Below are 108,406 nucleotides of genomic sequence, written 5' to 3' on the forward strand. Positions count from 1 at the left end.
CCCCCAGGGTCACACACATTACTCAAATATCTGTTACCACTACACCCCAATCTCCTTTCTATCTGCTTCCCCCAACCTCTGAGAGCTCAGCAGGACTTCAACTGGATTTCCTCAGATCTTGAACGAATTACAAAGAATCCCCAAGGTAGGAGAGCAGATCTGAATTAAAGGATTTGGGTCCCAGCAGTTAAAGAGAACTGAGTATGGGGAAGAAAACATTCACCATTGCTGGAACACGGTCCAAGAATGAAGTTGTATGAGGAGAATTCTAAGTGCTTGTGAGAAAACAAGTCTCCTGACCTCAGTTTCTTCAAAACACGGAAGTTTTCTTGGAGTGTGTTTGCGTGTCCCTGTCAGGTGTGGCAGGCATGTTTAAGTCCAATTACTCATTACTGTTTGCTGCTGTTCCTCAACGTTTAAAGTATCCTTTATATGGCTCTATGGAAAAGCATGTTTTTGCCATGTGCAGCTTTTCCTTGTGACTGTATATACCTTGAGCTCACAAGAACTTCACCCGTGTGATCTCTCTAGAGCAGTGGCAAGTGTGTTCTCCCTCATTCTGTGCAAGGACTTTTATTCCTGTATGCTTTCATCTTCTTCTTTCTTTGCAGCTATTTTTCTTTCCACCAGGAAGGGACTGAGGAATGTAGTGTTATAAATTAACAAGATCACTAATAAAAGGTTAATGTGTAATATATACCTAAGTATTTACCTATAGCCTGTCCTGGCATAGAAAGCAATGTTTTCAGTAAATTACAAAATGTAACTAATTTACTGGGGCAAGCATGGGTCCCAGTGGCCTGATCTCTCTCCTGTCTGGACATGTGATGAATGGGCTTCATATTTTTAACCCAGAAACTTCAGTGTTTGCACTAATCCAGGTGGTAAGGAAAATTTGAGCACAGTTTTGAAACAGCAGTGTGTCACCTCGGGAGCCCAGTCACAGAACTCAGAAGTCAAAAGGCAAGGAAGAGACAAGTGGCAGTATTAACAGTGTCTTTATTTACAAAGATTGCTTTTATTTGTCCATTTTGAAAACCACAAACAGTTTTCACCTTAGAAAACATTAAATAATGAACGAGGTGTTCTACAGTACTTTGGATAACTTTCTCCATCAGTGCAATGTCTTATTGGCACCCAAGAGTGAAATTCGCAATTCCTTCCCCCTCTCTTCTTCAGCTGTGCAGTTACATGACCAAACAGGAAATGAATCCTGGAAGAATGGATCTAAGAACATCTTAGGTGTTCTTCTATGACAGAAGCTCACGCTCGGCCTCTATTGGGCTAAACGGCAAAGTCACTTGGATGGACCTGTTCAGAAAGCAATACCAGCTTGTGGAACTTGAAAAGCTCCTAGTGAGAAAGTGAGCCACAGAAGGGGGCGGGGGCCTAACGGTGCTGTGGTTGACACACCTTCAGTAGCTTTGGTAACTTGTCAATGCAAATCAGAGGCAAAGCACCACACAAAAATCTCTCAGAGTCATGTTTCTTGGGGTCTCTTTGAAAAGCAAGTCTAAGCATCTACTGAACAAACCATGGGGAATCACCCTTACCCAGGAATAAACCACTAGCACTGTCATATTAGAGCATCATTAAAATGACAGCACCTGTGTGACAGGACCTCTCCAGGAATAAATAATTTGGGGATTTGTTCTTTTAATACTGCTGGGTTGGCTGTTGAGTGAACACCATTTTAATGAGCTTGACATTTCCTTTTGAACCCTTTCCAGCAGGAGGTTGAGAGCAAAAAGCCAAACTTAGAGCTCAGTCCAAATTGCTTAGTCTAGTTCTGAAGATTGCCATTATTATGAACTACCGTGAGGACCAAAGTGTTTTCAAGATTCCATAACCCTGCACTTCACCCTGAAGTAAGTGCACCTTAAATACATAAAATAGAGATGGAGATAGAAGTTGAGGGGGGAGAGAGGAAGGGAGGGAGGGAGGGGGGGGGGATAGAGAGAGACTATGATTCACACTTGTTTTTTTGTAAAGGATTGGGTTTAGCAGCTGTCCCTGCCAGGAGATGCTCCCCCCATATTCTAGCCTAAGCCTGTCTCCTATGGTTCCATTCTCAGTCCAAGTGGAGAACAGATGCTCTCCAAGCTCTTGGTGCCAACCCTTCGAGGACTGGAAGAGCCCCCATGGTCTGCCCCTCAGTCTTCTTTTCTCCAGGCGGAACATTCCCAGTTCCTTTAGTTTTTCACCATAGATCTTTTTTTCCAACCCTGTAATCATCTGTGTGTCTCCTGGCAAAGACAGCAGAAAATATTTTGATTATTTAATCAGAGACGAGAGAAACGTAAGGAGAAAGTTGACTCAGTAAAGTTGTGTGTTTTTAATACAGAGGTCTGACAAGGAGGAGACACGGTTAGGGCTCTGTGGATACTAAAATTCCCATCTTGTTCTCGTCTGTTTCGTGAGTGTCATTCCATCATCACGTGGGTCACCTCAGTGCACAGGCCTGCTTCCCAGCCCAGCCTCACGTAACATTGTGGGCTTCGCTTGTGGAAACCTTACCAATTTAAAGCTCATTATAAATGCCTGTCTCATGGGCTTTCACCTAGTCTTCCACTTCCCCTCACAGAATCTTTACAACGATCACTGGTGGCAGTTTGTAACGATGAAAAAAGCTGGAAATAGGGGTCTTATCTATTAACTACAGGTCCTCTCTTCCCTTAATGGTTTACTTTCTTCTGCACAGATCAGTCTCAAGGACATAGAAATAAAGCCACCTTTCTACCACCTCTGTTGCACACCACTGCTAGTTTTCTTACTGCCAGTTTAAGGTCATAGATGACAGGTCACCATGTATTTTTTTTTTTAGCTCAGAGGATCATAAGCTGCCTTTGACTTTGCACCTAGAGTCTATGAATATTAGGAACAGGTAAATACTTATATTAATAGCACATTTACACAAACACAGTATTACTAACCAGAAATTCCATGCCCACCCTATATAAATGTCTTTAATAGAAAGACACAGTTTACAAGAATAAATGCATCTTAATATGCTGTGCACCCTTCCGTTATAAAGTGTATGGCAGTAAGAGTCAGAGTTGAGGTCAGGCCAGAAGTAACTTAAGTGAAAAGGATGCACTAGCTGTACAAGCACGCTGTACATCATCCTGTAGCAGAGTCAATATTATTCATGGCACAACACTGGACAGATCACAGAATACCATTTGCACAGAAGGAAAACATCTCCCATAATTGACTAGCAGGCCCACCCTGTAACTAGGATGAAGGATGACACGGGTCACACATGCCAAAGGCCTTCCTAAGGAAGACACAGGTAGAAGGTACCACCCCAGAGGGGCCTGGCGGTATCTCCAAGAGTGTCACTGTTCACTGGGATTGCACAAAAACAGGCCACCAAGACCTGAGTCACCAAGCAGCCTTCCTCATGACCCACTCCTGCCCTAGGCCAGATAAGAGAGAGATGAGAAGGCAAGGCAAGCACTGGGAATCGAGGGAAAGAGACAAATTCACTGCTAGCTCGGGGCACTGCCAATGGTCTTCTCAGCAGCGACCTCTTTTCAAGCTCACATCATCCAATCCAATCTCCCCTGCGTGACCACGCCTTTTTTCACCTTTGAAGATGACCTAAGGAGAGAACGCATACACTGGTCAGGCCTCCTCTGCCCCTTTCCCAGTGCTCACTCACGGAGCATGATAAGGCAACCCCTCCCCCAAACCGAAGACTGGGTCTCTACGGCAAACGGAAACTCTGGAGCACAAGGGTCGGCCTCGTCCCAGGCCCCCTGTCTTTCAGTATGCCCTCCGACTGCTCGAAGTACCCAGAACCAGTTACTCTTCAAACTGACATTCCCACGGCACACTGTTTTACTGCAGGAATGCTTACAAAGGGGACGATGGTCAAAGATCGCCAAGGTTTAGAAGGAAGAAGGAAGAGTGGGACATAAATCTGAGAAATGAGGGGCTAAAGAACTACAGGGTGCAGGTCTCACAGTCTGTCTTTGTTTTCTCTTGATAATCTCTCCTCACCCCTCACTTTGTGTGACAGAGCCTGTGCCACAATCGAAGTATACTGTTGCTTTGGCCGTGTAACCCCGAGCTTCTGGAGACCTTACTCTCTCATATTTTATCCTCTGTGGGGTATTCCTGCTCCCTTCCAACCAGACAAACCCTTCCATACTGTGACTTGAAGAGATGCATTGTAAGGAAACAAAGGCAAAAGGTACACAGACACTTCAGGCCAAAGTTGTGTAAGCGTCTAAATCAAGATGACCTTTTCTGAAACTCGCCCATGATATTTGGTGGAATGTGACAGATCATTTTCTCACTTCCCAGAACTAGATTATTTAAGATAAAATTTAAAAATTAAATACAATTTACATCCCATTGAATACTTCCACTATAACCAACCTGAACAACACTGTTTAACTCTGCATCTGGGCTCCCACCCGGAGCTGTTTAACTCTTATCTCTGGGCCAAAGGGGAAAACGAACTTCAAAGAAACACTTAAAAATAGGAAGAAGAGCTACAGCTGCCATAGAGGTTATCCTTGTCCAAGCAAAGGCTGGAAGGTGAAAATTAAAGGTAAAGAAAATGCAGGCACTGTTAATCACAACCCTGAAGACCTTTTTTTCCTTATATTTTCTATTACTAATTTCCTCTCATTGAAAACAGTTGGGCTTCACGATCAAGTGAGGGGGTGGGGCCAAGGTTGCAGTGAAGAAGAATGAAGAAGCAGAAAAGAATTTTAGGAAGAGGCAATGAATGGAGCCCTCGAGAAAAAGCAACAAAACATTGGACCTGAATTGTACAGAGCAAGGCTTCTTGCCAGGCTCCCCTATGAAAGCAGAGCTTCTGTTTGGGGATCTACTTACGCTTTTGACGTCAGCCCCTCTCAAGGTGATCTGGGTTTGCCTCCAGCCATGGCCACCATTTCTTCCCCACAGGGCTGCTCCGTGGGTACCATGTTTTCTCACAAACACCTGCAGTGTGCCTGAGTGCAGCCCAGTCACCTTATGCCTAAAGGACAGGCACAGGTCCCCCGAATGCATGAGGTGGCCGAGAGGTAACACCAATCGAGCAGCTTTTCCCCCCGGGGCTTTGGCTGCAGACACTGTGAGATACTGTCCACCTGGAATGGGAAAGGAGGGCTTCTTTCTAGCATAAACTGCATGGACAGGAGATTTTTAATAAACGTCACACTGTAACATCCACTGTTAAAGAATCCCAGATCTTTATGGAGAAAAACACAGCTTACTTCTACACCGTTATAAATGCTATGGTATTTACAAACAACACCCACTTACTTTGCCCAGAAAGAACAAAGACAACGAAGCATGATTTCATGATTAGTACCCAAAAGTGGCTGTTTCCTTAGAACAGGGTCAGCCATCCCTAGGCACATAATTCACTACCTTCTGATCCTCACCAACTCTGCTGTCGGGCATCCCGCACAGGATTAGTAGAAATGACCCCACATTTCCTGGATAAAATTTACTTCTAGATAAGTAATCTCAGGGCAATAAAACACACAGCATTGTATCTGCTTATTCTCTCCTCCCTGCATGTAAAAACATAGTCCTAATATACAGAAGGATGAGTTAAAAAGAGTTCGCTATCCTTTTCACACAGGGGTGCAGCCAACCCTAGGAAGATACACGGGTAGCCTGGAGAAATTTTCTGAACGTTCCTGGGGTGTCAACTGTAGTTGGAAGTTATTACTTAAAAGACACACACATACACACAAATTAATAACTGTATCTCTGTTTGCCTATGTGTCTTGTTATATCTAAGAGAACATAAGAAGTTAATAAAAGCCTCCCCCCACTTTTGACAACTCACCTTTCCCGACCTCAGACCCCAATAGCTATAGATTTTTCATCTCTCTTTTGTGAGAGAAGTGCAATGTAAAAAAAAAAAAAAAATGTTAAGCACCAGTAAAATGGGGGCTGCTGCTTTGCAAAAGAAAGTTGTGTTTCGAAAGTCAGTGCTTGTACTGATGACAATCCCTTCAGGAGGTTTTTGTCACAGGCTGTTAGGAGTTTCAACACTCATCTGTCCACAGGAAGAATGTGGTTGAAATGCTGAGCTCCCATATCTGCTGTGGGAGAAGCCATTTTCTTTTCAGTTCAGAGACAGACCATCACCATCACCTTAAGTTCTATTTCTATAAGACATGGCCAGAGACCCCAGATGTCTTCTTCTTCAAGTATGTTTTTCTCTACCAAGTACCTGTTGGCATTCTCCTGGGTCATAAAGGGCTTTGAGTAACTGTGATGCACCCTTGCTCTGTGCTAAGTGCTCCTTGCGGGCTGCAAAAGCTGAAGCTAGTCAGTCCCATCCTCACCTCAAACCTCCCCACTAGCATCTTAGGATAGAGTGGGTAAAAATTAAAGTCATTTGTTGGATAAATGGCTGATGTTCCAAAAATACATCAAAAACCAACCAACCAAGCAAACAAACAAACAAAACCTGCCAGAAATTTGCTGACTCATGTACCCAAGTCAATAAAAACAAAAAGCATTGGCTTTCTCCTTCCTTGTCTTGGCTCCTTTTCCTTACATATTGACACCACCAAATACAGGGCCAAAAACTTTATGTGCATGTTAAGTGTTTCTGTGGTTGAAGCTAAGGTGATTATTATAGTGAGCTTACAAGGCTTAAGAAAGCAGGGATTATCTTAAGCCCTATGGAATGTATGCTAATGCCATTTTCTAGACACTGCATGCAGACAGCACACCCAACAAACCAAGGTGCCTGAGATTCCAACACCCCTTTTCACAACATATTCACAACTCTAACATTGTAACAGTGATGAATAAGGTTGCTTCACTTTTTCCCTCCTACAGCCTCACAGACTTGAGTTTCAGTTTTCTTTAATTTTGTTGACTGGGTGACTAATTGTTGGGAGGAGCAGGCACACAGGTAGAGGTCAGAGGTGTGTGGTCGGAATTCCCCAGCACACTCCGAGGCCGATTATGAAGGGCATGCTAACGTGAGCTGCTGTTCATTTGTCCATCCTCCAACTCTCCGCCATCTTTGGTCTTCTATCCTTTTATCCAATCTAAAAACTTGTTTGCCAATTCCCTTGGAGTTACAGGGCACATTTTCTGCATGACCACAGACCCTTACAGCTGGATTAAGAGGTCATCTCATCTCAGGCGAAGCTTTAGTCCTTTAACAACATCTTACCAGAGGCCAACCCTCCAAACATCTCCAGCAGAAGGCTCTTCTCCCACCAGCCTGTTCTTTCTTGTAGCTCTACTGAAAGTTCTCTTTGAGAGTTTATATCCATCTTCATTGTTTTCTGGCACTGGTCCTACTTCTTATGCCCATTTGAATCACAAAGAACAACTGGTCAACCTTGGGTCAATTGTTACAGTACAGTCTATTGTTTCTTCTCCAGATTAAACATTCTGGCCTTCACCACTTTTCATAGGTAAAGGAAGATACACCTCACCATCCAGGTCACTCTCTTCTGAATGATGTGCAGCTAAGTCTCAGATGACAAAGGCTCCCCAGAAGGGGACCAATCACTTCACCATAGCATATAGTACATTGTGGAAAAAGACCATACCTATCAGTATAGTCTATCTTTTTGAAACAGCTGTCATGAGATTCACTCATACCTTCCTTATGTACTAAACATTTGTATCCTTCTCCCTTAGGGCTTTCTTGCATCTTTCCACAGTTGTGGTTGGTTTCTAGAGCTTGAGTCATACTTACCACCAGAGTTTATCCTTGGATATAGCCTATTAACCTAACTTCTTGGGTGACAGTTCTGTTACCACACACAATCACTTTCTCTCTACTCTGAGTCACAATGATGTCAAGTTTTCTTTCATATTTAATTCCCTATCCATTTAATCCACATTTAAAAAATATGTAAAAACTAGAGAAATAACCTCTAGGAGGCAGATCTATGCTCACGTGTTAGCCCAGCTAAGATGCTGCCACAGTCTTTCTATTGCTCTGCTTTAACACAGTCCAATGACCACTTAAGACATCCCCCCATTGCTTCACATTTCATCTATCTCCTACTAGAGGACAAGAAGAATTTGACCCACAACCTGAAATGTCTGCAAGTATGGTAATAGTGAAAGGTGCTGCAAAGTAGTACACAGTCCTAAAAAAGTGTTCTAAAAATCAATTTAGTTTGTTTTACAAGGACTATGACAACCAGCCTGTTTCCACAAAACCAATGAATTCATTTAAACTTAGCGTGAATGTGTGTGCCTTCATACTGTACCTTACTCTTCATGCTGCACCTGACTCAAGAGTTACTCATTATGGCGATGAACTTTACTGACAAGCTCCTCACCCAAGCTTGCAGAAGACCTTTCTGTTGCACATTACTACAAGTCAGCAGTCCGACTCACATCAGGTACAGGCCCACAGGTACTAGTGCTCCAAGCACTGAGCTGACTCTACAATGTATTACACTTCTTTACCCTAGCTTTGTGGCCTGTGGAGGCTTACATTTGCCTCAGGGGATCAGTGCTTCTCTTGTAAGATAAAGAAAGTATCACCTGATTCACTGGATGGGGATGAGGATTAGATAAAATTAATGAGGTGAAGACTTTGCTGGTATTATACCAACTATTAGCATCTGCTATTTGAGTCTTTGTTATTTATAGACACTTGTGACGGTGACATTTTTATGCCTGGAGCTTACCCTATATGAGTATGAGAAGACATAGTGAATACAATTAAAAGTTATGTGGTATTATATCACTTTTTATAATGAAAACAGAACCTGTATGTGTCTGTTTGTGTGTGTGTGTATGTCTGAGTATGTGTGAGTGTATGTATGTGTGTGAGTGTGTGTTTTGAATCAAGTTCCCCTGTGTGGCCCTGGCTATTTAGGACCTCACTCTGTAGACCATGCTGGACTTAAACTCAGAGATCCACCTGCTTCTGCCTGCCGAGTGCTGGGATTAAAGGTGTGCACTACTACCAAGTTATAATAACAAATCTTAAAAACTATATCAATTTATTGAAAAATTTACATTTTAACAGTTCACCTCAAATATTTATTCTTACCTATCTTTCAATTTTAATTCAATGTTTTTTCAGTTATATTTAATTCAATTTTAGAAGCTCGAATGAAATTTCTAATTATCTGAAGCCTTGTTGACACTATACACAGATGAAGGACACACTAAGCACTATTGGGATCCTTGGGGAGCCAACTGCCATCCCTCAAACCTGTGTGCCACAAAGCCCCACTCACCTGCTCCACTGTTGCATTACATTGTAAGTGCTCACAAACTAGCTTTCTGTGTTGCGTTCTAAAGACACGGTGGCATGATAAAACTAGGCTTTAGATGCTCATAAGATAGTACTTTCCCTTTATACCATGTGTGTGTGTTATTCTTAGAAGCTAGAGTCAGAACCAAAGGAGAAAAACAACCCAGATTTATCACCCTTCCATTGAGTTGGCTTCACTCAAAGCCATTTAATTCCAAAGGGAAGGAAGAGTCCAGTGTGGAGGTTTACTTCTTGAAAGGAGGCAAAATACTACATGAGCCCTGAGTGCTTACATTAGTAAGCATTAACAAGTTACAGGTCCACTGATTTTCCAAGAGCTAAGTATAAGCTTAGCTTTGTAATAAGCATCTCTTGGAAGCAGGGCAGTAGCAAGGACTCTTTCCTTTGGGGTCTGGTTTAGAGTAAGTTGTTTCCAGGGGGCCACTGGGCTGTGTAATTTTCACACTGTAGTTTCAATTTCTCCATCATCTACAGCTCAGATCTTCCTCCACAAACCGAGACGCATAACTGACCAAATTCCATGGGAACTGTTGGCATGAGGGACAGGCCTCTGTGTTGCTGCTTTCACACAGAGGAATTGGGCACAACAAGGATTTGGAAAATCATGATGCTAGGACAAGTCTAAGTGCTATTTACCAAGCTTTTTGAGGCAAGTCACCTAGCATCCCGATTAACCACCCATGTCCCATGCTATGAGTCTACTAGATAGCTAGTGAATCTCCTCTTTTAAAGAAGATGGAATATACACAGCAGGGACAATGTTTTAATGGTCAAAAGGATCAAACTGAGCCCGGAGGTGTTATATTATGTGATTTTACCTGCTGGGTCCCTGGTTGGCTCCCAGTGCAAGTCGCTATCCTTTTCTCTGATCCATCCACAAAGTCCATGGTCAAAATTACAGCTGTGGATGAGAATACCTACAAGGAGGTGGACAGAGAGACAGGATGACAATCTCAACAAACCACAGCCGGCGAATACAAACAGTAGGTATCTATATAGCAGGAGTTTTCTCCTATCCAAACCCAACATCCTAACAGAACACCTTGCCCTGAGCGTAAAAGGAAATGATGTGCATCTTTTGCCAGCAAATCTTTTGCCAGCACGACTGGAACAGATGCTCAGCTGAGAAAACAGAACCAAGGGCGCTCCCACCTCATGACCCCTTTGGGTTGTCACTGTTAAAATATGACTTCCATCTCACAATTCAAACAGTGCTTGGATTTTTTTTTTAAATGATGACTCATAATTATTTTTTGCTCAAGTGACTTAACCAACTATGTTGTAGAATACCACAAAAGAATCGGCTAACTTCCCTAGATGTGACAGGTGATCTATATGGTACTTCCTCAGACTAATGAAAGCCATTATTTTTTTATCCCAGCTGAAAAAAACAATTTTAAGTTCTTTTACTGGGCTGGGGGTCAGGATTGACACGTAACAGCTTCTACCTGGGTCATCCTTGGCTTCCTCGTCCGCGCTGACTCCTCTTTCGATTTCAAATATTTCAAACACGTCATTTGAAGGCTGTCTTGGAACTGCAAGAGAGAAGCCGATGGTTGGCTTTTTTTTTTTTTTTTTTTTAAATAGAACTTGCAGTGATACCACATCTTTAGCAAAAGCAAGGAGAAAGCCTATCACTTCATTTCATTTTATATGAAGAGTGATACAACTTGCTGTGCAGAGATTTATTCTGTAACATTTGCTTGGATATAAATGAAAAAAATCCATAATTTTCAAAAGTTCTTAAAATTCTAAGCCAGAACAAGTTAATAGGCCAGGGCGATGGCTTGTTTGGTAAAGTACCTGCTGGATATGTTAGAGTTCCGAGTTTGGATCCCTAGCCCCATGTAACAAGCTGAGGCAGGGGAACACACCCACAAGTTCAGTGCTGTGGGGGCAATGACAGGAGGATCCCTGAAATTATTTGGCCAGTCTGCCTAGCCAGACAGAGCTTCTCTGGTGAGCGACTCAGAAAACGATGGGAAGGCAATTGCTTGCAGGTCTTTAGTGCTAAAGATATTTGTTTGCTCTCATTTTGGCTGTGACTGCTGCTGTTGAGTTTTCACTCAAAGGTGCAGCTTTCCCTTCTTTCTTCCTTCAGATCTCCCTCCATGGCGGATGTAAAAGCCTTGGCTTTCTCTTCTCCTCAATGCCCTCTTCCCAGAGGCTGTGGAGATGTACAGTTTGCCTGCCCTGTTGCTTCTCTCTCAGCCACTAATAAAATTATCCTTGAGCTTCCAAAAAAAAAAAAAAAAAAAAAACTGGATAATCCAAAAGGAAGTGGGCAGTAACAAGAAGACACCCATGTTGACCTGTGTTTTTTATATACATACACATATACTCACATGTATGCACATACATATAACACACACACAAACATGGCAGGGGAGAACAAGTATTCATTTGGAAAACATGCTATGAAACAACTCCTAATTTTAAGCAAAAATTGTAAAGTTCATCTCCCTGAAAGACGCACTAGTAAATACTTTCTGTGTTGTCTCAAAGCACCTAATTCCCTCAAAGACACTGTGCACATTTCTGTACACTGGTCCACACCTATCTCCACAGCCTTCCAGACCTCAGCAGGTCCCCCAACTCCTGTAAGATCAAATACAGGAGGTTTCCTGGTGAGCACCAACCATCCACACAACAAAACGCACAACCCTGCCCAAGCATGTCATTCATTCCCACACTCCTGACACTGGTCCTCTTTCCCTACTAATTAACAGGAACAAGCATCCCTTTCAGGCCCGGAATAATCTGAGAGAAAGCTCTGAAAACTCCCTACTCTTGGCAGAATTAAATTCTTCTCTACTTGTCACCAATAGTCCCTTTTTTTATATTTCCACCTGATGCATTTGCAAGGAGCTGCAGCTACACACACACACACACACACACACACACACACACACACACACCTCTCTGCTAGTCCCCTGAGGTCCTTGATGGCATCAATCACATCCAACTCAAATGACATTTCCAGGGCTTGGCCTGGTGATCACTGAGCAACTGCAAAGATTCTGTCAGAAACCCATGTTCTCTGTCAACAACCTTCACCAATGTCACCAGTGGGTTAGAGCTTAAGAATGCACTTCAAGAGGACTGATTCATTTAAACCCTTGTTTATGCATTGATTCGATGTATATTTGATTCTAACCCAATGCCAAGCCCCACGGTGGGTACCAGGGAGACAGCAAGAGAAGTGCACAAGACCAACAAGGACCCAGATCCTGTGAAACTTGAAGTCTAATGGCAGACACTGACATCAAACATGGAGAGCAATGGACATTGGAAGCTTTGAAGGGGCAGGAAAGAAAAAAAGTGCCTAAAGAAACAGCAGGGGTAGAGAGCAGAGAACGGCTCAGGAAAGCTGTGATGGGGAGAGGAATTCTTGACCAGAAGCCAGGGAATCCTTACTCCCTTCTCTTTGCCAGAAATCTAATTAATACTTTATTTTTATAAGACAAGGAATAAAGGGCATAGACTACCATAAAACTGATGATATTCAAGTAGATTTTTTCCTTTAGTTATGTTATTATTGTTAGCTAGAACTTTAAAAAATGACAATCTTCTACTATGTGCAACTGTTTTTAGCTCACTACATCTGGACTGTTTCCCCGATTTTGTTTCAAAAGTCAAAACGGGAGTGACTTTCCATTTTATAGCACCACACACACACACACACACACACACACACACACAGACACACACAAAGACACACACAGACACACACAGACACACACACACACACATACATACACACACACACACACACACAGTGACAGGGATAACAGAATCCAAGGGATGAGCCAAGTAGATGGGCTGCTCACTGGTTGCTGGGGCTGCTAGATGACTGACAGCCTTACATCTAAGGACATCTTTCCTTTTCTCATTTTCAGACTTGTAGAGAACACCTTCCTTATTACCTACAACATTTTAGGTAAATGTGCTTCTCATGACATAGTTATAAAAACATTAGGACAAAATTGTGTGTCTGTTCTCCTCTTTAGTAACATAAATGGAAAAGCTCAACCCCTGCAGTGGATTGTCTGAGGGCATTTTGGCAGCTCCCCACTCCACCTCCATAAAGACCTGTCCAATGGCAATAGTCTGTCTCATGATGTGTCCAAGTGCTCTGACACGTGAGGCTGTTTTATCATGGAAGATCATCAGGTTTCCTCTGGACAGAACTCTGTAAACTGAAAGGGAAAGAGGCAGAACTTTCCAGGCAAAAAGCACAAAGCTGGGGTGATGAAAATGATGCTTAGGGCACACTGTGGTAGAGAGAGCACCATGGGACATGGATAAAGAGAAAGGAACAAGATGAAGCATTTGCAAAAGAGCACTAGCAAAGCCTCAGGTGGCTCAGTAAGACTTCAGACAATGCCAACAGTTATCTAATTAACAGCGATGATCCCAAAGGATTGAGATGTGCCTGGCCCCACCTTCGCTTACAGCGAGTGTTGTGTGTTCTACTCTGACCCCGGCCAGGTTACTGACCTTCCTCACCGCATCGGTGTGACTCACTAAGAATATCACATTGAAGTGTCAACAGAGGGCCTGACAAGTGTAATGGTTTATGAATGTATCATCTGAAATCAGCAGGGAAACTTGAGTAGTGTCTCAACAACATGTCAAGAATGTTCTTTAAAGACAAGGAGGTAGGGTCAGAAGGAATACATTACCAATGTGGTGGTCTGAACTCTGAAAATTAAGTCATTTTTATCTTTGCTGATTCCTTTAGCCTTTTATAATTTTGTATTTTGATGTGTTAAAAAAAGTTTTGGTATGAACAAATTCTAAATAATCTGAAAAAGGAGGTGTTTTTAAGGCCATCGCTACATAGTTGATGTTTATATCGTGATCAAAGGACTCTGAATAGGCTTGAAGTCTGATATAAAATAGGTTATAAAACTGAAATGTCTGTGAAATTCAAATGCTTCCTTTGATTCACAGGAGCAATTTTAATGAATGTAGAAAATACTAATTAAAATATCTGAGAGCAGACTAGTTGTGGTAGATGCGTGTTTTTCACTACTCTCCCTTGCTTGGTATTTTGGTTAGTACTCAATTCAGATACACAATCAGCAGAAACACATTTGATACCTTCTTAGAACTAGAATGGTGTAATCATAAAGATTGTAGAGAATGAAAGATGTCAACAATGTTCCTGCCTATTCATCCTCTTTCCTTCAAAGTCCCCCACTCACTGGGCATCCATCAAAATGCAGAGTGTCCATGAGATGCAGGGCACCGGGCTAAGCACCGTAAAGCAACAAACATATTCTCCCACCTTCATCCGACCTACATTCCTGAGGCGAAGATGACATAATGGGGGTTTTAATGGAAAAGGAGGAGATGGGCTCAAGTGTGTGTATGACAGGGAAATCCTGGCAAAGCTCACCCAGGAAGGGGAGATGCTGAGATTCTCTGAGAATTGACGTTTGTACTAAGATCTAAGGAAGAGTTTCATGATCGAAGGGCTTGGGACCCCCAGTCAGCTGAAGAGCTTGGGGGAGAGGCAGAGATCAAGAAGAAACGCTCCAAGTGACACTGCAGCCGTGCAATGACTGTTTGAAGCCTCGTTGAAAGGTTCGGTTTTATCTTGGTAGGAATTGAACACTCTAAAGGGTTTCACAGGGGTGGTTAAGGAAGTTTGCCTGGTAAAATGATCATTCTGCTGCAGCGTAGAGACAGTGGGAGCAGAGAGCATTTCTGACTTACTCTAAAGAACGCTCACATGCTTACAGCATTGTCCAACTTCTTTTTCTGACATTATTCAATATTGCACCAATAAAAACACTCTTGTAGTGTGGTGGTAGATGGTGTTAAGCCCAACGTTTGGGAGGCAGAGGCAAGCAGATAAGTATGAATTTAAATATATAGGGAGTTTTGGGCTACAGAGTGAAGCCCAGCCTCAAAATGGATGATGGATGGATGGATGGATGGATGGATGGATGGATGGATGGGAGGATGGATGATGGATGGATGGATAGATGGATGGGAGGATGGATGGATGGATGGATGGATGGATGGGTGGGTGGGTGGGTGGATGGGTGGGTGGGTGGGTAGGTGGGTGGATGGATAGATGAATGGATGGATGGAAGGGTGGGTGGATGGGTGGGTGGGTGGGTGGATGGATGGATGGATGGATGATGGATGGATGGATGGAAGGATGGATGGGTGGATAAATAGAGCAGTCTTGGTTGTTGGTGATAAATAGGTAGAGATGGATGGATAGATAGATAGATAGATAGATCTTGCTTGTTGTTTCTAACAACCTTCTGCATAACTAAAAGAAAGAAGGTACTAAATGCAGATGTGGAGACCATGGGATACAGATAGTACTAATCCCAAACGACAGCTGTGCGGTATAGAGGGCACTAAGCCTAAAGGTGAAGACTGAGGGGCGTAAGTATGTTGCAGCGGGCTCAGGACACAGGACTCTCACAATGGCTACAGAGTCCTGGTACCCACGGGGGAAAGCAGCTGTGAAGAGAATTCATCCTCGCACAAACTGCTGTCCTGGTGAATTCTATTATATAATCTCTCCAGGGCTGGGACCACAGCCACATACTGAAAAATATGAGGTCCCGAGTAGTCAGCTGCAGTTTTTACCCAGTAAAACCTTCAGAGTCGACACAGGGAAGATGTAAATAACCACACACACCTCCCACCGCCAAGCTGCTTGCAAACCTGTGAGCATTATTCCTCAAAGGCAGGTTTTCATTTTCACATCCTCTTTAAGGTGGTTCCTGTGACACTGCCCAGGCCAATTCTGGCATTTGTTGTTGAAGATAACAGATAACCCTGTCTTTAATTCTTTCTATGTTTAGAGGTTTGCTGCACTGAAGAGAAAGATATGGATGTTCTCTAACCCTATTCTATTTTTTAGGGGGGGGGACCCACATAGATATTCTAAAAGGCAACAGGGTGAAGGATGGAAATGAATGGTAAAGGCTTTATGGGGCAAGATTCGTCCCTCTCCCTCCTGCTCCAAATGTAGGATATGCGAAGCAAAGAGAAAAACATAAAACGATCAGAAATGAGTCTGTAATTTCCTTATTCCCATCTAAGAAGTATCTCAGGCAAATCTTGGGTGCTGAGCCCCTACAGAAATAATATCTTGTTTGCCAGCACTTTATCCCATAGAGAGGACCTGCAGGTTGGAAGACAGACTGAGAGCAATGAACAGAACTGGCAAAACTTACCTCCCTGGTGAGAGGTGAACACAGGCCCAGCTGCTCAGCAACCAGGCTATAATGGCAGCAGACCCCAACTCTCCCATAGGCTGTGCCTTTCACAGTAACTCAAAGGCACTGCCCAGGGAGCTCCTAAGACGACTCTAAATCTTAGTTCTCCACTAAGCATGGCTAAAAGAATCAAGAGAATATCCCACAGGCTTGGTCCGCCTGCCCTCTTCTAAGCCAAAGCAAACCATAAAGGCTAGGCTCCTCCGGGCCAGTGTGCACACCACACAGGTGTCAGAAAAGGCCCAGTAGGGCTCCTTGAACTGAGCCTAGCACACCCGAGTATGGAGCCCGCCTACAGTAGAGGACGGGCATGGCTCACTCATTCAAACCATCAGTCAACAGAGGAAGGGAGCTTTGTGTCTGTCACCTCATCACAACTTTCGTTTATTGCCATCTCTGGGAGACAACTCTCACCAGATCCACAGTGACGAAGCCGGGGAGTGGTCTCTATTTTAACATGTTTAACTTTGTGTGTGTTACCTGATCCAAACACAGCTTTCCGGTTGTTTGGTAAGCAAAGTATGTGCCAGGTAGCTCGGCTCTATTTTAATATTTTTTTCTGTTCACAGCTATTAATGAAATCCATCCATTTTGAAAATAGAGCGTTGGCCAAAAATAGCATTAAAACTGTAGTGAACTGTAACAAAAAGCATCCAAGAACTGGTCATCAGTAGAATGTAAGGCTTCTCTTATGAATTATTAGGGAAGGCTGTTATCACCGTACAAATGAACGCAGCATCAGAGGTCTTAGAAATGGCTAATGTTCTTGCGTGATAATCGCTGTGACACGTGTTTTGCACGGACCTTCTCATCTAACTCCTAACACTGCCCAGTGAAGTGCATGCTACAAATACCTCAGTACTCAGCTGCAGAAGCAGATGGAACAGTTTGGCAATGTGCCCCCAACACAGTCTTTTAAATTATAACTCTATAAGCAAATGCGCACAGAGCTTTAAAATTTTCTGATTTCCAACCTAGGTCTCTTCGTTCACTAAGAACTCAATTTGGACTTTCTGAAAAGAGCCGTTTATTTTCTTTCACTTGCCACAGAATTCTATTAAAATACAAATCGAAAACATCTTAAGAACTTGCAGAATCCAGTGCACCAGACCCTGACCTGTTAGCGGCGGCAACTCACTTCGCTAAAGAACTGGCAAAGATTTAATCTTGGGGAGACCTTTGCGTCGTTCTGGGGCCTCTGCAGGTCTTGCGGTCCCCGAACCTTCTCACCCCTCTGCCGAAACAATCATTTACTCAGTCGGCACCCAGGTGAGAAGAGAGACTAAAATATGTCCATGGCTCAAAATGCTGGGATCTACGAACTACAATATCTGTAGAAGAAAAATAATAGAAAAACAAAACAAAAACCTGAAAGACAGCATGGCTCGGCGCGGCGCAGCGGTCAGGAGGAAGGAAGGGATGTTCCATTTTCTGTTTGCTACTTGCGTGTTCAACCCATTTGCCTGTTCTATAACAGCGCCAGCAACAAGACTGGTTCTCAGACATGGCCACTTGTAAAAGACCTCGGCAGACGATAATTACGTCATATTCTGTAGTCTTGAATTTCTAACACCTTTCCCTTTGTTTTATATGGCACGGACAGTCGATGTCTATTTTGTAATCATTGTATTGTGAACATCCTACAGCTGGCTAGTTCTGTATTTATGCACGATGTGGTTCTGCTGGATAGGGGTTGTCACTGGGGCTTAGAGAACCCTGCCACACAATCTGGCCTGCAAACATATCAACAGCATTTCCCGTGAGTGTGCGGGGGGTGGGGTGGGGTGGGGGGAGCAGTCTGAGACCCTATCCGAGCCCCATTGAATTAGTGTCTTCATTTTACTAAGACTCGAATATAATCTAAACATCCACTGAAGACTCGAGACAGTGTGTTTGGGTGTATACTCTCTAGAGGAACCTTGAGTAAGTAAGTCCCTTAGCTTATTCTAGTTCAACCTGAATTCTGAAAACACTTTTTTGGGGAAAAATACGTCTGCTGGCCCAAGTGATACTATATTCCTTTTAGTAATCTCAGTCTTTTGGCTGAAATTGGCCAGTTATGGCACATTCTATTTTAAAGACATTTTTGAGGAGTTAGAAGTTAATGAAACCCATAATGGATTTTGAAAAACTAGAAATGTTTCAAATGAAACTGGCGTGATTAAAAACCAGAGCTCCCTAGGGTACTGTCTGAAAAACTACAACCCCATTCTTCACTCTTCCTTGGGGAGAGTGGGGTCTATTACCCTCTCCTTAAGAGTCATCATCGCAGTAAATCATGGTTGTCCTTAATGACAACTATGGAGAGTTTAAAAATCACTGCGGAGGGATAACAAAAAGGCAATGGAAATCACTCAAAGCACCAGAAATATCATATATCCATGGTTATTGCTTTGGAATTTCTTTCTTCCCGACTTTCATACACATCCAAGCATATGGAGTCATGTATTTTATATCCAATTGTGGTAAAACTTTATATATATATATATATATATATATATATATATATATATATATATATATAATGGATTATTTTTCAAAGTAACTTTAAAATTGATGTCTTTTTTCATTCATTTGACTATTATATCAGGATGCAATCTCCTGTAACTTCTTCTACTAAGACCGTTATCATCTTTGTGCTTACATAGCTCTTAGCTTTCTACCATCGTGGACAGAAGGGTCTTGCTTTTGTGTTTAGTCCAAGTTCTCTAGTGACCCCCTGTATCCAGATAGGCACACTATCACTTAAATCTGTTTTTCTGCTCTTGTCTGCTCACTACATGATTCTCTCCACCGGACTAAGAACAGCCTCACTAGTCTCAGCATGGCATTCAGTGCAAGCTACTTAGTCAGGACTCTTGGTTACTGTGGTGAGTGGTCTACATACTGCCTAGTTCAGCCAAGACTGGTTGCAGAGAATTCTAATTCACCAAGTTAAAGAATCCATGGTTAAATCTATCTGAAGATGTTACATCCTGTGTGAGGCTTCTCCTAGAGACTTACAGTGACATTAGCAAACTAAAGTCTTGAGGAGCCTGACAGCTAACACAGCTAGTTGGCGTAGCTAAGCTCAGTATTTCTTAATGGATTTGACCTCAGAACCTGCATAACGTTTCAGGTAGCTAACGGCCCATGAAACACACTTAGAGAAACACACTGCTTTGTCCCAGCGATGGAAGAAGGACAATGTCACACTTTGTCAGGGACATTAGTACAGTTCAAACCAGCCTATCAGCTAGTTTGCAATTAGCTCTGAAAATGCATCCGGTTAGCTTTCTAGTCCCATTAACAAAGCAAATCTTTAAGATTCCTTAGGTTTGGTTCTCAGCCTATGGGTTGCAACCCCTTTGACAATCCCATCTCCACAAACATTAGAATCATGATTCATAACAGCAGCAAAACTACAGTTATGAAGCAGAAATGAAAATGTATGCTTGGAGTCACCATAACACAAGGAACTGTATCAAAGGGCCGCAGCATTACGAAGGCAGATTATCAGTGCCTTAGACAATTCTTATTTTGAAACAGGTGCTCCATATTTCATATCCTGCACGAAAGGTGACTTTTTAATATGTTTATTTGTCCCATTACGGTTAAAGTAAATAGGTATAGTAACCATTATCCATACACTTCTTACTTGAATCCCTCTGACCTTAAACCCACTTGGTGGAAAAGAAGACCTGGGAAAAGAATTACCTGTCGAGGCAGTAAACAGAGCATCTGAGCAAAGTTGCAAACTCATAAATTCCAGAGATATGAAGCAAAACCAAGCTTCCCCAGTCAGTGTCTTGTAAAAAGTCCCAGAAGGAATCCATCCCAAGTGCTTCAGCCTAGCTTCATATTTCTTTTCTACAATTTAAACTAAGTCTCAGCACCAGGCTTAAAATTTAAAAGCACAGTAGATATAGAATTTTCCATCATGTTTATTGATTCCAGCATGTTTATTGCCAATGGCTATGTTGCCCTATATGAGGTAAAAGTTAAAGTGTAATCTAAAATAATGGGTCATTGGGAAGGCTTTCAGAATCAACAAGCTGAATATAGCTGTAATACGAAACAAAGTCAAACTAGAAAGAGGTGATTCCTTTTCTGGAGTATTTCTTGAAGTACTTGGGAAGTAAATCTTAAAACAAAAACCCAGTCCATTACACTGAGTCTACAAAAACATTGTGATTTCATAAATTTAGGTTAAACATAAGAATGTCTCGGTTCTGAGCTGGGTTATGGGACGGAACGTTGGGTTTGATGGGTGTGACTTGAGCATCCTCAGAAGGCCAGGTGATGTAAGAAGGCTCTTGGATACTTAAGTAATGTAACGTTAGTAATGCTTCTAGACCCCAAATTAAAATAGCCAGAGAACATGGCGATTATCACAAAAACCACTGATTTGATGTTTAAAATAGAAGTTTGCAATTCTGTATCCTTTTGTCTTGTAGCAGTAGCAAAGGGACAAAAGGTTGGTGCTGATGGTACTCTGAGCAAGTCTATGTTGTTTCCAAAGCCTTTCTTGCATAAAAATAAACAAACAAACTTTTAAAACAGAAAAACCTTCATATGATAAAATTATAAAGTAAATTTCATTTTAACTAACTTAAAGAGCTAGGAAACAGACGTGTGCTTTGAGGTAACTGTTCTAAATGGATAACATCGCAGTTTTGTTAACATCAATACATTTCACGGTGGACAGAATCCTTCATTGTGTGACCTACAGCACCAGTGCCTGACTATGTTTCCAAAAATGTGGAAAACATAGGATTTCACAATCATCTACATTATGGATGTATGGTAGATTTTGGATCTATAAACCAGGAGAGAGAAGACTTGGTCTAGAGGGCAAAAGTTTGTAGCAAGAAACAGTGATGTCTCACATATAGTCTTTCTTAAGATTTAAAAGTGTAGTTGAACTAAAACTGTGCTAACATTTTTTTCACAGTGAATACATAATTTTTATGACTAAAAAGCTTGGTAGCTTTTCACTTTTCAGAATATATATAATAACCACAAAAAACAAAAATTCTCCAGAATCTTCTCCCATGCATGAACCAAATTGAAGAGTAGTCATTGCTGAAGATGAAGAGAGAGTCGACTTGCTCCTGGTAAGGATACGTGTTGCACATGACAGCCTTGGCCCAGGACCAAGGTGATCTTCCAGGGCAGGATCACACTGCCAGCACTCTGCACACTCACTGGAGCTATGCCCCACCCCACCACAGAGTCATACCTCTAGGGACCTCCAACGCCATATTTATGCTGCCAACTTTTCATGACCAATAAAGGCAGCAAAATAATGTGCATATCATACTTGGCTGAGACGTGAGTAAAACATCACATTATACTATGATCACTAAAAAATAGGAAAATACAAAGGGGTAACACAGGAAAAAATTATTTAAAAATCAATTAAGAATAGATATGCACATATGAAATGTCTATTTTGAGAGCTACCATCCAAAAACTCATTAAGATTTCCTAAAATATGTACAACCACAATAAAATGAATCTCAATCTCCCTTTAAATGGACAACAACCATAAACAAAAATCTGATAATCTTATGTAGGCAAAAACAAATGAACAAAAAACAAAACAAAACAACAACAACAACAAAAAACCAACAAAAACCCAAAACAGCTTAAGTGTTCTCTTGAGAAGAATGACAACTGTTACAGGGGGCTGGGGACACGGTTCAGTCAGTACAGTGTTTAAGTTGAACCTGGAAATCTAGAAGTCAGGATAAAAATACAGAGGTAGACCTGAGAATGTACACTGTTATAACCACCACACTGGAGATCAGACAGAGATGGTCCCTGTACCTCGACAGCCAGCAGGCCAGGCCTACTGGGCAGTTCCACACCAATAAGAGACACTGTCTCACAAGACAAAAATAGTTGACTGGACCTAAGAAAAAACACCCAATGTTGTCCCGGGGTTTTCATAGTGCACACACACTCGAGTGGATATATGCCTGCACACACATGTGTACACACATACACTGTAAAGGATTACAAGCATCAGTATTCTATTTATGTCAAAAAACATAAACAGGGACATTGAATTTAAGTCTGCACTTTGGCTCCGTCACAGGAACAAAGCATAGAGTAAATTGGTGATGAACAAAGATAAAAGGGGAGGCATATGTTACAACACGGTAAGCTAACAGGTGGACTGAAACTCGGTAAGTGAGCAGACTCAGACGAGACAGTCTTAGTGTGGGATTGAGAGAAGGGCCTTTTCCTTCACACTTGAGGGTCCCGCTGAGGGTTTTACCCTCTGCTCCGTAACTGTGAAGGGCAAGGAATCTTAAATATGACCCTATCTTCATGCTACAGCAGTGAACAGCCAGGCCAGTCTGAGGGGAGATGCTCAGCCCATGACCCTGATGTAACCCTGCAGCTGGCAGTCTACACTGCTTCCTGCTGCTGGCCCTCTCTTCTCTGCCTCCTTTAGCTAGAACGCCTCTCCTCCTTCATCCCTTCGATCCAGCTTCACTCAGGAATCCATAAAGTCGCAAACCTGACTCCTCCAGTCCACTCCTTTAACAGGCTACAAAAATACCATTCACTGACACAGTACCCCAGTCTTTGTAAGCCCAATATCTAACACACTCTATCCAAACCCCCAACCCCCAGAGGATGCTCAGATTTTCCCCTGAATGAGCAGACAGTTAGGTTACAAGTTAAACATCATTAGCACGGTTCCCACATTTGAACATTATCATGTGAGAACCCCCACGTTGGACCGACCTGTGCTTTGCTACCTGAGGTCTGTAAGATTCCTCCCCATCTGTGCACATCCATTCCTCCTTGCCCGGTCACACTGACTCTTCACACAGCTTTCTAACACCATGCGTCAGTCACCATGAATGGGCCTCAAACAGCAACTCTTGTTAGCAGTTGGTTTTACTAAAAAGATTGCCTGGGGTTGAGCGCCATCTTAAAGAGTCATTTGAAAGATAATAATTGAAGCTGGACAGATGGCTTGGTGGCCAGTAGCAGCTGTTGCTCTTGCAAAGGACCCAGGTTTGACTCCCAGCACACACACGTGGTGGCTTAAAACCAACTGCAATTCTACTTCTGGGAAACCCAATGGCCTATGTGAGCATGGACAGAGTATACATCACATCCATGAGGGCAAAACACTCATCCACCTAAAATACGATACGTACAGCTTTAAAAAGATAATACTTTCTGTGACTTACTGAACACATCTCCTCTGGGTTTCTGAGGATCCGTCTGTATCCTGTTGTCAACCGTAATTACTCGTGTGGCGGTACTGGTAACAGGTGCTACAGTGGTGGGTCTGGTGGATGGCCTTTCTGGGGTTGGTGGGAGTGGGGTTGTTTTGAGCTCTGTTGGGAGGGGTGGTGGGGGTGGTGGAGTGGGCTGTGGTGTTGGGTTTGGTGTAGGTCTTGTTGTTGGCTTGGAAGTAGGCCTGTTGGTAATGACAGGAGGGATATATGGCGTCTTCAGGGGCCACCTAGTACTTCCAGCATCAGGAATCCTATTAGCTTGGCCTCCGTCACCCTTTAAGACTGTACCATTTCTCTCTGGCACACGAACTGGGCCGGAAGGTTCGATCATGACTTTAGGGATATCTGAAAAAAAAAATTTCAAAAATGTAAATTAGTGTAAAAATATTTCTCTCTAACAATTGCCACAGGAAAGTGCCATGAAAACACGTGCACAGAAACACCTCATGGTGACTGAGCCCTATTTTCCACAGTTCCCATCTTCTCTATAAGGAGTCACATTATTTCCTGAATAACAAATATGTGTGTGTTAGGATACATGCAAAAATATATTGCTGTTGCTGTAATGAATATGTATTATTTGACGCACAAAAAATGTTTCAATATTTATAAAGCAGTAGCAACAGAAATCAGTATTTTCCCAAAATATGGAAAGATCACACTTTCTGAGGAAGGCAGTCTGTGCTGTGTGCCCTCCTGCCTGTGTGTTAGGTAACCGTGCTCACAAACCTACAAACGAGGCAGAGACTTTCCTCCTATAGTTTAAATGTATTTAATTTATGTTTTAAAAAAATTAGTGTTATACTTGGCTTTTCTTCACATTTGTCAATTTACATTTGCTTCTAAAGAGACATTTTTCTGAAGTTAAAATAACTATCTGTAGAATATTTCCCATTGATAATCCTTACCAAAAAAAAAAAAAATCAATATTTAATCTGCCCGGAATGACAGCCTCCAGATGGCTTCACAACGCTTCAAAAACACTTCAATCCACAGGATTTTATGCCCTGTGATTTTTCAGTAAATATTTTACTCAGGAAATTTTTAAAAATTATCTAGTGTTACATGAAACGTGTGGCAAATTATGGCCTTTGGTTTGTCAAACTTTCATCTTTAAGAGCATGCATTTTTCATGTGTATCTGGTAACCCTCGGTTCCAAAGATAACTTAGGAAAATTTAAAAGCAAAGCAGTTTTAAATGTAGAGAAGATAAACATTAGAATTATTTTCAGCCCTAGAGTTAGGAGATACACAAACCAAAAGAGAAACATGCAGAAGATGCCCAGTTATCACACTGCAATGCCAACAATGGTTGTCTTTTTTCAGACGCAACACGCTCTGATCCCAGGGAAGGGCTCCATCTTTTTTTCTAGCCGAAAGAAAGAAACTCCTAGACATTACTCAGAGAATTCTAAAGATTTTAAAATTAAAATGCATTAGAGTCTTTTTAAAGAAGTTTTTTTTTTTTTTTTTTTAAGCTACCCAACAACTGATTTTCCTGTTTACAGAAGACCAGGCTGATATTAGTGGGTATGAAAAGTCACTCAGTCAGCAACCAATTGTGTCCCTCATCTTCCTAGGTGACGGCCTTTATTTATGTTTCCCCATGTTTCCCCGAGGAAGAGGGGGAGGGGCGTTACTCACACACACAGTGCAGTCCGTCTCCCTCGTACCCATGTCTGCACTGGCACTTGTAGGACCCGTGGATGTTGTAACATCGCGCAGAGCTGCTGCACTGGTGCTGTCCGAGGGAGCATTCGTCGATGTCTGCAGCAGGGGTCGAAGGACAGGCAGAGGTAACAGTAAAGGGATAAAGCACACAGCCTTACAGAGGTCCCCGGAAAATGGCAGGGAACAGACAAGTACCCATGACTCCAGAATGACTAGTGGGTTAAGGTGACATTGCTCATTCAATGCCTCTCTCCCTCCCTTGTCCCTGGACTTAGCTATGACTACAGCTGGAGACCCCTCAATGCTATAGGAAGAAAGAATACACAGGGATGGGACAGTTTCCTTACCATGACACTGATATTTGCCTCCAATGTACATGAGGTCGAAACCAGCGTGACACTTGCAGATGTAGCTCCCAAACGTGTTGACGCACTGCCTAAATCGAGGGCAGGAGACTCTTCCGGTCGCACATTCATCAATATCTAGAAACACAAGTTAATTGAATCTTAGGGAGAGCAGAGATGGGAGCTCGTTGTAACTGGGATCCCCGCCTACCCCTGCAACACACTCCACATCGGAACAGCCCCAAGACAAAAAAGAAAAAAAAAATCAACACCTCCAGGCTTCCTCCTAAACCGAATTCTTCTCTTCTCTCAACCAGATGCAGTAAATATGACACCATCTACTTAGTTGCTTGAACTAGAAGCATGTGTGCTAAAACCTTCCAACAACTCCTAAGCCACCACAATGTTCTTTTATTTCGACCTCTAAAAGATTGCTGGGACCTGTCTAGCAGTCAGCATCAACTGCTTTAGACTGAGACAGAAAGTCCTGGGTCTAGGCTGCCAATCTTCTCTCCTCCAGTCCCCTGGCCTTTCTTTACCTTTATTGTAAATTTTCTATGTGTGACTGCTTTAACTGCATGTAGAAATATGCACCTTGTGCATGTCTTGTGCTTAAGGTGGACAGAGGCAGTTGGATCCCTTGGGACTGGAGTTACAGATGGTTGTGAGTTGCATTGTGAGTGTTGGGAATCATGGAAGAGTAGTAGCCCATGCTCTTAGCCTCCGGTCCCTTGGCATGTAGCTAATGGCCCCGCCTAACTTTAGGAATGCCCTAAGGGTGATTTTTTAAGACAGGCCCTTTCAAGTTTTGTTTCTCTTACCACCTTCTGCTAGCACTTAGCAAGGCCAGTCATTTTACTGAGTATTACTTATTTTCTGTCCACTTCTTAAGGACCAAAACCTCATGTGCTTTGCCCATTGCTCTGGAACCAGCACTTAGCACAGTGTCTTGAATGAAGCAACTACTTAGTAAATGGGTCTTAATTAGTGAATAGCTCCAGGCAGGAGACTGCTGAGCTTTCGGAACTCTTGGAACACATGATCTCATTCATCTCTTGCAGGGGTTTTGTGCGGCATTATTTACATTTTAAAGAAAGGGAGACCCAAGCTCAAAGAAAAAGCAGTTCTTTTTCTAAGTTTACACAACTAACTAGTCTGCAGCTCAGCCAGGTTTAGAAAGTCCAAACTCTGCCCCGATCTAAACTGCCATCTCAGTGTTCTGGGGATCGATACACCCAGAATGCATGTTTTGACAAAGCCTTTGGTGACCTGCTCAGCTCCATTGCTCTCTTCCCTCTCGACTGCAGAAGCTGAATTCCCATTTTCCTGAACACAGTACTGTTTCTTGCAGTGTTTACGCACTTGTGAATGGTTCCCTCTGCCTCATGCTTCCTCCTGCCCTTCGTAACTGCCTTCGCCTGCCTTCCTCAACCCCACAGCATCTCCTGACAGATGCTTCATTAGTGCACTCACCCACACAGGTCCTCCCATCAGGAGCGAGCTGCAGGCCAGGGGAAGGACACTGGCACCGCACCTGTCCTTTGACCACATCGCAGCCATATTGGCAGTTTGCCATGGAACACGATAGGGCACCTAGGAAGAGAGTGTGTGAGCGGCTGCCTCCAGGAGGTAGAAAGCATCTGTAACTCACACTTTTCTCACGTGTCCAGCAATAGGGATTCAACAACAGTGAGTCGATTAACCAGCCTTCTAAGAGGCACAAAGTAGGATGGAAAGGTGCTCTTGGACTGCGGGATGATTGAAAAGTAACCCCGCCCTATCTTCACTCGGATTGGCAGATGAGATAGAATGATTGGCAGGTAGGGATGAAGCTTTCTCTGACACACACTGTTCAGGTCGAACTGAGGTCTTTCTCCAGATTACTTCAGTTAAGGGCTCTTCCTAACCAAAACACCAAATTAACTGGCTCAGCTCCATATCCAAATCCCCATTGAGCTTCACAATGTTAGAGGGCTCTGGAACCATGGTTAAATGCAACTAAAATACATTTTCATCAACCAAAAGTTCCAGTGATATGTCTGTATAGCACTAAATAAAAGTAGCTACTATTATTTTTTTAATATAAAATTCAACTTAGTTAATTGGTAATTAGGTAACCATAAAAAAAAGGGTAACTATTTGTTGATTATCATAGAGACTTAAGTTCAATTAAAATTTCAGGCTACAGAGAAAGTTAGGGTAGTGAGTGACCGTCTTAGAAATACATTCCAATGATAACAGAGAGCATCACACAATTCTCTCTGATAAAGACCCTCCAAGATCTGGAGATGTAGCTCAGTTGGTAGACGCTTGCCCAGTACACATGAAAGCTCTAATTCTAGCAACTCATCAAACCAACTAGGGCAGTGCATGCCAACAATCTTAGCACTTGGGATGTGGAGGGAGATACACACACACACACACACACACACACACACACACACACACACACACACACGCAGTGTGTTCAAGGTTAGCCTGGGATATGTGAGACCCTATTTATTTTAAAAAATCATATTTTTCTGATGTTATTTTCATTTCCACTTACAATGTTTTTTTAAATAACTCTTAAATCACCCTATAAAAATGAACCGAGAAATATTTATGAACAGACCGATGGATTCTCTCTTAGCAATGCCCGAGTGATCGTTAAAATTCTTTGACATGGAGAACAATGGGGAAAAACATGCCGAGAAAAACGTTAGAAAACACAGTTCCTGCTCTAGATACCATTTATAAACGTGTTTAATGTTTTCTGGAACAATAAGAGGAATGCCACGTATATACATGTGCACGCCTTATTTTGATCTTTAGTTCCTCGGACATGCATACAAACACTTTCGTGCATCCTGTTGGGTGGAGATGAAGAGACGGCTTTCCCAAAGGCTACTATCAAAGCATGTCAGAAATCAAGCCTAGAGCACTTGGAAAACAGTTAAGATTCTTGACATACTTGAGCAGGACCCGTCTGGCATCAGCATGTATCCGTTGAGACAGTAGCACTTGTAGCTCCCGAAAGTGTTCATGCACCTGTGCTTGCAGGGCCGCGGCTTCAGGCCACACTCGTTTAAATCTGCGGACAGTGAGGGTGAAAGCGGACACATCAGCACTGATGGAAGATGTTCAAAACGCTCCTCGGTGGGGGAAGATGAGGGCGGAAAACGGGTCGAGACAGTGATCACTTCCAGGACAGAGGTCTATGCAGATCATAATTCGAAAATGGCACTGGCAGCAACCAGATGCTTAGGGACCTCCGAACCTTAAGGCTGGTTGCATCCCAGTGGGGAGCATTCGCCCCACAGACCTGTCATTCTAATTATAGACCTGTCTGTAATTCCTATTGAGAACTGCACGCTCTTGGGTGAGTGACTGCTACTAGACTCACGATACCTACACTTTGCCGTTAGAACCCCTCCTGCTAATGGATTCTACTGAAAAGGGTGCTACATCATCCTTCTCACGTCATAGAGAGTATGCAAATGTTAGAACATCAGAATGATCTGCCCCGCTCAAAGGGCAGCTATGTTTTCAGCAGGGAAAACACATGCATGGATCAGACTGACTGTTATTATGGTTTTTTTTGTCCTTGTTCACCTTGATAGGTGCTATACTGACTTTGGATTGAAAAAAAGTTTAGATCCCTACTTACTAATCCATTCAATTCACAAAACAAGTTTTTAAAGCTTTTCAACATTTTTTCATTCCTGTGGCAGTTAAGTGGAGCATGTGGGAACACTAGGGGACAAAACATCATTATGTATTTTATGTTTATTGGCTGAAGTATCAATGGGACATTAATGAATTCCACAATATAAAAGTTTTCCAGCACAATTTGTATACTGCCTGAAGTGAACATAAAATTCACAATGACATAAAACAATGAAATAGTAATGCCCAGAATATAGACCTCATTAAAAAGAAATGTGACCACATGTTCAATTTGGAACCAGAAGCAAAAAAATGCCTGATTACCATAATTTAATTATCAATTTATCCATATCACTGAATAAAAATACAGATAATATATCTAGCTACAAAGCTGTTTCCTAAACTATTCAAAATTGAATCTGACCTATTCCTTTACCAGAGGTCTGTGATAGCTCACTGAAATGTCCAGTTTGAAACACCATGTTTTAAACTCATCAAATAAATAAGACACTTGGTCTATTTTTCTGCCCTTACCACAGTATAAGCACATTGGCAACCAGGCAAATTCTAAAAAGCTTAGATAAACACAGCAAATACCTTTGCCATTTCTTATGTTTTCTTCATTTTTTTTCTCTTAGTGTCTGTCTCTTGCCCAGTCAAAGGTTTTCAAAACAGAACCAGATTTTAAGTGTTTTTAAAAAGAATCCTTCTTCATAGAAGGTCCTGAGTAGACTACTGTATCAAAACGTTGACTTCTATGTCTGTTGAATGAACGTGGCTGCCTGAGGTGAAATTCCCCTGCTTTTTCATAGTCTTCTGCCTTGTATTTGAAATGGCACTCATCATTTGCATAAGGAAACTCTGTCTTAGTTCCTAAAAGTTTTCTCATCATCTTTAACATCAATCCTGTGAGTCATACTGGCCTTTCTGGCTCCCTGGAGACAACCCAAGAAGTGCTTAAAAAGCTGAGGATGAGAGAGGGTCTTCTTTCAAAAGCCACAAAATAGAATAAGTAAGATATGACTCTGAAATTCAAGGCAAAGCTACGGATGTCTTTTCGGAGTGTCAGTTAAGATTCCCCAGTTTATTTTTAGAGAGCAACAGAGAGAAACTTGTGGTGGTTCCTTACCGGAACCAGCAGCTGTTTATAACTAGGACAAGTTCATAAGCCAAGAGTACTTATGCTAGTGAGAGTCACTCTGACCACCAACCCTACTTTAAGCTGGAGCCAATTGGAGGCAGCACCTCCACAACCTGGTCCAGTGCTGATCAGTGAAGCCCTTTTCCTGCCTTTGGTTATCTAGCCTGCTTGCCAGAGGTCTTAAAGACTGCCTTTAATCCATATTTATCTTTTCCTTCCCATGGGAAAAATGCTTTGTGGATAGGAATCATGAAACTGAAGAGATATAAAAACTAACAGTTGTGTTAAGGATGCTGAAGGGCAGCTCTCCGGACTTGGTGGCTCTGGTGTGGTGCGGGTGAGGAAGGACTCAGTTTTCTTTAAGGTGCTGGTCATTGGGAGTTTGACTGTGCTCCCAGTAGCACAAAATGGTCTTGGTTTTTCCTCCTCCTCCTCCTTTTCTTTCCCCTCCTTATTTGGGGGTGAGTCACAAAAGTTGGAGGACTGGGAAGTGTGATCAGGGTTCATGAAGTAAAATTCCCAAATAATCAATAAAAATATGCAAAACAAACCGAACTGCCATACATTTTTAAAAATCTGAAGATTTGCTCTATGACAAAAAAAATATATGATAAAGGAAGAAAACGGAAAGCATTTAATGGGTAAACATGAGGAGATGTTGGTTCTATTACCTGATATTAAGAGCTATGTAATAATTCAGGCATAAAGAAGCAACTTGAGAAATTGCTGTGGCAGCTGTTTATGGGCTGGCTAGCATTCCCTTGACAGGTGGCTGGTATAATATTAATACCCACCTCCAATCCACCCACAGTGCCCCTTAGCAGACCACTACAGACAGAACACAACAGGGTTCCAGCCTGTGAGGACGGAACTCAAAGCTCCTGGCATCTCGCTGAAGAACCTCCTTGCCCTCCGTTTTCTTCAGAGCTTCTAGTCTACAATTATCCCGCCTAATTTCTGTGTTGACCCAAAGCCTTACAGAACTGAGTTGCTGTGTGATAAATGTGGTACTCACATCTGTATTTTTATCACATCAACTCAGAAAATTTAAATGACACTTTCAAATTACAGTAAATGTTCTTATTAACAAGCACGAAAGACTCCCCTAGATCCTCACTATCTTATAGAAGCTTAAAAGTTGGTAAATGTGTTCAGAAATAAACCTTCATGTTTCCTTTTTAAGGTTTCTTTAATCTTACCCTGGAAGCATAGTATAGATCTATAATGAAATTATAATGAACTCTATCATGCGCATATCTTATACTAAAGGATATAGTTTTACCCCTTATATTCAAACACTTTAAATACTACGCATATAATTTACAAAGAACATTATCATCATGGCTATATTTAAGCAGGCTGCTGGATTCAGGCGCTAGGAGCAGGAAGGTGGGGGTGAGAAGGGAGCTGGTCCAGAACAGGAATGCAAGCCGCACAGCATCATTATTTGACTTCAGGACAAAGAGTCAGAAACTGTATTAGCATGCAGACAAAGAACAGTAGTTTGAAAACCCGGTTAGTCCTCCACTAAGATGGCCACTGGAGTTTACAGAGAACCACTTCTGTTCGACTTAACGCATTTGGATGTTTTCCCTTTGATACTTCAATTGGATGATGTTTCAGAAATCTAACCTTCAAAACTTTACCTCGCTAAAGGAAGGTCACAGGGGAATAAGTGTCTAGTTATCAATGGCCATAACACTGTTAATTATGAGCCACTCTAAAGTGAGCAGCACTGTTCTGGCCCCTTGTACAGAACAAGTACGAATTTAGCAAGTTGCCTATCAGCAGAGACAACAATTTTTCACCAACTACTTCAGTTATTCTAAGTTAAGCGTATGAGTGGGGAGAGATAAAATCTAGAACTAGAAAGTGATCCTACCACTTTACTTTCCCGCAGATTTTTCCATCACGGTGCAGACGACAAAACAGTCCCAGGTGAACAAGTCCACAGCAACCCCACAGACAAGCAGGGCAGGAAATACCTTCCTGTCCCCTAACTACACACTATCTGTAAGACTGAGATGCTTCCAACAGATTGCCAGTGAAAACCTAATTAGGACCAGAGCTCCAGCCTTCGGCCATTACAGAATGTATGTCAAAAGAAAGAAGCCAAAGTGTGGTCTGATTTCTAAACAAACCTAAAATCTCATATCCCGGACAGTAAGAGAAGGGCATTAAATTTCTTTTAAGTTTTACCTAGAAAAACTCACCCAAACCCATACCTTCGGAGAGGAATTGTTGACTTCTTCTACCTATGAAAACAAAACCTATCTTGTGATCCGATTTTGGGAGAAGGTTTCCAAACTGAGAGAAGAGAGGGGAAAGTAGCCATCTGTGATACAGGAAGAGGAGAGAAAGCTCCCTGTTTTCCAGGGCACAGAGGATCAGCAACAAGTGACAACTCTCACAGCTTGCTTCACATGCTCAGGCTGAAGGCTGGGCGTCCCTGTACTAGTCTTCATTGCGAGACGTCACATAAGTGCAGGTAGCCTTGCAGGTGGGAGCAGCGACCACCTAAGACAACGTACGCTCACCCCTTGAAGGTACACTTGTGGCTTGGTGATCCCGGGGTTGGAAAAGAGGCTGTTCACTGCCTTGGTCAAGAGGAGTTGGGTGGAAGGGCTCATCTTCACAGCAGGGAGAAGGTAATAAGAGTCAGCTTTGAACTGATGTCATTTTTAGCCCTAAAAATCTTCACAAGTATACATTAAACAATTACAAAATGTTGATGAAGCTATATAGGGCTCTGTCTACTTCACAAACAATTTCCAATTGTTTTCTCTCTAAAAACTTATGAAAGTTACCTTTCATTCCATAGAAAAATTATAAATTAACAATCCACCATTTTCATACCATTAAAAAACAACAACAACAAAATAAGACAGCATGTCACTTTCATCAACAGGATCTAGACAACAAAACAAAAATATTATATAAATATTGACATAATCAACTAGCCCTGTTTAGAACATGAAAGTTTAAATGACCAATTTAAGAATTATTTTGTTACATTGCTAATAATAGTCTAAAATATTCCCAAGTAATACACAAATGCTCATTTGCAAATGGGTTTTACCTGATTCATAGTACAGCCGACCCTCATGCTTTTATTAAAAAATAAAAACGTACACCAGGTTTGGTTCACATTGAATTAGAATGCACATTAGACGATAACTGTTGCCATGGCTACCTAACCAACTAAGGCGACATGACTGGGCTCAAAGCTGAATGTCAAAAGGGAAGGAAGCCTCTTGGCTCTCTGTTACAACGCACTCTGTTTATCAGCCTCTTAACCTTCTAAGTCAGTTGTTTCTGAGGTTGGAACTTTTAGAAAGCAAGGCTGTTGATAATACCAGAGTTAGGGTGAGAGCACTTACAAGTGCTCTCAGCAGGCAATGGGTGTACTGCTGTGAGCAGTACACCCAGATTTAATGTCTGATTCTACATTGTGGTCCTGTGCTGTTCTTTCGCTGGGATGAGGAAACCAACATATGAAACAGAAACCAATCCAAAACAATTAAGTAATCAATATGTATAAATGATTTCTTTTAATATTAATATGAGATGTTCATTTAAAAATGTCTTAATTTCTAAAAAAAAAAAAGACAACCTGATATGTTTACATGTTAAGAATCTCCAGGTGATATAATAATTTACATGCCAGAAGGAATTCTCCAGTGTGCCAGCTGTAAAATCATTATTTATAATGGTGCTCTTTCTTAGATGGGGTGGATTTGTTTGGGTAGAGATGCTTAAGGAGAAGGAGATAGGTATGAATAGCATTATTGGCAAATAACAACGGGAAAGCAAATGATTAAATATAATCTTGTCAGAATTTGAGTTTGAATTCCATCCACTGTAAAAGTCAGCATGTGTCTTATAGAGTATGTTAATGATTTCAAAACCCTGAGTTCATATTTGATCTTAGAGCACCAAGTCCAGAAAATGACCACAGGGAAGAGCAAATACCCCCAGGTCATCCCCAGATCAGCCTGGGTATGTAGACTGTTAAATCCAGCCAGTTGAAAGCATAGCTTACCCTTCCGTTCTGGTCATGCCCAGGTATCTTTCAAGTACTAGTGTCTGTTACTCATTCAAGAGCTTTATTCAACCAATCAGGTTTCCTAGGCTGCTTCTGAAGCAGATGTGACTTGTAGTGAGACTACCTTACCCCAAGGCTTAACTAATCGTTTGCTAATTTCCAGCTATGTGAGATTATTTCCAACTTGCTGCTTACTGACACTTCTTTTCTTGAGCAAAAGAAAAGTCTGTTGACTCCCTGTATCTCTGAGGCATGCTTTCTACTTTATGAAAATGCGTAGGCCTAGATAAAAGCAGTTAATTTATTGCATGGCGAGTCTGCACAATCTGCTCTAGTGCAGTTTATAGGACTCCAGGCTGAGCTCACACTTCTCCAGGTCATTCCTTCCAGCTTGTAACCAACCGGCTTTCTATGGACTCAGACTGCATGAGATGTGATCCTAAAAAGTCTCTTACCTTCCTCTGACTCTTAAGAGACAACTGAACCTGCCATTCAGTTAATGAGTAGGTGATATGCCTTAGCAAATATGAGTCCCACGCTAACAGTCCTTAGGAACCCAGAAATCAAAGAGGCTGCAAAGGTCCTTGCTGCCTAAGAATGAACGGTGCCTGTCGGGAATGCACCCTGACTGCTGGTTTTGCAGGGATGCCAAAATCACACATTTTAAGAACATAAGCTTATTTGTGTGTGTGTGTGTGTGTGTGTTTGCAAGTAAAGCATGAAAGTTACCATTAACGTTTCTTTCTTTTCAGCTTTTTAACTCTATCAGTTGAAATTTGCAGGGACAGTTCATTAAGAAGAGGAGCCTCGTGTGGAAGGCTGTGGAGGAAGAGTGAAGTAATCAAGTTTACAGTTGTAACATTTCACTGAAAGCTAGCACAACAAAATGAACGCAGACTGTGTAAGTCATAGCTCAGAACCAACACAGCTTTTCTCAACTAATTCTGTTCGCTCCAGCGAGACACCTAATGTCGCTGACCTTAGGTCTCTTCGAGTGAAAAATGTGATCAGTTTTATTATTATCTATATAATTAAGTATGACAAATGGAATTCCTCTCCCTAAAAGGTTTACAAACTCATCAGTGGAGAAAGAAGAGATTCTAGAATGTAAGACTTTAAAAATCATATGTATGTATGTATGTATGTATGTATGTATGTATGTATGTATATATGTATGTATGTATTTTTATGTTTTATTTGTGTGCATGTGTATGAGGTGGTGAAAGTGCTTGTGCCATGGCCTTAGAACCCACATAAATGCCAAGGGATAACTCTGTAAATTTAGCTCTCTCCTGCTGCCTTTTCGTGGGTTCTAAGGCTCAAACTCGTCACCAGGCTTGCCCAGGAAGAACTTATTTGCTGATCCTTCATGGCCCCAAAATATAGGAAGTAAACCACAGTTATCACCATTGGTTTCTTCACACACACAAATTTTAATGAGTATCCAGGAATACAAGTAAGTGAACATCCTTTGGGGAAATAAATATATTTGCCTAAGATACTATTTTTAACTCTTTCCTAGCTGGGAGAAACAGCTATGAAAATGGCTGGGAGTGGGGACTTGGAACTCGTTATATGTCAGACAGAGAGGTGCCAGAGCTCCCACACGGTTCGCCTACCTTGGTTGCAGGTTTTCCCGGCAAATCCAGGGTGACATTTGCACTTGTTTGGCCCGACGCACTCTCCGTGTTTGCACTGTGGTTGGCACACAGCTGAGGAAAGAGGACAGTGCGTGTCAATCCCGGATCAGCAGCACAGCCCCCATAAAACACTCAGGTCACAGACCAGTGTGAGGATACAAAATTAACAACTTACAGTAAAGTAGCAAAAGTCATGAAACCACTGTTACTTTCTGCTGCCTACACTACAATGGATGTATTAATCAAGAAAGGCAACACATACCTTTACAAAAATGTTCACACACAATTCCAAAACTCTCTCAAGTACATGTCAACAAAACATTTAGTCTGCACTTTCTGGGTTTCTATGAAATCAATAGGGTTTTCTAGAATGTGACTTGGTAGAAAAGCACTTTCTTAATGTGGGAGACCCTTGGTTTGACCAACATATGGTCAAAAACCAAAAAGACATAAACTTCTTATTAAATAACAATGCATTATTTTATAAGCAATCATAGCCCAAGAATAAAGTGATAAAAAATGAAACAAAAAGGAAGTTCTTCATCACTTCTACTCACTGATTCTCTCCTCATCTCCATCTTTCTTAACCCTGGCACGCATTGCAACTTTCTTTTTTTCAATTTATAATGCCTTCCTGTATCTCAGCAAAATTGAAAGTTCCCAGGTTAACCTTTTTCTTCTCTGACAACCACATTCACTTCTCAAGAATGCAAGTCTTCTCCCAGCCCAGAAGTTTACTGTTTGTCTTGTATCAGTGGTATTTCATGGAGATCCTTTGCAAACTGGGGGCATCTGACAATGTCTAAAGACATTTTTGGAGTTTGCTGGCAGATAGGGCACAGACAACATCCTACAATGTTCAGATATCGCACCCAAAAATAAGTTACTTAAATGACTCCAGAATGCCATGGAGCCAAGGATGGGAAAGACTGCTCTAGTAAACCCAATAGGCTCATGATGTTATTATACTGTAGATACTACCATATGAAAATTACAGTATGATTTCTGACTTCAAGAAGCTGACAATCTATTTAAAAACAAAACCATTCCATGTTCCTTTTTAGATTTAAAGTGTGTATGTGTGTGGTGTGTGTGTGTGTGTGTGTGTGTGTGTGTGTGTTTGTGCATGAGTGTGTGTACTCATGTACATGTGAATATTGGGTCTGAAGAATCCAGAAGAGAACTTCAGATCCCTTAGAGCTGGAGTTACAAGCTGTTGTGAGCCACCTAACGTGGGCGTTGTGAACCAAATTTGGGTCCTCTGCAAGAGCAATTCACACTCTTAAAACACTGAGCCACCACTCCTGCCTCATGAAATGTTCTCAGTTCATGAACATAATAGTTAGCAAATACCCAATGTGTAAAGGGAACACCTCACATGCGCTTGGACAAAAGTCTCACAAAAACAAGTGAGCTAGATCGTGAAGCCTGGGAACAATGAAGACGGAAGATCACCCACAGAGAGGAAAAATACACAGCGAAGGTCAACCAAAGGTGAGAGATCAGTCGAGAGGTCTGAGTAGGTCTGACTAGCTAACAAGATGGGTAACTGCTCCCAGAAGAAGAAGAAGCAACTGATTGTGCCTGGAATGAGATGATGGTGTTCCTAAACTATCAGACTGAGGACTTTGCAGGAAATTGGAAGTTCTTGTGAGACTCTCAGGATCAGGAGACTTACTGTAGTAATTAAATATTAAAGCTGTAAGGACACCAGTGTAGTGAAGCATTCAGAGGTAAATGGAGCAATCAAGTCTGAGAAGTTCAAGTTCAGGCTGGACCTAGGCAACCAGGACCTGTGCTTGGGACAGGAAGAGATGAACTTAGGTTAAGCAGCAAGAGCAAAGCGGGTTGGCCTTGAGCTGGGGGCACCGCCATCAATCATGCCTCTGCCTTCTGAAGCCTTGGGCACCTGGTCCTTCTTTCAGGCCTTTGCTGTGCTCCTTTCTGGGTGCACTTTCGGTTTCCTCAGACGAGTCTCAAACATTCCTTGACACTCCTGCATCTGCCCCTACACCACATGCCCTTACTCAGCTCTCCCTGGTACTCCACAGTAGGGACTGCTCTGTCCCTCTCACTGTATTTATTGTGACAAGTAAGCCTGCTGACTACAATCCCTACTGTGGCTTCAAAGCCCACAGAAGAGGATGGGCAGGCAGGATGAAGAGAAAAGAATGTGGAGGTTTCTTAAACTCACACTTCAGACACAGACATGCATACATTCCAATGGGGAAAGACCTGTGTTCGTTTCTCTGAGAAGCCAATGAACTTTCCAGAAAGCTTTTCTAGTGTTACTTCCAGTGAATAGTAAACAGTTTATACTAAGTGAAGATTTTTAAAGGAAGTTCTCCAGACACAGTTCCCTGTAATATCTAGGCCTCATGTTCAATAAATGCAAGTTTGAAAAAATTCATTTTAGAAAGAAAATATTCCAGGACTGTTAAGATGCATCAGCAGGTAAGGGTGCCTGCCATCAAATCTGATGACCTGAGTGTGATCTTAAGGACCTACACTGTAGAAGAGAACACCAACTCCCAACTTCCACAATTAATCCTCTGACTTCCACAGGTACTATGGCGCATGCGCACGCATACCTGTGGAAGTTTTTTAAGAAGACTGCTATTCCATTGATTATAACCTTTTCATATATGAATGTAAACTAAATAATTAAGTCTTTTGAGGCACCCAGAACATTCTATCTTTCTTAAAAAGTAACATTTTATATTACTTTTTGTTATGTATGAGTCAAAGTAATGACTCCCTAGGCTAGCTGGGGTGTGAAAATAGCTTTTAAAAATACCCCTAAGCACGTGTTTACTTGAAGGCCACTTAATGGTACAGACGTGAGGTCTCCAGGTTGTATTGCCTTTGACCTCTGAAAAGCTGATGGTTATCCATTTATGGTTTGGGGTGCCTTTTACTCACAAAGGTTTTTTTTTTTTTTTGTCCTCTCTCCTTTTTTATTGGCTCTCAGCAGGATGCCCTAATCTTAGAAGCATCAAATGTACACATTCTAAGAGGTCAGGGCTGTTAATGGTTCTGCTACATTTGGGGATTCAGCATTTTAAAGAAAACTGCTGATTTCATTTCTACCTAAAGTTACCAGCAGTTGCAGATCACCAGCAGCGATTAAACGTGGTAGAGTACACACGGAGCTGACACAATCAGTTACTTACAAAACTTTTCATAAAAGACCCCCCCCCCCCGCACGCTGATCTTGGTTTTAGGTCTGGAATAGAAGTTGGCAAGTAAGCATCAAACATTTATTAAACTTGATACACACATACGGATAGATAGGGGAGTGACTAATTTTGTTTAGGCCATGCCAGAGGCCAGGATTAGAGAATTTCAAAGTGTGTGGACTACTGCAATCACAGAGCCTTCAGTCTGAACTATGGCCAAAGAAAGCAAATGTCCAGGGGACAGTTCAGTAGCGACTAGAGGCAAGGACTTCCCAGTGTGAACAGGTGGAAGAGGGGACAGCAGTGAGGGGATCCTCACCTGGTGGGCCATGTCTTTGTAGGCTATCCCCCAAAGTGCTTAAATGAGATGAAAACAAGCCCGGGTAGATCACAGCAGGCCAGCAGGATGCTTTGGATCCCCGCCTTTCCATGTTCTTTTTGCCTTTCTACAGAATGTCTTTGGTTTTTATTTCATAGTGGAGGGTAAGTTTACAATGGAAAATTACATTTTCTGTTCTCCTTGGCAGATAGGAGTAACCAAAGAACTCAAGTCTGCCTAATTTATATATAAACAGAAGTCACCGAGTGGAGCCATTAGGATGCTACTTAGGAGAGTTTGTCTGTCTGTCTATGTTCCTGCTGGGAATGGAGAGCTATGGCTCTCTTCTGACCAGTGGCCTTGAGAAAAAAGAAAGATAGAGAAGTATTCACGACATTAGCCCCATTCCTTCTTCAATTGTCCCGCCCAGCCAAACACAACTCCTGACTCTGGAATACACTGGGCTCTCTAACGTGCACTTAACAACCTGTTCTTATCAAGACAGACAAGGGTATTTTGTTCTGCCTTTTTGGATACACAGTTGGAAGTCCTATTAGTAACCTCTAGTATGGAAATATAACACACCCTGTTTTTAATATCAGCAATGCCACATATTCATGCAAGTATGCAAAGAGCTCCAGAAAGTGCATGCCCATTTAAAAAACTATACAAAATTGGTTCCCCATCTTTGTGTAAACTGGCCTGCCTAGTCATAACAAATTCCATTGAAATGTGGCTTAAACTATACTTCTCAGTGACTTGAGGCATCCGCCTGACAAAAGCAGAGAAAGGGTAGATGGTCTGTTTTCATCTTGTAGTAATCTTCCAAACAGGAAGATAATCAATAGAAGATAATGCATGGAACGCGGAAGAAATAAACTACAGGTAATCAGAGAGGCCTACCTGGGTTCTCTGATCTCTGTGAATCAGGAACAAGAGAGACTGACCACATTCAATGGGATACTATACCCACCATATTCATATGGTTTCAGCTCAGCAAATAAAGGTCTCATAAGGATCACTGATTGATTTTTATCCCTTCAGGATCAGTACATAGAGGTACATCATGCTCAAAACATGCCCCCATATTCCTGTCACATCTCTGGGGTCATTGAGTAACTGCTAAGTCATTGTTTTGACTAGAAAGAAAAGCAAGTCTCCACATTCAAAGCAAACACAGTTCTTCTATACTCCGAGTCCGTGCTTCTCACCTGTGAGTGTATTCTGAAATTGTGCTCAGAGTCATCCTGATGGTTCTGGCCAGGATTCTGAAAGCTCAACTGTGCGTTCTTGTTCTGACAAAAGAAGTGATCTATCTATGCAAAGCTGGGAGACAATTATTCTTACGTATTAATTGTATAATGTTTCATGACCATGTGAACTACGCTGGCCATCAAGAGTCAATGTCTGGATTAATAAGGACAAGTTGAGGTGCTAAGAGGACAGATGTTTAGGAAAGTGACGAGGACAAAGGCAATCCATGTCCTATCCTTGACTAGGGTTTTCTAGTATCCTTGAGTACCGTCTGTTGTGACTTGGTGTCACGCCTTCTCCTCCAGGTCATTTTCCTTAGGAACATGTTGACAAAAGGCACTCAAGAGCAGAGAAGAAAGAACAGCCGAAAAGCTGACTGTTAGAGAGCTCCCATAATTCCCAGACACTCTATGGACTGGATTTCGGTAGATTTGGGGGCGGGGCAGAGATGCAAATATGAAGAGAATCTCATCTGCAAAGCACAGTTGACCTTGGAAGAGAAAACATTACTGAAGGCTATGTGAAGTCCCTCACTGCTTATTAATAGAACCTAGGAGGAATGAAGGCACAGTTGATAAAGATCTGCCGGCAAGGGCCCTGAGCCCTCCCATGCAGAGCAAAACCCACCAGGCAAGACCTCCAGAGGAGAACAACTCTCAGTGTGCCCCAAACATATTAACAGTATTGTTTATTCAAACATTAAATTCCTGCTGCAATTAAAAACAGTGTCAAGTACCCTTGACCCATATCTAAAAAACCATCTAGTAAATGTCCTCTTGGACACTAAATTAAAAACCATCTCAGGTGGCTGAATTTCTCCTTGTAATTCCCATATAAGGCCAGAAAGACATGGCCATGATCGCTGACTCGGCTCAGGCTAAGTGAGTTGATGAATTTCAGTAAAAATGTCTTGGTTCAGGCCAATGATCAATCTACTCTTCTGGTGAATTAGAAAGAAGAGAAGGGCCAGCGTGTGAGGTCATTTGGAAACAGGAGAGAGAGGTTATGATAAAGTGCTAGACAGAAAGGACTGAGAGTTGGGAATAGTGTTCAAACGCATAATGGTACTTAGTGAATTTCTAAGGGTAAGTGCCCTGAAGAAACAGTCTATCATTTCCAAAGATTCTAAGGGAACCTGCTAGAGTATTTTAAAATACAACAATTTCTTTATTCTATTGCTCATTGTATTCTCTGAAGCTTTAATGAGGTATTGCTACATCTAAGGTATTGCTACATTTTTTTAGCTTTTTGCAAAAATTGGCATTACCATAATTAAAATTGTAACTAATAATCAGCTATAGTCAAAAAGGCTAGAATCGATAAATTGATACCCACTTAGAAAACAACGTTAAATAAATAACAATGCCTTCCAAGAATTGTCTGGCAAGAACTTACTTCATTTTGTGTCTCTGAGAACATCCAATTCAGAGGAATTTCTGCAGTATTCCTCTCATCCTTCACTAATGCCTTTATTTATTTCTGGAGAAGCCCAGAGGAATGAAAGTGGCCACGTGTGCATCTCCATTCAGCTTTTGTTTATCATAATTCAGTACTCTGCCTTTGCACTTCAAAAATCTTCCTCAGGCTGGAGAGATGGCTCAGTGGTTAGTAGCACTGACTGCTCTTCCATGGGCCTGAGTTCAAAAATCCCAGCAACCACATGGTGGCTCACAACCATCTATAATGAGATCTGATGCCCTCTTCTGGTGTGTCTGAACGGCGACAGTGTACTCACATACGTAAATAAATATTTTTTAAGGCATTAAAAAAATTATCTTCCTCTAGGTACTGGTGTCATGTTTTCAGTTTACTTGAGACTTTGCTCCTGTGTTCACCGAGACAGAGTGGAATTTAGGGTAAAGCCAAACCAGACTTTAAGAACATATTCATCTGGAAAAGCAGGTAGTTGTTTCCTTGTTAAGTGGCTCTCTGTAGCAGGGTTTCTCTATCTTCCAAGAGGGAGCCCATGGCCCCTGAAGAAAAGCTGCAGCATTTTTCAGAGGCAGAAAGCAGAAGGACAATTTCAGAAGGTTGGAGGTCTATGCAAAACAAGTTGTCTTGGTGAGTTTCCCTGGCTAGATCTGGGACGGCAGAAATACCGAGAAGAGTAATGATGCTGATGCGTAATAACTGAAGGGTTTGAAGAGATCCTGAAGACAGAAGAGTCTTGCTGCCTCCCTGTAGGCGATGCCAGGTAATGTGTAAGGCACATGATAGAACCGGAAATGCGTGACATCATTAGTACCATTGAGAACACGTCAAAAGAGAATCTACATGCTGCCAGAATGTGCAGGCTCTTCTGACACCACTGGGGATCATCTACCCATTCATATAAAATGTTATTAATAAGAACTCGGATGAAACGTCAGTAATTACAGATGGAGTTCATGGATATCTACTGGCATCTTTCTCCCTTCTTTTCAATTGAAACTTTCTTGGGTTCAAACACACACACACACACACACACACACACACACAGAGAGAGAGAGAGAGAGAGAGAGAGAGAGAGAGAGAGACAGAGACAGAGACAGAGACAGAGACAGAAACATAGACATAGACATAGACAGACAGACAGACAGAGAGACAGAGAGAACAAGGATACCTAGACTGACGTTCTTTGACAGTTGTTGCTTGCTTTCCTGTGTGTTTTTCCATAAGTGTTGAGTGCAGATGTTAGAATAAGACAGCTGGGGAAATAAATGAACTTTAAAGATCACTCAGCTACCTTCTCTCAAAGACAGATGAGAAGCTAAAAAGTCACTGCAGCACCATTTCTCATTTTATTTCCTAGAAAGCTCCCAGGACTCAGACCCCAGGTTTACTGAGAGAACTGGAAGGAACTCTAGGGTAAACCACACAGAGCGACTACCATCTCAACGTGAGTTTTCATTAAAACAGCATTCGTAGGCTGGCAAAGAGGAGACGCCCTCTCTCCGACAAAGGATGGATGAGACTAACCCCTGCTCCTGGGGCAGGTGAGTCCAGTAAGGAGAGATGGGAGCAAGCACAGACGTCAAGAGAACAAATGACCCAGGAGGGGCAGTGATTGGTGATGAGGGTTTAGGAACGAGACCAACTGATGTAGAAAGCAGGGCTGCCTGATTCAAAGAAGATCTTTACAAGACATCAGCTAGCACAATGCAACAATTCATCGGGAAATAATAAAACACATTACAGTATTCCAATTAGCTTAAATTCACTATATCTATTTTAGTGGAAGATTTGATCCTCTCCAAGGGGACACCAAGCTCACTGAGCCGTGTTCACAAAGGACAGAAAAAACCTTAATGTAGCTATTTTTTCCTTTGGTAACAAAATCCCTGTGTTCAAAAGGTTCACTAACGTGTGAATCAAGCTACACATTTATTGTTAATTAAATCAGTATTAGGACTGTGCCTACACTAATATGATGTGAAATATTTATAATTTTGACTGATTGGACTTCTTTTTAAAGAAAATTATTAGTTGTTCCCAACTTGACTGACTACAAAAACCCTTAGGCAAATCTTGATACCCTAAACGTCCATTAGTACAAAGTTAGTTAAATAAAAGGGCACAATGGTCCTTTTCCCTCTAGTACATGGACATCAATCCAGGCCTAAGCCACCATTAGAAACCCTGCTTAGACTCTGATTTTGGGATGTTCTCCCTATATTCACTCATTAACTCCCTTCATTTGGCTGTCCTAACTATCCTTGGCTGAGCACTTGGGATAGCATTCAAGCCATATCGTTTGTCTGAATTCTTCCCCAACCATGAGCTTCATGTGCCACGGCTCCCAGGAAGCAACACTCTAAAGGCTCTGTGCAGTCACGTGGAATGCCACTCCCCTCGTCTGCAAGACTCTTATCTAGACAGGCTTCAAGACCCAACTTTATCTTCGCTATCTCCAAGATTTGCTTTAGCCTCTGGTACTAAGAACAGCCATCTTCGGGGCATTTTCTAAGCCTCTGTGTTTATCTGGTATAAATCACAAATGCATACATTTACATATACATATTCCACAGAATATTTTAAGGGTTTCACAAGTCTAGCTCCTAGACCTTGAGTTCTTTAAATATACAAAAGTTCCTTTGAAGAAGACAGCCAAGACTGGTGTACAAGGTGCTGAAAGAACACAGCAGGATTTCTCTGCATGGAAGACAGAAAGAACTGCCTCCAGGATTGTGCACTGAACCTGAAAGTACTAGTAGGGATTTATCAGGGAAGGGGACTCAGAGTGAGCATCGTAAGAGTGGTCAGGAAGGCACAGGAAGCAGCAGAGGCTCTGCACCTAAAGGGGCAGTGCAACAGAGACAGACAGACAGACAATGTATGCTCAGTAGAGTGAAAACATGTAAACTAAGTTCTTTTTTTTTAACCTTAAGAGTTACAAGAGAGGCTGAGTAAAGTTGTTCATCTTCATATTTAATTGTCTTTCCTAAAAATCTGCTCATTAAAATTATATTTCCTTCATATTTTTGTTGTCAGGTTCTCTACAAGACTCTGCCTGGCCCAGAACTCAACACATAGACCCCCCGCCTCTGCCTCCCAAGTGCTGAGATCAGTTGTGTGTGCTACGAGACCTGGCTTCTTCATAATTTTGATTCCTATAATATAGAAATTCCTATCCCTTCACATTTAAAAGCTTATCAAGCTGACTGGACGTCATGCTGCAGAAGCTGCTGGCCTGGGTGGATGGTGTCTAAAACACTGGCTCACCTCCAGGAGCAAACACTCCAGCAGAAGAACTAATGCTGGTCCACACACCACCAGAATAGCAGAGGGTGCATGACCCAGGCTCCATGCAAATGTAGTGAGAGCGTAGAGAAGGAAGAGAGGTCAGCCAAGACAGTAAGGACAGCATGCAAAAGAAAGTGGGGTGTGAGCTGAGGTTTGACTGAGTCAAGAAGGCATACAAATCCTGAAATCAACCCCGCCGGTCCTTCCCAGCAACCACTCGCTTTCCTCCAAACATTCGTCTATAATTAGAAATACTAGTGTCATGAAATAGAAAAGGCCAACCAGAGGAAAGAGAATCTGCTTATAGAGAATGACTTTTTTCCGCCCTTGGTATAAAGAGATGCTGAATCATTGCTTCCATCCTAAGGTGGGCCAAGGGTGAACTGGACGGCACTTTCACACCAACCAAACAAAAGCTTTGAGGAAACACTTCAGCAAATATGATATGATTTTGCCTACGGCACATTTTTCTACTTCAAGATGACCCTCTGTTAGGTATTTGTGACAATTAACAGGTTGGCTGGAAAGGTCCAAGGTCACAAAGGAAGATTTAAGTAGTCAGTGGTGGGAAACCCAGAATCACCCTGTGCCCGCCAGACTCTGGAATACCTCAAATGTTTCCATTTCAAAGTTTCACAAGTGTTCCACATTGAACACATCCCAAACTGATGTCAACATCTGCACCTTCTCCCGTGTCCTCTAGTTCACCAAAGAACACACGGGAGACTTTTGAGTCCTTGGTTCATTCTTGATTCATTCTTCCTGACCGTCTTCCACAGCAGCCGCTTGTTTGGAATGAGTATGCATCATTCCCTGAGCTGAGTGCTCTGTAAATATCTTCTCATTTAATACTTACTTAAAATTCCAGTGAGGTAGGAGTCTTATCTGCCTTTTGCTAAAATGAAGTTGTACTCAGATCCTCAGGAAACCCCACCCACCACGGCCTTCCCTGAGTCCCCACCCATTCTGTTCCAGGATTTTTCAATACCTTACTATCCTTTCTATTTCCCCCACTACTTACAACCTCGCTCTGTAACAGTTCCAGTTCTGAACCTCAAATAGTTAGTCCTTAAACTGCCAGAGAGGAAGTTCCAAAATCAGCCCCAAACCTCAAATGCCAGGCATTCGCCCCGAAGGAAGTGAGCCTGGGTAAAACGGAGCACATGTTCCCTTCACCCAGGCTGCTGCTTAACCCACTCCAGCCCATGGGTTCCCTGAAGCAATGCCAAGTTACTGATTTTCAACAGCGTCCATGAAATTCACATTTCCTGTGAAATACTGACAATTTCAAAAACAGGCTAAAACATCCTGACCAGAAAGAAATTCACCTTTAGCTTAGGTTTGGCTCATCAGCACCAGCTCAGATGGCCTAAAGTAGTCGAAATTTCCTTGATTAAAGTCTTTACCGTGGTCCTGTATTACCCTGCGGTCAAGGCTAATCTGCTTAGTATGACATCAAAGGCTCCTGAGACATTCCCACTTGCTCCTCTTAGCAGAATCCTTCCACTGCTGAACTGGGTTGGCTTCCGAGACCTTTGTGCAGTTTATTGTTTTCCAAGAATGCCTTTCACTTGTCTTGTCCACAACACGCCTCGTTTACGGTGCTGTCCACCGAGAGGCACACTCACAGTGTCAAACACCATCTACACCACACTACATCTCTCATCCAGTGCTGCCTTAACCACTGAGGCCGAGCTCAAGTTCAAGCGTGTAATTCTCTGTGTACTGAACAGATGATCTGACCAAGCACCGTGGAGCCTAAGGACTGTTCATTGCTCCTAGTCAGAAGGAATAGACTCTTCCCCTGAACTTCCTCAACTCTTCTTAAATTGTCATTTATTGGTACTAAGGGAGGAGAGCCACACATGTGAGGGCATGAATGCCACAGGGTGCATGCACAGTCAATCCTTTCCTGTCTACCTTTACAAAGCTTCTGGGAGTTGAACTCAGGTCACCTGCCAGTTGGCATGTGCCATGGAGCCATCCTGTCTGCCCGCCCTCAACACTTCATCCCTAACCTTTTCCTACTTTAGAATTATAAATGGAGTAAAGACCAAAGTCTTATATGTCTGAGTTCCTTAAGAGCGACAGTCCATACTCTTCATCTCTGTGCACCCCTGCCTCCTGACTTTAGCTCCTAGTAAATCATGGTAACTGTAAATGCTAAGGTTCCAGAGGGCAACTCTACTGCCTTCTACTTACTTTAAGTACAAGCACTGTGAGCTACCCAAAACTGTTGCACTGGTTTTCATGCAAAGACAAGATTCACAACAGGGAAAAGAAGTGGTACCAACCGAAGACAGCCCTCCAGCAAAGTGCTTTATTCTAGCAAGGAACAACTAGAAAAATGCCCTGCTTCCTGTGAACTCTTACAAAAGACAGCCATGGAAAATGAAAGGCAATTTAAATGTGCCACGGTCTTCGCCCTACAATGCAGGGAAACACAGCTCAGAGCTCTGTTTGTGATCTTTGTTTGGACGAACACATTCATCAAGAACTGTTTAAACATTAGTTGACGTGTCAGTGTGAATGGAGGATGGGGGAAATATCACAGGCACCACTCCTAGATCAAAAGCTTCAGACATTGACTACGGGGTGGGGGGAGACCCAGGGAGGAGCCCTCTAATTGGCTATCCAGTATCAAGTGGTCAGCCTTAAAACCATGCACATACAAGCAACACTAAATGGACCAAGAAGGTTGCATTTAAAGTTACTTACATACACATATGTAACAATAATTAAGAATTCTTAAGAATTCATCAATATAGGGGGGTGAGAGAGGTTAAAGGAAGGAGAGAATAATGTAATTACGTCTTACTTAAAGAATTTAAAAATGAAATTGTTCTCGAATGATGGATCCAGAAGTCCACACCTGTAATCCCAGTCCTTGGATGTGGGGGGTGGAAGAGTCAGAATTTGACGTCAGCCTGGACTATATAGAGTTTGTTTAGAGCTGACAGGGTATGGGTACATACAGACACCTGACTACCTGAGAGGGAAGGGGGAGGGAGGGAGGTGGGGAGAGGGAGAGGGGAGGGAGGGGGAGAAGGAGAAAAGAAAAGAAAATTTGTTTTGTAGCCAGCTGTCTATTTATGGTCAGAAATCTGCCCCCACAAAAGAACTACTAACTTTTTCAGCAACTGTTTCCGTTGAAATCCTACCTTTAAACTGTCTTCAGGGACGTGGAACACCTCCTTCAGCACCCATGCTGTGTTTCCTCCTTAGACCTCCCAGCACGTTGTACTTTGGTATTACCTTACCCAAACTGTTTTCTGAAGTTGTGAAGGTCGTGCTAAGTAACCCTACTCAGTGCACATTAACCAAGAAACACTTTTGCACCGAAGCATCAGGATGAAGGTACAGTCCACATACAGCTTGTTGTTTGATACAGGAAAAATATTTCTTACCTGAATTGTTCCACGGAGAATTAATAAACATGAAATATAATTCCCACAGGTTAGTGAAGGGCTGGTGTTAGTAATTTCACTTGGTAGACTTTGTATACATACATATACATTATAAATATACATACATATGTGCTTCTTTAATTATTAAAAGTTTAAACTATCTTTTAGGTTAGGGTGGCGGTCAGTTTATTAGATTTGTAAAACAAGAGGGAGAAAAAAAATTAAAGGGAAAGTTTAATCTAACAACTCAGTTAAAGTTAGCTTAGCATAACAAAGAGGGGAAACAAAAAACAAATTAGAACACCCTACTTCACTGTGGATTAGAGTTTCCCCCAAGTAAGAACTCAAACCAAGTAATGTTAAGCCTTCCTTGTAACTTTATAAAGTATCATTTAGATGTTATGGCCTTCAAGACATATATTAGCCAAAATTATGTCAAGAAATATGTTCCTCTAACCTTTGAGCTGGCACCTTATCCTTGCTAGTCTCTGCCTTAAGACGTAGAAAGCTGCAAAACAAATGGCCAAAAAAAGAAATTCCAGATCTTTTCTCTGTAAGGAGGCGGGGCTCAGGTCTGACCAACTTGTTACATTCCGGGAGACTTACACACATTCAACTTTCAGTGCTTTTCTGAAACAACAAAAAAAAAATCTAGGACATGTTTAAAATAGTAATATTTTAGTCATCATTTTGTTATTACAAAACATTTTGTAACAAAAATATTAAGCAATAATTGAAGCTACACTATTCTTCTATAGTCTAAGTTCTTCTTAAAACATTTTTTAAACATTTTTTTAAATGTGTGTATTGGAGGAGGGGCATGTGCAGGTGTACCACAGTGTATACATGGAGATTAGAAGTTAACTTGTTGGAGTTGGCTCTCTCCGTCAGTCCTGTGGGTCTCAAGGATCGAAGTCAGGTCCCCAGGGCCAGCAACCAGTATAATGAGCAACAATGACAGCCACCTACATTCCAAATTCTAATGAACTATTTTAGAGCTTTTACAACACTGTATCTTTCAATGCTTCATTTTTAAAACACTGATTGTGGGTTTCTAGAGTGGGCTCCCTTTTATTTACATCAATTTTGGACAAAGCAACTGAAAAAAAAATGACCAATCAGTACCCAGGCTGGTAGCTCATATGTCACTTACCTTTTCTCATTTACTGCATGCTCCTTTTCTCTCCAGCTTTGGGGAAAACACATTAAAGTTTCTCTTCTTCCCCTTTTGCAACACTGTCTTCTTGCATGGCTGCTTTCGTTGTCAATAGCAACAAGAACTAACTGTAAAACCTCAGCCATTTCCCTTGGAGATGCATAAATATCCAGTTCAATGAAAATTAACGGGAGAAATCTAAAACACTGCAAACAACGGTCAGTGCGTGACCGGCCTAGAGCCCTGGGGTGAGAGAAGAGACGGTTTTATTCCATCTCTTTTTGGAGGAGTACCTTCCCTCTTCAAAACATAAAACACCCACTTTAACATATGATCACTTGTGTATTTGTCTAATTTAAGGGAGTCTTTTTGTGGGGTAATGGAAGAAAAATTTGCAGGACATATTTGACTCAATCAAAGCAATAATTTAATCATCCATCCAGAATGATTGCAAAGTATCATTAAAGGCAAATATTACATTTGTTTGCTGGATTTTTGTTTTGCTTATATGTGATCTCTGTGCATGCATGCACACATGCATGTGTGTTGTACGCATGAGTATGGGGATGTGTGTGCCAGTACATGCAGAGGCCGGAAGAGGACACTGGGTGTCTTCCTCTATTGCTCTTTGCCTTACTGCCTTGAGAGAGTCTCTTACTGAACGGAAGCTGGTCCTTTTGTTCAGGCGAGGCTGGCCAGCCAGCATCTCCCTCCTGGAATCTGCCCGTTTCTGTGTCCTAATGCTGGAGTTACAGAAACGCACCATCAAGCATGGCTTCTTGTTTTAATGGGTGCAGAGGATTCAAGCTCTGGTTCTTCTGCTTAGGCTTATTGACCAATCTACCTGCAAGCCCTGCTTTGCTATGTTGTTTTTTTTTTTTTTTTTTTAATGTTGGTTATGTTTATAACTTGCATTTTGCTTTTATTGCCTTTCATTTTAAACTCACCATATGTTGACAGAGACCTATTTGTTTAAATAGAATAATGAAATGTATTGAATATTATCTAAAGAAATACTGAAGATAAATCAAAGTATAAAGAACATTCTGAATGGCATATTTAAAAGTTGGGTTTGTGGCCATGATTATGCATGAGAAAGAAAATGTAAGAAAATACTATTTTTTAATGCATTCCATAACCAACTTTGAATAATTTATCTGCAAAAATATTTCAAATTGTTTTAAACAAAAGAAAAAAGTCATTAGAGGATAGAAAACATCATTATTTATAAGCTAAATGTGTCAGTACCAAACAGCCCAACATCTCTGTATAGTCTATTTCCTTATAATAGCTCAAGGTTGGGTCACATTTTTCTTAATTAACATGAGGTAACCTAGAAGTACCTGATTTGGTAAATTGATTGGCACCAGTATGCAGACCTCTTAAGGCTTCTAGCTTAAATCTCAGTCAATGTCCCACATTCTAAAATTCACATTTTAAGAAACATACAAAACTTCTTTTTAAGTTAAAGAAATGTTAAATATGGGATAGATGGCTTGCAGAAAGTTTCTGTGGTCTAATCTCTCCTGATAGTCAAGGACATTTTCATAGGCAACATACAGCACGAGGTTTGAAAAGTTGTCAAAAATACATTCCCTGCCTGTGCTCGGTGTCTTTAGTGTAGTGTGAGTGTTGTGTGATAAGCCCTCGAATGGAGTTCATTTGGAGCACATTGTAGCACAGGAAAACCTGTCCTGATAACTGCTCCCCCCACAGCTACTGTAAAATGGCCATGGGTGTTAAATGGATTCAACATTGCCCACAAACCTCCGTTCATCTGAGACTTCTGATAATTCACACTTTGCTACATGCCCTTAAAATTAATAAGCACGTGGGTAGGTTCATGAAACAGTTACACACTAAATAAACTATTAAGTGATTAGCTGTTCTTGTCTGCTGAGAACAGCTTTGTGAATTTTCCAAAGGCTCAGACAACGTTAAAGATGAAGGGGAGATGTGCTTCAGTGGTTAAGTGTGTACCTAGCATGTGTGTGTGCCCTGGCTTGATCTCCAGCAATGGGAAACAATCTCTGAGCCAGGCATGGTGGTGTGCACTTTTGATAGCAGTACTGAGGGGAAGGGGGTGAAATAGAAGGATCACAGTGGGAGCAGTAAGGACAGAAAGAAGGGAGGTAGGAGAAGAAGCCAGTCAAGGGATAGGGCACAAAACCTGAAGGTAGGAACCGTGCATATCTGCTTGTTAGCAACTTAATTTACTGTAATGAATTGTGGGCTGCCCAACTGTTACGCTGCTTAAAACCTTTGGAAATAAACAATTAAGTACTCTACATTGGGGTGGCGGGCACATTCACCACATGAGGTAGACTGAGGAACCTCAAATATGTGGCCCAACCAGCCAGGGCCCAGTTCCTCACAGTGACAACTGCGAGGGACAGGCATGAAAAAGAAAGGAAGACATGTCGTGCCGGCCTTGAGCTACCTGTCAAATCCTAACCACTAGCCACAAAGGCTACAGACTCTCAAAACCTCTCCATGTCCCTCCCTTAAACTGTACAGTTCTCATTGTCAAAGACTTGGCATTAATCTGGGGAAATCTCTTCACAGTCAATTAGTGGACTTGGCACAGTTACACACGAGCATGCAGAATGACAGACAGCAGAACACAGGCATTTACGAACGCAAGAGCCCAGCTCTCAGGATGCTGCTTCTCCATGACCGTTAAAGATAAAGAATTCATTAGCTCAAAGAACAGAGCACTTAGCAACTGTATACATTATTTCTTTGTAATTTTAAACTTTTCTTTCCTAAAAAAAAACTGTTATAAAACCCAATTTTAAATACAAAAAAAAATAATAAAACAGCATATCATAGTTTTAATACCTAGCCATATTTAGATAGATACTAAAAAAAGGTAAGTAATTTAATTCATTGATGAATTTCATTCCAATTTGAAAAATAAACCTCTCAAAATACCATAAAATGTAGAAAACATAAATACCCCCTGCCTCTCTCCACCCCCCCCCCATACATACTTATAAAAATTAAAAACTGAGGTTGGAAAGATGGTTCAATAATTAAAAGCATTAGCTCCTCTTCCAGAGGACTCAGATTTGATTTCCATCACCTACACAACAGCTCACAACCTTCTGCTACTCCAGTTCCAGGGGGTCTGATGGCCTCTTCTGGCCTACATGGATACCAGCCTCTTGATTACTGGGATCAATGATGTGCACCCCCACGACTAGGAAGAATAAAACTGACTTCACAAAGTATATATCAATCTAAGGATTGCTGAGTATTTTTTCTTCTTTACCATAATGGAATAGCTCCTAATGTTTCAGAGTCCATGAATAACATCTACTATGGAAGGCAACTCTGACATGCCACAGGATCTGATATCTCATTGTGGTTTATCAGGGAAACAGCCAGAGAAACTGGACAAAGTTCTAGAGAATTTATGCCATGACCCCACAGAATGAGTAAAGAGATATTGACCAAATTATTTGGCTTTAAGTTTTACTGACAAAAATCATCTATATCAAATCCTTAGTCACAAATCGTCATTTCCCGAAGTTTGGCACCTACCCTGACTTTGGTATAAAAAGCTCCATTGGTTAGTGAGGCTATTTGTTCTTCAGAAGCAGCTACCATACTCTAAAGGTAAAAATAATTTTGGTATTTGTGTCTACCTTCCTCCACCAGAATTATATTGCTTTAAAATTTTTATCAGAATAAACTAAAACTCAAATTCCTTATAAAAAGATATTGAATGAATGAACAGAAGATGCCTGTATTTACTACCCACCATAATAACTCATTTGGGCTGTAATATAGTCCTCTATGCTGGCTTTAATAGGAACTTTATTATGAGCATAATTTTCTCTTTAATTACATATTAATAAGTAAGAGAATAAAAAAACCAAAACAATGTTATAGTACATTAAAGTAGAAATTATATTAGGTATTACTTAATCAAATTGGTATCACTTAACCAAATGTTAATAACATATTCTTTTTCCGTAAATACAATTACTTTGTCTCTTGTCCTGACATGTTCCTAGGGAAGGACTAACAACTACTTTAGACCAACTTGACTGGTTTTTGTTTGTTTGTTTGTTTGTTTGTTTGTTTGTTTCTCCTCTATCTAAACTGTCTTGGCTAATGCTAACACCTCAGTTCTCCAGGGCTGTTCAAGGTGAGAATGCACGCAGCTCAGATTACAGCTTTATGTCTGGGGACCAGGAACCTCTGCCTTCCCTACAGAGATGGGGTCTTCCTGGATTAGTGCCCTCTCAGAACACACACTATCTTTTTGTTACTATTTGTACTTTTATGATGCTGGTTTGGTTTCAGAGCATCAGAAAGAGTAAAGGAAGGAGACATGGAGGAGGGGGAAGAAAGAGAAATTTTTATAGGGTGTGTGTGCACCAGGATTTTGGGTCCCATTGTCAAAGGAGCTTGGTAAGGAGTCCATGTGGAGCAGCCTTTCCTCACGCTACAGTGAACGGTGAAGACTTTAGTTTAGGTTCAATACATTCCTCACACTCTGCTTCCGGTCTTGTCCCCTGTGAGGGCACTGTTGCTGGCTTCACTGCTCATTAACCATGTGGTGGAATAAGGCAGGTAAATGGTGTCTGGATGTAATATCTGTATTTGTCTCTTTATTCCAAACCACAGTGAGCTGGTGATGAATTTATATGCTGATATCTAGTGAGTATGAATTAATGTTAAGAATTTCCCACTCATTTCTTTCCAGAATCTGTAGTGGAGCCCAGAGTTCCCCTCCCTATACTTACCCACAATGCTCTCCTCCTGCTTTCTGTCTCCCACTTTTTACTTAAACATTTCTTACTCTTAAAAAAGGTTGAAAGGGATTTGAAAAGCATCATTTTCCAAACAAGAGTGGACATAGAAACTGGAACAGAAAGGTCAATCCACTTTTGTTTCAAGGCATCGTGAAAAAAACCAAAAGTAGAAAGTGACTGAGTAGGAAAAAAAAAATCTCCTCATAAAATCAGCTGTGACTTATTCTCTTTTTAGTTATATTTTTATAAAGAAAGTACAGAGTAAAATTAAGGCTCTCTTAATGTAGAGACAGGATACCACTAGAATTTTCCCATATTTAGTTATATAGGACAGCGGTGAGGACAGATAGTCATTGTAGTATATCTTGTAAAAACACAATACTGAAAACTAACTTCGTGCATAGAAGCAGAAGATTATCATTGCACATCTGTATGATAGCAAACTATGAAGCCATTTAAGAGACGGAGCCAGGTTAACAAGACCCGGTAAGGACTGGTCCTTAAACACTTTTGTAAAGGGACAGACGAGTTTTACATTTATTTTACTGCTATGCAAAAAGTGAAAATCTTAAAACTATCTAAAAATTTCTGCAGAGGTTCATAGAAAACAATGATTGTCTTCCAGGGACTAGAACTAAGTGTCAAGAAAACATAAAGGTAAGAAATACGTACCGTCACTGCAGCTCCAGCTCTCCCTCCCTCCCTCTGGCCTCCGTGCCTCCTTCTCAACTTTTTACTTAAATATCTATTTCTTAGCTTGTTTATTTTTTAAACAAAAGATGCATTCTGTAAACAACTAGAATAGGCAATAGAAAATATAAAGCCACATCCCCAGTTTAGAAGCATTTTGATCAGTGCTTTCAGTCTTTTTGTCACAATGTGTCCCCAGACAGCATCCGACTCTCGGGTTCTAAGCCTCCCTAACACATATGGATCCAGTAACACAGCACTCACCACGGGAATACTGAGTTATGGCTGAAGTTGAAAGATAATAGGAGCAGTTCTCGAAAGAGCATGTGAATCTTTCTTACAGATAAAGACTCTATGTTCATAAAACTAGACAAAATAATGGCTGGAGGAGATTTTGGCAATTTTGGCAAATGGACACATTTCAGTCCATTCTGCGGTCAACGGTCAAAGGTCACTGTCTAAGGAAAAGCATTAAACTAGGATTAAACTTGGATTAAACTAGGATGGGAGTAATGCCAGGATTCCTTGGAAGAAAGTAGAGAAGAAAACATCCTAAGATCAGGCAACAGGTCAGTCTCTGGATCCAGCATGAAGCCAACTGAGAAACCACTCTCCAACTGACCAAAACTAAGAATACATATGTCGTTCAAACATACACAGAAACTTACCTACATATTAGGAGACGGCAAGTCAGCATTTTTCAGCATTATGATCAAGGTTATTTTAGAAGCAGCACACAGATCTAGCAGCAGAGGACTGCTTAATTAATTACAGGATAGCCACACAATGGAATAAAATATTCTTCTACAGATGATAAGAAAATGTCTAAGACATTCTTCAAAGAAGGCATAGGCTCAGAAATAAACCCACATGCCTATGGTCACTTGATCTTTGACAGTGAAACTAAAAACATTCAATGGAAAAAGGACAGCCTCTTCAACAAATGGTGTTAATTCAACTGGCACTCAGAATGCAGAAGAATGCAAATCGATCCTTTCTTATCTCCTTGTGCAAAGCTAAAGTCCAAGTGGATCAAAGACCTCCACATAAAACCAGGTACACGGAAACTAATAGAAGAGAAAGTGGGGAAGAGCTTAGTACACATAGGCACAGGGGAAATTTTCCTGAACAGAACACCAGTGGCTTATGCTCTAAGATCAAGAATCAACCAGTGGTACATCATGAAACTGCAAAGCTTCTGTAAGTCCAAGGACACTGTCAAAAGGACAAACCGGCAACCAACAGTTTGGGAAAAGATCTTTACCAATCCAACATCTGGCAGAACGCTAGTATCCAATATATATACAAAGAACTCAAGAAGTTAGAATCTAGAGAATCAAATAATCCTATTAAAACTGGGGTACAGAGGAAAACAAAAATTCTCAGCTGAGGAATATTGAATGGCTGAAAAGCACCTAAAGAAATGCTCAACATCTCTAGTCATCAGGGAAATGCAAATCAAAAAAACCCTGAGATTCCACCTCACACCAGTCAATGGATAAGATCAAAAACTCAGGTGACAGCAGATGCTGGAGGATGTGGAGAAAGAGGAACACTCCTCCAGTGTTGGTGGGGTTGTAAACTGGTACAGCCACTCTAGAAATAAGTCTGGAAAACTGGACATAGTACTACCTGAGGACCCAGCTATACCACTCCTAGGCATACACCCAAAAGGAGCTCTAACATGTAACAAGGACACATGCTCAACAATGTTCATAGCAGCTTTATTTATAATAGCCAGAAGCAAGAAAGAACCCAGATGTCATTCAACAGAGCAATGAATACAGAAATTGTGGCACATATACACAATGGAGTACTACTCAGCTATTAAAAACGAGTTCATGAAATTCCTAGGCAAATGGATGGAACTTGAAGCTATCATCCTGAGTGATGTAACCCAGTCACAAAAGAGCACTCATGGTATGTACTCACTTATAAGCAGATACTAGCCCAAAAAGCTCGGAATACCCAAGAAATCATCCACAGAACTTATGAAGCTCAAAAAGAAGGAAGACTAGAGTGCGAATGCCTTCGTCCTTCTTAGACGAGAAAACAAAACACTCACAGGAGGAACTACAAGGTCAAATAGAGAAGCAGATATTAAAGAAAAGATCTACAGACTGCCTCACCTGGAGAACCACCCCATATGTAGCCACCAAACCCAAGAAGTGTTTACTGGCAGGTACCAGATATGGATGGATGTCTCCTCAGAGGCTCTGCCAGAGTCATATAGATACAGATGAGGATACTTTCAGCCAACCATCAGACTGAACACGGGGACCCCAATGAAAAAGCTAGAAAAAGGACTGAAGGAACTGAAGGGTTTGCAACCTCATGGGAAGAACAGCATCATCAAGCAGCCAAGTGGAGAGGGTAATTGGGAAAGAGAACACTTTCATGGGAGCAAGTTAAGGGGGAGGAGTGAGGGGATCGGGGTATAACATTTCAAATGTAAACACAGAGAATATCCATTAAATTGAAAATAAATTATTTAAAAAATGCATAGGGCAGTTTGTCTACTAGGCTGTATTTGTACAAAGCAGGTAGGTGTTAGACAGAAAAGTTACCCAGAATATGAAAAATATCTCTGAAAGTTACATAGGGCCACCTGATTACACTCATGTCTCTGAGGAATGGTTACCTCAGGAAGTGAATACATTATCCCTTCTAAATAAATTAAGATTCTTTTTAAAAAGTTGGGGGGAAAAAGGCTACATACAAGCAGAAGAAAAAGACACACTCTGTTCAGTGGCACACACACTAAAATTGGAGTGACACAGAGAAAATGTGTGTGTCCCCCATCCAAGCATGACATAGTTCTGTTAAGCATCTTACAGTTTTTGCATCCATTTCAGTATTCTTGTGAATTTATAAACTTGCAGTAAGTTTTGAATGAAGAAAAGGCAAAGCCGCCTCTGTTGTAGAGAAGCCGGTAAGAAAGGGTGGGTCAACAGACTCTGCTCTCCTTCCCCTTCCCACTGCAGGGAAGGTCCTATCTCTGTGTCTCAATTCACCGTGGAGTGATCATTCGACATCAAGGATCACCTCAAAGCAGCTGGCTTGACTTGAACTGTGCAGAGCAAGAGTCTGCCAGATAGAGGGCACCAGGAGAAATGGAGGGCAGGCTACTCTCATGGAGGGCATCTGGGGAGAAAGCTCACCTGCTGTGAGCAGAGCTTCTGTCCCTGTGGTGGGTGTGAGGCAGGCTTGGCTGATAATGAGCCAGAGTCTATGGTATTTCCCTTTCACCAGGCTGAGAAGTACTAAAACTTGGAGTCTGCAAAGGTTAAGAGCTGCCGGAATTCCCTGTAGGAAGAAGCTTGGGAAATTAGTGGCTTTTAATGGTATTACTTCAAAGATACAGTTCTAATCTTGGAAAGAAAGGAAAGAGTAAAGGCATTTTTTTTAAACTGAACATTGAATACTACACACACTCAAAACTACCTGTTTGAAAAGGTCAAGATTCTTCAACAACTACTTTGTGCTTGGAATTTGCATTCCAAGACTACTCAACGTCACTCAGGGAACAAGGTGTTCCTAAATGGTGGGTGAATAACTTTGTTACAACAAACCCAGCTTCACTTCCTAAGGACTTGGGGACTCAGGTTTGGTGACATAAGTAATTCTAAAAATATCCCCGGCCTTGTTTTTAATCCTACCTTAAAAGCAAACAAGAGATTCTGTGACCTGACATAACTGGGAGAGGAGGCTAATGCGCTGAGAGCAATGGGTTGTGTGTAGGTATGTTTTTGCACACTGTGTAAGGTTTACCCTTGTGTTATTCAAATGGTGGTTTCTCGGTCCTCACATCTTGTTTTAATCTAGACACAGCATTGTAATGTTTACCCCAAGAACTTCCTGTCTCAGGTTTGTGTAAACAGTTCTTACCATTTATCCTCTGCCTTGTCAATAAATACTGACCATCCAATGGCTGGGCAGAAGAGAGAAGAGGGCGGGACTTCCACTGGTGAGAGGGAGGAGTGAAGAGCAGACGTGTTGGGAGGATGAAGGAATTGAAGTCATGAAAAGGGGGTCCAAAGAGCCAGGTCAGTAATAACATGCAAGTATCATGGGATGGGGCTGGGAGGTAGCCAGATTAGCATAGAGGGTGAGACTAGCTCATTTAACTGCTCAGCTATTGAGGTGCAGTTTTAAATAAATCTTGGTTTCTCCGTGCAGTTATTGGGGATTAACACAGGGTAAATAAATACAGCCACCAGATTAACTCGCTGTTTACATCTTTATTAAGAATAATTGTTTAACAGTTCTGGGTGGCATGGGCAGAAAATATGAGGATGGACCCCAAGGCAAGAGGGCCGTGAGGGGAATAATATGTATAAATTTCCCAGGATGACTTGTTTCTAAATTTCCAATTTTTTTTGTAACTCTCTTAAAGAGCAAAACCTAAATTACCAAAGACACGGTTTATGAAATTGAATGAGGACAGTAAATAAATGGCCTGTGCAATGATCAAAAAACTAGTAAATCATGCTCTTTTTCCAAGACACAGTTTCTGAGCAGAGACGTAAGTGGTAATCATAAAATTTAAGTATCTCCGTTACTGTCATGAAATCCTGTACCCTTATCAAATAGCCTCTTAGTTAAAATGCAGAAACAGTTCAATACTGTGCTGATCAGTCTTTCCTGTATCCACAACCACTGACCAGTAAGGCATTCCCTAACCCCCATAATTAGATAAGCTTTAATGGTTTCAGATTTGCTATTTCATGGTGGGCCCCTTCTTTATTAACCTCAAGAAGTCTTCATGTGAGCTTTCTGTGGCTAGGGACATGCCAGAAGGAATGAGCCCAGAACTAACAGCAGTCTGTCCGTCTGTGGGTGGAGGTGTTTAGTCTTTCCCAGCTTGTCAGTGCAAACACAACTGTTTTGCTCTGTGTTGCTCTGTTCTTAAGGAGAAAGAATACAAAACTACTTCAAGCCACAGCATTACCTTTAGTACCCTGACAGCCCGAGGACTCTGAAGCTGAGACCTGGAATGAGCTGCACTTTGACCCTTCCTTTGCATCTTTAGAAAGTGCATTCAAAAAAGAAAGAAAAAGAAAGAAAATGCTATGGTCGTAAAGAAGACTTTGTAGCACTTAGTACCAGACACTGTTCTTCCTCATGGTGGAAGTTCTCCGGTGATGTTTACAGTCAGCCTTCCTTGGAGATCTGATAATAGCTAAGCAGGTACAAAAGTGGGGGGTTTGGTCTCAAAGCCCCAGCTTTTCTAGGGTTTTTGCTCGTGTGTGTACTGCATGGTGAGCCTTTAAAATGAGATATAAAACCCAAGAAACCTCAAATACAGAAGACCTCTACCAGGGTCTGTGTGATGTAAACACGTAGCCACCAATACACAGGTGATTGCAAGAGAATTTTACTGGATAATAAGAATTCCCATAAATATTCAATACATTTAAAGTTCGAGACAATTAGAAAAATCAAATGTGGAATTTTCAATGTGGAAGAGATCTATTTATGAGCCAAGAACACAAAACAACGAGTCAAAGAATAGAAAGATGCCAAAGACCTAACCCAAAAATGAACTAGGAAAACACAACCTGCCTATTTCTGGAAACTGCCATGCCTTTCCAGCATGACAGGAATGCTGGGATTGAACTATGGGTGGCACAGGCAGGGAATATGAGGACAAACCCCATGCCCACTGGGCTGTTTCTCTACTCTGTCCTTCAGTAGTCCTGGGGGGGAAGATAGCAAGTCCCTGGGTTAAATGTGGCTTTGTAGCTAATGGTAGGAAGCCAGACAGGAGGTCAGACAGTTCCGTGACCCTGCAATGTGAGTCTCTGCAAACAAGTTCAGGAAAAGAGAGCAACCTGGAGATTCGGAGTGTGTGTAGAACATGGGACTCGGGTGACAGCTGGGTCAAAACATGTCACAAATGTTCAACCCGGGGGTTGAACTCACTGAAGACACTCACTGAAGGACCTCTGCACAAAGACCATAAAATCCAGTAGACAACATAATATGGGAGGCACTTTACCCCCACTAACACGTCTACCTAGAGATAAACTGAAAGGGTCTGTGTACCAACACAGGGGGTTACCATGAGCCTTTGGAAAGAAAATTCCGAAGTGAGTTTATCAGAAGGGAGCCAAGGCACCTTTGATAAGGAAGTGATGTGGGGGGGGGGGGGGGGGAGAACACTCAGGTTAGTTAAGGGTCAGAGAGTCCAAAACATTTTTCACACTAGATTTTTTAGGACGGGATTAGAAATCACAGAGGTTAACTGGCTACCAGACTTATTTCAACTGAATTCTGAATGTCAAGCTTTCAGGGCTGTTCAGAGATACTTCATTCATCCCACAAGCCACTTCCTGGTGCTGTTCTGCCCCTTCCAGCTGACCTCTCGCCCCCACATTCCTCTATCTTCATCAAAACAAAGGAAGGCAGACTCAGCAGCTGACAGGAGACATTTGGACCAAAGATTTGGCAAAAGAAAAACAAACAGAAGACTACTTCTGCCCCTGGATTCATCTTCTCTGTCTCACCATCGTTAGTGTTAATGGCTGAGGCTCTTTTTCTATCTGAAGGACTTTTTTTTAAACCAAACCAGGGAAGCTTGGAAGCATTTTAATCTGGCCAGTGGTAATACAAGTGTAGATATTTCCTGATTGAAGAACACAGAATCTGGTTTTGTGTGTGTGTGTGTGTGTGTGTGTGTGTGTGTGTGTCTGTGTCTGTGTCTGTGTGTGTCTGTGTGTGTGTGTGTATCTTTCCTCTAGTACTGTAGTCACAACTGAACATGACCAAGTACAACTGTAGTGTTTGCTCAGGCCAGGAACAGTTCTCAGTGCTTTACAAATGATCATTCATTTTAGCGATCTGTGCCGTTAAGGGGCATGATATTTCAGAATAATTTAATAATTTTAGAGAAAAAGAAAATAAAACACAAAAACGGGATGAATTGCTCAGCCAAGGTGACACAGTCAAGAAGGTCAAGCTGGACTTTAAATCCAGGCTGTCTATGTTTGCCTCAGATATGCTAGCTCCTCAACGTCACCACGCCTCAGATGAACTGTGACGTGTGCAAGACACACTAACACACACTCAGTGTGACCATTTCCATCTCCCATTTCTATGTTACACTTTCTTCACATTCTCAGGAACAACAGCGAGAGGAAAGGGGGATACTGAATGCCACCACTTTGCATTCTGGTAGAAAGGAAATGAAGGCTTGAAGCTGACAGTGTCCCTAGTCTATTACAAAGGGCATGGGAGACGGGAGAGTCTAGGAAATCTCTTGGATGATTACATTTCATAATACAATGTAACTTTAAAGGGCCTCTGTACTTGTTCAGATGTAGATTTGCTCAGCCTGTACATACTTGGGAATTTTTAATTACTTGGTACAGAAAAATAGAACAGCTCCTAGTGTTGCTTGGGGAATTCCGAAGCAGGCCCTCTCTGGAGCCCAGGGGTTTTTACCCTAGAATTATTTCCACACACCTGGCATTGAACCTACATTCTCCTAATCTCTGCCTCCAGGGCAGGTGTGAAGGCGTGGCCCGCTGCTGCACAGGGCATCCAGCCAGGGCATGCCTCCTTGACCTGGGTAGGGCTGGGTGACTGTGTGGCCCTCAAGGCCCTTTGGAATTAGATTAGCCCGTTTCCTGAAAGTTATAGCAGAAAAGAAGGAAGACGAGCTTCTTCCAGCAAAGAGGCCGACCATGCTTTCATCTGAGATGGATTGTTTCCCAGTTGGGCCAAGAGAGATTTTTCCTTCTCTCTACTTTCTGGTCATTCAGCCTGGTGGCTCATGAACCTTTCTAACCTACAAACTTCTGACTGCCAGTATTTCTAATACTGTGGTGTATTTGGCAGGTATCTGCCAGGTCTTGGACCATCTTCCCTCGGAAACAACGCTGAACTGACTCACCAGAGAAAGCCAACCACATTGCCTGGTCCTGCCTTCCGTGTACTAGAAATTAGAAGCCCCATGTCTCTTAAGCAGGAGGCAGAGGTCTGAATGAGCAAGGGGCCCAGTGCTCACAAATAAAAAGAAGCCAGGTACTAGTTCTCTTCCCTGCCTGTCCTCAACCAAAGACAACAGCCTGAATACCCACTAGCCTACCTGTGGCAATCACTCTCCTTCCTCAACCAAGTGAAACATCAGCAGATGACTGATAACAGCTGAGGGACCCTTCATCTTTTTGATTCCTCAGTCAGCCAGTCCATCGGTAGGCCAGGCTTCTCTGTTGACCTCTGACCTTTACAATCATCCTTCTCTGTGACCCTTCACGACCCACAAGGAGGAAGTCCCACCGTGCAGCCCACCTCAGTCCCCATCATCTCAACAGATGTTATGCTCAACAGATGACTCAGAAAGCTACTGGATCAGTTGGGCTGGTGTGTGTCTCTTTCTGGAGGGAGAGGGGAAAATGGGAAGAAAAATCGAAAGAAATGTTTGAGATCCAGATCTAAGTAAAATCTGAGAAATGTGCTGAATCACTCAAATTTTTGTTTATGACTAGGAATTTTTATCATTAAAGTAACTACTTTGATCATGAATAAAATAGAAAGCAGTACTCTGATTTGGCACCTGCTATGTATGATTTTGACCAATTATGGAATTTATTAATGATGTTTTCCAGATGTTTCCTATGACTCTATCAGCTGGCCCATGTAGACGTCAGTATAACTTCTCTTCATAAGAAAAGACTTAAAGGGGCTGGAGAGATGGCACTGACTGCTCTTCCAGGGGTCCTGAGTTCAAATCCCAGCAAGCACATGGTGGCCCACAGCCATCTGTAATGGGTTCTGATGCCCTCTTCTGGCACAAAGGTGTAAATGTAGATAGAGTATTTATATACATCAATAAACCTAGGAAGGAAGGAAGGAAGGAAGGAAGGAAGGGAGGGAGGAAGGAAGGAAGGGAGGAAGGAAGGAAGGGAGGGAAAGGTTTGAAAATGGCAAACGGCCACCTTACACAACAGCGCTGGTGGAGGTTTTACAGGGACTCCTAAGTTCCCTGTTTATTTAGTGTAAATATTGTCTAGACTCCCTATCTCCTGTCATCTCAGAGCTTGGAGCAAAGGAAGTAGCTAACAACAAAAGTTTACGTGGGCAGATGGAGGCTGGAGAGAGTCCGTGGCTAAGAGCACTGGTGTTCTTCCAGAGGACCTGGGTTCAATTCCCAGCACCAACATGTTGGCTGCCAACCAACTGTAACTCCAGTTTCAGGGTATCGTCCAGCACCAGGTACTCAAGTGGTGCACATACATACAATCAAAACACCCGTACACATAAAATAATAAAAATTTGTTGGACAGCACAGTAAGTGGCTCTCTGTAAATGACAACGTTGGCACTAAGGTCATAGGTGCCTCTACTTGGAAAGGGGCAGAAGAAAGGTTTGGGTCAGATCTGCACAGCTAAGACGTATTCAGTAATGGCAAGCCCTCCAAAGCACAGAGTAAAGTCTAGAACCACGGCAAAAAGGTATCATCCCACCCCCACCTCCCCCACCCCTGTGAAACAGGAGCCTCCAGCCCTGATACTCACGTTGACACTGTCCCCAGGATTGACGCGCCCAGCCCCAGCAGCAGTCAATCCTGCCACCATAGCGACATAGGCCAATTGAAGACACTATCTGCCTGGGCCACCTACCAAACAAACAAAATATTTAAAATAAACAAAGACACTTGAGATTTATTAAAATAATTTCTCCTTTGTTTTTTTTTTTGGGGGGGGGAAATACTTAAACCACACCCAGCAATTTTTTACAAGATTTCCCTACTGCCTGCAGAAATTTGAGGATAAGACAACTTCTCAGTAATAATTCTACAGTGATCTAATTTCTAAATGTAAAGTCACCCAGCCCACAGGGGGAGGGAGAAGAAAGTGTGTTGGCTGCAACCGAGAAACCTCAGGACACTATTCATGGGACGGTTTCTGAAAGCTTGAAATAAAACAGATTAGCCAGACTCACAACTGTTGGGGGTGGGGTGGTATGGGGCGTGGGGATGGGGGGACAGTTTTGACTTATGCACCCGTACACGGAAACATGCTGAATTACAGATCTGTTTAAGCAGAAAGAATTGTTGTTTCGTATAAAGGGGAGATAAGGAAATGGGCAAGAAAAGGAGGTTATTCAAAAATCAAACGCAAGCAAGCTCTTTCTACACAACTGCCTCCTCCCACCCACCACTGCCTTACTTAGGAGAAGCCTAAAACCAAACCAAACCATGGAGAATGTATCAAGTGTTTTACAAGCTGTCTGCATCAATAACGCACATTATTTCCCTCCCCAATGTAAAGCACACCCAAAGAGACTGCAAGTTTAAGTTGCAGATTTATGCATCACATCACACTTACCCATACGGCGGTTATCCCGTTTAGATTCACACCGACCACACTTACTGGACACCTAAACCGGGCTGTTTTTGGACACCTTTTAAAAGCTATTATACAAGTGTGTGTGTGTGTGTGTGTGTGTGTGTGTGTGTGTGTGTGTGTGTGTGAAATGTGTGTGCCCCAAAGTAATGCACTACCACTCCAAATGTGGGCAGAGAATTGCTTTTGGAAAATAAAAGGCTTAGCCTCTGGCTGTTTTTCCACTTTTCTTTAAACCCTTTATCTTTTCAATTCATCTTCACGTTACCCTCGTTACCCTCGGGCCGGAAGTACAAAACAACCCCAACTTCTATTTCCTCCGACCAGGTGGTGAACCGGGAGCGGAGCCTTTTTCTTCTGTGCTCCGCGGCTTTTTCTCTGGTCCCCTCCAGGGACAGGAAAGCCAATCAATCCTGGAATTGATTCGTTCCAAGACTGCAGGTAAAACAGGTGCGGCATCTTCAAGGCAGCACTGGGACAAGCTCCGAGTGATGAGGACAGGGGTGGGTGGCGGTGTGAGCCATTGGGGAAACCTGTCCAGCTGAGGCCTTCAGTGGGGACTAAGGGGAACGACCCTCGTGCGGAGCTCGGGATCTCTGGGGAGATGGCGAGGCGTGCTGCCTGGGGGGACACGCTGAGTGACAGCAGAGACCCTGCCAGAGGTTGTTGGGACCTGTCAGAGCACGCAGCAGTCAGGCCCGCCACGTCTGAGCGGTGCCTCGTGGTACACACACACACACACACACACACACACACACACACACACACACACACATTCACACACACTCACACGGAGCACCTCCTCTCAGTACACATGTTGAGCCTCTGTACCCACACGCCCCCCAGAAACCAAAAGGGTAGCCCTCGGGTGCCATTTGTTCCTGAGTCGCGTCCTCGCCACCACCCTTTGTCGAACCGCCTGGTCACCTGCAAGTTTCCCCTCCAGACACAGTCCACTCTGATCACTGGCCGCGGGCTTCAGGGACGCCCCACGGGTCACCTGTGTCCCGGCGCCCGCCCGTGCTCACCGCACACGGGGCACGAGCCTCTCTCTCCCCAGCCCCAAGCCGGGCTGCGCCACTCCAGGTCCCAGCGGGAAGGGGAGGGCGCCCGGCACCCGCCTCACCTCCCGTCGAAGTCGGCGGCCACCTGCAGGTACAGCGAGGACACTAGCACCGCCACTAGGAGCACAGCCATGCCGGCGGACCAAGACGCAGGGGCGCTGGAGGTTGCAGGGAGCTACGCGTCCCGGGATCTCCGGGCCGCCTTCGGCGCGGCACCCGCGGCTGCTGGGACGCACAGGGCGCGGCGCGCAGCCGGGCAGGTCTGCGGCGGGCTGGCAGAGCCCCTCCGGCTCCCTCCTGGCGAGGGGAGGCGCTGCGGCAGGAGCCGCGCCGCCCGCGGGGAGGGGCGAGGCGGGAGGGACGCGCCGAGCAGCCCGCCGCCCCTGGTGCCCTGGGCGCGCGCCGGGGCTCGCCCCTTCCCGGGCCCCCGGGGCAGGGACGGCTTAGGGGCGGGGATGCGGCGCGCAGAGAGCCTCTGCCACGGGTGGCGCTTGCCCCCGACTGAGAGAAAAGTTGCTTGCAGAGCTAGGGAGAGGGCGTGCCGGTGACCTGCCTGAAAGAGTGAACCCAATCGCCACAGGCTGGGGCGACAGTGGGGGTGGAAGGAGAAGTGCTTATTCTGCGGGGTAGACAGGTGCACCCCACATACACACACAGACGGGCTACAGGGGAGAGCCCAACTTTTCCCGCACCTACAATTGCTGAACAGATTAATGGAGCCAGACCCAGACCGCTTCTCTGGCAGAGCTGAAATAGCCCTGCACCTTTTAACTGAAGAAAAGGTTCGGCTCTCAGGTTGGATTTTGAAGAAGAACGTGGAGCACTAACCGTGCTTGTGTCCAGCAGCTCCACTCCGTGCACCCTGTGGGTAGGACAGGTGCCGTACCCCAGAGGAAGGGAAGTTAGTTACCACTTAGACAGCTTGTGATGTAGCTGGTCTCGAGGGGGACCTCTTTGGAATTATTTGAAGTACTTACTGCGGTATTGTTGCAGAGTAAAAAGCATTGTACCAGGACTGAAGAAAATACGTGATTTTCACAAATTATATGTTCAAACTTAAATCATTTCTGTCCTTAAACCATACCCCCGTGGCTGGCTGTCCTGTCCCCTCTCTTCTCAGTCGATGGTCTCCTGGCCTGGCACCCTCTAGGCATGGCCATGCATTAAAGACATTGACTGTCTAGCTGAATCTCACTTCCTGGCTTAAAAATCACCCGAGAAGCCAAATATGAATACTATTTAAAACTCTTTATCTTCCCCTCTGGTGTCACGTCCCCCACTTTGCCTTCCCCCACCGTACGCTCTTCTCCCTTACAGCACAATTTATTTATCTATGTCTTCTTTCTGCTGAATGTAAACTCTCCAAGAAGAGTCTACAACATTGCCTGGCACATAGCGGGCGCTTAAATGTTTGTCGAAAGCATTTGATACCCTACATTTAAATGTCATTCCAGTCTCTCTCTCTCTCTCTCTCTCTCTCTCTCTCTCTCTCTCTCTCTCTCTCTCTCTCTCTCTCTCTCTCTCTCTCTCTCTCTCTCTGAGGTTCTACTACTTCAAATTGTTAATGAAAAATTCTGTGCCAGCTTGGTTACATTACCCTGATTTATCAGTATGTGTAAAAACAGGAATTTTCTGCAAGAAAAGGAAAAATAATGGTTCTTTGATTTCCAAGTTGTTTCTGTTAGCCAAACAAGTTTCTATTTTAATCTCAGAAAATGATTCTTGCCAGTTCAGGCTTGGGGCAGTATTTTAGGCAAACAGCTTGGTGTCCTCCATTTCAGATGCTTCTAACGAAGTCCAAAAAAAAAAAAAGTAAGAGTCAAAAAAATTTTTTTTTCTGCAGAAAAGTCAAATGTTTGTTGGTGTCTTGTAGGCTGGCTTCTGGACCCCATGGCCACTCCTTGGTGGCTTGCATTGCTTATTGGCTCCTGCTGGGTTCCTGAATGAGCTCCACCAGCATAGTGGATACTTGAGTTAACCTACAGGCTGAAGACTAAATACAGAAGAGGGGAGATGAGTGACCGGAGGGAACAGGATAATGTCTGCACACTTCTCTGACACAACCCCCCCACAGTCCTTCATTTGAACAATCTCCACTTACACTTTTGGGTCTGTGCTTACATATTTTGTTTCCCTGTCTTCTATTATATGGACTTCTTTTATACTACATGTCTCCAAGAGCAGCTCTTGGTGAATTCAGTGGTAACTGCCTCTCTGCCACACCTAGTCTTTCTAGCCAACAGGAAGCCGAAGGTAATACCTGTCCTGTCAGTGCATCCTGGGAGCTCAGCACCGACTGACACTAAGTAGGTCTGTGGGGTTGGATCGACAGGCATACTGCCTGGTACACATTAGCTCCTGCCTTCAGGAAGTGGTTATTGTACCAGTCTCTTGCATCATAGCTTGAGGAGATCAGAAAGATTTCCATGGTGTATTGGGTCATTGTACTAAAATTAATGAACACCAGTGATTGTGTTGTGCCAGGAAACATTTGAGAACCCCAAAAACTACCAAGGAACTGATTCTCATTCATTAGAGTCTCTTTATTTAAGCTCTACCTTGGACTAGACCACCATCTCTGATGCAGGAGGACAGGAAGGGGCCCCAAGCCCAGTTTCAGGCAAGCATTTATAGAGGCAAGAAGGGGGTATCTAGCCTGGTACACGTCTAATTCGGGAAGCATTATAGCTTTTTAACATAATTGTCTGGTGCTGGGAGTCAAGCCATAAATTTAACTTCTGTTTTCCTCCTGATTGGTGGTTGTTAGGAGGTGAAGTGTCAGGGGCATGCTTGTAACCTGGATGTGCAGATTTGTTGGGGAGTAACCTGGAAACTGGTGTTAGACACAGGTCTTGTTGGGGGATAGCCTGGAAACTGGTGCTAGGTAGCAGCCTGTTAGTTAACTTGAGTTCAACCTTAGGTTGGGTTTTCTAAGACGGAGCCCAAAAGATTTGGTCTCCCGACTGAGAGGGAGAAGAGCAATGGGATTCCCGCGTCACTTCACCATCTCTATCACTCTTGTCTACTCAGTGCTGAAGATGAAATCTACAGTTTGCTGCAGGCTAGGCAAACCCTCTACCTCTGATCTTCATCCTCTGCCCCACTATGCCAGCCTTACAACACACAAGCAAGAACAAGGTGGAATGTCTTGCTTTTAGGAATAACTGCCTTAACCTGTAGGACAAACCATTGGTTAGGTTTCCTGATGCATAATGGTACCTTACAAGGAGTAATCACAACTTTCACACACACAAATAAATATTCGCCATTGGTGGCACAGTAACAGAAACGACTGATGAGAATCAAATAGCTAACTTTTAACCTCCAGACATTACATTTGCTTCATTACTTAGTTCCTTTATCCTAACAAATATTCATCACGAGTCTACAGTCATTTCTAGGTACCAAGGTTTCAGCTAAAGACACGATCAAGTTTGGCCTAAGAGAGTGTGTAATCCAGTGAAGGAGCAGGGAAGGGGCTCAGTGAGGAGAGAGGGATGTGAAGAGGGAGGAGGAGGACCGTGGGTTTATTGCACTGGTTTGAAAACCACTGGAAAGGTGGCTTCTGCACAAAGATTAAAGTGAGGGAGAGAGGAACTGGAGGATAGCGAAAGGTGTCCAGTGCCTTCTTTCTGTCCCAGGTCTGGAGTGACTAATGAAAAGGCCAGTATCATGCAAAGCATTGATCAAGCTAGCTCTCCTAGTCCCACGTGGTGTGGTGCCATGGGCGCTGGGTTTACTACTGCAAAAAGGCCAGGGAAGAGGAAGATGAACACAACTGCTGCTACACAGGCATCTTCATGCCCCAGCAGTAAGATGCTGTTTCAGAAATAGAAGGGCCGTGGTTAGGCAGGCTGCTCAGTCTGCTTTCCTTGGATCCACTTTGCCCACCAGCATCCCTAGCCACACCAGAGCTCACTGTGGGAGTGTGTGTCCACATCAGAAACTCCTCAGGTCGGATTGCCTGGAACTAGAGTTATAAGCAAGCCTGAGCTGAAGTGTGGGTTCATCTGTGTTCTGTTAGAGCAGCAAGTGTCCCTAACCTCTCTGCCACCTCTCCAGCCTCTGGTGACATTCCTCCAGCTGCAATTTCAGACAGCAGCTTCTGTGGGGCATTGGGAGGAATTCCCCTGCACCACTCGGACTGTGGAGTTTGCAGGAAGAGACTGCCCAACAGTGTTTCTGAAAATGATCTCTCTGCAGAGGTTCCTACAAAGACCAGAGATGTCCAGAAACTGACAAAGGACCTTGTGGCCTCTGTGGTACACGTGCTAACCCACCGGCATGAGCTCCGAGGCTGGACATGGAGGAAATTCATGGTGTCCAGTCTCCCCCATAATACTCAGGCAATGGTTGCCCAGTTGTACTCAGAGATGGCCACAAGTTTCTGGGCCCTCAGCACCCAGACCAGGTCTGCGATCAAGCCATGATTGAGGAGTGGGGGTTTCATGTCCTTCAAGTGGGTGTGTTTCTGAGTGTGGTCATCCACAAGGGCCTGTGCCTCCTGGGCTCATCCTTTGACCTTTCCACGATGGTCCCCGAGTACCACGTGGACCAAGGGGGGCCATTTGAGAGCATTCGGGATGTGCTGTCCGTCATCTCCCTCAGCTCCCTGTCTTTGGTGGCTTTGCCTCCTGCTCTTGGGAAGTTAAGCCTCGGATCCAAGGGGACGACAAACGTTTCCTGTTCTCCATCATACCCAGGATGGCCACACAGACTAAAACAACCACTTCATGTATTTGAATTACGGACTGCTGGCCATACCCAAATGGACTGGGCATAGGTGGGCAGCACCGTTACTCTGGGCTTTGAGTGGCTGCCGACTTTGGGAAAGGGCACAGCAAGGTCACTGCATGTACCACCTACAACAGCCCACAGCTGCCTGCCCAGAAGGACTTTCTAGTTTGATAACATGGAGGGTTGGGGATTTGGCAACCTCTTAAAGACACATCAGGGGAAGACCAAGAAGAGCATCTTGGACTCAAATCCTGACACCCATAGCCTGTTGGAGATCAGTGGACAGGCACGGCACAGTGAGGGACTGGGGGAAGTCCCCAAGGATGAGGACTGAAGCTTCTGGACAGAGAGCTTCCTGGAGCAGGGGCGGGGACTCCCCCAGGGATGCAGTGCAGATTTGCCACTGGTGGGTGAGCAGAGAGTACTCTTCTTACCCTCTGTCCACACTCCTGCTTAGCCTTAGCACAGCCATGTGTTTGCATTGAGTCCATCATGGACATACTTAATCAGAACACAGCCATGCCAAGAAGGATTCCTCTGAAGCCATAATGGATGGATGTTGCCTCCCAGGGACCCTGAATACAGGTTAGAACCTTGGCCTTAAACTTTGATGTTTGTCTTCTGCCTTTTGTCCACAGCGTCTGTCTTTGTCAGAGTTTTAATTCCTGCACAAACATCATGGCCAAGAAGCAAGTTGGGGAGGAAAGGGTTTATTCAGTTTACACTTCCACATAACTGTTTATCACCAGAGGAAGTCAGGACTGGAACTCAAGCAGGTCAGGGAGCAGGAGCTGATGGAGGAATGTTACTTACTGGCTTGTTTTCCCCTGGCTTGCTCAGCCTGCTTTCTTATAGAACCCAGGTCTACCAGTCTAGGGATGGCACCACCCACAATGGGCTGTGCCCTCCCTCCTTGATCACTAGTTAAGAAAATGCCTTACAGCTGATTCTCATGGAGGCATTTTCTCAACTGAAGTGCTTTCTCTGTGATAACTCCAGCTTGCGTCAAGTTGACACAAAACCAGCCAGTACAGTGACCAAAGGCAAGAAGGCTTGAAACCTGCAGGGACTGGTGGTCAGTTGTTGGGGGAGTACATTCTTGCCTTGCAAGGAGGCACCATGCTTGACCTTTGCTCTGGGGTCCCTGTAAGCGCCCCAATGTCTTGGTACTCTGTGAAAATACCAGCACAACCTCAGCATGGAATCTGTGGGCTTGTAGCTGAAGATCTGAAGGAAATGTCTCTGGGAGCAGGTCCTCAGAGTGGGCTTGCCATGCGGGTCTCATCCAGCTTTCTTGACACTGTTAAAGTGAATCTATCTGATCAACAAGTGGGAAAACGTGACCTATTTACCCAGAGACCAAGCCTTTACTCTGCTGCTAACCCAAATAAGGGACCTGGGACCTTTAGGGGAGACTTGAAGCCTGTATGCTTGCCTAATGTATGCATAAGACCCACCCATCCCAGATGTCAGTGGTGGGTGATGTCCAGCCTTGGCTGGGGATGTCAGCCTCTAGGTGCCTTCTCTGAGGTCACAGCTTCTCAGGAGGTCATGGGACAGCCTGGATTTACTTCAGAAAGACTCCAGATGTCCCAAAAGACTGAAGATGACTCAGATGGCCAGGCTGCCCATTACACTGTGAGTGATGGGCACCCAGCTCTATCTACCCAGAGGAGTAGTGGGCCCCTGAGATCTCTATATCTTGTTTGTCTTTTGTTGTAAATTTCAACCTTTATAGAGCTGATACAAGTTTTACTTTTGAGTATACAGTTTGCCTCAATGAAAAGTCACAGTAAAGTTGAGTATGTGCATTTTTCCAGTTCTGCACTTTCGCCCACATAACAACCTTGAGGATGACAGAAGGTCTGAGGTAAGACCTTCCAAACTGAAGTGCCATTCTCTGTGCACGGAGGGGTTGGCGTGTAGTTCTGACAAAGGCTGGGCCATTTTGGTTTCCTTGGCAAGAAGCTAGTTGTCAGTGGTCTGTGGGATAGAGAACACTAGAATCTCCAGACAACCCCAGTTTGACTTTACAGAACTAGGTCACTGTGCTATGGAGTGTGTCCTTTGTTTTGCTTTGTTTTGTGTTGTTGGTTCCCCCCAACCCCTGACAGCCTGGCTGACGTCCAACAAGTTGGCCTTCAACTCAGAGATGTGCCTGCCTCTGCCTCCCAATTACTGGGATTTAAAGGTGTGCACCCCATCTGCTTAGCAAGTAGCAAGTGTTTTTTGTTTTTTTTTGTTTGTTTGTTTGTTTGTTTGTTTTAAATAAAAATGTAGTCATGTCAAAGGAAAAAAAACTCTCTTTATTCAGACCTCTTTCAACTGGCACCTTTCTGAAGGCTTGAGCTTTCGTTGCTCTAAGGAATTCAGAGACAGATGTTTTCAGGCCAGACTCATGGTTTCTGTGGCAACGAGGCTTCTTTAAACCCCCATAAGCTTGGGATCTAGTTGCTCCCAGTCCGTTTCTTGTGCAGATAACCACAGCTAACACCAATTCTAGGCCTAGTCTCTAAGCTTTAGTTCCTTTCTTCCTTCTATCCAGATGGTCCTCTGTCTTTACAAAGGCCACCTTGAGGCCAGCAGACACACAAACGCTGTCTGGAAGGACAACACCATGACTTTCACCATCCCTTTGTCTCCATTAACATTTGAGACATAAATGTAACTCTTCAATCTCACAGACCCCAACTTCTAGACATTCCCATTTCCTGTCATGTTTGCATATAAAGTGCTCAGTTGTTAGCTGAACTTTCTTCTGATGCCTTACCAAAAGCAATGATGAACAGAAAATTACACTAACAACCTCACTTTCTTACGTCCGAATTTGATACATCTGTACCTTGATCTGGTAGGAGAGAGAATCAGCTCCTCAGATTCGTTTGGCCTCCATACATGTGCAATTGCATACATGAACACAAACAATAATAACAATTGTTTAAAAACAATGATATCTAAACATGGTGGAAAAACTTTCTCCCTTGTACACTTAATCTCGGATATAAGCATCAAGGCTAAAACCCTGAACCCCTGGTTAGCAAATATGGTCTAGAAACATATCTAAAGAAGCCATTTTTAAAATTATTTATTTTATGTATATAAGTACACTCTAGCTGTCTTCAGACACATCATATCCTGTTATATATGGTTGTGGACCACCATATGGTTGCTAGGAATTGAAATCAGAACCTCTGGAAGAGCAGTCTTAACCATTGAGCCATCTCTCCAGCCCCTGAAGAAGCCATTTTAAGAAAGTGAATTTCTGAGTTCCACATGGGTCCTAATTCACAAACCCCCTTCCCTTCTGCATGAGAATTTGACTGATTCTCACATTCTAGCTCTTTTTCTTTTTCAGCCTAAAAATGTACCATGTGACTCATATTGGCCATAAAAATGGCTTCCATGCAAGTAAACTCTATTCAGGGAAAAGCTAATACAATGAATAGTAAACCATCACAATAGGCACCACTTACATGACTTTTCTGTGCTGACTCCTTGGAGGGACCCTGGACACCATGCCTAGGATGTTGGCTCAGAGATGGTCCAGACAAGATAAGGTGATTATGTCCAGGTGGTTCCACCTACGAAATGATGCTTTTTTTTTTTTTTTTTTTTTTTTTTTTTTTTTTTTTTTTACATTTTGCTGAAGAGGGGCATTGAGTGCTCCTCTACAGGAACAGGGTGGTCCCTACCCATTATCCTTCAGAGAAGGCAATTGCTAGATGGAGTCATTACAGTCTTGTGGGCTTAATTTCTTACTTATACCTAAGAAGAATACCTGAGAACATGATACAGCCTATGGAGACCTCATTAGAAATAGTTATTTTAATTATTTGTAGAATAAATATGCACCTGAACAGGATAGAATCATATCTAAACTAAAGCAAAATTACTATATAATAGTGAAGAATTGGTAAAAATTCTTTCTTTTCAAAAAAGTTTTTTTTTAAAATTATTTATTTAATGTCACTGTCTTCAGACACATCAGAAGAGGGCATCAGATTCCATTACAGATGGTTGTGAACCACCATGTGGTTACTGGGATTCAACCTCTGCACCTCTGGAAGAGCAGTCAGTGCTCTTAACCACTGAGCCATCTCTCCAGCCTGAAAATTCTTATTAACATTAAGAAAAAAAGGAAGGAACTGGCTTTTATCTTTGTTTTAATTCTGGAAATTAGACACAATTTGACAAAAATGCATTTTGAAGGCGTGAAGCCATTTTCTCTTATTTGAAAAACAAGTGACATGTAATAATTATATAATGTCAGCCAGGGGTTTCTACCCCACCTTTTATCATTCAATTCCCAGAAAAAGACATACCACTCATATTTATAATAAGCCTTTAATGCACTAAAGCCAGACAGATATCTACTCTCTAAGCTAGTAGAATCTATTTTTTCATCAACAGCCCTTGTTATAACTTGCCATGCTCCGCCTGGGCAGCTCCTAACACCAACTGACCAGCCTTCAAGGCCATGTTTTCATGATTTTCCTAACCCATGGCATCTTCTCCTCTCCCTAACTTCTTTCTCTCCTCCTCATGGTTTTTCATCTGATCACAAGCCCAAGCCTGGAAACCCAAACCTTGTCTATCTCTCTTCTGCCCAGCTATATGCTGTAGGCATCTTTATTCACCAATTAGGGATAACCTGGGAGGGGGCAAGGTAACAGTATCATTTGGGTCTACCAAGAGATTTTCTCATCCTTGGGGGGCAACCAGGCCTTGGAGGTCAGTACTTAGCACTACAAAACACAGCAAAAGCACAAACCTGGACAGAATGAGCTAATCTACTGTAGGGACTGGAGAGGGTGAAGAAAGGACAAACAAGACGGCTTGATGCTCTTCCCGACAACTGAGTTCTATTCCCAGCACATATATCTGGTGGCTCACAACCACTGCCCCTAACTCCACTGCCAGGACGCCAGTGCCCTCTTCCTACCTCTGCAGGCACCTGTGCACACCCAGCATACACAAACACACCCAGCATATATTCACACACACACACACACACACACACACACACACACACACACACACACACAAATTAAAAAGACTCTTTAATATAAAAGGAATCATTTGCAGTTTGATTTCATGGGGTAGATACATGTAATTCTCATGTCTGAGGAAGCTGAGGTAAGAGAGCTGCTTGAGTCAGTGAATTCAATGTAATAAGAAGACCCTGTTTCAAGACAAAAAGACAATTATGGGAAAATAACAATAATCTATAAGCTATTTAGTTATAAAAATAGTAATGTGAATATATATATATAAGCATTAAAATATAATGAAACCATTAACATTTAATAATTCAAATTTTTATGTTAGTTTTCCCATTACAAACCAAAGTATTACTCTCTTAGCTAACATAACATATGAGAAAAGAAACACTTCAGGCATGGCTATTTAAATTCTGAGTATTTCTCATCCATTTTCAAATAATTTTGTGAAGGGTAATGGAAGGTTTTATTTGCTATACTTTGGAGTCTACCTAAATTTAGCTGGAATCATCTAAGTGGCTGGGACACCGAACAGCAAATTACAAAGGGTTAGGGTTAGGGTTGGGGTTACAAATTACAAACAAATTACAAAGCAGCTCCCAGAGCTCCAAGATAGTGTTCTATTCTGTCTCACACTCCTCAGCCTCTTTCTGTGCCACAGGAGTTATGTTGTTTACTTATGAAGACGGGAAGATTGTTCCATGTGTATACGACATGTTTTGTATCTCAGATCAAGGCATGGTGATGGTACCTAACGTCTGTAACATGCTATAAGCCTGGGACCCACAGTAAAAATTCTTTTCACTAATGCAAAGGTCAGAGAAGGTTGGACAGGTCTCCTGATCAATCTTCTGCAAGCTACTATGCAGAAACCCGAGTCTCCTGCAAGTCTTTTACCTTTGAAAGAAACTCTTTGGTATACTCTGTTATAGTTATGAGAATTGTCAACACAGAAGTATTTAGAATGACCTGGGAGACGGGCTTCTGGGCATTTTGGAGGGGGCATTGTCTTGATTATAGGTGGAAAGATCCACACACCACACCATGAGTGGGTGGTACCATTTCCAGGCTGGGAGTGTGAACTGTATAAATGGAGCCAGGGAGCTGAGCAGAGGCATGAATTCATGGCCTGTACTTCCTGATTGTGCATGTCTTAGGAAGAGTTGCTTCAAGCTTCTACCAACTTGGCTTCGAATATCTAATGAAATGTACTTTTGAACTTTGAGCCAGAATAAACCCTTTCTTTCTGTGTCATTCTTGTCAGGAGGAAAAGAAACTGCCATTCTGCTCAGTTCATCTGATTCTACCTTGCTCTGTAGAGGGAACAATAAAGGAACCAGAGATGCATCAGAAATAGTTTTATGTTGGGCCCCAAACTAGCTGAGACTTGACAAAGATGCTAAAGCTGTCAGGCCTTACTGAGCAGAGTTTGTCAAAAGACCAGCATGAAAAAAACAAAATTAAAAAGACAGTAAATGCTAATAGATGCCACAGGGAAGCCAGAGCCTGGCAGGGCCTGTCACTCTTCTTTGTCAGGGAAAACGGGGCATTGGAGATCAGGGAACCTGCAAAGTGAGTCATAAATTTTGCAAGTCGTTTTCAACAAAGGAATTGGATTGGAGAATAAGATGGCCTGGCTTTCTCTGAGGCAGTATCTATCTAACTTGATAGTGCAATTAGTATCCAGCTTAAATGTCGGCAGACTCAGCGGCATGGTCACAAATCTTGGAATGAAGTATTTCAAGGAAGATGTCCTCACTAAATGCTCCCTTGCTGTGGCTGCCATTGTACAGGTGGGATTCTTAACAGTCAGCAGTTTCCTTCTTACGTGTCAAAGCGAGCTCATGGTGGATGCTTTCCCTCTGGAGAAGAGCAGTCAGGACCCTGAGGAAGTAGAGTTGGAAATGGGAGAGTCCTCAGGCACTGGCATTTCTTTCTCTGGGGCTCCAAATTCTTTTGCTTGTGTTTTTCTATTGTCTCAACTTTATTTGAATCCAGTATGCAAATTAGCTGTCCTCATGGTCCTTTTGGGCTCTGCCTTCAGTCACTCTCCTTCTTCCGGGCCTTGTACGCATGTCTAGTCACGTTATAATCCAAAGGGAGTCTCCAGCTCTCCAGAGAAAAATGCTCAGCCTTGCCTGGGTTCACGCAGGTGCCCATCTTTTGCCTGATCAGAGAGGATTGACTTTATTTGGTATTTCCATGGAAAGAATTCAAGCCTGAATCTAATTTTAGGTGAGGAAGGTCTAGGACAGCAAACAGGAGAAACCTAATGTGTATCTAGAGGGCTGTGAGCTGGACACCATGTTGGAGGAAATCAGAAAACCAAGAATAACAAACGCATGTGCAAACCATGGCACCGGGGAGCGTGGGACGCACTAAGAGGGATATTTGCTGTATTTGTGAGCAATTCACCATTAAGTATTATAATAATTATTTTGTGTAAATGTGTGCCTGAGTGTTTACAAGTCTGTGCACCACATGAGTTTCTGGTGCCCAGAGAGGCAAGAAAGGGGCATAAAATTCGCCGATTTACAAGCAGTTGTGAGCTACTTCGTGGAAACTGAGACCTGAACACTGGTCCTCTGTAAGAGTAGCAAGTGCACTTAACTGCTAAGCCATCTCCGGCCTCACGGGGTTTTAAGTTCATCAATTTCTTTCCATTAATTATGTGACATGTTAACACTGAAATAAAATGATAGTGTCTTTGAATGTGAAACAAAGGTTTTCAGGTCAAATGCTGATAAATTTTGTTTTTAAAGATCACAGGATGTGGCACATTTTGTAGATAATGTTATGTTAGTACTCATGTAAAATCCTGGCTTTATTAATTTATTTCCATGTTAGTTAATTTGCTTATTGAATTAAGTGTCACTGCTGAGGAACCCTGTGTCTGTGGAGGTCAGAGGGCAATTTGCAGGAATCTACTCTCTCTTTCTACCTTTCAGGTCCTAGGGATCAAACTCCTGGCACCAGATTTTGGGGCAGGTGCTTTCATTCACTTAGCCATGTTGTCAGCCCTCAAGCCATGATGACCCGTTACTCTGATGTACCTAATGGGGCAATGTGGAAAATCTCAGAACTCTGAGTGGAGAGACCATTTGACATGTTTCCTACGATAGCTTTACTTCTGCATCTGGTGTAAACTAACATGGGCCTACCTCAGGAAGTTTCTAGAAGCCGGGAAGTGGCATGGGTGTTCAGTTTCAGTTACTCGGGAGGTTGAGGCAGAAGTACTACTTGAAGTAAAAAGTTCTAGACCATGCTGGGCAATGGGGTAAAGCAAAAGCAATTAACCAATTAACCAAACGAGTGAGGAACAGTCAGGTGTGGCAGTGCACACTTGCCAGCCTGTCCTTCCAGCTCTTGGGAGGTGAGGACAGTTCATCACTTCGCATAAAAAAAAAAAAAAAAAAAAAAAAAAAATCCCAGAGAAGCAGCTCCTGCTGACACCATGGTCCTGAGGCAGAGCAAAGCTGGGTGCTCAGGCCTGTTCAGTCCCATTTTGGAGGCCTCAGCTGAGTCGAGGAATGGACCAGCACATCCCAAGATCACCTCTTCAGGATCAGAATTCATCTCGGGAACAAAGAGTTTCACTAAAATAACATTTTCTAACTTGAATAAATAATAAAACTTGGATTTAAAAAAAAAAGTTGAATTCTTTTACCTTTTCCAATAAACTATGTAATGTGAACTCTTTTCAATATTAAAGTGACTGCATCTGTTTTTATTTTTTAAATAAATGGTTGCTTATCACATTATAGTGGAGAAATAATTTAGGTGAGTGTGCCGTAGGAAACGTTTTCTGAAGGTTTTAAAACTGGGGTTTAAAGAACGTGTCTCAAATAGATTTGAAGTTAATCGTCTCCGTTATTTTTCCTGTGTAGTTCGTGTTCGAGGCTCGTGTGATTCATCCGTCTGCGGCCCAGTCAGTGCCTCTCAATCCCTCTGGACGTGATTTATGTTTGCATCCCTCTCTCTAGTGTCTGTGGGTTACTTTGTGGCTGTCATCTTCAGCTAAAGAAAACCGTGTCATCTGCTGCTCTCCCAGGTGAAGACATCTCATTCTATATTCAACTGGGGTTTCTTAGGAAAGACATTTTTCCAGAGGGCTGTAAAGGGATCTGTCTGCACAGAAATGCTCGGCTGACACTCCCCTGGCCTTTCCTGGGAGAGAAGAAAAGGGGATTGGGAACTTGAGCAGAACTTGCTGTTCATATTTAGGGAAAATCACACCGCTGCTGGGTCAGCATCTCCCCTCCTTTCAGAGGAGGGGTTTGGGACCCAGCAAGGTTCAGTAAGTCACACAGGTCTCTAGCCAAGAAGGAGAGACTAGGCTATAATTTGGGCTTGACTCGTTTCAAAGACCTGTGCAGGGTGCTCTGTCCCCTGTCCCCTGTGGTGCAGTGATTTCACAGACTGTAGATTCATATAGCAAATGTGTGTTTGTAACACAACTATGGAAATACTTCCTTTTGAGGTGTGTACATGTACTAGCTTGGGGGGTGGTGATAGAAATGCTCTTGTTCTATCGTTACACAACTGCATTCCTTGTAATATTAGGACAATCCACTTTCTACTGTAGAATTAGTAATGCTAACATGGACTCACAGGTACTGTAGTGCAATCACACAAAACTATTACAGAGACTTCTGCGCATCCTCCAACTGACAGGGCTGTAAAGGTCTGCTAAGAGGAACACTGTTTTACACTATGGGGTTCTGCAGGTATTCTTACTGGAGAAAGGAGACTTGAAAGTCAGTTAACTGGGTAAAACCTAAGAGCTGGAGACAGGGAGATTCGCACCGGACCAAGCCAGTTAGCTGCGGTCACCCTGTTTATGAGCCTGAGTTCAACTGGGAGGCCCTGTCTCAGTTAATAAGACAGAGAGTAACGAAGGCAGGCTTCCAACATTAACTGGCCTCCACGCTCAGTATGTAACTCTACACGTGTATATACACATACATATTAACACACATCTTCACAAGTAAACATACAACATACATAGTGGTTTAAATATGGTTGGCCCAGGAAGCAGCACTGTTAAGAGGTATGGTCTTGTTAGAGGAAATGCATTATTGTGGGGATGGGCTTTGAGACCCTTCTCCTAACTGCTTAGAAGCCAGTCTTTTCCCGGGTCCCTTCAGAACAAGATGTGGAACTCTCAGATCCTTCTCCAGCTTCTGCTTGGTGATAATGGACTGAACCTCTGAACTGTAAGCCAGGCCTAATTAAATGCTGTCTTTTATAAGAGTTGCCTTGGTCATGGTGTCTCTTCACAAGAATGGGAGCCCTAACTAAGATACCATACATTCATACACATAAGAAGAAATAGAGTGCTAAGAATAGAACCAGAAGTGTCTTTGCCTCAGATCAGCTCTGAACTAGTGATGTTTATGAAGACAGGGTGGGTAAGAAAGTGTCTTCTCGGTGTTCTGAGTAGCCAAGGAGCAGAGAGATCTCTGCCGAGCGAGCAGAAAGTGTGCCCCCCCCTTTCTTGGTTCAGAGAACCAAGAACCCTGCATTGGGCTGTCTGTTTCCAGCCAGCAACCCTTGGGTACAGAACAGGCGCTCAGGCCATCTGCCACCTGGAACAGTGAAGATCCAGGGACACAGGCCTAGTGAGAAGGCATTCCGAGTAGCCAGGGAGCAGAGAGATCTCAGCTGAGCACACAGAAAGTGTACCCCTTTCCCCGACTGATTCAGAGGAGCAGGAACCCTGCTTCAGAGTTGTGTGTTTCCAGCCGGCAGCCCGTGTGTGCAGAACAGGCACTCAGGCCATCTGACACCAGGAACAACGGAGATCCAGGGACACAGGCCAGGTACAAGGGAGAGGCAAGAACCAATGACTGACAACAAGACCATGTGTAAACACAGACAACAAGATGGCAAGAGGAAAGCAAAAGAACATGCCCCAGGGAAACCAAGACAGCCTGGCAACACCAGAACCCAGCTCTCCCATCACAGCATACAGCAGAATGCCAAACACTCCAGAAAAAGAAGACTCAGACCCAAAATCATACCTCAAGATGGGGAGGAAAAGCATAAAGAATTGGAAGTTTTTAAAGAGGAAACAAGAAAAACACTCAAAGAACTCAAAGAACTAGAGGAAAACAGAACCAAAGAGTTGAAGGAATAAAAGAAGGAATTTAAAATGGAAATGGACACAATAAAGAAAACACTAAAAGAGACAACCCTAGAAATAGAATACCTAAAAAAGAAATCAGGAGTCACAGATGCAAGCATCTCCAACAGACTACAAGAGATGAAAGAGAGAATCTCAGGGGCCGAAGACAACATTGAAAACATAGACAAAACAGTCAGAGAAGATTCAAATGCAAAAAGTTCCTAACCCAAAATGTCCAGGAGATCTAGGACACAATGAGAAGACCAATCCTACCGATAAGAGGAATAGAAGAGGGCAAAGAATATCAACTAAGAGGCACAGTAACTATCTTCAACAAATTGAAGATGAAAACCTTCCCTACCCTTAAGAGTGAGATGACGATGAGCATAAAAGAATCCTACAGAATTCCAAATAGGTTGGACCAGAAAAGAAATTCCTCTCGACACATAATAGTCAAAATGCCAAGTGTGCAAAGGAAAGAAAGAATACTAAAAGCAGTAAAAGACAAAGGTCATGTAACATATAAAGGCAGACCAATCAGAATCACACCCAAATTCTCAACAGAGACTATGAAAGCTAGAAGATCCTGAACAGACATCATGCAGACCCTAAGAGAGCACAAGTGTCAGCCCAAGCTGCTATACCCAGCAAAACTCTCAATCACCATAGATGGAGAGACCAAGATATTCCAAGACAAAGCTAAATTTACACAATATCTGACCACAAACCCAGCACTACAACGAATTATAGGTGGAAAACCCAATACAAGGAGGGAAACTACAACCTAGTAAAAACGAGAAAATACCGAAGCAAAGAGACCAAAAGAAGAAAGACACACAGGTTCAATTCTACCTCCAAAAGCAAAAATAGCAGGAAACAGCAACCACTATTCCTTGATATCTGTTAACATAAATGGACCCAATTCCCTAATAAAAAGATAGAGGCTATCAGACTGGATACATAAACAAAACCCAGCATTTTGCTGCATACAGGAAACTCATCTCAGAGACAAAGACAGACACTATCTCAGAGTAAAAGGTTGGGAACAAAAACTTCCAAGCAAATGGCCCCAAAAAGCAAGTTGGAATGGCCATTCTAATATCAAATAAAGAACATTTTCAACCAAAAGTTATCAAAAAAGATAAGGAAGGACACTTTTTGATCATTACAGGGGAAATTTGTCAGGGGGAACTCTCAATTCTTAACATATATGCTCCAAATAAAAAAGCACCCACATTCATAAAAGAAACCCTACTAAAGCTCAAAAAATACATTTCACCCCACACAATAATAGTGGGAGACTTTAATACCCCACTCTCACCAATGGACAGATCATGGAAACAGAAACTGAACAAGGACACTGCAAAACTAGCAGAGACTTTGAACCAACTTGAATTAATAGATATATACAGAACATACTATTCCAAAGTAAAAGAATACACCTTCTTCTCACCACCCCATGGCACCTTCTCGAAAATTGACCACATAATTGGACACAGAACGAGCCTCCATCGATATAAGAAGATTGAAATACTCCCATGCATCCTCTCAGATCACCATGGTCTATGGCTGGTCTTTAACAACAACAAAGACAACAAAAAGCCTAAGTACACATGGAAACTAAACAACAACGCTCTGTTAAACGATAGCAGGGTCAAAGAAGAAATAAAGAAAGAAATTAAGGACTTTCTAGAATTCAACGAAAACGAAAACACAACATACCCAAACCTATGGGATGCAATGAAAGCAGTACTGAGAGGAAAACTCATAGCCCTAAGTGCTTCCAAAAAGAACTGGAGAGCGCTTACATCATCAATCTGACAGCACAGCTAAAAGCCCTAGAACAAAAGGAAGCAGATATACCCAAGAAGAGTAGATGACAAGAAATAAAATTAGGGCAGAAATAGACCAAATAGAAACAAAAAGAACCATTGAAAAAATAAAAAAAAACCAAGAGTTGGTTCTTTGAGAAAATCAACAAGATTGATAAACCCCTAGCCAGACTAACTAGAGAGTAAAGAGAGAGTATACAAATTAACAAAATCAGAAAGGAAAGTGGAGACATAACAACTGAAACTGAGGAAATTCAAGAAATCATCAGATCCTACTACAAAAACTTATACTCCAGAAAATTGGAAAATCTGGAGGAAATGGACGAATTCCTAGACAGATACAAGATCCCAAAGTTAAACCAGGACCAAGTAAACCATCTAAATAACCCTATAACACCTAAAGAAATAGAAGAAGTCATCAAAAGCCTCCCAACCAAAAAAAGCCCAGGTTCAGATGGGTTCAGTGCAGAATTTTATCAGACATTTATTGCGGATATAACACCAATACTCTCCAAACTATTCCAAAAGATAGAATCAGATGGAATACTACCCAACTCATTTTTTGAGTCTACAATAACCCTCGTACCTAAACTACACAAAGACCCTACAAGGAAAGAGAACTTCAGACCAATCTCACTTATGAACATTGACGCAAAAATACTCAACAAAATCCTTGCAAACCGAATCCAAGAACACATCAAAACGATCATTCATTATGACCAAGTAGGCTTCATCCCTGGGATGCAGGGATGGTTTAATATAAGGAAGTCCATCAAAGTAATCCACCATATAAACAAACTCAAAGAACAAAATCACATGGTCATCTCACTAGATGCTGAGAAAGCATTTGACAAAATCCAACACCCCTTCATGTTAAAAGTCCTGGAAAGAACAGGAATCCAAGGTCCATACATAAACATAATAAAAGCAATATACAGCAAACCAACAGCCATCATCAAACTTAACGGTGGGAAACTTGAAGCAATCCCACTAAAATCAGGGATTCGACAAGGCTGCCCATTCTCCCCCTACCTATTCAACATAGTACTGTAAGTCCTGGCTGGAGCAATTAGACAGCAAAAGGAGATCAAGGGGATACAAATCGGAAAGGAAGAGATAAAAACATCACTCTTTGCTGATGACATGATAGTGTACTTAAGTGACCCCAAAAACTCCACCAGAGAACTCCTACAGCTGATAAACAAGTTCAGTGTGCCTGTTTTAATGTGGAGATCTTTGATCCACTTGCACTTGAGCTTTGTACAAGGAGATAAGAAAGGATCTCTTTTCATTCTTCTGCATGCTGAGTGCCAGTTGGACCAACACCATTTGTTGAATAGGCTGTCCTTTTTCCATTAAATGTTTACAGCTCCTTTGTCAAAAATCAGGTGACCGCATAATTGGTCACAAAATGAGCCTCAATAGATATAAGAAGATTGAAATAGTTCCATGCATCCTTTCAGATCACCAAGGTCTAAGGCTGATCTTTAATAACAACAAAGACAACAAAAAGCCCATATACACATGCAAACTAAACAATGCTCTATTAAACAATAGCACGGTCAGAGAAGAAATAAAGAAAGAAATAAAGGATTTTCTAGAATTCAACGAAAACGAAAACACAACATACCCAAGCCTATAGGATTCAATGAAAGCAGTACTGAGAGGAAAACTCATAGCTCTGAGTGCTTCCATAAAGGAACTGGAGAGAGCATACACTAGCAACTTGACAGCACAGTTGAAAGCTCTAGAAAAAAAGGAAGCAGATACACCCAAGAGGGGTAGACAGCAAGAAATAATCAAACTTAGGGCAGAAATAGACCAAATAGAAACAAAAAGAACCAGTCAAAGAATAACAAAACCGAGTGCTGGTTCTTTGAGAAAATCAACAAGATGGGTAAACCCCTAGCCAGACTAACTAGAGGGCAAAGAGAGAGTATACAAATTAACAAAATCAGAAAGGAAAGTGGAGACATAACAACTGAAACTGAGGAAATTCAAGAAATCATCAGATCCTACTATAAATGCCTATACTCAACAAAGGTGGAAAATCTCGACGAAATGGATGAATTCCTAGACAGATACCAGATACTAAAGTTAAACCAGGACCAGGTAAACCATCTAAATAATCCCATAACACCTAAAGAAATAGAAGCAGTCATCAAAAGACTCCCAACCAAAAAAAGCCCAGGTCCATTTGGGTTCAGTAAAGAATTTTATCAGATATTTATTGACGACCTAATACCAATACTCTCCAAACTATTCCACAAAATAGACTCAGATGGAACACTACCTAACTCATTTTCTTGAGGCTAAATAACCCTCCTTCCTAAACCTTACAAAGACCCTACAAGGAAAGAGAATTTCAGACCAATCTCACTTATGAACATTGATGCAAAAATATTCAACAAAATCCGTGCAAACCTAATCCAAGAACACATCAAAACAATCATTCACCACCCTGGGATGCAGGGATGGTTTAATATATGGAAATCCATCAATGTAATCCACCATATAAACAAACTCAAAGGAAAAAACCACATGGTCATCTCACTAGATGCTGAGAAAGCATTTGACAAAATTCAACACCCCTTCATGTTAAAAGTCCTGGAAAGAACAGGAATCCAAGGCCCATACCTAAACATAATAAAAGCAACATACAGCAAACCAACAGCCAACATCAAACTTAACGGTGGGAAACTTGAAGCAATTCCACTAAAATCAGGGATTGGACAAGGCTGTTCACTCTCCCCCTACCTATTCAACATAGTACTGGAATTGACAGTAAAGGGTCAATTGGACAGCAATTGGTCCTGGCCAGAGCAATTGGACATCAAAAGGAGATAAAAGGGATACAAATTGGAAAGGAAGAAGTAAAAATATCACTATTTGCAGATGACATGATAGTGTACTTACGTGACACCAAAAACTCCACCAGAGAACTTTTACAGCTGATAAACAAGTTCAGCAAAGTGGCTGGATATAAAATTAACTCAAACAAATCAGTAGCCTTCCTCTACTCAAAGGACAATCATGTGGAGAAAGAAATTAGGGAAAAGATACCGTTCACAATAGTCACAAACAATATGAAATTCCTTGGTGTGACTCTAAATAAGCAAGTGAAGGACATGTATGACAAGAACTTCAAATCTCTAAAGAAGGAAATCAAGGAAGATCTCAAAAAATAGAAAGATCTCCCATGCACACAGATTCGAAGGATCAACATTGGCCATTCTACCAAAAGGAATCTACAGATTCAATGCAATCCCCATCAAAATACCAACCCAGTTCTTCATAGAGTTGAAAAGATCAATGTGCAGTTTCATCTGGAATAACAAAAGACCTATAATAGCAAAATCCATCCTCAACAACAAGAAAACATCTTCGAGAATCACTATCTCTGACCTCAAGCTATATTACAAGGCAATTGTGCTAAAAACTGCATGGTACTGGTACAGAAATAGGCATGTGGATCAATGGAATAGAAGAGAAGATCCAGAAATGAGCCTTCACATATATGGTCACCTGATTTTTGACAAAGGAGCTGTAAACATTCAATGGAAAAAGGACAGCCTATTCAACAAATGGTGTTGGTCCAACTGGCACTCAGCATGCAGAAGAATGAAAATAGATCCTTTCTTATCTCCTTGTACAAAGCTCAAGGGCAAGTGGATCAAAGATCTCCACATTAAAACAGGCACACTGAAACTATTAGAAGAGAAAGTAGGGAAAGCCTTAGAACACATAGGCACAGGAGAAAATTTCCTGAACAGAACACCAATGGCTTGTGCTCTAAGACCAAGGATAGAGAAATGGGACTTTATGAGATTGCAAAGTTTCTGTAAGGCTAAGGACACTGTCAAGAAAACAAAATGTCAGCCAACAGATTGGGAAAATATCTTTACCAACCCCACATCTGATAGAGGCCTAATATCCAAGGTCTACAAAGAACTCAAGAAGCTAGACACCAGAGAACCAAACAACCCTATTAAAAAATGGGGAACAGAGCTAAACAATAAGTTCTCAATTGAGGAATATCAAATGGCTGAGAAACATCTGAGGAAGTGCTCGACATCCTTAGCCATCAGGGAAATGCAAATCAAAACAACCTGAGATTCCACCTCACACCAGTCAGTTTGGCCAAGATCAAAAATTCAGATGACAGCAGATGCCGGTGAGAATGTGGAGAAAGAGGAACACTTCTCCACTGTTGGTGGGGTTGTATTCTGGTACAACCACTCTGGAAATCAGTCTGGTGATTCCTCAGAAAACTGCACATAGTACTACCTGAAGACCCAGTTATTCCACTTCTGGGCATATACCTCAGAGAAGCTCCAACATACAACAAGGGCACATGCACCACAATGTTCATAGCAGCTCTATTTATAATAGCCAGGAGCTGGAAAGAACCCATATGTCCTTCAGTAGATGAATGGATACAAAAACTGTGGTACATTTACACAATGGAGTACTACTCAGCTATCAGAAACAATGACTTTATGAAATTCTTAAGAAAATGGATGCATGTAGAGAATATCATCCTGAGTGAGGGAACCCAGTCACAAAAGAACAGACATAATATGCAGTTAATGATAATTGGATACTAACCCCAGAAAGCTCTGAACACCCCAGGAACAACTCACAGAGTATATGAAGTTCAAGAAAAAAAAAGAGAAAGAAAAAGAAAAAACCATTATGCTTAATCCTTACACACCAAGAAAACTTTGACTAATTGCAGGTTACATCTTGTTTTACGTGTACTTTATGCTCATTGTAACTAGTAAGATCTTAATGCACACTATCAACCCTTTAAAAAAAAACAAGGACTGACAAAAATATTTTCATATACTTTTATGCAAAAATGCTTAAAATTTGTACATTTATCTTTGTTTTTAAAATAAAGTTTTAAAAAAATAAAAAATAATATTTTCATGTAAACAAAAGAAAGGAAGAAAGAAAGAAAGAAGGAAAGAAAGAAAGAAAGAAAGAAAGAAAGAAAGAAAGAGTCTTCTCAATGCAGTACACTTTGAGCCAGAGGTTGGTATTACTCTTTTTGATCTCTCTGAGCCAGGCTCCAGGACCTTCCCGTTACCTTATTTATAAAGGAATTTCCTTAGAATCAAGGGCTATCCACCTTTCATTACAAGGCCAATACTGGCCCCAGATGAGAGAGATACTGATGTAGAAGATGTATGAGAAGTGTTTAAACAAATGTTTTTCTTAAATACTAACAGAAAGAAATATTTTTAAGGCTAATAAGTCCATGATTTTTATATTTGTGTTTTAGAGAGGCTATTCAATTACCTAAGTATTCTCAGTGAGCTTATTGTGGTAACTTACGGTATATTCCTAATGGTGTTCATGCATAGAGGGGATAGGAAAATAGGAGAAGGAATGCACTGGGAAAGCATTGTGAAATCCCTTTATTTCTCCTCAGATGAGGATTTTTTTTAAAAGTTAGTTAGTTAGGGTTTCACACAGCTCAGGTTAGTGTCAGGCTTCCTTGCATGCTACCTTGAGTTAAGTGTGACCTGATTCTCCTACTCTACCTCCAGAGTGCTGGAAGTTCGAGCATGAGCCACCATGTTGGGTGGACGCAGTCCTGAAAATTGAACTTAGGGACTCATGGATGCCATGCAAGTGCTCCACCTACTGAGCTAATGTCCTAGACCAGGTATCAATTAAAAATATTTTTAGAACTACTGGGTACATGTATGCACAGGGTGTACATGTACTAGCACACAGTCCATGGCACATGGGTAAAGTTCAGAGGAGAACATTGTGTGGTTGGTTCTAGCTTCCCACCTACACATGTGTTCTGTGGATTGAACTCAGGTCATTAGACCCACGTAGCATCTTTAACCACCAAACCATCTTGCCAAACCCAGACTTTTGAAACCCTCCATCTATGTGAATATTTGCTTCAGTAAAGCTGAGGTAGGGAATAATGACAAGGTGGCTTTAAGGAAGACATCTGTGATGGTATTGGCAGAGTGAAGACCTAGAGGGGTCACAGCAGTCAAAGGAGCACAGACCTGAGAAAAACACAAGTTTTAGTGGTGGGGTAAGTGCTGGATTGGAACTGCAGTGAGCAACTGTGTTTTTCATTCTCTTGCACTCCCACTTGGGAAAGCAACCCCCAATGGGAATGTTCTCAGTGAAGTCTGTGTGGTAAGATGTCCTTCAGACAACGCTGCTCATCCCGTGTGCCTCCCTGCTGTCACTGTCAATTGGGACCAGGACATATGCTATCTGAGGTTGCTATTTTTCCATGCTGTACTGACAGGTGCCAACTTCTGTTCATTTCCTAAAACACACAAAGGGGAATCAAGATGCTCAAGATGGGAGCGCTCTAAAGAGGAATGAGAGGAAAATAATGGACCCCCTAGGATAAGTCATCCCTAGGACGCTAGACTAGCATGTTCTGAATGAGGTTTACAACCTTTCTCGTGGGTTCATATTGTTAATTGATGTTAGCAGGGTGGCTCCTAGTAAAAAGATGGAGGGACTTTCCTGGCTCTCATGCTCTGTGGCTCTTCAGTCCATCTTCCAATGAGTCTACCTGGTAGAAATAGTTACTGACTCACAGCCTCAGTTAGCAGAGCCAGCTCTTGTCTTTCATTGTTATCCCAGAATAAAACTCAGGGACACAAAGTGATCACAGTAAATCACAATGGATACTAAAAATTCCCACCTAACAAACTTAGCTAGTGAAAGGAATCTTACATTTGCAATGCTTAGAAGATGAAAAATACTCATGAACAGTTGTTCTCTTGGAGGAAAAAAATGTGATAGTAAAAATTCAAAAGTAGCAGCTGTCTGTAATCCAGTTACTTGGGAGAGCGAGGCAGAAGCATTGTGAATTGGCAGCCAGCTTGAGCTCTAGAGTGAGCAACCCTGTCCTAAAAAAGAACTGTTTCACTATTCTAAATGATAGAACATGTGGGAATTGACATAGTGTTCAAGAAAGCAATGGACTATGTATGTACTTAGGGAGCTATTTGCTTCAGCATATGCATAACTATTTGAATATTATGTCTGTTGGTTTTTCCACAGTTAATATGCCAGCTATTCAGAAATTCAGTTTGTAATATCTTTAAATTATTTGCTTTGTCTTTTTACTTCGATTATTCATTTTATGTGGATGCCTGAATTGCCTGCCTATAGTCTGTGCACTGCATGCATAATGCCCTCAGAGGCCCTGGATCCCAAAGAACTGCAGTTGTGACAGTTGTAAGATGCCATGTGGGTGCTAGAAATTGAACCTCAGTTCTCTGGAAGAGCAGAGGCGCTCTTAATAACCGAGCTATCTCTTCAGCTCTGCTTTGTCATTTTTAAAGTGTCACTTATGTATAGTATAGAAAATTAAAGTAGGGGTTGGAAAGAGGATTCAGTGGTTAAGAGCACTCACTGTTCTCTCAGAAAACTGGAGTTCCATTCTTAGCACCCTTGTTGAATAACACACATTGTCTTTAACTCTGGTTCCAACTGGTTCCAGGGATCTGAGGCCTCTGGCTTCTGTAGATACATACATACATACATACATACATACATACATACACACACACACACACACACACACACACACACACACACACCACACAAACTTAAAGAATCCAACAACAAAAGTGGCACAAAGGCTAGTAAACTATGCGTTCCCTGGGTCCCACTCCCCAGAGGTAAATAAAACCAGCCGTGTGCTAACTCCTGAACGTGAGTGTACACGAAATTCAGGATTGGTGACAAACAAGAAACCAACTCTGTTCAAGGTGTGTCCACGAGACCATGTTTCATTGTCATAGCACAGATACATAGTGCTGGACAGGACACTTTGCAGAGACAGCTTTCTAAGCAGGAAAGGGAATGGAATTCAGTCAACACAAACATCTTCTTCTCCTTCCCAGAGGCAAGCAGACTTCTTATCCTTCCCTTCAGGCAAAGCAAGTGAGTGGTCATTGGTTAGGTGGATACCAATTGTTGCCTCAATATAAACAATACCTTTACATCTGTTTAGAAACTGAGAAAATGCACACTTATTGATATGTATATATATATATATATATATTGATATATATATACTGATAAGAATATATATCTATGTATATATATTCATGCACACTTGCCTAACTAGCTTATTTGTTTAGACAATTGTGACATAATGATTGCCACACATATGATTATTATTATTGTTATTATTATTATTATTATTATTATTATTATATATTTGAGACAGCAGACATTTCTTAAAAAGAGGATTATTTCCCAACCGACACTACATTTTGCTTGACCAGTCCCTTTTACGCTGACGCCATCACACTCACAAAAAGACTACTGCAGAGTTCCTTTGAAACGATATAAGAATTATGTGGGCTGAAGGAAATTCCATTTAAACATAGCAAAATGGTTCTAGAAATAACAGCTAGGTGAATAAATGTTTACTTTCTGATGAGTATCTAGCCACAAATATTTTCTAATCATGCTAATATGCAGGCAGAAATAAGAGGGTTGGGTATTAAACATTTTTGGTGTGTTTGTACAAAATATCATGTTAGCTAGTGAATTTTAAACTGTTGACAGATTTCTGGAGGTAAAAATGGCCTCACTGATTCTGGCTTGTGCTGCCCTGAGGAGGAAGGATATAGCAGATGAGGGTAATGTTCTTCTCCTCTTAGGCAGAATTGTATGGAAGGCAATGAGGAGAAAAAACACAGAGGACGTCCTTTCGTTCCCTGAGCCAGGATGTGAAGTGAGTAGACGCTGCTTGGAACCCAGCTCTGATAGCCCTTTCTCTGCATGGGGCTGGCTTTTCCTAGTCCCTAAGGCCAAGTAGTGAAAGAGTTTGCCTTTTTTGGTTAAAATCTCTATCTTTCTGTCTCATTTTCTTACTGCCATCATTAATCTCAAAATGTGTTGCTAAGTATGAAACTATGATTATATGTGACAAGTTATTTAATTTCCCAGACTTCGTGTCCTCTGGTTGCCAGACAAGTAGAAGGAATGAGAGGACAGCTAACATCTCTTCCAGCTTTGAAGTGCTGAGACCAGCACTGGAATTAGCTAATCACTAGAAGCATCTGGGGGAGGTCTGAAAACAAAGTCCTTGGGCCATTTCTCTGGTTCTGATTCCTTCATTCAGCTAGGCATCACGGAGGGTCTTGGGTTAAATGCTGGGGACACAGTGATAGAAGAAGCGGACATAGCCTGATCCTGCCCCATTATTAAGAGAAAGGGCAGATGAACCCAGTTTTGAAACTCAGCTCTGAAAACAACAGTTCTGAGAGGCAAAGTATCAGGCAAAGTGCACACAAAAGATGCTTCAAAGGATCCATCTTTTTCTTGGGCTTTAGCTGCTTTATTGTTTGAGAAACGCTTCTACTTTTTACTATAACTTTTAAATTTAGAAAAATAAATGTTAACCAAAAGAGAACATTCGATAGATGTAGATATATAAGCTGCTATTGGGTGCGATTTTAACAAATTAACATTAGTTCTTAATTGGTTAGCTATGGATATCAGCATAAGTTGAAAAAATTCTATTTGATTTGAAATGAGAGTTGTACTGGCTAGTTTTGTGTGTCAACTTGACACAAGCTGGAGTTATCACAGAGAAAGGAGCCTCAGTTGGGGAAATGCCTCCATGAGATCCAGCTGTAAGGCATTTTCTCAACTAGTGATCAAAGTGGGAGGGCCCAGCCCATTGTGGGTGGAGCCATCCCTGGCCCAGCCCATTGTGGGTGAGGCCATCCCTGGGCTGGTAGACCTGGGTTCTATAAGAAAGCAGGCTGAGCAAGCCAGGGGAAGCGAGCCAGTTAATAATATCTCTCCATGGCCTCTGCATCAGCTCCTGCTTCCTGACCTGCTTGAGTTCCAGTCCTGACTTCCTTTGGTGATGAACAGCGATGTGGAAGTGTAGGCTGAATAAACCCTTTCCTCTCCAACTTGCTTCTTGGTCATGATGTTTTGTACAGGAATAGAAACCCTGACTAAGACAAGAGTGATATTTTACTTTAGATAATAAAGTATTATATAAAATTTTTGATACATATAAATTAACTGTTGTGTAATTTGAGTGATACTTAGTTCTATTTCCTCCTCACTGAATTTTATACTTTTACGTATTTCCACGTGTCTTATTCAGTGTTTTATTTGTGAAGGGACAACACATCCATGGCAACTCTTATGAAAGAAAGCATTTAATTGGGGTTTGCATACAGTTTTAGAGGTTTAGTCCATTCTCATCATGGTGGGCAGACGCAGTGCTGGAGAAAGAGCTGAGAGTTCTCCATCCGGATCTGCAGGCAGCAGGAAGAGATGGCTTAGCATGGGCTTTTGACCTCAAAGCCCACCCCCAGTGACTCACTTCTTCCAACAAGGCCACACACAACTAACCCTCTCAAGTAACAACACTTTCTAAAGACCAAGCATTCAAATGCATGAGCTTATAGGGGTCATTCCTATTTGAATCACCACACCAAATATAATACTTTGAATTAAGATTATTTTACTTTGTGATCTACGTTTCATGCTTGTCGAGTTATTCAACTTTATTTTCTTTTAAATAATATTTGCAACCTAAAACAAGTGAAAAATATCTTTTAAGCCTTCCATAGGAAAAACAACTTGACCTAGTTCAGGAAGTGAAACTACAGGAGACAGTAAAAATAAATGTTATCCAAGGAGCTCTCAATAATTAACCCTTCAAGCCTTTAAAAACAAATTGGAAAAAACAATGGGAAGCTGTTCTAAGATCAAAATAGCTGAGTTGGACTTCGTTAGGATGGGATTATGAGAGAGAGAGAGAGAGAGAGAGAGAGAGAGAGAGAGAGAGAGAGAGAGTACCCTTTATTACTTACCTTGCAAATTAGAATCTTTATCATAATTTCCCCATCAATACCTATATTCCAATATGTTCAGTTAAAAAAGAGAGAACTTTTAAACAGTCCATATATGTTCAAATCAAGGCTCCAGTTAGGTGATATGCCTTACCTCATTATTACTGTTAGAGCCAAGCAGAGCCTGGATGGTTTACAAAGAAACGTATTTTTCCAGTTTTGGAGGGTAAGAAGTCCAACACCAAGTGACAGTATATTTGGTAAGGTTTCCTGTGTTCCCAGGATATTGTCTCTTAATGCATCATCACATGTAAGAAGGCATAAGGGTAGGTATAAGGATGGTGAGATGCTAAGAGATTAACAAAAGTGGGAAGGGAGTAAGCAACCTTGAGACTAAGAGTTCTAGAAAGGGACCAGTCATCGCTGGAGACTGGAGTCTTGGGACCCCACAAAGTGTCATGGTCAAGTCATGCATCAAAGACACTTTAAAGCAGGGAGCAAGGAGCCATAATCATACTCTCTCCTGCTTTCTGCCTTTTCATGTCTGCTGATGCTTCCTCAGCTTCATGAGGGTGGGGCAGGGAACCAGAAACACAGACAATGGATAGGGAGCACATGGACAAATTAAGAAAAGTCCAGACTCTCTAAACCATCAGACACAGGTAGAAGGAAGTAGGTCACTGGGAGCATGTCTTTGGGGGCTATACCCTGCCTTAGTGTCTGGCAATTACTGCTTGGCTCTATTACTTGGCTGCTATGATATGACCTTCCCTGCTTCACCACACTTCTCCTACTGTAACAGAGTAATACTTCTGAAACTGTGGGCTTAAATAAATCCCCCCCCCCCACATCTTGTTTATTTGGTCACAACCATGAGAATTCTGATGACTATTTTGTTTGCAGAAGTTTGTACTGGCTACATTTTTAGTAATCCCAGCTGCAAGAATGTATGCATTTATGTGGTTTCTCCTGTTATACTGTGCATAGGAAATCACAGAAAAAGTTAGGTCAAATATTTAAAACTATATTTTAGATTAGCTGTAGATTGCTCCCATCATTTAGTATAATCTAGAATTAGATTTCCATGACTAATATAATAGGATTAGTAGGTATCCCACTAATACCTACTAAACCTAAAACCTAAGAGCACATTACTTCCTATGATGAGGAGTTGGTTAGGAAGTTATAACATCTCTGTCATTAGCATGGACATGTCTACAAGTCAACACACTCAGGAAGACATGTGTCTTTTAATAATTTAGTAATTGAAAATGACGTGGTACACTTTACAAATGCAGCATGACAAAAGAGTGATCATCGTTGTTAATGTTGCTGGTAACATGGAGGAATACACTACCATACTCTTGCCTTGATGATAATGCACTGAACTTCTGGACCTGTAAGCCAGACCCAATCATATATTGTCTAATAGTTGCCTTGGTCTTGGTGTTTATTCACCCTAAGACAGAAGGTGGTACCAGGAGTGGGGTATTGCCTGATTATGCTTTTGTTTGAAAGAATGTAGATTTTGGGACTTTGGATTTTAAATGCTTTAAGTGGGGCTCAATAGGCTACCCCAGTAGAAATATGGAAGAATTTGTTGCTGAGAATTACTTGAATTGTAGAAGCCTGGCTATAGAGGTTTCAGAGGAGAAGAATTTTAGTATGTGACTAAGAGATTGTTCTTGGTATATTTTGGTGAAGAATGTGCTGCTTTTTGCCCTTGTCTGAAGAGTCTACCTGAGGCTAAGGTAAAGAGATTTATAGTAATTGCATTGACAAAGGAAGTCTAAAAAAAGCCCAGCAGAAACTTTGTTCTTTGATTAAGTCTCTTGAAGAGCATTTTGAACAAGCGTAGCAAGCGTAGAAAGAAAAAGTATGAACTATATGATTCCAGTACTATAGGAGCACCAGGAAGTGAAATGGAGCTGAATTCTGTGTTTATGGATATTAAATTGAATTTAGGGAGTTGTGGGTGACCTTGGGGCAAAATCCTACCCAGCTAAGCTTAGATCCAGGCTTGGTGGCATGTATCTTTAATCCCAAGAGACAGAGGCAAGCAGATCTCTTCAGGCCAGCCCAGTACAGAAAAAGCTCCGGAGTAGAGAAAAGCTTACATCCAAAAGGCATGTAATGCCATGCCTTTAATCCTAGCATTCAGGAAAGAAAGCTGAGATCTCTAAATTCAAGGTCAATCTGGACAGCATGTTCCAGGACAGCTAAGCTAAGCAGTGTGAAGAAGTTAGAAAATCGAAAGCTGGTGATGATGTAATAGAACAAGGGGGCATAGAACAAGCTCCAGCAAGCATCAGAACTTTGGCAGCTTTGCCCCAAGTCTCTCTGGCTTTATAGCCAAGAGGAGAAGGAGACTACTGGGACAATTGATGCTGGTTAGCAGAGCTAAGAAATTAGTGATGATTAAGACTAGCATCACTGAGGTGAAATCTTCTGGGAAGTATTTTCTGAGAGCACAAAGAAGCTGTGCTCCAGAGATAGCCAGGGTTGTACCTTATGCTGTAGCTGTACTTAGTAATACGTAAGAATCACCCAGGTGGTACTGATTTTTGAAGGCATGAAGGGATCATGAAAAGCAACTGAAGCTTGGCATTGAGGCCATAGAAGGCTATTGGTGAAGGTGCAGCCTCAATTGCAATTGAAGGCCCAGGCCTGAAGGGGCCATGCAAAGAAGGTGAGGCTTGGCCCCGTAAAGGGAGCCTATGAGAGGCTATTGGTGAAGCCTAGTTGCAGTGAGAACACCCAGCATGTTAGAGATGCTGGTACATGGGATGACCACCAGGAACAACAGCCACAATGCAGTGGAGTCAACCAGAGCCCAGAGTGCTCCAGTGAGCAGAACTGAAGTGACCAAGCTTGTTTGAGAAGCCCAGAAGGTCATATGTGGATCCCAGACATTGGAACAAGAAGCTGTGAAGCTCAAGTTGACTTGGAGCCCCCAGTATATTAAAGATATCAGAGCTGTGGGATATCTATCTGCCAAGGAAAGCTGCTAACAGGGTGTCGAACCAGCCCAGGAAAAAGTTGTTTTTGCAGTCAACAAAGATTAAAAAAGGAGTTGGAGATCTGAAGACTGCTTTGACATCAGCCATGGAGATGCAAAGTCTGAAGTTTACCCAGCTGGTTCTCTGTCTTGCTTTGGGAATTACAGTTAAGTGATTGGGTGGATCTCAGAAGAGACTTTGAACTTTGGTCTTTTAAAATTGTCCATACTGCTATAGACTGTGGGGACTTTTGAACTTAGACTAAATATATTTTGCACTATGCTATGTTTAGGTATGGCTCCCTTAGACTCATATGTTTGAACAAACCTATGGGTGCCAGGGAGTAGAACTCCGTGGTTTGAGTATCTTCACCCAGGGAGTGACACTATTTGAAGATTTGGTCTTGTAGTAGGTGTGGCCTTGTTAGAGTAGGTGTACCATTGTAGGTTTGGGCTTTAAAGCTCTCCTCCTAACCACGTGGGATGCAGTCTTCTCCTAGCAGCCTTCAGATGAAGATGTAGAGATGTAGAACTCTCAGCCCCTCCTGCACTATGCCTGCCTGGATGCTGCCATGCTTCCACTTTGATGAGAATGGACTGAACCTGTAAGCCAGCCTCAATTAAATGTCTTAAGAGTTGCTTTGATCATGGTGTCTATTCACAGCTGTAAAACCCTAAGACAATCCCTTTCTAAGGAAAACCCGTGAGACCTCACACTGGAATCTTAGAATCACAAGGAAATGGATTGGTCACTAGTTCTCAGAGCGATAAATGAACAATTCTGCAGCCGAACATCTAAACGTGTTTGCTTTCCGTCAAATCGCCTCATGTGAGAAAGTCAACAACAGTGAGTTATTTTGGTATTAAATCTTATTCTACTTGTAATTTCTGATTTATGGTAAATACTAGCCATTAGTATAGTTGCAGTTGGTTTTGAGACCCTAGAATGATCTTTATCACAAATTCGGTGTCTATCATATACAATATATGAATAGCGTGAAGAGTAGAGACGTTGAGACATGTACAAAGTGTGCTTCTCCATCGCTGCTTTTCCTTCACAACTCCTAGAGCATATGAAAACCACCAACAATTCCAGTGTTTTTGAGACATTTTGTACCTCAGGCTGGCCTGGCCTTTGACCCATTTCCATATCTATCAGACTATCTGTCCTCATTTGGCAAGACTGCTGGAAATACTAGCCTCTGCCTCTCATGATGTAATTTACATTTATTTTGTTGTGAGATGTCCTGACTTGATTTTAACTTTGCTACACACACACAGAGTTTTTTCCTCCCCCCCCCCTTTCTCTTTGCTTTTTTCCCCTGATCCTCCTAATTTTTACAAATAGTCTTCCCATGTTGCCTAGGTTGGCCTGGAATTGCTAAGGTCAAATGACCGTGTCTCAGCCTCAGTAGCTGGGCCTATAGGCACAATCAACTGAATCCCACACGACCAATCTCATTTCAGAAAACAGCACTTTGACTTATCACTCTCTTCCTCCAAGAACTGAATGGCTTCTCATTTCAGTGATAGGGTACTATTTGTATTTAGAAATGACTATGGTTTGGTTTTTGTTCTAATCTGCTTTTGTTGCACTCAGTGCTAAAACAGTGAACAAAGACAGCATGGAGAGGGAAGGGTTTATTTGACTTATGGGTTACAGTCATCATTTAGAGAAGTGGACGCAGGAACCCAGAGGCAGGAACCCAGAGGCAGGAACTTACTTTACATCCTGCTCACTGCCCCCTTCCCAGCCACCACTTCTCACAATTCCCCCATCTCAACTTCCCTTCTTCTCTGAGCAAGTGGGAATCACCCTATCTCCCCTCCCCCACCCTGGCACTTCGAATCTCTTTGAGGCTAGGTGATTCTTCTCCCACTGAAGCCACACAAGGCAGCACAGCTAGAACATACCTGACATACTGGCAGCAGCTTTTGGTATAGCTACAGTTGTTTAGGGCCCACATGAAGACCAAGCTGTACATCTGCTACATACATGTGAGAGGCCTAGATCCAGTCTGTATAAATTCTTTGGTTGATGGTTCACACTCTGAGAGCCCCAATAGTCCAGGTTAGTCGACTCTGTTAGTCTTCCTGTAGAGATCCTATCATCTTTGGGACCCACAGTCCTTCCTTCTATTTTTCGGTAAGAATCCCCAAGCTCTATCCACTGTTTCATTGTGGGTGTCTATCTGAATCAGCTGCTGGGTGGAGCCTCTCAGAGAACAACTTATTCCGTCTGCAAGGATAACAGAGAATCATTAATAGTGTTAGGGACTTGTGCTTGTCCATGGGATAGGTCTCTAATTGGGCCAGTTATTGGTTGGCCATTCCCTCAGTCTATGCTCCATTTCCCATGCCTGCATTACTTGTAGACTGGATACATTTGGAGTTGAAAGTTTTGTAGGTGGGTTGGTGTCTCTCTACTGGGGTTCCTGCCTGGCTACAGGAGGTGGCCTCTTTAGATTCCATTTCCCTAAGAATGTTGTGAGTCACAGCTAAGGTTAACCCCATTCCACCTTTCTTATATCTCTCTAGAGCTACAGTAAACTGAGGTTCCCTCCCTCTTCCCAGGTGACTGTGTTGACAGCTGAGGTTAATCATGACAGTTTTCTTTACTCATTTTGCATTTATTGTACTCACTATTTCTACTCACAATGTGTGTGAGTGTGTGTGTGTGTGTGTGTAGTATATTGCAGTGTATTGCTTGAAGTGTTGGGTCAAGGTGTAAACAAAATCAACTTTTAAGACAATCTCATTTTCTATCTTTAAAAAGTCTGACAACTTTGTGTGTCAAGGAAAAGGTCAGGGTAGACATGGACAAAGGGGTGTCTATGAAAAAGCTATAGGCAAGATTAAACTTTCCATTAGATTTAGGAAGATGGGCGACTTCCATGAGGACCAGAGTCATATCTTCTGCTCTATGAGAGATATGGGGGTTTCCAGAGAAAAGAGCTGTGCTATACTCCTTGATCAGTGGACTGCAAACTTGACGAGCCCCATAGATTTTTTTTTTCTTAATTTAAAAATAGCATCACCAGTCACTGATAGTGGGATGCTAACCCCAGAGGCTCGCACTGCCCCAGAAACAACTCACAGACTGTGTGAAGTCCAAGAAAAAAACAAAACAAAACGAAACAAAAAGTTTTGCTCAATCCTTACCCACCAAGAACACATTGACAAATTCCAGGTTACACCCTGTTTTACATGTACTGTTTGCTCATTGTAAAAAAAAAAAAAAATTACACACCAAGAAAACTTTGACTATTTCCAGGTTACATCTTGTTTTACATGTACTTTATGCTCATTGTAACTAGTAAGATCTTAATCACACTATCAAACCTTTAAAAAAAAAAAAAACCAAGTACTGACAAAAATGTATTGTATACTTTTATGCAAAAAATGCCTAAAATCTGCACATTTATCTTTGTTTTTTCAAATAAAGTTGTAAAAAAAATGGCATCACATTGTCCAACTAGATATCATAGACAACTTCTAAAAATGTCGGATACTTAGGCTGGAGGCTCTGTCTCAGGAATGGACTCAGTTTTGCTTTCCTATAAGCTACATTGGTTAGGATGAGTTTTTGATACTTAAATGAGTATCAATGATTGATGAGTTATCACAGTTAATTGATAAAGGTACTGCACCTGTAAAATGCATGATCAATACCCATTAGGCAAAGCAGTGGAAATAAGAGATCATGTGTACTATGTGATAGTAAAACTGTAACAGGGTTAGGAGACTAATAGTTTCATATGGAAATATTTCTGGATCAGCTGGGTAAAGGCAACTGCTGTGCAGGCTGACAGCCTGAGTCGGCCGAGTTGCTAGAACCCACATGGAGGCAGGAGATTCTACAACGTTGTCCACAGACGTCCATATGCATGCTCTGATACCTATGCTCTGCCCAACTAAAGAGAAATAAACATATGCCTCGAGTCAACAGTATTTACCAATTTTCCTCTTCTTTCACAACTCTTTGGGTACTTCTATATAATTTCTATAGACATTAAAACCTAATGTTCACTTACAGCAGATTAGTTCTTACTAAATTTAGGGTCACAAAACTCCCCTGAGATCTGCTGGTAAAATGGGTACCCTCTTAGTAGCAGAATACAATATGGGATACAAAGCATTTACTGGGATGGTGGATCCTGTGTATGGAGTCACAGGATAAGAGCACTGCTCTAGAAAAAGATATTCTTTCTTGATTAGTGACTTTCAATTACCCATTTAACGCAGGCCAGTAAACATTTTTTTTTTCCCTGAAAATTCCAACAGTGTATGCACTTTCAGGCTTAGTGTGGGATCTCCTTGAAAATCACTCAGTTCTTCTGCTCCGGCAATACAAAATCACCCATAGAAAGCTCCAGTGGGGGGAACTGAGCATGGTAGTACATATTGCTAACCTTAGTATCTGGGGGACAACACGAAGAGTGCAAGGCCTCTGCACCTTGTCTCTTGATACTATTTTTCTAAAGGAGATGTAACAGATATGGTAACACGTGGTTACTGGTTTCTGGTTGCTTCCTCCAGTTCCCCATCACCCACTGTTACACAACTCTTCCATTTCCTGATCACCTCTACATCTCCTCTATCTCTCTCCACCCACATCTGCTTCTTCCACTCTTTTCTCCCTCCCCCTTCTCTCTTCCTCCCAAGTCCCTCCCACCCTCTACTTCCCTTGATTATTTTTCCCCCTTCTAAGTAGGACAGAAGCATCCGCTCTTTGGTCTTCCTTCCTCTTGAGCTTCATGTGGTCCGAGAGTTGTATTGTGGATATTCCATCCAGAGACTGCCCCATCTGGGGATCCATCCCACATGCAGACACCAAAACCAGACACTATTGCTGATGCCAAGAAGTGCGTGCTGACAGGAGCCTGATACACCTGTACCCTGAGAGGCTCTGCCAGATCCTGAGCAATACAGATTCGGATGCTTGAAGCCAACTATCAGACTGATCACAGGGACCCCAATAAAGGAGTTAGGGGAAGGACTGAAGGAGTTGAAGGGGCTTTATCTGAACTCAGTGGGAGGGTAGGCCCTCGGTTGTATGAAGACTTGATGCCCCAGTATAGAGGAATGCCAGGTCGGTGAGGCAGGATTGGGTGGGTGGGTGGGGCAGCAACCTCATAGAAGTAGGGTAAGGAGGGATGGGATGGAGGTTTGCAGAGGGGAAAGTGAGAAAGGAGGTAACATTTGAAATGTAAATAAATAAAATATACATTTTCACTGTTCAATATATAACTTAAAGAAGAAAAAAGAATAAACATTGTCAGTTTAACCTGGTCTATTAGAATAGCAGTCCCAGAGAGATCTCCTTTATCTTGGCTCTAGAAAGTTTAGGTGATTCAATGTATTAGGTAATAAATTTAGAAAATATGATTCAGACAGTGTAACTATTAGATACAAGCACAAATACCTAGAGGGTAAAAATAAAAATACCAAGATTTTTTTCAAAGTCAGCTAACTGCCTAGCTTTAAAATTTATAACTAGTCTAAGTAAAGAAATGAAGAATCAATCCAGAAAATGTCCAAGAAAATACAACTTTAAACAAAAATTCAAAAAGAAATGGAAAAACCAAATGTACCAGCAATTATTAAGGAAAATACAGCTTAATTCTAATTCCTATACTTCAGACCTAAATGTATAAGACAGCTTTTTACAAGCCAGTGAGTCAGGAATTAAAAAAAGACAATTCTAGGCTCTAGGGATGGTTCAGAGTTTCAGAGCACTGACTGCTCTTCCCAAAAGCACGAGTTCAGTTCTCAGCACCCACACAGCCATTCACAACTGTCTGTAACTATAGTTCCACGGGAGTTGATGGTTCCCTGGCACACTCACAGTGCACAGACAGACACTCTGTTACTTTCTTCAGATTAGTGATAGTTAATATTCCATACCTTAAAACATCTTCCCAGAAAATCAGAGTAGTGTTGAAGAATTTTAATTCAGCAACATGGCTGTCCTGGCTGGAACACACATCTTTAATCTCAAACAGTGAAAGTAAAGTTAGTTTGTAGAAGGAAGCAGCCATGTTTGAAAATGATGTCAATTTAAGGAGCAGACAAAGTGATGAGTCAGAGATTTGATAGATGAGCAGAAATAGGACACACCCAACTCTCACAACAACAGGCAGGAAAGGGAGGCTACTTAAGAGGAAGAAGAGAGAGGAGGGGGGAGGGAGGGTGGGAGAGGGGGATATATTGTACATTGTCAGACATTTCTGTTCAGTCAGTTAAGTGCAATGGAGTAGTCAAGGCAGCCCATGCAGGGGCAATGCAATGGAGTCGAGTCCAGCTCTGTCATGCAGCAGAGGTAGTTGAAGCTAGAGAATAAGAGCCAGAGGATTAGAATAAATTGCCAGTTAGTTCGAGGCCAAGCAGAGCAATTCAGTGAGAAGCTGAAAAAGCCAAATTGAATCAGTCGGCTTGAAACAGAAGAGTTGAGTTGAATGTTAGCCAGAGCTCAGAAAGAGCTAGAAAGGGTGAGCCTATTAAACAGTAGCTTCTGAGACAACAATTACATCTGGCAAATAAAAGCTACTTTTACAAGTGGGCATAATTTCACTAGGTCTCATCTAGTCCATATATCTTCAGATGATAACTAAATAATAACTTACCAGACATCAAAATTTAATATAAAACTTTATAGAATGTAATATATAATAAATATATTTAATGATATAAAATTGCTACAATTTAGCAAGAGCAGAATAAAAAAATTAAAAAACTCAGTTTCATCAGTATGATGAAGTTACCTCGATCAATGGAGAAAATGCAATTCTTATTGTAAAAAACAACTGATAATATATTAGATATTTACTTAAAGCCATGCGCTGTAAGAAAATTGTGCTGGTTTAGAGAAATGTAGACACCATTACTATTAAACAGTTAGAAGTGTGTGTGTGTGTGTGAGTGTACGAGAGGGCCAGGTTCCATCTTGAGCTGGCAGAACTGAGCACTGCTGTCCATGAGGAACTCATTGAGGGAGGCACAGGAATGAGAGAGTTGTGAAAACTTGTGCTAAGATTCCACCAGGCTGCTGAGCCGAGGCATGGTGTGGCAGGGGCAAATTCTCTACAAGGCCTGGAGGAGCCACTGCATTCGGTGAAACTTAAATTGCACTGAACCCAGGATATTGGCAATGATAGTCTGTGATGTAGAATTATAAGCTGAAATAAAGTATTTCTTCCCCACTTATGTGACTTTTCTATTGTGAATTTGTGGTGTCTGATTAATGAGACCAGAATACCTGAAACAAAACCTTTGCTCTCCTGGACAATTAATGCTGGTCAGCTGGGGCTGAGAAACGAGTGATGATTAAGAGATCAGCATCATCACTGGGATGAAACCTTCTGGGAAGGGCTTTCTTGGGGTCAACACACAGAAGCTGTGCTCCACAGGGGACTAAGGCTGTGCCTGCTGCTGGCAGCTGGACCTGGTAATTTTTAAGTTTCACAGATCATCAGGGAAAGTCCAGCCTTAGCAGTAAAAGCCCTGGAATTAAAGAAGCCATGTAGGGAGACTGAGGCTTGGCACCATCAGGCAGGGTCAGAAACAGCCCAGGAGAGGCTAGTGAAGAGTTGGGCCAGCTGCATTAGAGATCCAAGCATTTTGGGGATGACAGTACTGTGTAGTCACCACCAAGGACAACAGGAACTGTAGAGTGGAGCTGCGTGTGCTGAGGAGGGCAGAGCCTGGGAAAAGGAAATAGCTGCTCAACGCATCCGGGGCCCAGAGGATCGTGAGTGGGCTCCGGGCACCAAGGAGCGAGGAAGTACTTGACTTATTTTGATTTTGCAGGAGCCCACACTTGATTCTGAACCTTTGAAGATACTCTGGAGTTTTAGAATGAGTGGGCACTTTTAGAGAGACTGGATACTTTAGAGAGGCCTGAATTTTGGTGTTTGCATTTTAAAGAACGTGGCACTTTTAAAATTATCCTCATAGATTTCATATTTCAGAGAAATCCTGAAAACGTGAAGAATGTAGCAGAGCTTCTTCTGGTCTTATTGCATCTGTTTTAAACTGTATTTATGCGTGTGTGCCTGGTATGCGCACACAAGCGCAGGTGCTCTCGGAGGGCAGAAGAGGGCACTGTATTCCCTAGAGCTGGAGTTACAGGTGCTACTAAGCTGTGTTTTGATCCCAATGCAGAACTCAGTTCCTCTGCAAGAACAGCACATGCTTTTAATCACCAAGCTGTTTCTTTAGTCCCTTTATCACAATTAACCATAACTGTTTTTTTTGTGAAAATTCTGATCATTGCAATTTTCTTGACCAATGACACTAAATATTTAGTTATTACTTCATTATTTTGCATGTCTTAAAAATATCTTATTTTCCTGTATGACTAAAATGTGTCTGCTCATATGAAATAGTCTTGCTTTACTAACTACATCCCTGCTTCTCCAAGTCAGCACGAGAAATGGTTTTTTTTTTTTTTTTTTTTGGAAGACACAGATAGAGGGGGAGCAGCTCTGGGGTGAGACCAGGTTACCTCCTGAGATGATTGTCTTTTTACCGCTCTGCTCTTCCTCTTGCTTGCTTCCAGTCCTTTTATGTGCTCCGAGTCTTGGCCATGTGGTCTTAATAGTACCAGCAGCACCTGTATCTACCACCGACCACAACCACCACAGGTGATGCTGAGAACAGTGTGGGGGCTCATTAGACACCATCACTTCCTTCGCCTCCCTGCCCTGTAACTGTTATACAAGCTTTCTGTCTTGGAAGAGAGGGTTTCTTGGAGTCAGCTGAGGACTGAAGAGACTCTTTGATAGCAGGAATTCTACAGCAGGTTCCTTAGTCATCACGAGAGAAGCTTCCTATTGCAGGAGATGGGAACCAAGACAGAGATCCACAAATGGACAATGAGCAGAGACCAAGAGACTTTAGAACACTCAGTCCTTAACGGGAAGTCACCGCCAAACTCCTCCTTTCGGGACTCAGGGAGCCCTGGGAAGAGGAGGTGGAGAGACTGGAAAAACCAGAGAAGATAGGTAACGGCAACAAAACAATGTCTTCAACCCAAAGAGACCTAGCAGCATGCACATATTCAAGCCAGATGAGGGCCTCAAAACGAACAAAGGGGAGTGGACAGACTCCTACCCCTAATCAAGAAGCTATCTATAATTGACAGTCATTTACAAAGGCAAAACTTGTTTTCTACAGTGGATTTTCACTGGGTATATTAATCACACTTAAGGGTAGGCCCCATATTCAGCAGTAGATAGACAACATAATAAAAACTCAATGGTATTTCTGTAGACTTTTTGTCTTGCATCGCTTTGCTTGGGCATTTTTGTCTGTCTGTCCATCTGTCTCTCCTTCTCCCTCCACCCCTGCTCCCTGTGTGTGTGTGTGTGTGTGTGTGTGTGTATTCTGAGATTCTAAGTTGATTACAATTCTTCCCTTTTCTCCTTCTAAATCTTCCCCTCTCTGCTCTCCTTCAAATTCATGATCTCTCTTTTTCTTCTTTATTAGATACTCTTTATTTACATTTGAGATGTTTTCCCTTTCCCCCACTCCACTACCATCCCCCTTCCCTCTACAATTGTCTCCACAAAGGTTCACCCTCTTAACCCCACTGCCTTGGCATTCCCCTACATTGGGAAAACGTGCCCTCCCTGGATCAAAGGCCTCTTCTCACATTGATGCCAGACACTGCCATCATCAGCTACATATGCAACTGGATCAATAGGTCTCTCAATGTGTGCACAAAGGTTGGTG

General features: G+C 42.3%; 1 protein-coding gene and 1 pseudogene across 6 annotated transcripts; one reads left to right on the top strand and one right to left on the bottom strand.

Annotated features, from left to right (window-relative positions):
• Positions 1–2,117: 2,117 nt before the first annotated feature.
• NPNT (nephronectin) lies at positions 2,118–67,366 on the bottom strand. Of its 5 annotated transcripts, XM_080915492.1 has the most exons (14): positions 67,208–67,366; positions 65,251–65,351; positions 49,575–49,625; positions 36,216–36,308; positions 33,089–33,181; positions 28,716–28,835; positions 27,236–27,355; positions 25,766–25,900; positions 25,392–25,514; positions 23,697–24,092; positions 10,696–10,782; positions 10,066–10,164; positions 4,852–5,108; positions 2,118–3,603 (listed from the first exon to the last, which is right to left on the bottom strand). In XM_080915492.1, exons 1-14 carry the CDS (start codon positions 67,276–67,278, stop codon positions 3,520–3,522), a joined length of 1,830 nt encoding a protein of 609 aa, XP_080771618.1. In that variant the 5' UTR covers positions 67,279–67,366; the 3' UTR covers positions 2,118–3,519. The 5 variants fall into 5 exon arrangements, with proteins under 5 accessions (XP_080771618.1, XP_080771619.1, XP_080771620.1 ...); XM_080915493.1 differs by lacking the exon at positions 49,575–49,625; XM_080915494.1 differs by lacking the exons at positions 33,089–33,181; positions 49,575–49,625.
• Positions 67,367–67,858: 492 nt separating this feature from the next.
• Positions 67,859–72,216, top strand: LOC308420123 (MTOR-associated protein MEAK7-like; annotated as a pseudogene). The gene is made up of 2 exons: positions 67,859–67,940; positions 71,208–72,216. The product of its transcript is annotated as an MTOR-associated protein MEAK7-like (transcript).
• The last annotated feature ends 36,190 nt before the right edge of the window (positions 72,217–108,406 follow it).

Source organism: Micromys minutus (assembly GCF_963924665.1).
Source record: "Micromys minutus genome assembly, chromosome: 4".
NCBI lineage: Eukaryota > Metazoa > Chordata > Mammalia > Rodentia > Muridae > Micromys > Micromys minutus.

What these genes read in the sequence shown, in the direction of transcription:
- NPNT (XM_080915492.1), bottom strand. Translation starts at nt 67,278, where the DNA reads ATGGCTGTGCTCCTAGTGGCGGTGCTAGTGTCCTCGCTGTACCTGCAG. An exon ending in ACCCAGAGGAGATGTGTTCA is followed by an intron (nt 10,783 to 23,696) that starts GTAAGTCACAGA and finishes TCTCTCTTGCAG; the next exon opens with TTCCAAGACAGCCTTCAAAT. An exon ending in GGAAGCCAAGGATGACCCAG is followed by an intron (nt 10,165 to 10,695) that starts GTAGAAGCTGTT and finishes ACCTCCTTGTAG; the next exon opens with GTATTCTCATCCACAGCTGT.